The 144179-nt window shown below is 42.2% G+C and overlaps 2 protein-coding genes across 3 annotated transcripts; one reads left to right on the forward strand and one right to left on the reverse strand.

The window, feature by feature from the left end:
- The first annotated feature begins 10485 nt into the window (after nucleotides 1–10485).
- On the forward strand, nucleotides 10486–26900 carry RTRAF (RNA transcription, translation and transport factor). The gene is made up of 8 exons (XM_046008643.1): nucleotides 10486–10650; nucleotides 12174–12298; nucleotides 14441–14540; nucleotides 19709–19795; nucleotides 20673–20761; nucleotides 23487–23555; nucleotides 25808–25856; nucleotides 25972–26900. Exons 1-8 carry the CDS (start codon nucleotides 10590–10592, stop codon nucleotides 26124–26126), a joined length of 735 nt encoding a protein of 244 aa, XP_045864599.1. The 5' UTR covers nucleotides 10486–10589; the 3' UTR covers nucleotides 26127–26900.
- Nucleotides 26901–26968: 68 nt separating this feature from the next.
- Nucleotides 26969–88284, reverse strand: NID2 (nidogen 2). 2 transcript variants are annotated; one of them, XM_046008642.1, is made up of 21 exons: nucleotides 87946–88260; nucleotides 86970–87278; nucleotides 76458–76690; nucleotides 70638–71353; nucleotides 61146–61295; nucleotides 60475–60720; nucleotides 59073–59273; nucleotides 57540–57770; nucleotides 47982–48125; nucleotides 47147–47275; nucleotides 46163–46306; nucleotides 38703–38822; nucleotides 37724–37954; nucleotides 34084–34305; nucleotides 33305–33474; nucleotides 30982–31111; nucleotides 30377–30548; nucleotides 29745–29902; nucleotides 28401–28524; nucleotides 27405–27517; nucleotides 26969–27109 (listed from the first exon to the last, which is right to left on the reverse strand). In XM_046008642.1, exons 1-21 carry the CDS (start codon nucleotides 88177–88179, stop codon nucleotides 27099–27101), a joined length of 4188 nt encoding a protein of 1395 aa, XP_045864598.1. In that variant the 5' UTR covers nucleotides 88180–88260; the 3' UTR covers nucleotides 26969–27098. The 2 variants fall into 2 exon arrangements, with proteins under 2 accessions (XP_045864598.1, XP_045864597.1); XM_046008641.1 differs by lacking the exon at nucleotides 26969–27109 and having other exon boundaries at nucleotides 27397–27517; nucleotides 87946–88284.
- Nucleotides 88285–144179: the final 55895 nt, after the last annotated feature.

Raw genomic sequence — 144179 nt, forward strand, 5'->3', positions numbered from 1 at the left:
ACCCAAATCCTAAATATTTCCTGACTCTGATGCAAAGGTGTGAAAATGACAGCAGCTACCAGAAAGTTGGGCTCCTTGGGAAAAAAACTCAAACCCTCATTAACAATCTCAATTATTTATTCCTATGTAGTCATTAGTGGGACTGATGAAGTCAGGTCTCAGGTTCTAGCAGCGCCGCCGGGAGACTGCCTGATTTTAACTGGAGAGGAAAGGACAGGAGAGACGGCCTGTCCCCTGCACTTGCTAACACCCATGCCCAGCATGGAATATTAGGTACCAAGCACTAACTTCCCAGGAGGCTGCTTGCTGTTCTCATTTGCCAAAACTAAAATCAGGAATGACCCAGCAAACATGAAAAATAGAGACAGTGTTCAGGTGTTAGAGGAAAAAATTTGCCCTCAGTATCAATGTTGTAGTGCCTTGGCAGTATTTGCCAGGAGCTCTGTAAAAGGAAACACATATAGCAAAATTACCATGCTTTTCCTGAGCCGAGGAGAGGAATAGGGACCAACATCTCACTGGGAAATAGGAAAATCTGTTTGAATTAAGAGGCACAGTGGGAGAGCTGGGAAATAGTGTGTCCTGACTGATCCCAGCAGTATTTCTTCCTTTTGTTCTAATGTTCTCTTTCTCTCAGCCTTAGAAATTATTTTTCTACATTTGAAAAATTACCCAAATGGAAATCCAGTTCTTCCAGCAATGCTGAGTAATACATGGGTGAGGTAGTTCATGGGAATGACTCTCACTCACCCACAGTGATGGCTGAAAGAGCGTAAAAGGCTATTGGCAACAGCTAATCCCCTCTTGATAGATTATGATGTCCTAGAGACTGGGCGTAGCTTGCGTGGTCACCCACCCAGTGCCTGACTGGACTCTGACTGTCACTTTCCTGGCTACAGTCTGTTCAGCACGCAGTAGCCAGAGGGATCTTAGAGCCCATGTCACAGCTTGCCTTCCCAATTTAAACCCTTCACGGACTTTCTGTTACACTGAGAATGAGACCCAGACTTCTGACCATGTCCTCCAAGGTCCTGCTGGCCTGAGTCAAAGAAAAACAAAGCTGGACACTAATTAGAGCAGTTAGGACAGATTTTAATCAGTAATGACTACCACAATAAGAAAAATGGGTCCATCCTGAACTGAACTCAAGCTGGATTTGTAGAGGTGAATGGGCCAGTGAAGGAGCAGGGAGAGGGGACCAACCGGGCCTTAGTACCGGCATAAAAGTGACAAATTACAAAGAGATAGTAGAAATGTGGTTAGACCAGCTGTGTCTGCTGGCTGGCAACTCGCCACGTTTGGATTGTATCTTTCTGTGGAACGGAGGGATTGGGGCCCCATTCTCGGGTGATGGCTCAGGAACAAACAATAAAGTTTTTTGACAACCTTGAGTTTTCTTAAGCAGGTGCATTAAGGCAGGGGACGGGAGGCCGGAGTCATTCTAGGGTTGAGGCCATGAGCTGGTAGAAGCTGGTCTTCTTCCACCAAGGTTGAGGGCTAGTCGAGAAGAAGGCTCAGAGGACCCTGGCTAGAGTTTGGCCACAGAGAGGGTCTTTGTTACTTGCCATTTCCCTGTCATCATGTCCTCCTCCCTGAACACAACTCCCACCTCCCTCCTTGCTCACTGCCTTCCTGCCACGCTGGTGTGCCTTCACTTCCACAGTGTCCAACCCTTCCTACCAAATAGCCTTTGTGCTCTCACTGGTTTGCATTTTTCCCCTTCATTTTTACATCTTATAACAGCTCATATCCAATGACTTAGCCTAAATGACACGTCCTCCAAGAGGCCCCCTCTGACCACCCTATCTAAAGTAGTCCATCATGTTCATCTCCGTCTCCTCTGTCTGTTGTTGTTGTTTCCAGTCGCTCTGTTGGGTTGTAAACACCATGAAAGTGAGCATCAGGTCTGTCTTCATCATTATAATCTCAAGGGTCTAGCATGGTACTCATAACAGGTGCTCAGTAAATACCTGCTTGAAGAATGAATGAATGCTTTTGACCCTCACCCAAGTCTGACCTCCTCCGAAACTGCCTAATTTGACAAAATCCAACCTAACCTGGCTCAGGCACCCAAAGAAATTTATTGGCTTATGTATCTGAATGTCACTTGAGCACAGAATAATTCTGTGAAGTTTTGAAGCCAAAGGGAGAGAATCTCGTGTTCCTGCATCCAAATAGAATTTTCCCTAAAATGTCCTCCTGTGTGAGAGCCTGTGTGAGGTCTGGGCCAATCCTGAGGAGTTCACCACCCACTGCCTTCTTTGCTGCTTGCTGGCTAAGTTCCAGGGCTGTGGTTCACAGGAAGGTAGCTGGGAATTCTGGTCCCAGAATGAATTGGGAGCCTACCCATTAGGACAGTGTCTTTTACCAGATGATCATGGTCCTTCGAGAACCCTGACCTTTCAGCCCGACCAGGATCCCTGCAGTAGTAGCCCTAGGTCAACTCCCAGCATCCTGGAGAAAGACCTGTTTTCAGAAATTTGAAAACAAGGGTAATGGCCAAGCCTTTGTGGCTGCCTCTGAGAGTTAGTTAATCTGCCAGAGTGCTCACTGGGGTGATGAGGGGAGGGATGGAGTGGCAGTGGGAGCCTGTAAAGCAGACTACCTAAGTTCGACTGTATGTTAGTTACTATATGAGATCATAATCTCTCCCTTCTTACCTGCTTTCAAGCCCTCAAAGGTGACTTTTTAATAGCTTTAAGAAGCCTCCACAGAATTCCGTCCCCCAGATGTTGACTCCATTGCCCTGCCCTGCCTCTCCAAACTCTCTCCTCTCTGCCTTTGGGCCATGATGGATTCCTCGTACCATTTATCATTCCAACCACTTTCTCATGAAAACTTTTCCATAACTCTCTCCTACCCACTCAAATGGGAATACTGGGTTTTCCTGCAGTCATCACCCCTCTTTTCTTTTCACGGCTTCTCAGGGAGCTCATGCTAGTGGTTTCAACTACAATTTGACATGGATGGCTCTCCTGTGGACCTCTCTAGTCTGGACCACTCTCTCAAGCTCAGTCCTGAGGTCAGGAGTGTGTATGGGTGTACGAGAGAAGATGTGATTTTCCCTCTACCCTCCGAGGTCTTGGCTGAGATCCCAGGAACAAAAAGATGAACAGGAGAAAACAGTTCACAGGAATACCTTGTTTTATTGTGCTTCTTTATTACCCTTTGCAGACACTTCAGGGTTTTTTTTGTTTGTTTTGTTTTTTGTTTTTCTTAAATTGAAGGTTTGTGGCAACCCAGCCTCAAGCAAGTCTCTCAGCACCATTTTTCCAACTGCCTCTGCTCACTTCATGTCTCTGTGTCACGGTTTGGTAATTCTCACAATATTTCAAACTTTTTTATTTGTTTGTTATGGTGACCTGTGGTCCGTGATCACTGATGTTGCTGACTGTTTCAGGGCACCTCAAATCGTGCCACAGAAGATGACAAACTTAATTGATAATGCTGTTTGTGTTCTGACTGCCCTCTACCAACCTGCTGTGTTCCTGTCTCTCTCCCCCTCCTCAGGCCTCCCTATTCCCTGAGAAACAACAACTGTGAAATTGGGCCAACAGTCAGCCCATGATGGTCTCTAAGTGTCCAAGTGAAAGCAAGAGTTGCATGTCTCTCCCTTTAAATCAAAAGCTAGAAATGGTTAAGCTTCATGAGGAAGCCATGTTGGAAGCAGAGGTGGGCTGAAAGCTAGGCCTCCTACACCAGTTAGCCAAGTTGCAAATGCAAAGGAATTGTTCTTGAAGGAAACTTAAAGTGCTTCTCCAGTGGGCACATGAATGACAAGAGAGCAAAACAGCTTCATTGCTGATAAGGAGAAACTTTCAGTTTTGAATAGAAGATCAAACCAACCATAGCATTTCCCTAAGCCAAAGCCTAATCCAGAGCCAGACCCTCACTGTCTTCAGTCCTGGGGAGGCTGAGTGCAGTAGGGAGACTGCAGAAGAAATGTTTGAAACTAGCAGAGCGTGGTTGTGATCTACTCCTGGGGAAGAAGTTGTGAAGGAGTTGAAATGATAACACAGGATTTAGAATACGACACAGACTTAGTTGGTAAAGCAGCAGCAGGGTCTGAGAGGACCGAGTCCAATTTTAGAAGTTCTAATGGAGATAAAATGCCATCAAACAGCAAGCATGCTACAGAAAAAATCATTCATGAAAGAGGAGTCAGTCAATGTCGTAAACTTCATTGCTGTCTTATGTTAAGAAGTTGCCACAGCCACCCCGACCTTCGGCAACCACCACCCTGATCAGTCAGCAGCCATTGATGCTGAGGCAAGACCCTCTACCAGCAAAAAAAAGTGACCTGATGGTCACATTTAGTTGGTGGTTAGCATTTTTTAACTAGGGTATTTTTAAATTAAGATTATACATTTTTAGGGGCGCCTGGGTGGCTCAGTTGGTTAAGCATCTGCCTTCGGCTCATGGCGTGATCGGGTTTCTGGGCTGGAGCCCTTCATGGAGCTCCCTGCTCAGCAGGGAGTCTGCTTCTCCCTCTTCCCCTCCCCCCAGCTCATGCATGCACACTCTCTTGCTCTCTCTCAAAATCTTAAAAAAAAAAAAAAAATTATATATTTTTTTAGACAAAATGCTGTAGTATACTCAATGGGCTATGGTATAAACATAACTTTTGCATGCACTGGGAAATAAAAGAACTCATTTGCCTCACTTTATTGTGATATTTGCTTTATTGCAGTGGTCTGGAATCAAACCCGCTATATCTTCGAGGTATGCCTGTATTAGTACATGCAGCACACATCACGCAGCAGAAAGCCAAATCAAAAGTAACACAAAGTGGAAGCTTCGAATTCCAGCTCATGTAGCATCCTCAACAAGGAACAATATGTTTGTAAAGAAGTGAAAGGACAAAGCGGTTGTAGTCTCCAAGGGCAGCAAACCGTGGGAAGGTAAATCTATGAGCAGAAACAACTGGAGTAAGGTTTGTTCGCAGATTCCTCTGTTGCATCTCTGGGCTGCTAGGAATCTGTCTCTGTAAAAAGAGGATTTATGCCCTGTCTTTAGGTACAAAAGGGGGAGATTTTGATAGGTTTGCTCCTTTTTATTGCTTTCAGCTCAAAATAATTTTTGTGTTATAACAGCATGTGTAGAGGTTTCCTACATAGGCTACAGCTCCCATCGCCTCAAATTCAACTTGAACTTGATTCCCGAGCCTCCACAGCTGGTTTACTTCTACCAGTGCTCCTGTGTCTATGTCTGCACCCACTGTTCTTCAAACCTGTGATGTCTGACATTTCCAAGGTCATCTTTAAGTCATCTATCTCCTTCTCATTCCTCATTGAGTCCCACCAACTCTGTAGGTCATCTCTTTTAGCTCTTCTTGGAGTCTGTCCTCACGTTAACACTGCTTCAGTTTTGCTTTAAGATTTTATTATTAAGTAATCTCTATACCCAACATGGGGCTCAAACTCACAACCCTGAGATCAAGAGTCATGTGCTGTACTGACTGAGCCAGTCAGGTGCCCCAGGACTATTTTAGCTCTAGGTGACAAAACCCAACCCAAACCGGTGCAAGCACTAAAATTGGGTTCACATATCTGAAAAGCTGGATGTAGGCCCTCATACGACATTTTCAGAAATTGCCTTTCTCTACCTCCTGGGTCTATTTTCTCTTTGTTTTCATTATCAGGCAAGCCTTTCCCCTGCCGTGTCAAATATGGAAGATGAATGCTTCATGATCCTTGTATGACTAAGGAAATTCCTATTCATTCCTGTTCTGTTTCTACTATTCAAATTGAGCTCCACTGGCTTGCTTTTTGCTTTTCATGCTAAATCATACAATTCCAGTGCCTGATCTAAATTAAGAAGAAAAAGAGAAAGCAAGCCCTTGTAATTAACAAAAAGAGTCTCAGAAAGAGATGGTTTGCTCTTTGGTAGGCCTGGAGGAGGAAAGACCTCTTTACATTTACAACTTGTTAAAAAAGATCTGATTCAATGGGGTGTTAAACTGATAACATTCATTAGAACATCAAACTTGTTTTTCTGTATAATATAGAGACTTCTGTGTATATTCCTAAGTGTTACCAACTTGTTCTGTTCACTGTCTTTGGAAGAACAATTCAAACAATGGGGTCTAGTAAAACAGCTAAGACTTAGAGAAATGTTGCAAAAATAACCTTCAAAGAATAACCGGTGTCTCTGATTTGTTATCTTACTTGATAATGTGTTGGCTTGATAATCATGGTGAAATTGCCACTCCAGCATTTATGAAACCATGTGAACTCTTGCAAATATTTTAGGGTTTGTGTGTTACGCGGTTTCTGCTATAACTACTCCACTCGGCCCTTGTGGCACCAAAGCAGCCAATAAGCAAATGGGTGTGGCTAAGGTCTGTTATCACTTTATTTAAGGATACTGAAGTTTGAATTTTATACAACTTCCCTGGGCCATGAACTACTATTCTTCTTGTGATTTTTCAACTATTTAAAAATCTATAAACCTTTCTTAAAGCCTCTGCCTTTGGCTCAGTTCATGATCCCAGAGTCCTGGGATCGAGCCCCGCATCAGGCTCTCTGCTCAGCCAGGAGCCTGCTTCCCTTCCTCTCTCTGCCTGTCTCTCTGTCTACTTGTAAACTCTGTCTGTCAAATAAATAAATAAAATCTTTAAAAAAAAAATCTATAAACCTTTCTTAGGTCACATTTGCCCCAAGTGCTTAATCTCAAACTGTCTTCCTCCATTCATTCATGTAGCTAACTCCCTTATCTCCTTCAAGTCTCTGCACTTCCCTTTCTTAATGAGGCCTAACCTGACCATCCTGTTTAAAACTGCAACCTGCATCATTTCCCACTGCCCCCCATGGTCCCAACCTCTACCCCACACTCCTCTTACTTCATTATGATTTTCCCATAAGACTTACATGTTCTAAAATACTAAATAATGTACTTATTTATAATAATATTGTCTTCCCTTGCCAGATGGCAAGCTGTCTGGGGGTAGGGGTTTCCGTGTATAGGTTCACAGGTGCATCCAAAGTATCTGGAAGACTGTCCAGCACACAGATGAGACTTAGCAGCTTTGCTGAATAATTAAACAGATGGATTCATGACCCATCAAACCCCAGATCAACCACTAGGTTGAAGTTCAGGTTAGTTGATGGTAAAAGTTGGTTTCTCCTTCCTGAAGCACAAAGGGGTTAGTCTTCAGAAATGAAACTGTCTATGCTTCAGTTCCCATTGGACATTTCATTCAAGGTAGGCCAAAGGACTCCTTCCAATGCAGGAAAAAAAAGACAAAAGACTTTTTGTAAAAAAGAGATTGAATACTTAGAACCTATTATACTTCTTTTTCAAAATTAGCTTTATCCCCTACTCAAATCTGGTGGGTCCCTTCAGCACTCTGTCTGAATCCTCTTCCAACTGCTCTACAGTTGGGGGTGGTTGGGGTTGATGACCAGAGACAGTTCCAAATGGCTGGAAACTTAGGGCCCTGAAATAAACAAAGTCAGGTACAAACAACTTAAGTTTTTGTTGTTGCTATTGTTGTTTTGCATTAAAGGGTCAATTCCAGGAAACAGATATTAACAACTTTTTTTTCCCTACTTGTTCAAGAAATCCATTATTTGCAACTGCATGTAAATGTTCCTTTATTCTTTTCCCTTCGTTGTCTGGTTCATTTTTTTCTTTTTTTTTTCCCACTAGTATTTCATTAATTATATAACCAGCATGTACCACAGTATATGCCTATTGCTGCAGCTTTGATCAAATTTCAGTTGAGGCAAGACAGTCTTGAAATTGATTTTCCTGATTCTCTCTTTCAGCAGCTTAGTTGGAAAACACAGATTGTCTCAATGTGCCTCATTAAAGCTGTACAGCTATCCCCTGATTTTCAAAAGTTTGCATTACACTACTTCACTCTTTTTTTTAAGATTTTATTTTTTTTAAGATTTTATTTATTTATTTTATTTATTTATTTGAGAGAGAGAGAATGAGAGAGAACGAGCATGAGAGGGGGAAGGTCTGAGGGAGAAGCAGACCCCCTGCGGAGTAGGGAGCCGGCTGGGGAACTTGATCCTGGGACTCCGGGATCATGACCTGAGCTGAAGGCAGTCGGGCAACCATTACAAAAGACCTCTGTCAGCCCCTTTTTTTGCTAACTGAAAGAAAGGGGATTTTTGCTTTTACAATAAAAGGTGAAAAGCAAAAATAGTTTGCAACATTTGTTTTGCAGTGAGCCATCCTAGAGACAGCAACAACAGTGGCACCAAGCCCCCTTCGCCAGGAACTACAGTCAGCAACTCTGCATCAAGCCTCAGCGCTTTGAACTATCTGTGAGCATCTGTGCTTTATTTTAGTTTATTTTGTACATTCATTAGTGAGATGTGTTTTAAGGTATCAGAAAAGCCTAAGAGAGGTCATTTTTGAGGTCTGGGAACACTTAAAAATTTTTTTCCGTGTAAAGTAATGGTAAATACTTCTTTGCTTACACCATTTATAGCTTATGAAAGTTTTCAGAGGAACATTCTACGTTTAGATGGTGGGAGAAAGCTGTATTTTGATCTGACAGCACACTTTGTATTTCCCATGAATTATTACTTTCTTACTCTAGATTATAAGTATTTATTTACATACCTACCTTTGCTATTAAACCTCCTGAAAATACCTTATTTATATGCCCCACAAATGCTAATACAGTGTTAAATAATAAACTGTTGAAATGAAAAGAAACATATAGAGTTGGCTTATCCCCAAGAACTTCAGTAGCTCCTCTTTGCATAGCATGAAAAGCCTTTCTTTTCTATTTTTTTTTAGAATTTTTTTTTAAAAGATTTTATTTATTTGACAGACAGAAATCGTAAGTAGGCAGAGAGGCAGGTAGAGAGAAAGAGGGGGAAGCAGGCTCCTCGCTGAGCAGAGAGCCCGATGTGGGGCTCGATCCCAGGACCCTGGGATCATGACCTGAGCCAAAGGCAGAGGCTTTAACCCACTGAGCCACCCAGGCGCCCCTATTCTTTCTTTCTTTCTTTCTTTTTTTTTTGGGGGGGGGAAGCAGGCTCCTTGCTGAGCAGAGAGTCTGATGCGGGGCTCAATCCCAGGACCCTGGGATCATGACCTGAGTGGAAGGCAGAGGCTTAACCCACTGAGCCATCCAGGTGCCCCATGAAAAGCCTTTCTTGATCAGGCCCCCACCTCTGTCCACTGTCATGTCAGCTCTTACTCTCTCCTGCCTTCCAGACTCTGGATCATGCTGCTGCTCATTCCTTGCCTTTGTACGTTTGCCTCCCTGAAAACACATTACCCTTTGACTGCCTGGTGAACTCCTTGCCATCTTCAAGCCATAGTTCATACTTGTTTATCTTTATCATTTGTCTTCCCTCAGTGGCCTTTTAAACTATATGAAAGTGGAGGCCTGGTCTGTCTTGCTTACTGCTTTCTCACCAATGTCTGAAAATAGACAGGGACTTGATCAGTCTTAAGTACAGTAGTTTTGACTATTTCCAAATGGCAACACAGAATCACCCAATGATACTAACCGTTAAAAAGTTATAAACAGGTTTTTGTTTTAGAAAGGCACTATGGTTGCTGAAGGGGGTGGGAGGGAATGGATTGGAGAAGGCAAGACTGACCCTAAGAAATCTGATCATTGGAGTTTGCAAAAATGATAAATGCCTGATTTTAGGTAGCATCAGTGGGGTGGGAGGAGGTGAGGGATCTGAGACATGAGAGAACAACAGGAATGGATGATCTATGGGATGTTATGACTAGGGGTGAGAGGTAGTAAAGGATGGCCCCGTTTCTGGCGTCAGATTCCGCAGCTGGTGGTGATGTCTGGAACCATCACAGTGTTACAGTTGTACGTTTACTTGTGGATCTCTCCCAACTAGTCTGAAAGGGACCTTGCTGAAAGTCTTTGAATTAGCAGTGTAAGAAGAGCACCTATTGGGCACGTGGGTGGCTCACTCGGTTAAGTGTCTGCCTTGAGCTCAGGTCATGATCCCAGGGTCCTGGGATCCAGTTTGGAGTGGGACTCCCTGTTCAGTGGGGAATCTGCTTCTCCCTTCCTCCCCCACGCTCCCCCCCACCCCGCCGCTCTCTCGCTCATGCTCTCTCTAGCGAGCGCGCGCTCTCTCTCAAATAGATAAAAATCTTAAAAAAAAAAAAAAAAAGAGTACCTATTACGTGGGAGGCATATAATAAATGAATGAATGAACACACTAAAAATATTAAACAGTACTTCTATGGCCCAATGGGAGGCATGGCTAATAAAAATTCTACATTTACTATTCTCTGCCTGCTCTATCAGGAAGACAAGAAAAACAAGAGGAAACTGGCTCGGAAAAAGGGATAACTACCTCCTCAGCCGCTTTCTGCCTATTGTACAACCAGGAAGCTGACAATAAAGTTTATTTGAGCGTCGACGTGCCCTGACGTGGTCCCGCCTCCTCAGCCAGAGCCGCGATTGGTGGGCATTCGCCGACTCCGCTATTCCTAAGCACTGATTGGCGAGGGCCGCCGTCATTTCGGAGCGTCCCGGCGCCTGCCCGCCCTTTCGCCGCGTCGCCGGTACCTGCGCCGCCCGGTCCTCCTCGCCTGTCCTCTCCCGGCCGAAGCCCGGGAGACCAGAGCGAGACGCGGGGACCATGTTCCGACGCAAGCTGACGGCCCTTGACTACCACAACCCGGCTGGCTTCAACTGCAAAGGTGAGACGGCGGTCCCAGGCCGGCCGCGCATCTGTAACCTCGCCGGCGGGCGCCCCCTCAGCGCCCGCACCCGGGCTCTCCACCCGGACCCTCCGCGGCCTTGTTCCCTCCCCCCCGGGGGGGAGGGGGGGTCGTCTGGCCCAGCTGCCAAGCACCAGTTTTCCGCCACCGCTGCTTGGCTTCGGAGCCCCCTCACCCACTCCTGCCTGGGCGCAGCCACTTTGTGCACTTGCTAAACTCCAGCCAGCAACCCCCACCCACATTCTTAGCACACGAGAGAGTATTCGCTTTCTCAATTAGCCTTTCAGCTCCATGGTTCCCCTGGTAATTAGGCGATACTTTATGCACATTGCTGAAATCTGGGGAAGGTGCTGAGTAACTCAGAGACTAGTTCACTGCCCTCCAGGAGCTAGGGGGTGATGGCGGGGTGGGTTCAGTGGGACCCCACCCAGCAGTTTTGAGATCAAGAGAGTGCACAGTTAAGTCCAGGACCGACAGTGTTGGGATAAGCACGCACAGTAACAGGCTTGTCGAGTCGTGCAGAAAAGTTAATAGCAGGTGATCAGGGCGGTTGGATCGTAAATGGAAAGGTATTTGGGATTTCTCAGCGTTAAACTTTTAAAATGCATTAACACTGGTACCCAGGTTATTCAGTACATGTTATTCAGTCACTACTCTCATGTCTTCCAGAGTTTTTGGCCTTGGGTAGACTAACAAGTTTGAAAGTGATCCCGTACAACCCAGGGTATTAAGACTATTGTATCATTCTCAAGACTTTCTAAAGGAAGCTTGAATTTGAAGTCGAAAATGGTTTCTGAGCAGTATAAGGGTGTTTTGTTGATCTCCTGTAGAAGCATATCAATGTATAGAACCTTGTTTTTCTACTTTATTTAATAAAAAAGGGTCAGTAGCAGTAGAGCTTTGATCTAGATTTGAGTTTTCTCATATGTAAATTGGGGATATTACCTTCCTCAGAAAGGTGTGGGAGAATTAAATGAATGAACTTTTCTCACGTTTGCACTTAGAACAGTAAATGACAATGGTATTTTCTGTTCTTCTGTGTTGTCATTTAGTTTCTTGTATTTTACTGTTATTTTGCTATAAATTTAACTTTGCCCAGTCCTCCCTCATTTTCTCCTCTCAAAAGAACTGGAATAATAACCAACACTTAAATAGCAAAAGTATGTGCCAGATGCTGCTATTATCTTCATGACAAACCCAAGAGGAAAGTCCTGTTATGCTCATTTTGTAACTCAAACCGAGGCACAATAATTTAAGATTATTAGCCCAAGTTCACACAACCACTGAGCATTTGTAGCTGGAATATGAATGCAGGCCAGAATTTGAACAGAATATTTGTTATTGTGTTCATCCAAAACCTGCACTTTCAACTCCTACTTCAGGCAGCTCAGATAATTTACTCTTTGAGTTTAAAAAAAAAAAATCCATGAGACCATTTATTTGTTAGAAAAAAGTGTTCTTATGTGGTGTTTCTAGTGATTTATGAAATGTTTTTGTTGCAGATGAAACAGAATTTAGAAACTTTATTGTTTGGCTTGAAGACCAGAAAATCAGACACTACAAGATTGAAGACAGAGGTAATTTAAGAAACATCCTCAGCAGTGACTGGCCCAAGTTCTTTGAAAAGGTAATGAATTAGAAAGTTAAACAAAAGTAGTATAGAGAGCTTTTCTAAAAATTATATGAAGACAGTTAAGCTTAAAATTACTTTGTTCTTTTAAAATAAGTAAAAATAAAAATGGTCAGCATTAGAAAAGCTGGATTTCAGGGATTTAACTTTATTATGTTTGTCTTTAAAACAAATCATACTACCTTTTGCAAGTTTTCAGTGTTAGAAAGTTTTGTCTGGAAACACTGAGGTTTCTTAAATAAATGGTCACATGTATTCTATAAATGGTAAAGGTGACCAAAATCAGATTTTTTCCTAGGCCAAAAGATAGCGATAACACGCTTATTTTATTAAAGTAAGACACTTAAACGTGCTTGAAAACTAAGATTATTTCTTGTTTGTGGTTCTCTTTAACATACACAGATGTCCATTGTTGTGTACAATATAAATAATCCTGAAAAGTTCTGTGGATATAGCTTATTTTTGTGGCTAAAATAATTTTCCCATTGACTTAGTTTAATTGTAGTAACATTTTTGCAGGAAGGGGAATTTTCAACTTAGAATAAAAATCACATTTTCTAGTATCATTATTTATATTAAACATTTTAATCAGCTATGTTACTTTGAAGAGTAAGGTATTTTCCCTTAAAAATATGAAAATCGACTGAATTTTTATTTGCCACAGCAAAGGGATTCTTAACTTTTGGAATTACTTTCAGATCAGACATTTTGGATATCTTTAATATTGGTAATTTTTTTATTTTCTCTTTAGAATCAAGAGTTTATGAATTAGGGAATTGTGTAAGTTATACACTTGTTCTATGACCATAGGCAAGTTTCGTTAAGCTTTCTGTGTTTCAGTCTTGTCAATAAACAGGATAACAGTGGTTCCTATGTCAGAGCAGTGGTGTGTATTGTTAATGGGTGATATATAGCTATGCTCAGCCCATGGCAAGTGCTATACGCTTTATTTCCCCTGCCTCTGCTACCATTATCACTACGACTGGGTTATTTTCTTTTGCTCTTAAAAAGGTGTTTTGTTTTGAAATTTTGGTATTTTTAAGACCTAGAAATATGTTGTTAGGATTTTATATTTGTTTATATCACATTTCATGACTCATTCATGTGTGCGAGACAACACATAGTTTCACAGAAGGGTATTTGAAGAATAAAAATTTTTCTAATGAAAAACACCTAGAAATGATAGTAAAGTAGGATAACTTAAATATATTGGAACTTACAATCCAAACAGATACTGTCTTTCAAGTCGGTCTCTTTGGAATGATGTCATTGTTTAAAGCATATTCGTAACTTTTGGAATTACTTTCAGATTATGAGACATTTTGGATATCTTTAATATTGGTAATTTTTTATACTTTGAAGGTGAATTTGTTTTTTGCATCATGACCATAGCTTGTGAATGAGGTGTTTTCTTTATAGCAGGGGTATGAAATTTTTGGTTAGAAAATGAGTTACAGCTAAAAAGTACTGATTTATTCATTAGGCCCAAAAGGATATCCAAGGGGAGTTGTAGAAGTTTTGACTAATAGCATTGTTCCTGAAACGAGCGAGATTTTTAGCTCCTAAGAGACCCATTTGAAGGACAATGGTCTCTTGGCTATATAGCTTCTGGCAATCATCTAAAATGCTTGGTTACATTCTGCATGTGTCACGTGGATTACTGTATTCAGTGGGTTTCCATAATATGAAAGCTTGGTTTAGATAATAATTGGTTTATTTGTATATTCTTCTTTTGAAAGCTTTTTGTTTGTTTGTTTTTAAATCATTCCATGTGTTTTCAGACCTGGAATCAGAGTTTAGGTTCAAGTCTTCAATCAAGTTGTGTAACTGTTGGCAAGTGTTAATATCTAGGCCTTTTTTCCTCATCATAAAATAAGGAAGTTATATTAGGTCAGTGGCGCCCTACCTGGAATCTCCAAAAGTAAAAATTTCGAAAAGCATGTGGGAAATACTTCTTTTCCTTAAGTGTTACACGTAAATGTTTCCTTCCTTTGGATTATATAATTACATCAACAATTTAGTAATGTAAATGTTGTTTATATTCTTAGAGATCCAAACTAAGATCTCTTTCAACTCTACCATTTTTTTCGTTCTGTGACATTATAGTAATAATGAAACTAGATTTTTTTTTCTTCACAGTATCTCAAAGATGTTAACTGTCCTTTCAAGATTCAAGATCGACAAGAAGCAATTGACTGGCTTCTTGGTTTAGCTGTTAGACTTGAATATGGAGATAATGGTATGTTTTGTGGGGAATGTGTGTTTTAAAGAGAGGAAGAGGAAAGGGAACAGAAAGAGTGTTTCAAAGTAGGGACTTATGGTTTGACTTTGTCTTCCATTGTTTCACCTCTGGTTCATTATAAGTTTTATACATCCTCATTTTCCTTTTTAACATCTGTTGAAAAGTTTACTTTCATAACCATCCTTCTGTGTCCATTTCTCATCCCCTATAACTCCTAAATTGTCTGGGAAAGACTTTTCTTCAAAAAAGTTTTGTTTTTGGTTTTTATTTTTTTTTTAATCGTAAGACATTAAAAGTAACTATCTTTCATTGGTATTTAGATTTTTCTTTTAGAATTTGGGAATGGTGTTTCCTGGTATTTGTCTTCTCACAAAGTAACATTAAATTGGTAAATTTGCTGTCTTTCACAGTCTGGGCCTTAGCCTTCTGGATTAAATTGTTAAGAGTCCTAGATTGATAGGATTTCAGAGTGTTGGTTGCAGCAAGTAGTTTCACAAGAGACTGAAACATAGATCTAATGCCAATAGGTACTATAGGCCAAAATATGTTTATTTTATATGTTTCATGTTATTTTATTATAGACACTTACAATATTAGAAACTTTACGGGGAGCCTGCATGGCTCAGTAGGGTAAAGCCTCTGCTTTCGGCTCAGGTGGTGATCTTGGGGTCCTGGGATCAAGCCCCGCATCGGGCTCTCTGCTTGGCAGGGAGCCTGCTTCCCCCTCTCTCTGCCTGCCTTTCTGCTACTTGTGAGCTCTGTCTTTCAAATAAATAAAATATTTTTTAAAAATTGGAAACTTTTTAATATTAGTACCTGTAGTTAAATAAATTTCCAGTAAACGTGTGTTTCCTCTCATTAGACTATTTTATTTTGAAAGGCCTGCCAGTGTCTGAATGCAAGATCCAGTTATCTTACCTGCATCTTCTGAGTTTTATGTTGTTCTCTGTTATCTGGCTGTCACTTCCCAGTCCTTTTCATCTTCTGCTTTTGAAGCCTTTTTTTTTTTTTTTAACGTTTATTTTAGAAAGCATGCATATATGCACACAGAGTCAGGGGTGGTGGTGGGGGAACAGAGGGAAAGAACATCAGGCAGACTCTGCTGAGTGTGGAGCCTGAGGCGGGGTTCTACCTCAGGACCATGAGATCATGACTTGAGCTGAACCCCAAGAATCAGATGCATAACCAACTGAACCACCCAAGTGTCCCTTTTGAAGCCTTTTTGATCATTGTCTTCTTTATCCTCCCATTCTGTCACCATCCATCTTTTCCAATATCCATTGTACCTTTTTTTCTTTATTCCCACTGTTAACACCCTGGTTTAGGCTCTTATCATTTTTTGCTGAGATTATTGTAGTATCTTTCAGACTCATCTCCCATTAGTGTCATCCTTTGTTTTCATCCTCATGGCCCACCAGGCTTACTTGTTGAAACAAATGTTTTAGAATGCCACACTTGGCTTTCAAAGAACCTCTTATTATATATTCAGAAACAACATTGCTTTCCCTTTTTCTATGAAAAGAGCTCCAGGTCCTTTGGCCTGGTATTCAAGGCGTTTGATAACTGGCATCTAACCAGTATTCACATACTTGACATCCCAGCCAGACTATAAGAGTGCTGTTTCCTGTTTAAATCTTTTTATCTCTCCTAGATTTCTTTGCTTACACTTTTCCTTAGCCATTATGCCATGTCAGTCTATCTATACACATCTAAATCATATTCATGCTTGTAAGATCCAGCTTAAATGGCACCTAGGGACAGTAATATTTTTTCTCAACTTTCATAGCTCTATGCCTTGTATATCTTTTGTCATTCGTCACTTGCCATTTTGTTCATATGTCTTATTTGCCTCAGTAAATTAAAAAAGCTGATATTCAACTTTTTTTTTCCTATGTAGTACTTCTATCAGTTTCTTACTGATGCTGTAACAAATTACCACAAATTCAGTAACTTAAGACAATTCATTATCTTACAGTTCTGCTTTGGAGGTCAGAAGTCCAACATCTGTCCTACTGGGCTAAAGTCAGTTTGTCTGCAGGGCTGGTTCGTTTTAGAGGCTTTATAGGAAGTTCCATTTCTTTGTCTTTTTCGCATTCTTAAGACTGCCTGCATTCCTTGACTCTGGCCCCGTTATCTCCAGAGTTACAGCATAGCAGCTTCAAATCTCTCTTGTGACTCTGCTTGCATTGTCACATCTTCTCTGACTCTGATCTTCTTGCCCCCTTTATGAGGATGCTGTGATTATATTGAGCCCACCTGGATAATCCAGTATAATCCCCCATTTCAAGGTCCTTAATTTAATCACATCTTTAGAGTCCCTTTTGCCATGTAACATAACATAATCATAGGTTCCAGAAATTGGGATAATGGACATCTTGAGGCTGAGGGGTGGGGAGGCAGGGGACTAGTCATGATTTTACTGCCACAGTTTCAGACATAGTTTCTCAGATACAATAGATGTGTTTATCAACTTTAATAAATGTTTGATGAATATAATGTATGAATGCTTATGTATACTGATACGGAGCATCAACCAGCTGTTTTCTTGCTGGTTTCTTGACTTAAATTCCAGAAGGCTTATGGCAGAAATCTTAAGGAAAGTTTAAGCTCTTTCTTTACTTTCAGTTTTAGTTTAGAAAGAAAACACTTGCGATTCTCTTTCTTTATAAATAAATGTAATCATAAGCCTTGGTAGCAGCATTAGTTGATTTTTAGGGTCTTCAGCAAAATCTTTATCTATTGTGCTCTGAGTTGGTAGAAACTCTGTTAGTTAATTTGCAACAAAATTTTCTCCAACTTAAAAAAAAAAAAATTTTTTTCTCCAACTTTTCCAAAGTGTTTTTCAGCTATTCCCCCCCCCAAAAAATTATTTTCACATCTCAGTTTATTTTTGTTTTACCCTTCTTTTATTTCACTTGTCCCGTTTTTATAATAGTGCAGTTTAGGTTACATAGGTACCAAGAACAGTAGATGCCATATGATTGTGTGTCCTTGCAGTTAACAGTTGCTCTTAAGTACATTTAAGTACATAATAGTATGGTCTTTTTTAGTGAAAAAAAAACAAAATTGAGTTTGCATCTGAAATATGGTAAATGTTTGATATGGAAAAATTGTAGTTGAGTTTTATTTGAAACTTTAGTTGAATTATAGTTGAAAAGTAAGTAGTATCAAAAGCATATTTAAAGTCTAAACTAGAAAACAAGTTTGTAATTTTTTGGAAAAGGGTTTAAAGTAGTAATCCTGTCCCTTATCAACAGGAGGTGCTATTGTTGTTTTGTTTTACATTAATATGTTGCTTTCTTCTGATGTTTAAGGTATTTAAATTTTTTATTATTTGATGAAACCATTGTGGATTTTTATTATCTTTACCTTAACATTTTTTAAATCCTTTCATTAGCTTTTCAATTAAGGTGATTAAAATCTGAATTAAAATGTTTTTCTTTTAACTTTGACATAATTTCAGACTTACAGAAGTTGCAAAATAGTACAAAGAATTTTCACATTTCCACGTGTTGCAAATGTTAACATTTTACTTCATTTGCCTTATTGTCTATGTACACATGTACACATATGTAACTTTTTTCTCAATCATTTGATAACTTATAAGTGTTCTTTCCCCATTATGTACTTAAATGCACATATCCAGAAAATAAGACACCATCTTACATAATTACAGTACTGATTTGATACTGTTATATATTGTTACAACTCACATTTCACCAGTTGTCTCAATGTTCTCTATAAAAGCAAAAAACAAAAGCAGTCCTGGACCATGTGTTGCATTTAGTTATTATATCTCTTTAGCCTGCTATCATCTGGAACATTTACTCAGTCATTATTTGTGCTTCGTGATGCTGACATTCATTTTGTAGAATGTCTCCCAGTTTGGGTTTGTTTGAGGTTTCTTCATAAGTAGATTCAAGGTTTGTACTTCTGTTAAGAATAACAGAACTAATGTGTTCGTTTAAGTTAGTGATATGCCCTGTTACTGGTCATGTTGTTCTGATCACTTCGATAAGGTTTTTCCCACTGTAAAGTTAATATTTTCCCCTCTGCAATTAATATATATCTTGTGGGGAGATACTGTGAGATGATGTTAGTATGCTTTTGTCTTCAAACTTGAGCCCACACTTTACCTTTAGCTTCCATTTGATTTTTCTTGCCTGAGTCAATTACTATGTGGATGATTGCTAGAGGTGTTTTTCTAGTTTCATCATTTGTTATACATTTATTTGTTGGATTTTTTGCTGTAAAGAGGTGCTTTCTCTTCTCTCCACTATCTCCAGTTTATTTTTATCTAAATTAGTGTAGATATATGGATTCTTCTTTTACTCAGTGGGCACAATGTTTTTTGTTGTTTTGATGTTCACGCTGTTCCACTTTTGGCCAGTGGGAACTCCTTTATGCTATCCCCTGTCTGACTTAAAGTTTGATGCTTTTATTTTCCCTCTTGTTTCACTTAGAAATCGAAGAAGCACTGTAACCAAAGATGGCACCTTGGGCATTAAGTTTAGTAAATTATTATTAAATACGTATATTTATAAAGTCTTTTTAAGTTTTATTAGGTACTTCTCAAGTGAAAGTAATAAAAGTTGCCTTTGGAATTCTGAGTTTCAGGTCTCTATATGATTAATTTAGGTTTATTTTTGATGATGGTGTATTTGAAGTGCTGATTTTTTTTTAGAAGACAAGGTTTTTGGATTCCATATATGGCATTCAAAAAATTTGGAAAAAAACTTTTTAGGAAGTCTGTATTTAATCTCTTGTAATCTCTACCTGCTTTCCTTCCGTTTTTCTACCCCTGCCAAGTTTCTGAGCAAACTGTAAGTGCACACCCTCTCTTCTCAAATGTAGATGGTGTTTGAAATGTCATAACTTTTAGGCCCTATAGCTCAGGGGTTAGAGCACTGGTCTTGTGAAATGTCTTAGTTTTAGAAATGTTAATGAAGAGATATTTGTATAGATATTTCAGTAATCATTTTAGCTTAATCAGAAAGCTACAATCACATTGCCTTCTAATGGATTTTTTTATAGCATAAAAATAACTTTGGGTGAGTTATCTTACCCTTATAATCAGTTTGACTCAGTTAAATTCAGTAAATAAGCAATGTTTATTTTACCTTAAGGTACAGTTCTACAAACTGTGTTTTTGCCTATGTTTACAGCTGAAAAATACAAGGACTTGGTACCTGACAACACAAAAAATGCTGACAATGCAGCTAAAAATACAGAGCCATTGATCAATTTGGATGGTAAGTATGTAAGTGCATATCATCAACATTTTGGTCCCTTACATGTTTTTTATTTCCTAGAATGAGGAAGGCTGGGCTGACTTGGTTTTAGTAAATTAGGAATACTTTATGTTGATGTTTTAATTTCTGTTGTTTTTGTTATCATTTACAGTATGTTTTCTCCCTCCTCTTACAGATGAATATCTGAATGTTAGAATGCTATTCTTTGATTTCTTCATACTGATTTGGGGGTCTGATTTGTATTTAATCATGGTGGTGATTATTTGCCTTCCTGGATGCGTAAAATATTTTTTCTAATCTAATGACATGAGACAAGTGGTAAAATTTGTCATCTTCATTTCCAGATACTTTAAAGTATTCTCTTTTTAAAAGTATAAAGATTCTATTATAATAATTTAAGTATTCTTTCATGATAGATTGATTGGGACTTAGAATTTACAAGTTACTGTCATGGATTAAGAAGCTCCTTACCCTTATGAATTAGTATGCTGCTTAGACAGACTACAGCTGCTTAGAGAATAGGTTTTGGGAAAATTGTCCACTGAGGGGATCTAGTTTAAAATTAATAGCTTTGGGAAGAAATACTACTTAGAAGTGCCATGTAAATGTGCCTTGCAGAAAAAGTTACAGCACAATCCTAACGTGAGTTAACTTGGTAATTTATTGGTTTGGTCAATGTGGCTGATCCATAGGGAACCCATTGACCTCATCAGTTTACCTAACACTGCTCTTAGCAGCAGCGGTTTTAAAAATGAAGAGGTTTTTTTTTGTTGTTATTGGAAAATTAAAAATTTTTTGTAAGTTTATATGCTTATATATATATGTTTATAATTACATGCTTGCAGAGCTGTAAGTTTCCATTTTTAATCTTTTATAGTAAATAATCCTGATTTTAAGGCTGGTGTAATGGCTTTGGCTAACCTTCTTCAGATTCAGCGTCATGATGATTACCTGGTAATGCTTAAGGTTAGTTTCATATTCTTGATTCTTGACAGAAATTCTGTATGGAGAAGAAAAACCCCATTTTCTAAAAATTACCTATGTTTGACATATAGATAAATGACTAAATGGCCAGAATGTGGAGGAATGTGGTACTTAAAGCAGATTTCATGATTTCGTCTGTTTAGATTATCTAATAACAACTAATACCAAAGTGTGTTCACTTTGTGCCTGCTACTGTGCTCAGTCCTTGGCAAAGAGGATTTCATTCCCAACAATCCCGGAGGTAGTGGAGGTAGATGCTGGTATCCTTTCATTTTAATACGAAGAAATTGAAACCTAAAGAGGATAGATAATGTCCAAGATGACACAGAAAATGAGAGAGCCAGAATTTTAATCTAGGCACTCTGACCATATGGTCTGTTCTTTTTCCTGTATGTCCCTACTTCTATTTAGTCAGTCCTTTTAAAGATTTGTGATCTATATTAACTAAGATAATAGAAAATGCTAAATGAGTCATGGTAGATTTGGTCAAAAATACATACCCCAGGATGCCTGGGTGGCTCAGTTCATTGGGCAACTGCCTTAAGCTCAGGTCATGATCCTGGAGTGTTGGGGTCAAGTCCCACATTGGGCTCCCCAGCTCCATGGGGAGTCTGCTTCTCCCTCTGACCTTCTCCCCTCTCATGCTCGCTCGCTCTCTCTCAAATAAATAAAATATTTAAAGAAAAAAAAACATACCCCAGAATCTCTTTGAGGACTGAATGTTTTTCTTTTCCTAGTGCCCCATCCTGTGTAGGGCACTCAGTTCATATCTGTACTTCAGGGAACCCAATGATCTGAAAGAGGTCTCTTGTTTCTGAATGGAAGAATATACTCGTACTTCAGAGGATTATGTCACATAACTTTGACAGTATGGGCCAGTATGGAGGGACAGGAGTAGTATTTAAGATACTTAAGATTCCAGACTTGGCAATTATTATAGAAATTATTACTGATTTTATGAGAAATTGATGAGCATTTGACTATACCTTATACATGTTAAGTTACCTTAATCTACTTTGCAGTAAATTTTATAGTTAAATTCCATTTTACCCACAAGAGATTAGCCGTAACTTATTCTACTTTTTAGAATTGTATGTACTAAGTGATAGTTGTAACAAGAGGAAAAACTATTTCTAGATTATTATAATTCTCTATACTGAATCTGCATGTTAACTCAGATTTTCTCAACTCATATTGGATGCCAAGAGACAAAAAGTTGGGTTGCGTGGCTGACTTAGTAGAGCATGTGATTCTTGATCTCAGGGTCATGCATTTTGAGCCCCACTTGGGTATAGAGATTACTTAAATGAATAAATAAATTAAAACTTCAAAAAATGAGATAAATTGTTTTTATTGAAATTTAGCTCTTTCAAGGTTTCATTCTTTACTCAGGAATCACGTAAATTGCTTTGGAACAGTTGTACACTGGTCATGTCACCTTTAATCATAAACTGAGTGAGAAGACAAATAGACTAGCATACTTGGGGTGTTTTTGTTAGACTTTTAAAAAACCCAAAGGGGAAAGGTATAAATCAATAATCAAAAGCTTTATAAAATTGTAAGCTGCATGAAGCATTCAGACAATCCATGACAAGATGGAAACCCTCTTGATGGATTTGCCACATCATTGACTACTCTGCAACTGGACTGATTAATAAATTTGTGACTCCTATTAAAGACTGGTATAATGGCTTTTAAATGTAGCATTTGGCTTGTTATATTAGTAAGTTTTCAAGTTTCTACCCTTCAGTTATAATTGTTATCCACTAATTAAAATTCCATTTTAAAAAACCTTAGTTTTTGAGTGTTTGTAGGTACATGAATGCACTGTGTCTGCCATAATAAAACCCCTTGGTGATGAAGAAAAAAGTGTCGTATGAGGGAACTGAAAACATTTTACTATAATTAAGGGAACAAAAATCACGGGCAGCGTATATGATATGCTACCCTTTGTGTCAGGAGTTTGCGTGTATGTACACATTTATGCTTGAGCATACTTGTAAATACAATAGAATCCTTGTAAGGATACACAGTAATCTGGTTCCAGTGATTGTCTAGAGGGATGGTTGAGGCTTGGGTAAGGAGACCCCACTTTGTTTTTAAACCACATATCCTTTGTTACAATTTTTCATGCATATAAATTACCTATTCCAAAAAATGCTTTTTATTTGTTGGGAGCATCTTTCCACATTATGAAGTATTAAAATGAAAACTTTCATTCTGTCAGGTTTTTTTTTTTTAATATTTTATTTATTTGACAGAAATCACAACTAGGCAGAGAGGCAGGCAGAGAGAGAGGAGGAAGCAGGCTCCCTGCAGAGCAGAGAGTCCCATGCAGCGCTCGATCCCAGGACCCTGGGATCATGACCTGAGCCGAAGGCAGAGCCTTTAACCCACTGAGCCACCCAGGCGCCCCAGCAGTTTTGTTTTTATTGGCTGATTTTGTTAATGAACTGGGTAATTCTAACTTCATCAAATTGGGTATCCTTAGTCTGTAGATTCAGAGCAGAAAAGGTGAACAGCCAGTTAAAAATAAAAACTACTTCGGGGGTGGGAGGTTGGGGGGAACCAGGTGGTGGGTAATAGGGAGGGCACGTATTGCATGGAGCACTGGGTGTTGTGCAAAAACAATGAATACTGTTACACTGAAAAAAAAATAAATTAATTAAAACATTTAAAAAAAAAAAACTACTTTTGCATTTCTTAGGCGATTCGCATTTTGGTGCAGGAGCGCCTGACACAGGATGCAGTTGCTAAAGCAAATCAAACGAAAGAGGTATGCGTTATTTTTTCCAATAAATTTTAAATTAATTATTAATGAAAGTTTCTTCTGGTATTGTCATGAGTTTAAGTTTTGTATATATCTGCTTAAGATAACCATTCTTTGTTAGAACTGCCTGGAGAAATGGTAGCTTATTTCAGTGGGATTGAATTTGGTTCTTAAGCAAATTACAGCCATTATTGAGTGAAAAATAAACTTATTTCATACTTTAAAGCAGTTATTGGTAGTATACCCACAGTCTACCAGCACAAACCATTGCACGTGCCCAGTTGTTTATTTTAAGAGTGTTTACCTTGCAAAATTTACTGGGTTATTTTGATTAGTTGCTGGAAAACAGAACACGCGTTATCTTTATTAATTTCCTTCTTTTGACCTAAATCCTGTCCTTTCTCTTTTGTTTCTTCAGAGAAATCTGTTCTCATTTTATTCAAATTTCTTAGCATCACTTATGAGAAAGTAATTTACCTAAGGCCACCTAGTTGGTAAGTGGTCGAGCTCAGGCAGTCTGATTGAAGATCCAGCGCTCTTTTGGTAGTTAGGGACAAAGATCTGTGTGTGAAGGCCTACATGAGTTAGTTGACCAGCCCAGGTGAAGGGGTAGGGACATAGAGGCTATTATTAGAGTGTAAGTTCCTGGTTACAGGTGACTGCACCTGTCATTTCTCAGTCCTACTTTGTAGGCTAAGGAAACCATACACCTTAACTATTTTTCCTGAATTCTGCAATATTCTAGATGAAGTGCACTAGAAATTCAAATTCCCCCTGAAGTCTCACTGACTGGACTGTGCAGACACATGTCCTTAGGGATTAGCAGCAACATCTGCAGTTGTCTGATAATGCTTTTTTACTGTGCATAGATACTGCGATGAATATCTTGGACACAAGGGACAGTCTAGATTCTGGTCCTTTTTTGTCTCTCCTAATTCCCCAATGTCTTTTGTCCTCCGATCCCATATTTAGCAAGGCCCAGCAGTGTGAAAAGGTTTTTAATGCCAGGGCAGTGTAGTTCCCCCTAAAAAAACACTTTGTTTTAAAGGCTCTTACTGCATTTTAATTATGTATGGATTAGGCCACTGGAAATTGGATTAAAGATCAGCTTCTTTCACCCACACTGTAGAACAGACAGTAAATTGTTCTGGCATAATAAAATCATTCGTGCATTCGTTGATGCAGCAAAACTATGCCTTTGGTTTGAAGGCAGTGCAAATAAGGGCATAGCCAGATCTTTTTGCTTTTGTTTGGAAAGTAAAATTTTCAGTGCTTTTGGTCTTAGGTTAGTGTCCCCTCAAGGTACCATGCAAAATAGTAATATAGAGGAGAAGTTCTTAACAGTGAATGTTCTTGTTTATAACCGTAACTAGCTTTTGGGGCATTTGGTCAAGATCTTTAGGGCAGCTGTTCCTTGGTCTCTTGGCAAATAAAATGAAAACAAGACTGACATAGAAAGCCACTCGGTGCAATTGTACTTGTTAGTTTTGCTTGCTGAATTTACATGCCTGTTTATTTCTTCACTTATATAATGTATTATTTTAAAGTAGTTGGAGTATAGGTAGGTTTGCATTAATAGGCAAGAATCGAGTAGTGACAGCTTAGCATTTTATAACATTGAAAGTATAGATTTTATATAGTATGATCAGCAGAGTTTGGACTGCCTGTTCTTGCTACTGTGAACTCCACAGAGTTCAGCATTATGGTTGTTGTCTTTGGCATAACTCTGTAGAGGTACTGATGGGTTAACTAAATGGTTAGAGTCTGCTCATTTTCCTTGATTTCAGAGTAATTTCCAAAGAACTCTAGGTACTAATCTGGTAATCATCATGCTAACTGAAAGAAAAGTAATACATATTTTAGATTTTGTATAAAGACAAATTAATGTGCTCAAAAATATTAAAAGTAATCCTATCCCATTTGCCCTGTACTCTGCTGCTTACTGGAGCTAAAACAGGACAGCAGCAGCCCTGTTCATCTGTCCTTCCACAGCAGCAGTGACAGAGCGGAGCTGTGAAAGGAACGACTGCTTTATATGCCTAGTCTTACAGGAGGGAATGGGGGATGGAACTAGCTTCCCACTACACGCAGAGGCCATTCTTTCACTCCTCAAAAGGCAAATTGAGAGAACATTCTACACCCCACTTGCCACTGCAGCTAAAAGGGTTAACAGAAGAGCTAGCTGATTATCAGTTACAGATGAGAAAAGAACATGATTCTTAACTGTAAAGTTTCATTTTGTCCTTTTCTTTTTTAAGGGCTTGCCTGTTGCTTTAGACAAACATATTCTTGGTTTTGACACAGGAGGTGAGTGATTTTGTTTGAACTCAAACTATTTTTAGAGACTAGCTGAATATTTGGGGGAGAAATGGGCAAGTAAATGGTCTTGAATACTGATTAATGCAGTTTTCTTATAAAATAGATGCAGTTCTTAATGAAGCTGCTCAAATTCTGCGATTGCTGCATATAGAAGAGCTCAGAGAGCTACAGACAAAAATTAATGAAGCCATAGTAGCTGTTCAGGCAATTATTGCTGATCCAAAGACAGACCACAGACTGGGGAAAGTTGGAAGATGAACGTTTTAGGATTTCAGCTTCTCACCTACTTAGTACAATTGGGAACCATGTATGCTCTGGCATGTGTTTGGAAATCAAATGTCACATTTTCAAGGGAAGAATCCTAGAAATTTGACTATGTTCTCGAGATTTACCATCATTGCTTTTTCTTTAATAAAGTTCAGGAAAGTGGATTTTTTTTTTGACTGCTATGTTTCTGTGTCTATATAATTAATCATCTCTTTTGTGGTTAAGGTACATGCCAACCCCCAGCTTTGTTATATAGACAATACAGATCCTCAAGTCATAGGAAAACTTAAAATATTTTATTGGAGTAATCTAGAAAATTTGAGAATTGTTACATCTTTGGTATTTAAAAATGTAGTAACTTCTGTGGGTAACTATAGAGGGACTTAAAGGATCATTAGATACAAATTGAAACATTCTAGCACCTTTTAATATAAATAGAAATGCAGTGATGCAGAGGTAAAAAAACAAAAACAAAACAAAACAAAAAAAAAAAACAACTTTTGCTGGGAAACTATAAGTTGTTTTTTTCCCCACCAGTTCTGCGTAGCCTTCTCTAGATCAAGGCTTATAATCCTTGGGATTGTATCTTTAATCTGATCATCCTACTTTAATTACTTGGCCAGGAAGAATCCTTAGCAAAAATTAGATTTAGGGTTTTAACATATTCTTACTGGCTCTTTGTTGAATGCATTTGACCTTTTAAATATGATAGAAATGTTTATTAAAAAATTGCTTAATAAGCAATAATTAAAATTGTTACTTTTTAAAACCTGTAGTAACTTTTGTTTTTCAAAATACAGTAGCAAAGATTGAGGTATAAACTTTTCACAAGATAGTCTTTTTGTACTGAAAGTGTTCAACTTGTAAGTCCAATTCCTTTTTCCACTTTCTTCACCTTTGCAGTAAATGTTCTTTAGGGTCCAGATTCTGATTGTAAACTCCAAGTCCTTTATGAGGCCATGTTTACTTTCTTCCTGTGAGTAGAGGTGAAAGGAACAGTGGGTGAATATTGTATAATCCTGTTGCCACAGCAGTATTTTAAAGAGGAAATATCCTAATAGGCGGATCTTTTTTGTGTATGGTCAAGCTAGGTGGACTTAGGGGTGAACAGTCTTTACTACCCTGTGTATGGCCATTAACTTTCCCATTCAAAGTGGCCCTCAGTGGTGTCAGTGGCAGCAGCCGTATTTGAGCCAAGGGTAGTCGGCTGTCAGATACATCGTTCTCTACCCTGCTGGTCCAAAGGAGCAGCCTGAGCATTTTATTTACCTGCTGGGCAGTAGGGGTAGACTGCAGTTATCCCGTAGAGATGAGACCGCTGCTCTGGGAGATACTCATCAGTAAACTGGCCGCTGTCTCTATTTACAGATATAACACCATCCCTGGTAACAGAAAGGAAGAGTGAATTTGTGGGATAGAGAAAAAGTTACTTTCAGTAGAGAATCTCTGCTAGCCAGCATTCTAGAATATCTTTTTAATTTAACCAAGTGTGCTTTGACTCCTTTAAATTTGAAGATCTTCCTCTATCAGTGGTTCTCAAAGTGGTCCCCAGACCAGCCTCATCTGGAAATTTGCTAAAAATACAAATTCTTGGGCCCTAATTCAGACCTCCTGAATCAGGAATTATGGGATGGGACCTGGCAATCTCTTAACAATCCTTTGGAGTGATTCTGAAGCTATCCTAAATTTTAAGAACCACTGGTATAAATCAGTGCTTCTCAGCTCTTGACAAATTACTCGAAGAGCTATTAAAATACTGATGCCTGGGCCTCCTGTCAGACCAGTTAAATCAAGACTGCAAAGGATGGGGTAGAAAGGCTTAGACATCTAGATATGTTTTTAATATCCCTCCTTGGAGAACTAGTCTAAATTACAGTACCTTTCCTTCTCCCTGGTGGACAACTAATATGTCCATAATGTCATTTTCTAAAAATCAATTTAAATCATACAGCTAATATACCTCATGGTCCCACTTAAGTATGGTCTTTTATTCTCTGAAGATCAGATTTAGATTAATGCATTTCCTTTCTTAGATAGTTTAGTATCATCTCTGCCATTTTTAAGCAACCTGTGAGCAATACCATTATGATTTTAAAAGCAGTAACACTTGAACAATGTTATCTACTAATTAAGAGATAATGAAAACTTCAGTGGAGAGTTTAATTACTAAAGTCATTAGAGACATTAGGTAAAATGCTACTAATGGTGGTATGTCTTCCAGACTAGGTTGCCTTTTCAGGCTTGGCCAGGGTGTGTCAGGCTCACCTCCTCCAGTCTGTGTGGTAGAAGTGATCTGCGTAGCTAACAATACTGAAGGGGTAGTTGAGGTTGTTCTGAATAACGCGCCGTCCAGTCCCATCAGGAAGTGTACACTCCAGTTTTTTGGTTCCTTTTAAAACATCAGAGAGGGAAAATGAGATCCTTTCATACCATGAGAAAGAAAATTTTTTGCCAAAAATAACTGTGGCAGGTAGAGGCCTTCCAAAAGGAAACAAAGGTAGAATAGGAAGTAAGACATTTTATTCCCAATGCAGTGATACAAATTAGAAACTAAAATTTTCCTTTCTATTACCAGTCTTCAGTTTGTTTAATAGCATTCTAGTTTTTAGAATTTAGACTCTTGATCCTTTCTTGGAAGAGAGGATTGCATTTTTTTCTCCCAAAGTAGGACATTAGACATAAACTTTGTTCTATTTAAAGTCTCACCTTATAAATTATTGTAAACATAGTATCTAGATAAATACTTGCCCTTTATAAGCAATGTATAATGCCTTTTAACTAAAATCCTTAAATATTTTTTAAAGACCTCTTATTTCCAGATAGGAATTAAAAGTGGCTAAAATGGTTACATGGCTCATGTTTTTCAGTGTGAAGGAAGCAGTCTTCAAAATTTTGTAAACTTAAACAAGTTTCTTATGGAACCTGGCTTTAAATTTCAAAGTTTTTAAAAATGTAACTCGTCTACATTATAATTCTTTTCGTTAGATTATAAGCTCTTTAAGAATGAACCTTTTCATATTCTTTAGCATGAAAGTAGACATACAGCATTTTTTCAAATTGCTCTAATAAGGAAATCACACTACAGAAAGAGAGAACTTGGGTACTGGCAACCCAGACTTACTACTGAAGGCCATGCTGCCACATCACTTTCCAAATGTCCTCACCATGATAGCCTATTGACTGGTAAGTATCTGGTAAGGCAACAGATACTTTAAAATGTTCTAATACTGGCAAAAAAAGAGAAAACTTTGTTCAGTTATCTAAGTTTGTCAGTTTCAGCAGTAAGTAAAATTTCTTTTTACTTTAAAAACTAGGCCAGGTGTTTGTGGGCAAGCATTACAAAAATGAGTTGGACATAGTACTAGCCCTCAAATTACCACCTAAGTCACAGACCACCACCACCCCCAAACCCCAGGAAGATTATAAATACCAATACAAAATGTTCTTTAACGGTATATATACCAACTAAAGGAGTAGATTCTGTGCTGTACTGTTAAAAATTTAAGCCAGAAGTTCTATGTGATGGGATCTGGCTTTGCTGTAAACTCTGAGGTAGAGAGCGGCTCCCAGGGTAAGGGAGCGTGGTGTGTTCGCTGCCATCAGTAATACCTGCGTCTGCCCAGCAGAGCAGTTTGGAGAAGGGGTCAAAGGTTAAACCGTTAGGTAGTCCAATGTCTTTATTCACCAGAATTCTTCTGTTTTCTCCTTCTAAAGAAGATGTTTCAATTTTAGGAGCCTCTCGATTCCAGTCTGTCCAGTACAAGTTGCTATGGGATAAATTAAATACAGTGAAAATGCAGTCTAAGAAATAAGTGTCGGTCTCTGAGTTTTGGTTACTTCTACCATTTAATGAAGATAAACCTAGGATTTCAACACTAGGGTTTCCTAATGCATTGCTAAAGGAGACCCACCCCATTCCAGGTTAAGTGTGAGGGAGCCTGGCCAGATCATCTGATCAGCATCAGCCCCTATTCCCCTCTCACATACTCTCTGAATTCTCTATGTATTGTACCGCAGTCTTAATAATTTCCTAGTTTATTCATTAGTTTACTTGCTTTAGAGTATGAGCTCCATGAAAGAACAGACCGTGTCTACACCTAGTAGATCCTATGTAAATATGGTTAAATTCATGCATTGGAGCTTTTATATTCTTGTTCTGACCCTCTCCACAAGGCATTTAAAATCCATGGGCTTCAAAATAGGATCTATAGGTAGCAGGAGAATAGGGAAGCCCAGCTGACCCTCGGATTGGATCCACAGCAATGGCTCGAGGATTCACCAGGTCCGTGTGGAAGAGGGCTTGGCGCTCGGAGCCATCCAGCCTGGCTCTCTCTATCTTGTCCAGGCCACTGTCCGTCCAGTACATTGTTCTACGGAAGTGGTCGATGGCAAGTCCTTCTGGGCTTATCAGACCTGGAAATAGAACAATGGCAGGACTGGAGCATTTGCAGGTATGAAAAGGGAACCTGAAGCAGGGAGATCTACTAGGTTTGAAAAGTTTAAAAAAGAAAGTCCTGAGAGGCGCTCAGTTGCAAGCAGCAGGTTAACAGAGGAACTTGTTCTACCTCTTATTCTCCTCTAGACTGATACACCCACTGGCCCGATGGCACCAGGCATATGCAGCTTTGGCCACCCTGAGTTCCCACTGTGAGCTCTTTCTGTTGGGAGCCCTATTTCTCAGCAGGCTCAGAGTAAGAATCACCTTCTGATTTCTTGCATATGAATGTGTGTTTACAAAGGGACTGGTATGGTACCACTCAGTGAAGCAACTTGTATGGCACTGGTTTTTTTTGCACTTAGTAGAGTCAAATGAAATACAAATTGTCTTCTGGATAAAGTTGCTGACCTGAGTTGATGATCGTCTCAGGCTCTGCTCCTGGTTCCAGACTGGCACGGCTGATTGTCCGTCCAGCAACATCTGTCCAGTACACCATCCTCTCGCGGCAGTCATAGTCAATTCCCACAACTATGGAGCCCTTTGTGGACCAAAACATGAAAGTGGAAGAATTAGGAGCTTTTGCATTTCCCTGGAGTTTGCTCTCAGCAGCTGCACGCATGGCTGTAGGGAATACCCCGTAATGTAGTCTTCTGGGCAGCTAATAAGCAGCATGGTTACACAAGTGGGCTTGGAGGCTGACTTCTGGGGGCCCAGCCAGGCTTGGCCACTGACTAGGTGTGTGACTTAATTTCTCTATGCCTGGATTTGTTCACTTGCAAAATGCAGATAGCAGTACCTACTTCATAGTGCTGCTTTAAAAATGAATACTGTAGATTCCTGTACAGTGTCCTGATCGGTCTTTAGTCTCCAGCAAGTGCTTAATAAACGCTGTTACTGCCAGCGGTAATAAAACGACTTCATGAAAAAAAAAAAATCAGCCCCTTTAATGATTAAAGGACAAATGTTAGGCTCAGCAAATTAAGTTCTTAATGTTTTACTGGGCAAAAAAAAATCTGTTATTCCTTCCAAATGGTATCAGCACTCTTGAAACAGTCTTTCCAAAATTCACCAACATTTGATGACAAAAATCTACTCCCCCTTCCCCTGTGGATATGATCTTCTCCCTGAAGCATAATCCCCTTACCCCATCTCTGCTTCCTTACTATGAAGCAAACGGGTTGTATGCTTATGTAAAAGAAAGTCTCCAGTTGGGTGGGTTAAGAAACTGAAGACTGGTGGTCACCAAACCTCTGGCTAGGGAGATCTTTCCTCCTTTATTGCTAAATAAAAGCAGTCTTCTTTTTCAAATGCTTAGTCTGTGATACTTCTTTGCAGAACTGCACAGTACTTGCTTCATACAATTTCCAACTCCCGACTCCTGGTCTGAGAAACTAAACAGATGTGCAAAGCCAACATCTAGGGGCCATCTGGCTGTCCCTGAGGTCACACCGGTTCCTGGCTTGCCTAACAGAGCCTCCTGGGGTGGCTGGACATGTTTCTGGGAGAGGAATCAATATAAAAAACACTGAACAAAGCAGGACTTGGCTCCTGTGAAAAAGTAGGCAGTTTATACGTAATAATCTGAAGGTCAAGTGTGTTTTACTTGAAAAGTAAAAGTCCTCTGTGTCAGTCAGGAGTGCACATCCATGTCGGCTTCCATTGACCTAGGGAATCATGGGATCTGTTTAAAGCCATGTATTGATTACAGAGTTTCTTGGAAGAATAAGTTATTTTAAATAAATTTCCCCAAGACATGCTTACAGCCCATGTTACATTCTGTCAGTTCCACCACCCTAGGAGAGGCAAGTTCAGAAATGGCGCACAGCTGTTAGACTTGGTGGATAGTTAGACTGAGGTGTTGGCAATTTCTCAGTTTTCTACATCTTTTAGAGAAACTTGCACAGGAACATGCCCGTGTTTGCCAGCACAACTACAAAACCTAAATCTTCAGGAAAAACACATCTTCCTCTGAATACTGGCTGCTTCTAAACTTTTTTTGGAATCCGGAAAAAAAAGTTTGTTCCAGAAGTAAAGGCAAACATGGACATTATACTGTTCTGTACCCCAGAAGAGCAAGTACCTGCTGCATGAGGTTTAGAAATGGAATCAGATGGCTTCCCTTTATAAGTGGCAGTGCCTTTTTGGTGAACTCCCTTCTCTTTTCTCCATTTTAGAGAAGAAATCGCTCCTCCAAAATGGAGTGCTTTGACAGTAGGGAGGTTGCTGGCGCAGGAAGCAACAGGCATCTAGGGAAAGCTCCTTTCCCAGCCCTCTGCCCAGAGCTGCTGTGAAGGAGTTAAGAGACTGATCCACAGAACCAGAGGCAGTCATTAATTTATTTCCACTTGGGATTCTCAACTAACCACAGAAACCACACCTTTTAGGTGGTCTTCCTGGACCCTCTGGAGAGGTCTGGCATGGAGAGGACCTGGGGACTTGGGTCAAGGTTCTGTCAATTTTGTCTTGACTCGTCATACTGCCTCAGTATCCTGACAAATCTCAAACTCCCTCTCCCTGTATCTGAAACCCCATAAACCACCAGAGAAAGCCTGGGCCAGTGAGATGTGACTCCCAGCAACAGTGCCCCCACATCCTGTGAGAGCAGTGTCAGACCCATGACAGTGTCGGACTACAGCCCAGACACCCTCCAAGACCTCCCTCTACCTCTGGCCCTTGCCATGATTTGAAAGCCCTGTGCAGTCCCGCCCCCCCACAGCCCAAATCCACTTACATGCAGTGACAGCAGGGTCTTGGCCATGTCCTTCTGAAGCCTGGTACCGTTGAGGGGCAAGTGACCGATCTGCTGGCCCTGGGCATAGAGCAGGAAGGTGCCCACAGATGGAGGGGTCACGTCAGGCCGGGGCACAGGCCGGACGGTGGGCGGAGCAACCGTGGGGATACCTGCCATGGCAAAGAGCAGGAGGGTATAAAGACAGGATGGGAAACAAGGATAGGTGGGGAGGGGGAAGAAGTTACTTTCCACATAGCAGAATCTCCAAAAACATCAAAAGGTTTTTACCCTAGACAGATGTGTTCCAGATGTTCCTTAAAAGAAATTCTAATTTCTAGGCTCTCCACCCCCCCAAAGATTATGTAAAAACACTGCCAGTTACTAGGGAGGAAGACAACAAAACATTTCCCTCAGAACAAAGCAAGAGGGTTTTTTTTCCTTTTTAAGGAAAGAAACTAGCCAGTACTGTGTCCGCTTTTCTTTGGGCCCCCAGGATGACACGTGTCTCCTTTCACCCCGGGCTGGGGAGGAGGAGTAATTGCATGTTGAACAGAGTTCCAGATGTTCTCACTACAGAAACTGCTAATGACAAAACCAAACACGAAATCCAAATTGGGATCTCGGGTAGACCAGATTGTAAATCAACACAGTGTATTAGTGACATCTTTCACTGGACCTGGTGACCCCCTGGCTCCCCAACCCTCACCCACAGCTGGCAGTTGGCCTCCAGCAAACCCTCCGAGCGGTGTGCTGAATTGGGGCAGTCCCCGGGTGCTTACAGGCAGGGGTGGTGCCTGGCTGCGAGCGGGTGCCCTGCACTTCTCTGCCGTCTTTGTCCACACACCAGCAGAAGTCACTCTTCCCGTGGCACTGCAGGGGCATGAAGTGGCCCAGGTCATCACACTGGGGCACATACTGGTCATCCCTGGGCGTGCCACCATAGTGCTCCAGCAGGTTTTCCCTCCAGCGCTCACAGACGGTCCGGGGCCTCTGCGTGGGCTCTGAGCAGATGGGGACAAAAAGCCTTTGATGGTGAGCCAAGGACGGAATACAGCATGTAGCTGAAGATCCCCACACCTGGCCTCCCTCCTCCTAGTGTCCGCCAACAAGGCCTCGGCCAAGCCCCTGGACACTGGACTGCAGCAGTCAAGTGTCCTAAGAAGCTCTCCACAGGAATCCAGAGAAGGAAAGTTCCTGGGCCAAGAGGATTTGTCATCAAGGCCAGCCACATCAGTAGAGGGCCAGAGGAGGAAAGATCAGGGCTGCAGGGCATGCTTAGGCCGGGAGAGGTTCGTGGGGACTACTCCGCCTGGGCCCAGGGCCTCTGCTAACAGAGCACTTGGTGGGAACCCTCCTCAGGGACTCAGTGGCCCATGTGATATTTCAAGGTAATATTTACTCTTTCCCAATTGGTTCAAGCTCCAGGACCCACACCCAAGAAGGCAATCTTGAGACTGGTCATGTGTCTTAGAAACTATCCCTGAGTTTCTCCCTATGTGGCCCTCGTGTCTGCTCTTTGGAAAACTATATGGAGTAAGACTTGCTGCCGTTAGCACTGGTGAACACAGCAGACAAGGGGGCCAACAGCTCCCTGCTGACTGTTAGACACTCCAGTTCCTGGAAGCCCTTTGGCTCAGAGCTGAACCTTTTTTCCAGTAGGTTCCGGCTTCCCGCCATATATCTCTGCCCCCTCCCATCTCCAGCATCCTCCGCTCTCTGCTGCCCCCTCAGCTCACCACCAGGCTTAACCTGTGAACCCTTGCAGAGCAGTTTCTCTAGCTGATTTCTCCCAGCCTTGCTTCCACATGGCTGTCACTCTGTCACAAACATGGCGATTCTCAGCGGCAGGATGTTTATATAACTCGTCCACCCATCTAGCATAGGCTCATCTAAAGGAACTCAAATAGAAGGCGCTTCTCCTTTAATTCGTGCAACTGAAAGCCTGTGGTCTGTAGAACCATACAGCCAAGTACCTATTTGATACTACCACCTGGATGTGTAACATACATCTCAGAACAAAAACAAACACAGGGTGCCTGGTTTCCACCATCAACACTGCCCTACACAACTCTCCCTTAGACATTTCCCTATCAGTCAACAGCACCTCCACTTTCCATTATCCAAACCCAATCATCCTTGACGCCTTTCTCATTCTCCACATCTGATAGGTCAGAAAATGTCAGCTGTCCCTTCAAAATACATTCAGAAAATCTCTGATCTCTCCACATCTACCCCTATGATCCTGGTCCAAGCCCCATGGTCTCCCGTTAGGATAAGTACCAAAGCTTTCATACTTATGTGGCCTACCCTCTCCTTCCTGCCTCCCAGTGTAAACTACCAGCAGCCAGGAAGAGAGTCCCTTTCAAACATAGTGATTTCATGGATGTCAAAACCTCCAATGGCTTCAAAGAACAAAGTTGGAAACATTACACTTTGGTTCTAGTACCAAAGTGCACCTCTAGGAAAGCGGGAGGGTGGTGAGTAAAATCCTCAGAGCTCAAAGCCGACCAATTCAACTACAAGACTCACTGGATTTGGGGGACGTGGATGTTCTTCAGGTCGTCTCTATAGCTTATGACCCATGGGAAGCCAAGCTCTTTTTAAGACCTCATGGAGAAGGACAGTCTCTCGCTTCCTCCCCCAGAGGTGTCTCTAAAGACCCCAGACGGAGAAATATCACTTCCTCAAAAACTAGCTATCCACCTCATACTGGGATTCCCTGCAGAAGTTCCCAACACTGCCCCAGGCCCACTTTGCAAACTCAAAGGGGACATTCTTGTTCAGGGGACCAGCCAATGAGGCAAAGCTCACTGGAATGCAGACACAGTACACCCAGCCTCTGGGAAATGGGCACCTCACATCATTGATAATGTGTGCCTTCCTCTCGTTCTTTACTATTTGAAGCTCCTTCTTAATTCACCAGTTTTCTTTTCTATTCTGTTTTTGGTTGGCAGAGTTTTAAATATTTTGAAATCTTGGACACAGAATGTTTTCCCTCCCTTCAAGCCAACCCATTAATACAGAGGGGACTAGTCTGAAATGGCAGCCAAGGCACCAAGAGAGAAGTCTGGGCCATGAGGAAAGAGTGTGCACAAGGGAACGCGTCCCTCCCTTAGTCGTTAACTTCTCAATCTCTTGGCTCCCTTCTGAATCACTGTCCTTAACACATGCTTGTCTTAGTAAGTGTAACAGAACTGAACCGTTCCCTAAGGCATGTCCCAACCATCTGATTTCTTTAAATCCCAGATGGAGTTAGAACCGAGACTTTTTAAAGAGTAGGCAGGAGTGAAACAGGGTATTTCTGGGTGGGGTTTGTTTTTTGTTTTTTGTTTTTTTGGACCTGCAAAATCTTTTCCTAAAAATAGGGACAGAGAGGAACTGGGAGTGTCACTGTGGAAACAAGGACATACATCGGAATCAAGCATTACCAATTTTTACCTATATGACTCTTAGAAGCCCTAATGTGCCGGCGATAATGGTATTACCAAAGGGATCAAAACTGGTGGTAATTCTCCAGCTCTTCTCACTCTCGTACATGAAAAGTCAAGATTAGTATTTATCTTTTTCAGGAGTAGAAATGGACCTGTGACTAGCAGGCTCAGGGCTATAGGAGTTATTTTGGCTAAAAAGGTTTCAATTCAGTCCTATGTTCTTCATAATAAAATTATTCTGTATTTAAAAAAAAAAAAAAAGTCTTCCCACTCTCAACAATCCAGACGGTGGAGGGGAGGCAGGGGGAGCGCTCAGACAGTATCAGACATGCTCACCATCGGCATGTCACTGCATGGGCTAACATCACAGGTTCCTGTACTTCTTCTGACGGTGGCCGTGGCAGGTGGGGGTTCCCTGTCGACATGCCAGGCCTGGCTGGAGACAGCTGGGGTAATTAGCTTAGAGCAAACTAGCTGGACCCCCCCCACAGGTGTTCTACCTCTTCTTCCCATCAATACTAAAGTGGCCTTCATACTGTCCGCTGCAATTCTGCAAGCGGAGTGAAGGGATAGAGAGGAATACGGGAAGGCAGATTTTCTTTGGGATGAAAGGCTGGTCTGGCAAGATCCTCTTGCTCCAAATGCTCCCAAAGGTGCCATAACAGATGGAGGGGAATGGCCTCAGCCTGACCGACACACTCAGTCTCCACTTCCAGGCCTGTCCTGGGCAAGTGTGAGGCCGCAGCCCAGGGTGCAGCAGTGATTACGTATGTACCTATGTCCGTCCCTGTCACAAATGTGCATGCAGGTGTGCACAGACCATTCCAGGGTTCCCAGGAGGAAGAAGCCTCCACAGGGTGGAATTGGGCCCGGGGTCTGGCGTCTGCTCGGTCTGGACAGGGGTGATCATCTGCCCCCCAGTCACCTCCGGTCTGCTTCTCGAGCCCATGGCTGAGGCCAGAACTGGCTCTCTTCCCTAACTTCTCACCTGGTGGTCCGCAGCGCGGTGGCAAGGAACCTGGAGCAGTCCGCGTGCCGGGGACTTCGTGGCCGTTGGGGTCCACGCACCAGCAGAAGCCAGTCATGCCGTGACACTGCAGTGGCAGGAAGTGGCCCTGCTCATCGCACTGGGGGATGTGCATGCGGCTGCCGGGATAGGTGTGCTGAGCCTGGGCGTGGCGCTGCTGTTGTTCGCAGGGTTTCAGCCCAGAGGAGGGGTCTTCCGAGGTCCGGGTGAAGGAGATGTACAAAGGAGGAATAAAAGACACTGCAACCCGTCTACTCCTACCAGCTAGCGTCAAAGTCTCCTAGCCGAGGGGTTTTTTATTTTCCCCTCCATATACTTGGAAGGTAGCATCTCATGGGAAAAAGAGCAAAGTGCTGAGATTCTGAACTCCTGGTTCTTTTGTTTCTGCCACTATCTCCCTAATTTCTCCCTAAGTCTCACAGTTCACCCTGTCCTGGGCTGACTCCCCACTGCTGTCTGGGCAAAATGAAGAGCCACCCATAGCCGCTGTCCAAAGACTCCCAAGAGACTTGGGAGAAGATGGTAAAACTTTGTTCAGCCCCAGAAGTCCAGAATGTTGTCTGAGAAGCTCCAAGTCAATGGCAATCACTAGGCACAGCGTGCGAGCCAAGACCTCCTAGAATAGTCGTGGGGCTTACGACCAGCTCACTAGCACACATGGCTCCTGTTCAGCAAGCTTGATCTCAGTACTTCCTCTAGGCAAAGCTGCTCACAAAGGGAGCTGATACAGTGGGTGGGACCCTAGGTAGGACAATGGATGGGTCACATTCCTGGCCTCCCAGAATGCTAAGAACCAAGTGAGTACTCAGTAGACTAGGCAGCTAGATGGGACAGAAAAAGCCTTGGTCTGGTCTCCTATAATAGTGAACTAAAGGCTACAGAAAAATCACATTGAAGGAGCCAGGGTTTTCTGTGCCTCATCTGGCTTTCCAAACCTTACCGGGTGTGCACTGAAATCCATCCCCATGATAGCCAGGGTGGCATCGGCAGGAGAAGGAGCCAGGGGTATTGTAGCAGGTAGCCGAGGGGTGACATCTGTTTTCCGAGCATTCATCAACATCTGCGGAGGCAGGAACAGGGATGAGGGGGAGGGGGAGGGAGGAAGGAACAGCATGACTTCACTGCACACACCCGGGGCTACTGCACGGCCTTAGTACACAAGGGGTCAACCTCAGAAGACCTCTGGGCACAAGCAGAAATAGAGTAAGAGCTAAAGGCAAGCTTAATGTACAAAGCTGGGGGACACAGGAGTTAAGAATGTATGAGGTAGAAATCAAATGTGTGGTCACTTCCAGAAAAAAATATCCTACAGTGTGTTTCTAGAGCATCTTTCATCCACAGTGAATTCCAGGAAGTTATCACCTTTGAACTGGCCTCTAGACTGTAAATCATTCACTTCCTTTCGGTACTGCAGCAGTAAATACGCTAACAATGGCTTTGCCCCCTGTCCCTATAGCACCAACATGCAAATGCAGAACATCCTGAGGAGGCCCCAGTGCTTTTTCAACTAAGGCAGAAGCCCACACAGTCTCATGTAATCAGAGTCCTACTAGCGACAATGCCCAAGTAATCAGAAATTATCTCTACTGTCTACCTTTAGAAGAAATAGAAAAGTGTATAAGAAAAATATTATCAGAAGTTTTGAAGCAACACATTAAAAAATCTGAATTTGGGACACCTGGGTGGCTCAGTGGGTTAAGCGGCTGCCTTTGGCTCAGGTCATGATCCCAGGGTCCTCAGACTGAGTCCCGCCTGGGCTCCTTGCTCAGCAGGGAGCCTACTCCTTCTGCTTGCCACTCTGCCTGCCTGTGTTCTCTCTCTCTCTCTCTCCCTGACAAATAAATAAATAAAATCTTTTTAAAAAAAAATCTGAATTTGTCAGGCTTATCAGTATCAATAATTCAGCACACCCCCCTTCACGATACCAGATTTTCATAATTCTCAAAACTGTAACATCCTAGAACTTCAAATGCCAGCTTATAGTCCTTTTCCTTACCACAATCAGCATATGCCAACAATACCAAGGCACTCCCCCTACCCCAAAAAAACCTCTGAGAGTCAAACTATTACAACAAATGGCCAGGGGCACTGGGTGGAGCATACGACTCTTGATCTCAGAGCTGTGAGTTAGAGCCCCACATTGGGTACAGAGATTACTTAAAAATTAAAAAAAAAAAATTCTTGAATACATAAAATAAAACCAATGGCCAGTGATTGAGATAAGCTATATGCAAAGACAGGAAGTCTTCCAGAGTAAAAGGAAGATAAAGGGTGGAGGTCTGATCAAGGTTTGGCTGAAAATAAAAGCAAGCAGTCGCTTCCATAAAGACGACCAAAAAATGATATAAAAATGTGTGAATAGGAAAAAATGTGGGTTGGGATGATCAGTGTGAAACCTACAAGGTGGTGAGTCCCAGGAGTGAATTGCATCCATTTGCTACAGCCCGCAGCAGAGACACACAGAACCGAGGATGCTGGAGAGCGACCCCCTGAATGTGACCTGAATTGGCTGGGGACAGAGGTGGTTCCTCGCCAGGTCTCCCGTGCACCCAATGAGATCTGCTCTAGGGTGGTCAGCCCCAGCCTTGCTGCGACCATGCTCTCACTGGGCCCCCTTTCCATGGCTCTATGCCTTTCCCAGGTACTGGTGAGCCAACATGCAGGACGGGAAACCCAGCTGTTCTGTTCACAGGAGAGGAATCTCTTACACTGTCATTAGCAAATTCACATTCTGTGTGACCTCAGTCTTGGGGAAACTTGGTCAAAATAAATGAGCTCCCTTAAGTCCAAAAGAATCCTGAATGTTTGACACAACCAAGTTCAATGCTACCCAGAGAGGCTCTGTCCAGAGGAGAACACTTCCTGTCCACCTACAAAGGCGGGAAAGTAGTTACACATTCCTCTGCAAAGTCAGAAACAACCCGGGTTTTCTGGTTAGCTCCTTAGGTAACCTAAAAGAAACCAAACAAAACCAGTCACAACAAAAACCTGTCTCTGAGCTAATCAATACAGGTTCTCTCTTGTCACATTTAATCATCCCTGAGTTTGGCTCTCTGTCTCTTCAAAAGGGCAACCTCAGTACCTTGCTAGGGGAAGCCGGCAGCCATCTAGCTCCCCGGGCCTACAAAGGGCTGGGAAACCAAAGCTGTAAAAATGAACATCCCCCAGGAAAGTCAATGCAGGAAGTGAAAGCTATTCATAATATATATGCTAAAAGTACTCCTCATGCTAACAGGAACCCCAGGCAATGACAGGAAGCAGGAATTCCTGAGACACAGGGCCTATTTCTAGAACTGAGGGATCAGCTCCTTGAGATTATTCTGAACTCAGAGAGAGGGGACATCCCAGAGCTACCAAGTTATCTCATGTTCAATAAGTCCAAGGCCTAGCAATTCCAGTCAGAACGAAAGAGCAGTCAACCTCCCCAATACAGGGGACAGTAATGGTTATAAATGACCAACAGGGAGAAAAGTCCTTGAGGTGATGGAAAGCATCACAAATGAGGAGCGTCCAACCCCTAAAGCTGGAGGAGGTTAAGGCTCCCAAAGCACAGAACAGTCCTCGATGCCTCCTTGAAAGACCTCCCACCATGTCAGAAAATAGTCCAGTCAGCCACTCTAGGGCCTGAGCTCAGAGCAGGTTATGGCTCTAGGAGTCCTAACACTGAGGATGGTTTGGAGGGGACTGGAGCTTTTGAGTAAAGAAGGGAAGCTCTTCCCTATGTCACAGGATGTCAAGTGTCAGGACAAAAAGCATAGAAAGACTTTCAGCCCCTTGGCAAAGGAGAGACTCCTTGTTGTACCACTGGGGGAGGGGGCTGCCATTTATGACAGGAGTCTTAACAACCAATGACAGGAATCTTCAGGGGCTGTTAGGACACTGAGGTCAAGACAACAAGGTTGAAGTCATAGTAGATCTCCTTTGCTATTCAGATAATGAAACATGGCTGAATCTCAGCATAATTCTCCATTCTCTTACCTATCAAGCTAGTAAAAACAAACAAACAAAAACAAAACAAAACAAAACAAAAGCCTGTATGGAAAATGTGTTAAAATCTTCAATTTTGAATTCATACTTCAGTGTTTCAACACTCTTCTCACTGTCCTCCTTCTGCCCACACCCAAACCAAGGGATGTCCCTTTGAAACAAACCCAGTCATTGGATTACCAGACTCTAGCTCTTCACTAACCCATCACTCCCTACCCTACCCCTTTTGCTTCCAAACCATCCAGTGAAATTTCCAGACCCCAGGAAAGGCTTCAGGCCACAAGCTGTCACTCCCCATCTATTCAATCAAGCACCCGCTGGTAGTGCCCCTGTGTGGTATGTGGTGACCCTCTCTCTGGAGCCCATGAATGGAGAAAACTCCTTCCTTCCCATGCCTCGTCTCTTCTCCTCCTGTGTCTACATCAACATCACCATACCTCACCTAACTTCTCCATTCTTAGAACAGAAGACCTGAGAGAGAATACTCTAAGAACGTCTTCTCATGTCCCTCCTGAGCACTCAGGGCTCGGAGGGACGTCCCGCCTGTTCAACTCACACTTGCTCCTCCCTGGAAAGAGACCCTGACTCAAGACAATCTTGTTTTTGCACCTAGCAAAGTCACCAAGATCTAACAGGCCTGAGAAATATCGGCTCACGCCAACACAAGGTTGAAATCAGTCCTGAAACTGTTGAAACTGGGATTGATTGAAGGAAGCTGGAAAAGATTTAATTCTACTTGGATTAAAGTAATTCCTACTAGTGACTCAGACTAGACTGAGAGCCCAAAGCCAAGTTCGGCCTCTCCAGGGAACTCCATTTTTGACCAACTGGCTAGAGAAAAACCCACACACCCTTTTACTACTACTTTAATGGAGTAGAGAAAAATATGTATGCTTCAAGAATGCACACTTTCCACAAAATAGAGCCTTTTTGTCTATTTTTCTCTATTTTGCTGTTTTCTCTCTCTGTGGTCACAGAGACACATGTACACTGTGGTATACCTTGAAAAATGTGTGTGTGCACACACACACAAACCTGAAAGTCACCTTTGTGATTAACCCAGACCAATATAGGCATGGCATAGTCTTCAGGAAAATGACTATTCATATTCTACTACTCCAGTCTGAAAAGCTGGAATGGCAACTGATTCTGGAAGGCAGCCTCTAAGAAACCCCAAAGATCCCTCCTTCCTAGTATTTGCGATCTTGTGTAATCTCCTTCCCTTGGGTAACTTGCATCTGACCAATACACCAAAGCAATATTGAGGGGATATCATTTTTGTGATTTTTTTTTAAAGATTTGTTTATTTGACAGACAGAGATCACAAGCAGGCAGAGAGGCAGGCAGAGAGAGAGGAGGAAGCAGGCCTCCTGCTGAGCAGAGAGCCTGACATGGGGCTCGATCCCAGGACCCTGGGATCATGACCCGAGCCGAAGGCAGAGGCTTTAACCCACTGAGCCACCCAGGTGCCCCTCATTTTTGTGATTTTTAACTTCCATTTTGCTAGCAGACTTTCTGCCACTGGCTTTGAGGAAGTAAGCTACTTTGTTCAAGGTCTGTGTGTCAAGAAGCTGAAGGTTATCTCCAGGCAATAGCTAGCAAGAACCCAAGGCTCTCTGTCCTCAAGGAACTGAATCCTGCCAGTAACCACATGAGAATCTTTCCCCAGTTAGGCCTTTACATGAGACCCCATGTCTACTGCACCCTTTGATGCAGCCTTGTAGGACCTTTTAAAGCAGAGGACCAAACTAAGCCATTCCCAGGTCCTTGACCTACAGACAAGGCATGTGTTTTGCTTACAGCTGCTATATTTGGGGGTAATTTGTTATGCAGCAGTAGATAACTGATACACTAGGGAAGTAATGGATGGGTTTGGCATGTTTTCAAGTTTGTGGGTTTCAGAGAAAATCTCAAAAGTAGAGAAGCAGAGATTGAATAGGGACAATTAAAAATGGTAGAAATCAGCAAGAGGACAGTAGTAACAATGAATGGCATTATTCCAGAGTTCTCAACACAGAAAAATGGCCAATTTCAGGGTCCTAATATGACCCCCAAGGTAATCAAAGTCTTACAGGACAAATAGAGGTTAGAAGAAGGAAAAGGGAATGATTCTAGAACGGATTAGGGCAAGAAGCATCTAACTCAATGAACATTCTGATTATTAACACTCGTCACATCTAGGCTGCAATGAATTTTGACTTGTTAGCTTTAAACCAAAGACCTAAGGAGTTAAATACCTTAAAACCACCATCTCTGTTGTCCCGAGCAACCAGATGTTTAAATATGAAATTCTGACAAGACTTTGATTCTCCATGCAGTCTCATTTCTTAGAACCAGCAGTGTGTTAAATGAAACTGAATGATAGGGGTGCATGGGTGCCTCAGTCGGTTAAGCACCTGCCTTTGGCTCAGGTCATGATCTCTGGTCCTGGGGTCGAGCTGTGTGTTGGACTCCCTGCTTCTCCTTCTCCCTCTGCCCCTCCCTACTGCTCATGCTCTCCCTCTATCTTAAATAAATACATCTATCAAAAAAAAAAAAAACCCCAAACCAAAACAATGACAAAATTCTACAAGAGTAGAAAAGATATTATTCCCACTGTGAGAAATAACAGAACAAGGAGGAGTCAGGGCCCCCTTATACCCTGACCCCGCACACCTGTGGAGGCTGCCCTCTGTAGAGTCCTAGGGCAGATGGAGCTCTTGGGCTGGTCAAGTGAGAGAAGCGTCTGTGAATTCCAAATCTCCCTTAGTCTAACTGGAGAAACCCTTGAGCTCTAAAGCAGGGGGTGTTTTTGGTGGGGGGGAGGGGGAGAAAACCAAATGGGGCTGAACTGAGCCACGGCTTTGGGTCATTTCAGTATAAATTGTGTTTTTTAGGGAAACCCTACAGGAGAGCTTCTGTACAACAGAAGTGGGAACATTAAAGAGCCAATTCTGATAATACCGAATGGCCCCTCACATCTGGGAGGGAGAGGATGGCTGTGCTACCCGACACATTTGTTCTGTCTGTAACATATGGCTTCCGTCTGCTGGTTCAGGCAGCCCCTCCACTGAAACTGAAGGGAAGAGGATGGGAGGAGGATGAGAAGCAAACATCTGGTAAGGACGGGGGTGGGGGAGAGATGGTATTTAAGCTGCTGTAAAGCTCCTGGGAGTTACTCAGCTGTTCCAGCAAATGAGCTCAGGGTGCCCAGGTGTACAAGTGGCCCGGCCAATGCAAGCAGCGATTTGAAGAAAGGGGGAAAGCCTGTGCTCCAGGTTTATCCCCAGACCCTTTCCCCACCATTCTCTCACTCCCAGTGTCTCATTTTACCCTGATTTTGGGGTATTACTGACAGCATGAAATCGAGTTTCAATTCCATCACGTCACTGGATACATTCTGAAAACCTTTAACGGATTATGTAGCTTTGCTGAATAATCTCTATATTAAAGTACTACTAATCCCGGTTTCACGGACATTTATACCCAGAAAATTATACCTAGTTTATAAGAAATTATACCTAGTTTAGTAACAACCTCATGCATCATTATTATTAGTTAACCAAGTTAAATTTTAAGTTAGTCCTGCATTTCAGGTTAGTGATTTATATCAAGCCTTAACCATCTAAAACGTCTTTAGATTTCTGGGGAAAAAGTTGTAAGTGCTTAGATGTGCATTTCTACTCTTTTATAATGGTAGAGTTCTTTCACTCTTTCCTCCTCCCCCCTCCCACCAGGGAGAGAAGAGGGTGGGAAAAAATTAGAGGGAAAGCATTGCATGTATGTTTAGAGACTGCTTAAAATACCACTTCAGCCAGTGGAACAGCAACTAAAAGTCAGGCCTGACTGAAGCGCTAGATTAAGCCATTACCAAAGACACTGAACGATGGAGACTTCCGGACAGGTGAGTGGGTTTTCCCAAAGTTCCTGCAGCCTACACTAGCTCCCAGGAACAGGAGGTTACAAGCTGGCAGTTGCTTCCTAGCACTCCAAGAATGTCTCCACCAAGGACAGCCATATATGCTCAACAATCTAGTCCAAGGGAAATCACCCTTGGCTCTGCTTTTTGACTCAAAGGACAGCTTTTCTCTTGCCCTTCAGACAATATCAAGGCTGTGTGAGTTGAGGAAGGGACCTTTTTTTTTTTTTAAAGATTTTATTTATTAATTTTGACAGAGAGAGATCACAAGTAGGCAGAGAGGCAGGCAGAGAGAGTGAGAGGGAAGCAGGCTTCCTTCAGTGCAGAGAGCCCGACGTGGGACTCGATCCCAGGACCCTGAGATCATGACCTGAGCCGAAGGCAGCAGCTTAAACCACTGAGCCACACAGGCGCCCAGGAAGGGACCTTTTTGAGAAGGGTTTTGGCGATGTGGGGATATTGCATCCAAGGTGACTGTTGAGAGTCACTGAGGCTGACAACCCACAGGTACTCACCAGTACACTGGTGCCCGTTGCCCATGTAACCGGGAAGGCAGGCACAGCTGAACGTGCTGCCTCCATGGGAAATGCACTGGGCCTGGCCAGAGGGGGCACAGGAATGACTGCCATCCTCACAGGGGTTGGGAGGGGGGCTGATCACTGAAAAGAGAAGAAGGCAAGAACATCCAAGAGTTCAGCCATGCGAATGAGTGAGACTTGACCCTCACAGTGTGATTCCCACACCAATAGCATCAGGACATCTGAGGGCTTACATCCCAGAGCCAGTAAATCAGAATCTGACTTTGAACAAGACCCCTGGATAGCTTGTAGGCTTCTATAAGTTTGAGAAGCATTGCTCTGGGTTTGTGGTTAAAACACTAGGTATGAGATCAGTCATTAAAATAGCCCTTGATTAAAGTTTATAACTCATCAGAGCTACATACACACAGTTTCTATGATCATGGCTACTCTTCCATCCCACTGGGTTAAAAAGTGTATTTTCTCTATCATCCTCTGGCTCTACCAATGGGATGAATTTGGAATCCTAGTTCTTTTGGATCTACTTTTAGGTCCAAAGATTTCTTTTTCTTTACCCTAGAAAGATTCGATTTATTACAGAGGGAGATCTATAGCTGGGCACATGGAACAAGCATCTTTGAATTATAATCTATTCCATTTAAATTTGAGAACTATTTTACCTCTATCTAGAATTGGTGGCATTAGAGGTTCAGAGTCTTGTTACATGATTGGGCCAAATACCAAGACAGATGGGAATCCCAACTGGGTGAACACCTTCTAGTAATTCAACACCAAAAGTATCTATTTAGGGGGAAACAACAACACAGGGCTGAACTAGTCCATAGCTTTGGATTATTTCAAAGTAAACTGTGTTCTAAACCCATATGACAGAACTCCTATAGGTTGGAGTGGAAACACTAAAGAATCAAAGAGCAAGGTTCAGTGCCATGTTGGCCAAAGAGATAGTGTCCTAGCACTCACAGGTGCAAGTGTGCCCGTCATCTGCGAACTCATAACCACTCCGGCACTCACACCTGTAGCTTCCCAGCAAGTTGATACAAACGGAGTTGGGGCCACAGTGATGGAAGCCAGTTGCACACTCATTTACATCTAAGAAGAAATAAGGACAGAAAAAGACTGCTTAAATCAAAGGTTCCCCAAGTGGCAGGTCTGAAAACCTAATGTTTTCTCACTGCCATGAAGCGTCAACAGAACAAATAAATTAGTGTGTGTTGGGGGGGAGGGTAGTCAAAATGTATTTCTAAGCATCAGACCTGAATGCATGTTGTAGGTTATAATCTTTATTTGAAGTCATTCAAGTTAAGTAACAGGGAAAATAATTGAATATTCTGAGAAGTCTCTGAACAGTAAAAAATAAAACCGACTCAACATTTAAAAGAAAAACACACTAACAATTCTTCTTTCAGAAATGTAAAGGAATTTCTGTGGCTTGTGGGGAAAAGGCCTTGCATGGATGAAAGGAACATAAAGTCTGAAACCTAAGGATAACCAGAAAACATGTTTTAGTAAATATAAGAAACACTTGCTGCTGGGTTAAAATGACCAAACTTGAGAGCTCAAAATATGCAGGAATTGCAATATGTGTCTCCTTTTCCCAGTCCCAGCCCCAAAGTCTCACCTCCCAACTATCCTCTCAACTCTAACTAGAATATGCTTTAGTGTTGAAATAAGAGATTTAGGTTAGCAGCTGCTAAATGTGTCTGGTGCATCAGCGGAGACCCTTAAACAGAAACGCCAGGCTTTGGTAACACAGAGCTGGAGGAGCCCACGAACGGACAGAGCCCATACAACTTACCCACACAGCTGCGTCCATCTCCCTGGTACCCAGAGGCACACTCGCAGGTGTAGTCTACCCCTGCCCCTGGATGGCACTGAGCTCTCATGTCACATGTGTGTTTCCCGTCGTAGCAAGGATTCACGCGGACGGGGTCTGAGTCCCCTGCGTGGGTAGAGAGGAAATAGATCACACAAGCACAATGTGGTTGTTATAAAGAGAAAGGCATAGATGGGAGATCAAGGACTCCACGGGACAAACCGCATACTCCTCTCTTCGGGGGGAGCCACCTGGAGACCTTGCTAAATTATTAATACCCCAAGCTGGGCTGGATTATTTAAGTTGCAGTATTAAATTCAAGAATGGCCTACCCTACAATTAACCTTTTCATGCTTATGGTAGGCTTGTGTGCGGGGAATAAAAACATCCCAATACACGGCATAATTTTATTGTAAAGCAATGTGATTCTCAGGATGACTTTGGAAGGGGCAATCATCCCCATGATCGGTAATTTTTGCAGAGAAGTGCGAGACATCGGAAAAATTGCCCCAGCTCAGAAAGCTAAGAAGTGGTACAGCAAGAGCTCATACCCCAAATTTCTGCCTCTACACTGGGCAGTCTCTCACTAAAATTCACTAATTCCTAAGTCAAAATTTAATAACTAGGAAAATCTTGCTTTTTTAAGATCGGGAAGACTAAAGAGGAATGATTTTTGCGGTATTACTTATTAGGATTAACCTGGCCACAGACCCATCCATCCCCCAGGTAGAGATACGCTCGATATCTGAAACCTTCCCTAGAGAGTTTTGTTTCTGGACAGAACACAGTAGTAATGCTCATTGTAAACTTATTTGCCAGGCACTGTTCTAAAACCTTTACATATACCATCCCCTTAAATCCTCTTGACTACACTGTGAGGCAGATATTAATATCTTCATTTTTACTACAGCACAGAGAGGCCACGTAACCTGGCAAAGGTCACACAGTCAGAAGCAGCTGGAGCAGGGATAAAAAGCCAGGCTCTCTGCGCTTGCCACCACTTTGCTAACCTTTGCTAAGCCACCACCAAAGGAACTTCATAAAGTTAGCTAAGCCAAGGGCACAGAGATGATGTGGGAAAGAACCCCAGACACAATGAATCCGTTAACTCTGGGTACTTCCACTCACTCCTCTGATTCCTCAGGTGTAAAATAGAAATAAAGATAATATTTAAATCTGCTACAACTGAAGAAAATAAAGAAAACCTGACATAATATATGTAAAAGACAATCCTCCCTCTTCCCATCCCCCCCCCCACCACCGTGGATAGGCCTACCCAGTCCCTAGGGATGACATTCCTTCTTCCTCCTCAGTGGGACCCCTGCTCGTCCTCACTTGGTTTCAGCTTTGTCTCAGTCCCTAGAATTAATTCTGATCTTAGATCTAAAAGATTTCAGGAGCTTTACCCAAACCTCCCAGGCTTCATGTCAAGCCATCCTGGCTACCAATGGGGCTTCGTCCGTGATAACTTGAGCTTCTGCCTTGGATTTCTGCCTGTGCCCCAGTCCCTATCTTGACAGCCAGCTCAGCACACCCCAAGTCCTGCCTCGCCCTCAGCTGCTCTCACAGCACCAGAGACCAGCATTTTGGCATCAGTAGACATAGTGACATCACCAACTACTTTAACTTCCTAGTACCACCTTCTCATGGATTCCCTCTCATTTTTCTCTAGCTCACCCACATCTCCTCACCCCTCTTACCTCAGGTAGTTGGGCCTTTTCCAAGTAACTCCTAGTCTAGACCCAAGTGCTTGCTGCTATCACATGCCCCAGACTGGGTCCCCCCGACCCCCCCATCTTTCAGGAGGTCCAGCACCACTTGCCCCACTGCCCACATGGACTCTTCCAATATTCTGTATTAGTCTGCTGTGAACTGGGATGCCCTGGCTGAGTCTCCAAAGGGACCTCCTTGCATTCTGGTAAACTCCTCCCGTTGCCTTAGGAAAAAACCCCACCGTGTGTTCTTGCAGGGGAATATTCTTATTCCCATATTGTGGCCTAAAAAGAAATAAAGGAGGGCCACCGGCTTATCCTTGGATTGCCTCAGTGATGCTGGCTGGAGAAGGTTACAGAATCTTTGCCAAGAAAAAAAGACCAACAAATGGCTCTGGCCCTTTTTAAACGTTGACGAACTTCAGTAGGTCACCGTGAGCCTAGTTCCGCACAGCAAACAGACACCCTTGTGTGTTCCCTGTTCTTCCCTCTGCGTCTCCTTGTGGACAGGATGGAAGCACAAGGCTGGGGTTACAGGGCAGTACAGACCAAGTCCCTGAGACAATCCCCAGCACGGTTAGAGCTAAGAACAGTAAGGTCGTGTCCTCACTGAAGGCCTGATGCAAGACAATACTGATTTCTCCATTTTAGGAGAAGATTCTGTATAAAATGCCTGGCCTACCCAGCCAAAGTAGGAAGGGAGCTCTGACATGTTTTTGTTTGTACACACTAATGCCTGACCTCCTTATTCAGTACTTTCCAGCATCCGATTTGCACGACGGCACATTCGGGCAAAGATGAGTAAGCGTTCAGAGATGTCGGGAGCGGACCACCCGGCCGGGCATGCAAAACCTGCAGTGCAGAGGTGGACTTTCCAACCTGGATGGGATACCCTGGCCCACCTCAAACTGAGGCCAAAAGGGGTCCGTAATTACAGGACACTGATTTAAAATATACGTCACTGGGCGCCTGGGTGGCTCAGTGGTTTAAGCCGCTGCCTTCGGCTCAGGTCATGATCTCGGGGTCCTGGGATCGAGTCCCGCATCAGGCTCTCTGCTCGGCAGCGAGCCTGCTTCCCTCTCACTCTCTCTGCCTGCCTCTCTGCCTACTTGTGATCTCTCTCTGTCAAATAAATAAATAAATAATCTTAAAAAATAAATAAATAAATAAAATAATAAAATAAAATATACGTCACTGACAGGACGGGCCACATAATTCACAGAGCCCCGTGCAGGACAAAGATTGGGGAGTCCCTTTATCCAAAATTGAGAGTCTCAAGAGTACAGCAGCTGAGCATTAAACCCTTCTGGGCACAGGCTCTGTTCACGGAATCTGGCTTCCAAAACCCTTGTTTTGGAAATACATTTCTGGGGCACCTGGGTGGCTCAGTGGGTTAAGTGGCTGTCTTCGGCTCAGGTCATGGTTCCCGGATCCTGGGATCGAGCCCTGCATCAGGCTCCCTGCTCTCTCTCTCCCTCTGCCTGCTGCTCTGCCTACTTGTGATCTCTATCAAATAAATAAATAAAATCTTTAAAAATATACTAAAGCCACGTGGCTGTGCCTTCTCCACAGCGTATTGGCTTTCTCCTCTTACAGCAAGGACAATGGCAACCTCCTCATGAGGAGTTCGATTTTGCCCTTACCCTCTCCAACAGCTTGACTCCCTGCCAGGAGATCTGGAACTAATTTACTCATTTAATCAAGAGGAAAAAGAATGGTTTTCCTTCAAGGAACAATCCGTTCCACTTCCCCACGTGGCCCTCGGCCCAGTCTCAACTCACCAGAAGGAGCCCTGAAGTGGGTGCAAGGGGGTCCCATTCTAGAAGCCCAGGAGAGACCGCCGACCCACAGCTGAAGTGCAAACACTTGGCAAGGGGTGGGGCCGTGGCTGGGGAGTTAGCCGGGCCCCAGGCTCTGATGGCTCAAGGGGCAGACACAGACCCAACAGCGCGGCCTCCCCAGCCCTGGGAAACCACGAGTGCCCCCATCAGTGGGGAGGCCATGCTGTTTCCCAGAAGTCCCAGCCTGACCGTCACTCCCCCTGGAAATAGGGAAACCCTCAAGATGACACTGCTCTGCACAGAGAGTGGGGGAGAGAGGCGTAGGGGGAAGGGGGGAGGTTTCATTTTGTCATTTGTCCCCTCCCCGCTCCCACACACACACCCGTTTTTCTCCTGTTCAGGGAGCATAAACCGTACTGCAATTTTCTATAGGGGTGGATGCGACAGGGTACAAAACACACAGGGTTAAATAAAACACACATTCCCTCTTGAAATTCGGCCCAAGTTTTGAGGCTGTCCTGGGCCAGCAGAGTCCATGTGGGAAAGCAGTGCCAGGCAAGGGGATGGGGTGGGCTCTGGAGCTGGTGCTCGGGACTGGGTTCCAGCTGGCCACTTTATAGCTATGACTAGGCAAGTTACTTCATGTCTATACCTCAGTCTCTATAAAATGGGGCATGATGATCCCCCTACTCGGTGAGGGGCTGTGTGGGACTAAAAGAGTTAGGTCATGAAAGTACTCAGAACAGGGGTGGGCACCAAGAAAGCTATCCTTTGCTAGTGTTAGGATCTGACTTGCATGGAAAGGAAAATCACATAAAGTTCTAAAGACAAATTTGCAGCTTCGTACCTGCCAGTTTGCTGGCATGCTTTCTGTTACTCCTATCTGGTCGGTCTCCAGGAAAAATACACCCAGAGATTTATCTTTTCCCTACATGATTCTAGAATCAGAGTGGGATTCCTTGGCCCGAGGAGGCTTCTTCACTAATCTTTGTTTTTATACATCAGACACCTCACACTCAGCAAAGGGCAGAAGGTTTTCCTCGGTTGTTTTTGTTCAAATCTTTTCTTGAGAAAGAGGCAATAATCTTTTCCCTTCTTCCAAGGTACTTTTCTTTAAAACCAACTGACATTTTCATGCTATTAATTCAATACCTTATAATCCTTGGGCGCCCAATGCCTGCACCCCCAAGCAAGTTTCCTAAAACCAAACCACCACCCACCCCGCACCAACAAGCTCAGATTCACATTTCAAGTCATCCCTGTGTCCTTGAAGAGTCCAGGCCTCTAGCTTTAATCTCGGTACCACATTGAAGTGACCATCACACCCTGAGCAGGAGGAGGCTTCCGGAGCTCTCCTCTCCCATGCTGAGTCCTAGAATCACCTCTCGGAGGCACCAATCTGGGCCTCAACTGTATCAGTATGGAGCCACATGTGGGAGACCCTCTCTTTTCTCCTCCTATGCCCCCACATTCTAGGAGAAAGCACTAGCTACTGGCTTTCAGAATGAAAACGTTCCTTGTGAGCACCTAGATGGCTCAGTCAATTAAGCGTCTGCCTTCAGGTCAGGTCATGATTTCAGGATCCTGGGATCGAGTCCCACTCAGGTCATGATCTCAGGGTCCTGGGATTGAGTCCCACCATTGGGCTCCCTACTCAGCTGAGAGTCCACTTCTCCCTCTCTCCCTCTGTTCATACTCTCGCTCTCAAAAAATTAAATATAAATACATAAATAAATTAATAAATCCCCTTCATCTGATAATTTCCTCCCTGCTAGGGTTCTTGGACTTTGCAGGCTCATCTTCTAGCTCGCCTGAACATTTTTTTTTTTTAATCTTTATTTTTAAAGACCTGTTTGAGGTTTACAGAAAAACTGAGCAGAAAGTAAAGTTTCCATACCCTCCCCTTCCTACAATTTGTAGTTCATTAGCTTCTTGTATTAGTGTGGTACCTTTATAACTGATAAACCAATAAGGATATATTTTTACATAAAGTCTCTAGTTTATGTTAGGGCTCACTCTTTGTGTTACGCAGTTGTATAGGGTCGGGCAGATGTATAAAGACATGTGTCCACCATTCCAGCAGTATACAGAATAGCTTCACTGTCCTAAAAATCCCGTTCTCTCCCCCATTCACCCTACCTCCCTCCCCCTGAACTCCTGGCAACCACGGATCTTTTTATTCTCTGTAGTTTCACTTTTCTGAGAATGTTCCATACAGTTGACCCTTGAACAATGTGGAGATTAAGCGTGCTGACCCCGTGCGTAGCTGAAAATCTAACTCTTGACTCCCCCAAAACCAATAGTCCATTGTTGACCAAAAGCCTTCCCAATAATACATATTTTGTGCATTACATGCATATAGTCTTATAATCAAGTAAGCTAAAGAAATGTTAAGAAAATCATAAGAAAATACATTTTCAGTACTGTATTGAAAAAAAAATCCATGAACCGTGCCCAGTTCAGACATGTTGTTCAAGGGTCACCTGTAGTTGGAAAAGCACCGAGGTAGCTTTTTCAGATTGGCGTCTTTCACTTAGCAATATGTGTTTCGGGTTCCTCACGTCCTTAATGCTTCATAAGCCTAGAACATTTTGACCATCATATCTATCGCACTTCACAGGTATGGTTGATTCTATCTGAAGTTTGAGAAATACTGCTTTAGGTGTTTTTTTGTCCCCCCCTACAACTATTTTTTTTTTTCCCAGTTAGGAAAGAACTCACAAACCATATAATTCACACATCTAAAGTACAAAATTCGATGTTTTTTAGTATACTTACAGTGAAACAACATCACCCCCATCAATTTTAAAACATTTTAATCCCCACAAAAGAAACTTGTACCTTTTGACTATCCACTCCTTATCCTATTATTCCCTAGCTCGAGGCAACCACTAACCACTGTCTTTGTGCATTTGCCTCTTTTGGATATTTCCTTAAATAGAATCAAGCAGTATGTTATCCTTAGTGACTAGTTACCTTCACTCAGGAAATTTTCAAAATTCATTCCTATCAGTATTTCAAGCCTTTTTATGTGTTGATAATATTCCGCTATACGGTTATAGGACATTTTAAAAATCCATTCATGGGCGCCTGGGTGGCTCAGTGGGTTAAGCCTCTGCCTTCGGCTCAGGTTATGATCTCAGGGTCCTGGGTTCAAGTCCCGCATCAGGCTCTCTGCTCAGCAGGGAGCCTGCTTCCTCCTCTCTCTCTCTGCCTGCCTCTCTGCCTACTTGTGATCTCTCTCTGCCAAATAAATAAATAAAATCTTTAAATAAATAAATAAATAAATAAAAATCCATTCACTGGGGCACCTGGGTGGCTCAGTGGGTTAAGCTACTGTCTTCAGCTCGGGTCATGATCCCAAAGTCATGGGATTGAGTCCCGTATCCGGCTTCCCCTGCTCTGCAGGGAGTCTGCTTCTCCCTCTCCCTCTGCCTCACCCCCTGCTTGTGCTCTCTCTGTGTCAAATAAATAAAATCTTTTAAAAAATCCATTTATCAATTGATGGACATTTGGGTTTTTCTACCTTTTGGCCATTCTGAATAATGCTGCCATGAACATTTGTGGACAACTTTTTGTGGGGACAGAAACTTTCATTTCTCTTGGTTATACAGCTAGAGTAGAATTGCTCAAGGGGTAACTCTGTGTTTAACTTTGAGAAACTGCCGGACTGTTTTCCACAGGAGGCATACCATTTTGTAGTCCCGCCAATAGTGTATGAGGGTTTCATTTTTTCCACATCTTCTCCAATACTTGTTACTATCTGTTTTTTATCATAGCTCTCCACATTCATGTAAAGTAGCGTCATTTTGGTTTTGATAGTGTTTGCATTTTCCTGATGACTAATGATACCAAGCATCTTTTCACGTGCTTTGGGTGTTTGTGTATCTGCTGACAAATGTTTTATCCAAATTCTTTTTTATTGTGTTGTAAGACTTCTTCATATATTCTAGATACAAGTCTCTTATTAAATAAAGGATTTTCAGGGGCGCCTGGGTCGCTCAGTTGGTTAAGTGTCTGCCTTTGGCTCAGGTGATGATCCTGGGGTCCTGGGATCAGGTCCTGCGTCAGGCTCCCTGCTCAGTGGGGAGCCTCCTTCTCACTCTCCCTCTGCACTTTCCCCCCCTGCTTGCACTCACTCTCTCTCAAATAAAATCTTTACCAAAAAAAAAAAAAAAAAAAAAGGATTTTCAAATATTTTTATCCCATTCTGTGGGTTGTATGTTCACTTTGTTGATAATACCCTCCAAAGCACAAGTTTTTAATTTTGGTGACACCCAATGTTTTCCTTCATTGCTTATTCTTTTAGTATCCTCTCTAAAGAGGCCATTGCCGAATATAGAATCACAAAAATTCATCCCTATATTTTTTCTAAAATTTTAGCTAAATTACATTAACATCTTTGACTAATTTTTGTATATCGTATGAGAGAGGGATCCATCATCATTCTTTAGCTTATCCAGCTGTTCCAGAACCAGGTGTTAAAAACAAAAACAAACAAACAAACAAAAAACTACTCTCCTCACTGAACTGTTTTGGCAACTTTGTCAAAACCAACAGATGGCAAATGTGTTTATTTATGGATTCTCAATTCTATGCCATTGATCTGTAGATCCATTCTTATGCTAGGACCACAAGGCCTTCATTACTCTAAGTTTTGAAATTAGGAAGTGTAATTTGTCCAAATTTGTTCTTTTTCAGTATTGTTTTGGCTATTCTGGGTTCCTTAAATTTTAGGATCAGTTTCTCAGTTTTTGCCAAAAAGCCAGCTAATAGGATTGTGCTGAATCTATAGGTCAATTTAGGGAGACTTGCCATGTTAATACTAAGTCTTCTGATTCATAAACATGGAATTCGGTCTTCTTCTTTTCTTTTTATTTAGGCCTTGATTTTTTTTTTCCCAAAAAATGTTTAAAGATTTTATTTATTTATTTGACAGAGAGAGCGAGATCACAAGTAGGCAGAGAGGCAGGCAGAGAGAGGAGGAAGCAGGCTCTCCACTGAGCAAAGAGCCTGATGCAGGGCTCAATCCCAGGACCCTGAGATCATGACCTGAGCTGAAGGCAGAGGCTTAACCCACTGAGCCACCCAGGTGCCCCTGCTTTATAGATTTTAATGGAAAAGTACCATACTTAGAATTTTTTTTTTATTCCTAAACACTTTTGGGACCAGAATTGTTTAAAATTTCCTGTTCAGTTTGCTCATTGTTACTGTATAGAAATACAAGAGCAATATACAAAACTCATAGCCTGCAACATTGCTGAACTTACTAGTTCTAACAGTTTAATGAATTAGATTTGCTACATATAAAGATTACATCACAGGGGAACAGAGATAATTTTACCTCTTCCTCTCCAGTCTGGATGCCTTTTATTGTCTTGCCTAATTTCCCTGGGCTAAAACTTACAATCCAGTGCTGAGCGGAAATGGCAAGAACCCATGTCCTTGTCTTATTCCTGATCTTAGAGGGAAAGCATCCAGTCTCTCCTCCTCGAGCACGATGTTAACTTGGGCTTTTCTTACATGCAGTTCATTTTGTTTTTCCAGGCACTGGCTTGCTCTCTCTATCTCTCTCTTTTGGCTCTATCTTACCTTGACTTGGTGAAATCTGCCTCCTCTAAGTTCTAGCTAAAATGTCACTTTCCAGTGACCTCTTCCCTAAACCTCCTGACTAGGCTCCTAGTAATTTGTTCTCATGACAATTGTAACAAATACTCGTCAGCATCATTTTCCCTCCTGGCTTGGCCTCACCTTGTTCACAGGTGTCTCCCCAACACAGACCGACACACATACGGTGTTTGACTACAGACCAGCTTCACATATTGTACTCCAATTCATTTGGCAGGGACACTGTTCTAAAAGTTCCATTTCTACCTCTGTCTCCACCTCCACGATGAGACCCCTACTCCATTCATCCTTACCCTCTGCACCTAACAGAACTTGGCACTCAGTAACTCTTTGGAACCTCTGTGAATCATTCTGAGGTGACTCAAAAAGAAAGAAATGTTAGATTCCATTTTTGCCCAGAACAACAGAAGGAAACATACCTTCAACTGGGCCAATCTGATTGGTCACGGCAAATCTAAGCACCCTTTCTTCATCTGTGTACAAGGTAAAGACCCGGTCCACGTTCAGCTGCTGGGTGGTGGGGACGGCCAGGTGTCTGGGGGCGTGTCTGCAGGCCTCATAAGTGATATTCTGGTAGATGCGGTAGGACCGTGTTTGGTTGATGGCACCAGAGGTGAGCAAGTAGTCTCTGGAACTTGTGGAGGTCACAGCTGCAAAAGATATCAGTCAGCCCAACTGGTAAGTGTTTAGAATATTAAGAGAGTTTAATGTGAGGTAGATTTTTTTTCCCTATAGAGTTTTTCATCTAATGCCTAGAGCATGCTCCTTTGGGAAATTCCTGAGTTTATATGGAAAACCTGCGAGGCAATTCCGGGAATCTGAGCAGATGCAAAGCCAAAGTGTTGTCATTGCTGTCATTATTAGCAAGGAATTAATTCTGCTACTACACGCCAGCCACGCCAAGTGCTCTAAAGCACGGCCTTGTTCGTGCCTCATACCAGTGAGGTGGGCTCTGTGACTATGTAGAGGGAGCCTTACAGAGGTCGGGAAGTAGCCTAAGACATGAGGCTAATGTGTGATAGAGCTGGACCAGGAACACGAGTCAGTCTGACTCTATACTTCATGTTTTCAACTGGTCCACACTCTAGATGAAACAGGCGTCACCGCTCCCAAAACTCTGCACTTAAGTCCGAAGGGCTCTGGGCAAAGGAAGGGGTCCTTTCTCTCAGTCTGTGTGGAGTCGGAAGCCCGGGCCAGAGCTCCGGCTGTCAGCCGTTCTGTTCACTGTCCGGGTCTCCACTACCCCATTCTCCTCCCTTCATCTCCTGCCCAGCTTCCAACTCTCACACCACAGGAGGAAAGGCACAGCTCAAAGCAGACTGTTCTGCTGTAGGACAGCAACCAGGCCTAAGCCAGTATCTCCCATCCAGCTGGTTTTCTAGAACTCATCAGGACTGACATGTATCAACCATTGAAGGCAAGGAGAAGAGGTACTCTTGTGCTCATTCAGAAGAGGAGAAAATAGGCTCTTTGATGGTCAGTGACCTTATCCCTGTATATTTTCAACTACAGATTCGTGATATGAATGTCTATCCTCTGACTCCGAATCTAGCATTTGTTTATAACACTGTGAGGCATCTCATCTTCAAATAGGCTGAAACAAGGGTACAGGATGAGTAAAAATTCCAAAAATCCCTCTTTTCCTGTGGCCCGGATGGTTAAAATCTGTATGTACTTAGACAAGCCCTGCCCATCCCCAGAGGTAAGGTCGCTGTTGCTGACCTTATCACTGGCATTACCTTAGTCCCGGGATGGGGACACTGGTATTCATCTGGGGAGCCAACACTTCTCACTTACACTATTTGATAAGAGTAATAAGAAGGACATGGACCTCCTTTTATGTACCACATGCTGTTCTAAGGACATTCCATGTAATAACTCATCATCCTTACAACTATCCCGTATGTTACCAACTATCCCATGTTATACGATTCACAACTGGCGATACATACCCGAGTCCGAGTAGTGGTAAATCTCCTTGTAGGGAGCTATGTGGACAGTGAAATTCGCTGGGATATAAGGCACCTGGCCTTGAATGTCGGTCTTAATGCTCAGATAGTTCTCTGGGTCAAGTCCCTCAGCAGTCTGAGTGATTCGAACCCTCTCTTCTCCTGGGTAGAAAGTAACTTCCATCTCATGTGTAAAGGAAGCACCTGGGGAGGAAGAAAGAATTCAGCACAGAGCCAGGATGAGCTGTAGCCTCTTGCAGCAACAACTAACCATGCACGCTTCTGAATTTCTACTGCTGTCGGAGATGGCGCCTAAGAAGAGCGTCTGATTTCAAGACCAGGTACAATCAGCTGCTGATTTCAACGGTTCCCCAAATTTTCTATTTAACAGTGGTTTCATCCTGCCTCGTTTCACACCACTTCTCCTTCTAACAGCTTGTTTTCTGTGAGAAGCTACTAGGAACATCTTGACCTTTGTCTTTGTAAGGCTGCCACATTTGAAAAACAAACAAGCACAAAGAACTTAGGACCCCAGTTAAATTTCCATGTCAGATAAATGATGAATATATTTTACAACGTCTCATACAATATTTGGCACATACTTTTACTAAGCTTCTCAGATGATGATTGTTTTACTCAAAACTTGAGGAAAATCAAGATCCTCCAAACAGCTCTGAAGTCTGTAGCTGGAGGTGGGAGAAGAACTTTTCTCTCAGTACATTCTCAGGATGAAGACACATCCAGGAGGAAACAAGCCTTTTCAGGTAGGGAGGAAGGAGCCCCAAAGTATCCTCTACACCCTTGCTATCAAAGGTTGTTCCTTAGGCCAGCATGAGCATCTCCGGGGAGCTTGCTAGGAAACCAGAATCACAGACTCCACCCCGGGGCCCGCAGAGCCAGAATTCTCTTTTCACAAGGGCTGCAGGCCATCTGTGTGCAGGTTAGAGTCTGGGAAGCACTGGTCTGTACCATTATTGGTCAGAGTGGTGGAGGTGAGAGGAGGAAGGGCGTTTACTCACGAAGGGAACTCCTCTCCAGATGCCCGCTAATCACCACTTGTGCATCAGTCGTTTGACAGATGGGAGCCTAACAACTCAAGCAAACACAGCCTGACAAACGAGCTTCAACCAATTCAGGTGAGAAGACCTACATGTTCCAAAGGGAATCATCCTATTGAGAAATATGTAAAAATTGTCCTGAGAAGGACAACGTGGAAGAACGTGTGGAAGAAATCAGTCTTTCAAAAACACTCCTGTGAGACCAAACCATTCCCAATTATCTCCTCACAGAAAACAAGACACCTGAGGTTCTGGAACACAAAACAAACCAATCCTCACTCACGGAATAAAGACCAGAGCATGATGGCTGGTGACCAGCAGCCCCATCAAAGGCCTCTCCTACTCACCTGTGAAGCTGAAGCCATTCTCCCAGCCTGGTTTTTGTAAAGCGAAGAGCCAGCCAAATAGGCCTCCGATCGGTATGAGCGGGAGAAGGGCCTGGGCGGCGGGCTGAGGGATGTGGCTGATGGCCGTGTAGGCTCTGCCATCATTACCTACGATGTAAGCGTGCAGGTCCACGTCCGTGAACTGCACGGGCGTGTGGCCCACGAGGAGGTGGCCACTCACTTTCCCGTTGACTCGATGAGGTGCCCCTGAAAGAGAGCAAATCCCGTCAACTTGGACCATCGTCATCCAAGTTGGTGATGGGTGCACAGAAAAGTATTCCTCTCCCAATTCCCAAACTTAGTCTTTGGCCGTTCTCATGATCTCGTAACTGACCGAATAACCGTCTAAATACAAAACAGACCTGTTTTCAATTTCTTTTCTCCCATCCACTTGGACTCTAATGAGCTGGCAAAAAGGAGGAAAGATTTCTGCCTAACCCTCAAGTCGGGAAAGGAGCCCAAGTGGGTTCGTTTCTCAAACATTTATCCAGCACCTGCGAGTTGACAGGGCTTTGATTCATGCAGTGGAAATGCAGGGTCCAGATGCAGAGCTCACAGTGGCGGTCGCAAACAAGCGAGCAGCAAAATATACACAGCGCCGCTCCCAGCCCGGTCAAGGGCGCACCCCTTACCTTCTGGGAGACAGTGCTTCCCATTTCCATAAAACCTGGACTGGCAGTGGCAGCAAAAGCCGGTGGCATAGTCGGTGCAGAAGGCGTGCCGGGAGCACTGTCCATGGTGGTGTTCACAGGTTTCTTTGTTGGCAGCATTGTATGTGAAGACTGGAAAGCAGAAACCAACTTGTGTTAAAAGGACTGATTCCAGCATCGTTGCTATCAAGCTTCGTTACGGACAGCACATCTGCTCTGTAAAATCAGATTAGATGGTAACAAACAGACGGGTTTTTGATGTTTAAGAGTTATGAACAACATCCAGCCCAGGGGAATTAACGTGCTTGGTCTTCTGGCAAGGAAGACGGCTGACGGCTCCCGTCTGCTCTCAGTTCAGGGCTGGGGAAGTGGGAGGAGGCTCACCCATCTGGTGTGAGTGCGGGAACAGAAAAACCAACCAGGAAGCACGTGTTAGGCCGAACTGCCCAAAACTGCCATCCTGTGGGTATACAGTGGTCAAATAGCAACAATTATATGTGGTTCGACCTAAGAGTAATGACCCTGACAATAACGGTCCCAAGAGGAAGACCAGAGAGAGAAATCACGAATGCGGTCTCGGGTCCAAGCACTGTCGTCTTCCAGGGGAGACCCTGAACGTAGAGAGAATAGCTTGTAACTTGTCTCACTGTGCAGGGAAGTAGGCTTTCTTTGTGAGAAGGGTCTTCAAGAGCACACACAAGGAAAGTCTATGGGGAGGGAGGGAAAAGGGGGAAAGGAAGAGGGGGATGCAGCTGGTAAATGCCCAATGCCTGTGCAGGGTTTCCGGTGGCCAGTATGTCACAAGCAGATTGCGGCCCAGTATGAGAGTGGGGGCCACAATCACAGCTCTTCTAGGAGACCCGAGTGGACCAGTAGTCGCTCCTTCCATCTCCCACTTATTCTCCCCATTAAAAAAAAAAAAAAAAAAAGAGGGCCATCTGTACTACCAAGAAACAAAGAAATTGGAGCAGATGCCATTGTCCATAAAGGAAATGGCTAACGGAGTGGGGCGTGACTGGGGTGCTAACGGAGAAGATAGGGCTTTCTCTGGACACCAGGGATGATGCTAGTTCCGAGCATGGCCACAGGAAGTGAAGCAGGGGGGGCACACCTAGCCTGAACCTCCCCTGGGGGAAGGAGTTGGAGGGGGCAGACTCCAGGCGCACAGGGACAGCACAGAAGACTAGCGCTGTTGCTGTGAGGGGCCAGCTCCCGAGGAAGACAGATACCCTACTCTTGGGCAAACCCAACTGGCAGCCGTGTTCCAGGTCTAGGTCTGAGGAGGAAACTGGAGGGCAAGGAAGAAATGGTAAGATCAATGGATAGGGACACAATTCCGGGGAAGAACAGAAAAAGAAACCAAGAGAGGAAAGATGTAGCACCACGTAACACCAGAGCCAGAAACTACCAACCAATGAAAACAGAACAATTACCATTTAAATAGTGCTTCCTCTTTGCCAGATAGTGCTCTATGAAATTCACTCAGGCTTTCAATTTGCATGCGAGCAGGGGCCATTTTTATTCCCTTTCTGCAGATGAACAAGCACAGACGAAAGGGACTTTTCGGAAGTAGGCAGTAGGTAGCAGAGTTGGAACTTGAACTCAGGAGGTCTGGATCCAGTTTCCTAACAGCTGCACTCCAGTGGAACCAAAGTACCTCGCCCGAGGGAGCAAGGTTAAGGACCTGATCAGGTGCTTGAGGTTATCAGCATAGGGTTTGGCAAGTCCGATATGAGGCATACTTTATAAATCAAGCCTCATGGTAGGAGGGAGCAGAGATGATCCCGTCGGGGCTTACTGACATCACGCTGGGTGGGGGTGGGGAGAGAGGCACAGAAGAGCATTAACTTTTGGACAGTACTTGTCTGCTGCTCACAGATTCCTGAGAAAGCAGCAGGCGGAGGGGTTGGCAAGACAGGTAATACGGTCTCAAGCAGAACATACGGGAGCATCGGGAGAATGAAATCAGGGACTCAAGCCCTGGTATAGCGCCTTGATAATATAGCTGAAAAACTCCAGTTTGATAAAAATAGAAATTTAGGCATAACCCTGAACATTTTTTTTAAATAGGAAAGGGATATAGAACTCACATTCCCCTTTCATTGCCCCCCCCCAAAAAAACCCCAGAATGGTGAATAGACTCTCTTGTGAAGGAAATTCTATCACTGTCTACCATTGGTTTAAGAAGTCCAGAGGGACCCAGTTTGAGTAAAAGAAAACCAATGGCAGGGGGAGAAAAAAAAAAGAAAAGAAAAGGGAAAAGAAACCAATATATCTTGTCAGTCTCTTGTTTCTCCAGCTCCGAAGATAACCGCTAAGTGTAAAGAAGCGTGTGTGGACAAACTTGCATGCGGGCAGGCGCTCAGGCGGGACTCACTTCTAGAACAGGTGGGGAGGGCCGTGACTGTGGGTGGAGAACTGCAGGGGCCCCCAACCCTTAGAACTCAACCTTGGTCTCTCTGTTCGCTCTTCTTTAAAATCAGGGTGATACCCTCTCACACCTCTGTTGCCAAAAATCACATTTTTTCTGAACACACTTCTAAGTACTAAGGTAAAGACGCAATCTGATACAGGTCTAAAGGGTAGTCATTTTCAGGTTAAGTCGAGTAAAAATAAAACCAAGCTCTAAATACTGTTCTCCAGAATTAAAGAAATGATGGATTTATGGTATATTCCCTCTATCTGTTATTTGGGAAAGACTCGTCCTTGCCCTCAGACCCCATTGCAAGAGTGGGTCAACCGAACAGGGAGAGATGGGATGCAGGAAGACCACGGATAGGGAGGGTTAGATTAATTTACCTAAAAGGCGCAGGCATGGCGTTCCTATGGGCAAAAGGAGAGGAGCTCCGCCATGCAGCCAGCAACTTACAAAGGCGACTGGGCAAAAGTTCCAGCTGATTGCCATACGGACTGCATTTTTCTCACAACAAAAAATGGCGGTTAGGCTCCCATGAAAGGCCATTAGGAAATTGAAACTCTAATTATGACACGTTACTGGTTACTGGGAAGCTGGCTCAGGGACATTCATAAGCAGCTCTGTGGGATACTGCATTCTCAGGATGGAGCTTATTGAGTTAAAAATAGAAGCTCAGCCTTCCAGTCCCATGACAGCCCATAGGGAAAGAAGATGGGTTTGCCCCTAACAGGGGGAACACGGGCTCCCCTTACGATCCTTTTTTCGTGCCTGCCTTCAAAGACACACGCACTTAAAACTTAACATCAGCTTGTTAGGGGAAAGAGGTAAATGCCTGTTGCTCTTTACTTTCATTTATTAATTCAGCAAATAATGGGAGCACCCACTATGGGTCTGGCTCTGACCTAGGCATTAGGGATGAAGCAGACAAACATTGTGTCCCAAAGCTCACATTCTCCTAGGCAGCAGTGAACAAACAGGTAAATTATTTAGTACAGAGGTTGTCATTAAGAGCTGTGCAGAATCTTAAATCAGGGAAGGTCAAGAGGGCTGACAGGGGAGGGGACTTTGCTCTTTAAAGCAGCGGGATCAGGAAAGACCTTGGGAGAAGGTGACCTCCAGGCATCGGCCTGGAGGCAGGGACAAGCAGGACACAAGGGACATTGAAAGAGGAGCAGGGGCAGCGAGAGAAGCCCGGGAAGGTTCTGGCCAGTTGGCAGAGGGCCCTGTAGGTTAGGGGAAGGAGCTGGGCTTCAGTCTGAGCGAGAAGGGGAGCCACTGGGACATCTGGAGCAGAGGAGTGACAACATTGGAGTGACGACATCGGACTTACGATACCTCGAGAATGAGCCAGTAAGCGGGTGCCCTGGCAGATGGAAGTGCTGTTGGAGAAAAGAAGGGCCCAGAATATGGAATATTTTGAAGGAGCAGGCAGTGTTTGCTGATGGGTTGGATGGAGCTGATTAAGGGAGCAGGAAGGGGGAAAAGGCGATAGCGAGGGAGAAAGAGCTGTGAGAGGAGAGACAGAGCAGAGAGAGAAGTCCATATGATGCTCACATCTTGGCAAGCTGCCATCTCCTGAGACAGGGACACTGTGGCAGAGCAGGTCTGGGAGCAATCTGTCCCAGCAAAGCTTGGAGGCGTCTGGGAAGCTCTGCCCCCCTCTGACAGGACCTACAGCCTCAGCAGGGCCCCATCCAACCACGCAGAAGTGGAGCTGCATTTCTCTGTGGATTGGGGAGGAGGGACCAGGGCATCCGAATCACCTGGGGTGCCTGTTAAAAATGCCAGTTCCCAAGGCACACCTTAGTGCTACTGATTCACACTCCAGCGGTGGAGCCCGGGTATCCGTCCTGAGCCACTCCCCTGGGGGTTCTTATGCCCACTGATGATGATGTTCAGGACGTTGGTAACCCTTCCACTTCTGAGCTAGAGATGCTCATTAGCATAGTTAATGAATTTCATCTGACAGCAGCTCCTGGGATGTTGGAATTTCAGGGAACGCTTGCACATTCATTCCTGGCCGGCTGAGCAAGAGGACTTAGGGCTTATTCCCACTTGGGTGCAGATCCTTTAGAGGAGGAAGCCCAGAAGCCAGGCCCCTCCCCGGAGAAGAGGCAAAACTGGACCTAGAAATAGGATCCCACATGCAGCTATCAATCCCAGGCAAGGAAAGCCAGACTTCTGGCCAACAGGTCTTCTCAGATTTCTATGGGAAATGCAGATAGATCCAAAGCTGCTCGCGTTGAAGGTAGAGAATCCATGTCTGAAATCCCAGCTGGATTAGATGTGCGATAAGCGTATCCCAAAACTATGTGGCAATTTTCTTTTTCAGTGATCATTCGTATGCTTCTTTGCAGCAGAGTTTTGGATGTGTTTTCACACATTTCTTCCTATTCTGGTAAAGAGATATTATCTCCATTTTACAAATGAGAAAACTAAGGCCCATGGAGATGAGATGGTCTTCTGGCTCTAAATCCCATGATCTTTCCATTACTCCGGGCAGTACTTGGGTGTGGCCTTTGGAATCCGCAAGGGACCTGATTCTGGTTCAGAAGATGGAGGGGTGTGGAAACTGGCATTTTAAAGAAGGGCCTCAGGTGAATCAGATGCAAGGGGACTAGAGTCCACACTGAGAAATCATTTTTCTCCCATGGTCTCCTGTCTCCTGAATTTTCCCACAAGCTTTCAGACCCTCCTGGGACCCACTCTCTGCCCGAGAGCACCTGTCACAGAGACTGAGACAGTGGAGACCAGTCTGCTGGCTTCTCGGGGCACAGCACGAGGGCGGAGGCCTGCCAGGTTTGAAGCACTGTTTGCAAAGGCTTTGTGAAGTGTGGTTACATAGTAGGTAAAGCAATCTTCACATGAGGACTTTTAAATCTCATTTCTTTTTCCATTTTTAATGCTTTTTTACTCTTCTCATAGCCTTAATAGAAAGAAAAAAAATGGGGTGGGGACACATAAGAGAAAAGAAGCAAAGGCATGGCCAAAGTACTTGAGATTTGTCCTAATTGGAAGTTACTCACAAAAGTAAAAAACTCTACCCTAGATTTGATGTGTCCTTCAGTCTTCATTTTGCTGGCAACCTTTAAGTGCCTGTCTTTAGCCTTGGGCTGCCCTCCTTTGCTAAGGGCTCTGGCCCAGCCACGTGGAAGATGGAAGGGGGGCAGGCTCCAGGCACAGTGCAGGAGCACAGAGGGGACAGAGGGCGTCCAGCAGGGGGCTGCCCCTGGCAGCTGCAGCAAATTTTACTTTTAACAGCTTTTACTGCTCAAGAAAAGGACCTACATTTTCACTGCAGGAAAGATCTTCCTAAGTTTCCCTGCCTTGAAGAATGATTGATTAGTAAGAAAAACCACATCCAACTTTGTAATGAAAAACAGTGGTATGCTTTGCCACACACATGTGTGTGCATATGTGTAGTGTATATTGATGCTGGTTGGGCAAATAATTATTAGGACTGTGACCCCAGCAGGTTCTCCCATGCAGGTGTCTTCATGGCTATGGGAGGTGTTGTTGTTCACAGATCCCAAGCCACGTGGAGCTGGACCCCCAAGAGAGGCTTTCTCGTCTGGAAGCCTGGATGGGGAGGCAGAGCCTGCTCCAGTCCATCGCGGGGTAGAAGCCGCATGAGGAACACATTCCTGCAGCCTTTCCCAAAGCCAAAAGTAGGGTGGGACTAGAAGCCGCAGGGAAATTCCTGTGACACCCTGGGCTTTCCCGGCTTGGCTGCCATCTAAGGAGGAACATGAGGAAACCACAATGGAGTATAAAGAGGTTTGAAAGCCAGTTGTCCCTCCCCTTCTCACTCACCATGCAGACGGAGGCAAGATGCTGCTCCTCACAGCACCAACTCTGCAGATGGAAGGATATCTACGAGCTCTGGAAGTCATCATTCCTGCTCCCCACCACACAGGCGGTCCTTCCTGGTCAGCTGTCATCCTCACCTTGCTCACCCGCCCCCTCAACTCTCTCCCTCTCTACATTTCCACAGTTGTTAGTCCTCTGTGTGGACTGACTCCCCAGTTTCTTTCTCTAGACCCAGACTCTGACCCCATGAGCTGGCTCAAGGCCCTCCTCCTCCACGAAGACTTCCCAGACTGCAGGGACATGTGGGGCTTCCCTCTACTGGTTAGCTCACAGCTTGGGGCAGTCCTTCCACGGCTTCCTAGCTTCTTAGACAAGTCACTCGTTATATCCAGGCTTCAGCTCCTTCCTCTATAGCATGGGAATGACAGTATCTACTTCATAGGGCAGTTCAGAAGATTGATGGTGACAGCACAAACTAAAGCCAAGGTCCCACTTTGCATCCCACTGGGAATGCAGGAAATGCTAGTCCAAACTTCTACTTGTGCTTCGGTCAGAGAAGGACACGTGGCAGGTACACAGGGAACTTTCTGGGTTGTCGACAAGCTACCTGAGCTCCCTGGAGAAACAAGGCACCTCAGACAGAGGATGCTTGCATTTCCATTTTATTGCTGGTTATATGCTCTATGAAAACAGAACAAAGCAAATGATACACTTGAGGCTAGAAGTGGAGTGTGGTTGAGACATTCTTGTGTGGTGTACACATGTTCTGAAAAGAATCTAGATTTCTCAACAACAAGAAAAGTCCATGAAAAGAGTCCCTAAGGAGAAAAATTTTTTGAAAAGAAAGGGAGAGATATTTGTGGGTTCTTTAACTAAATCTTAGTATTTTCGTTTGGCAAGATGACTTCTAAGTTTAAAGGGGAAATTAAAATGTGTTGGGCTTGGTGCTGCCCATATTCAATTTTAATTCTCACAGCTGCTTCATGAGGTTCATATTTCCTCCATGTTATAGCTGAGGAAAATGAAGGTCAAACAGAGTATACATCTTACCCCAAACCACCCAGCAGAGTTGGGAACCAAGCTCAAGTGCACCTAACACTGAAATCCATGCTTCTCCACACCATCAGCAGAAAGAGCCAGGCAGGATGGCTCACAGCCGGGCACTCGTAGGCCATGTTCTGTGGGCGTCTCTGCTACCGCACCCATCAGCTGTCCCAGAGGAAGTCTACTTTTGCCTGACAGACTTCTGGGGTGCCCATGTTTTGTCTGGGGGACAACAAAGTATCTAACAACTGTATGGTTCCATAATCCACACAGTCTTCCTAAAGCCTGAAGGGAAAACAAAAGCTCATCCATTTTCCCTCTCCGCTCTCAAGTTTTAAAGTCATCCCTCTGTGCTTTCTAACATGCAGTTGCTGATTTTTTTTTGTCCTTAAAGGTTCAAAAACATCTAGTTAGATTTCTTTTTCTAAATGTCTTAGTACATTAACCAGCTTTTTCATATGCATTCTGCCACTTCTAAGGCATCAGGAGTAGTCGCCCTCCAGCACCTGCTAAATACCAGAGTTCATGCCCCAGAGAGATGATGGCTGCCCCCCTGTTCTCAACGTTCCTTAAGACTCCTCCCCTGTCACTCCAGTGAGCTCAACTCTCACAGCTCAAAGCAGGCTGTGCAGCCCCTTCTCCTGAACTCTTTAATAAATCACTCCACGAATCTGCTTCTTAATATTCCAACCTCTTCCCAGGGCAGGAAATCACAAATGAAAAGACCATTTTAGGATTCTTCTTCACTTCAAAATCCCTTTACCAAAAATCTTTGATACTTGGCTTTACGTTTTCTTTAAATATACAGAACTTTCGCTGAAAAGTCAGGAGGTTGTCAGAAGGGTGTGGAGGTTCTAAAGCCTTCCGATCAGATTCATATCTTGGATTTGACAGAAATGTGGCCCTTCAGCACACATGAAGTCCTGGTGATTCAACAAGCCTGCTGAAGAGTTAAAGCAGCCACCATTTATAAAGGATCCATTTATAATGGATCAACTCGTGCAGGCACTAAGAATTTGGTTATCTCATTTTGTTCCCTCAGCAAATTTAGGAGAAATCCGAGTGACTTGAGGGTTCCATGAGTTGCCTCACATCACCCCGGCAGCGAGCATGCAAGCAAACGAGGCAGCTAGGATTCAAACCTAACTCTGACACCAGTGCTCTCCCTCTACTCACGGCACAATGCCATTTTCATCACAAAATAGTTTCTTTCCTCCTAAAATAGACATTTCTTCAAGCATATTCTTGCAGATCACTACCACAGCAGAAGAACCCAGAAGGTCCTCTTTGCTGGGTCAACATGTTTTTACTGCAAAAGAATGGGACATAGGAAAGGTGGGGGGTGAAGAGGGAAAGAAGTCCTAAAGAGGACTTTCACCTTTGACCCCTTTCCTCCTATTATAGATCAGATGAGCAGTCCCTGGAACAAATGGAATGAATCCCTGCTCAGTTTCCCCCTCCTGCGTTTACATCCCTGACTGGGGAGAAAGAACTGATGTGACAAGTCTCAACTAGGAAGAGAAAGCGAAATGGCACCATGTCTGTGTTAATTAACCACTGCCTCCTCTCGGCATTTCTTTTCTGGCCCCTTGCTCTGGTCAGTGAGTCATGAAATGAGGACAAGACTCCAGGGAGGTGAATACCACAGCTGCACAGCCATGAACCAGAAATGACAAGACACAGGTGGTTAGCAACTTTCTTGCCCCATGGGTCTCTGCTCCCACACACCAGCAATGCATCTCTAACCAAGGGGAGCACACACATTGTCCCACAACAGAGTACGAATCTGGAATGTTCATCTGAGCCAGTACACCCAGCCACTCAAAACGACAGCCTTAACCCCACCACCCCCGCAATGTATATGAAACCTCAGAACGTTTCACCTTTGCTGACCTTTCAAGCTGAAATACCTCATTACACTTGAGAGCGTAGCTGGCACGAGCAGCCCAGTTCTTCCCCACTTGCTTCATGGGGCCCGTTTGCAAAAAAACATTATTAATGGTCAAGAGATTCCAACAGAATTTGCCTGCCAAGATTTATTTGGCAAAGATACTCCATCTCCTGAAACATAGGTTTAAAAAGTCTGTTCCAATCTTTGTTTTGCTAAACGTTGCACCAAGTCGCTGGAGAGAAAAATCGCAACTCTTGTGCAAACCAGCTTTTGCAAAATGAAATCCCAGCATGCAGTCTTCTCAAGCACTTACCCTCGGTGCTGGAACCGATGACGTCCTCCACGCCTAGCACTTGCCTCCCCAGCCCCAGTGGTGGAGCGTGAGCTAGCACGGGGTAATTTAGAACGGCCTTTCCTTCGGGGTGGGCTGGAGGGACATCCTCTTCTGAGGGCAGGGACGGTCCCTCTGCGTGGGGAGGGGGGGCTCCCCAGGTCGGACCCAGTGAATCTCCTATCTCTGAAGGAGCTGGGCTTCTGGTCCCTTGCTGTTCAGAAGACTCGACTGCGCCATTTAAATCTGGGGCATCTACCCCGCCCAGAGCTCTCCCTTCTTTGGTTTGAGGGTCCAAGGTGGCCGATTCGGTTTCAAGCGAGAGGGGCCGATCGCTAGCTGTCAGCTGTGGCAAAGGGGAGGCCAGATCAGAATCTGGTGGAGATATCCCACCTCCTAAAGGTCTTGACTCAGCTTTCGGCTGGAAGGAAACCTCAATGCTGCTATGGCCTTTCCATGTGTCCTCTGGCTCACTTGGGGGGTACTCCACTTCTCCCTCATTCTCATCATAATAATCCAGATTGTCTTCAGTGTAGTCACTTTCCGGAGCTGCCGTAGGGCCGAAGGACCGCTCCAGGGGAGGTGAAGGGCGGGCTTTGGTAAGGTCTCCTCCAAGGGTGGCTGGCCTGATATTGTCCAGTGGAGAGGTGCTGCCGATATGAAACGCCCACACTCCAGGAACCCCCAGGTTGCTCTGTCTAAATGAAAAGGAAACAGCTCATGACCAAAGTGTCTGTTTACCCAGCATCCCACAACAGTGAGCGATTTATTTGAAAACTGGAAGACTATTAAGATCAGATTCAGAGTTTTCACAAGCATAAAACCAGGCCTACATGATAACTAAAAGGAGTGTACTGGAATTTTGACATAAACTACCTCCTAACATGAAATCAGAAATCTGCTGTAAAATTCACACATTTTGTCTAAAATCTAGCTATTTGAAAGCAAAAAGGGAATGTGGGAATAGTTTCTACCTTCTCTACTTTTAACACGCTCGGGAAAATGTATGCTTAAAAATCTGTGCCAAACACTTAAACAGTAATGACTACTACATACTTTTGAGACTTAGTCATGTACAAAATGCTTAATGTTCTTCAGTACGATCTTCAAGGTAGGGGCAGTGACGTGCCCCATTTTACAGAGGAGAAAACAGGTTTAGAGAGGGTAACAAATCTTTTTAAGGTCATACAATGAATGATTGGCAGAGCTTGGACTTGAATTCAGCACTTCCACCAAAGCCCACGCTCTAAACATCTACATTATGTCAGAAAACCAATATATACAGTCATTCAGCAACTGAATTATCACTGGTCTCCAGAATGTTACAGACATTTCCCTGTTTAATCAAATGGATTAATCAATTAACTAACTGACATAGAATAGTGAGTCGATGTAAAAAAACTCAAAGAAAAATAAATGCCCACGTCTAAAAAATGCTGAGCAAACACAGAACAAAGTTAAGGGGACTATAAGAAAGTAGTTTAGTCAAAATGCCATGGGTTATAGAGGAGAGGTGGTCAGAAACATCTGGAACCAGAGAGCTCATGCATTTTCTTTACTAGAAGAGAACACGGACCCCATTCAATTTTCCAAATGTTCCAGTGATGCATTATTTTAGCCAATGATACATTCTAAAGAGAACAACTACATATCTTATATGTAGTTAAAAAAAATTTCTAAAAAATTTTTTAAAAGCAACTTTGAACAAACAAGGGTCTTGCTAGCTTGAATGCACCAGTTTTTATCCTTCTCTGGTCTGTGTGAAAATACCAGGCTCAAAGTCCCCCATGTTACGGGACTGCCTCAAAAGTCAGTCAGTGAGGTATAAGAGTTAATGACTAATAAGATAATAAGAAAATTATCAAATCATTATAATAACAAGAGACTTGCTGCTTTGGGTAGGTTCTGATCACATTCACATGGATTTCTACAGCAGTAGTATTTTTCAATACAATTCTGAGAATGTCTCTTTCTCTCTCCCTCTCCCTCCTTCATGTGTATGCTCACACACACGCATGTGCACGTGCACATGCATAGCTGTTTCTGTTGTAATTATAGCTACTTTAGGGAAAGAGGAGCAGAGAAAGCAAAACCGTGATCCTTTGTGCAACATGCTATGTATACTTAGTATGTTCAAAGACTTAATGTTGGTGTTTTTTGGCAAGCAAATAAGGAACCCTTTAGTGAGAAGATAAGAGAGAATCCTAAAGATCTGAGGATACACATTTATTATCACATCAGAGGTGTTGCAGCTGTGAAATTTCTTCTTGAAGTTAGAGAAAACTATAAAAGCTTCAAAGAATAGGGAAATACAAATCATGGCAGAAAGAAGTTAAGCAAAATAACCTTCTAATGAAATATAAATCACTATCTTGGCTTTTGTCATTGTGCATGATGGAAAAGTAACCAATTTGAGTTTATCCTAAAATCCGGGGTCATTTGGAAAGCTTAGTGATAGAATTTAATTTGTTTTCTAGAAAGGAAAACAAGGCTACAAAATGGGATGACAGTGTTCCTTCCTGGGTCATTAAGAGTAGTAAGTAAGAAAACCACATAAAATGTCTGTCATGAGTCTCTGCACATAATTAGTGCTTAGTAAATGCAATTTGTCTTCAAGGAGATAGAAGAGTATAATCTCAAAGAATACAAATGGCTGGATTTAAATTTCCAGAAGAAGAGTTATGCCAAATCTATTATGAATTACATATTTTATTACCCTTAAGCTTACAATTACAAGACAAGTTTGAGGAAGACAAAAATTTTATTGACTAGGAAAATAACTTTCTTCTTCAGAGATACATACTGAAGCGTCTAGTAGTTAGTATGAGCATGATGTTGGTAATTTCCTTTAAAATTCTTAAGCAAAAAAAAAGATGAATATTGTCAAAATGCCAACAACTTCTAAATCTAGATGATGAGCTTTTGGGTGTTCATTTAGCTATTCCCTCTAGTCTTCTCTATATTTTTGAAAAACTTAAATACTGAAAAATAGAAGATTAATCTTCTATTGGAGATTATTGGAGGTAGAGAAGAAGGCCTTTCCAAGAATAACAAAGATCTGAAATCATAAAAAAGCAATAACTTTGCCAACCCTAAATTTACAGCTTCTAGAGGGTAAGTAATTTTATTTTTTTTAAATCTTATTTATTTATTTGACAGAGAGAGACACAATGAGAGAGGGAACACAAGCAAGAGGCAGAGAGAGGGGGGGGAAGCAAGGCTTCCCGCCAAGCAGGGAGCCCAATGTGAGGCTGAATCCCAGTATTCTGGGATCATGACCTGAGCTGAAGGCAGACGCTTAACCCACTGAGCCACCCAGGCACCCTGGTAAGTTATTTTAAAGAGGAACATCTGGACAAAAATATTTGCACTGTGTAAGAGGATTAATTTCCTCACTATAATTTATTCTTATTTATAGGAGCTCTTTGGATAGCAAAGTACAGGCAGAGAAGTCACAAAGATAGAAAAATGGCTATTACACATATGAAAAGGCATTTGGTTTCACTAGTAAAGAAATGAGAGTGAGAGTGTGAACATTTGACACTGACCAGAGTCACAAATATTGAAAAGAAAAGAAGCTGCCGATCACGGTTCTCTCTTACTGGTGAGGACATAAACTGGACATTTCTGGAGGGCAGTGTGTTCATGTCCACCAAAATGTTCGACTGCGTATAGATTTTCTGGGCAATTCTACTTTCAAGAAACTATCTTTCGTGGAAATGAGAATCTGAAAATTTTATCCTTAAAATGATAAACATCTTCCTGAATGACACCTATAAGACAGTGATAAATGGGAAAATGCCGCATGGATAGGGAAAGAACCATATTGGTTTTAAGAAGTTTTTGCAGAATGCTAAAGTCCTAGAAAGGCTATCAATACTGGCTATCACGTGAAGTAGTGATAGCGGGTAACGTGTGCTTTTATTTCACATTATTCAGCCTTGTTTGTGCTTTCTTTTTTATGTTAAGTTATATGAAGGAAAAATACCTCTGTCAGTCCCACGTCTTCTGTCCTCAACAAGCCCTCTGAGGTTTCTACGAAGCATGAAAGATACAAACGAGGGCGGGCACGGAGGGTCAATGGGAGCGCTGTGAGGATGCGCGCGCAGGCCAGTGCGTGCGTGCGTGCACGGGTGCACATGCGTGTGTGCGTCAGTGCCGTGGGGTCTTTATCACTGTGGTTGGGGAGCACAGCTGCCTTTTCCTACAGGCTGCTTGGCCCCCTGTACCGTAAGTACAATTGGCACTCATTCCAGTGCTCCAAAACCATTGATCCTTTCATCTGTTGACCCCTCCCAGCATGTGGGCTGCTAGTGTGCGTGGCCTGTGCCTCAGACATCTTTGTATTTCAAGTGCTGAGCCCACAGTGATCAACAGCGTCTGAGGTGTAGAGAATCTGGGGGCTCCAGAATGGGACGGGAAGGTGGAACCGGAGGAGAGAAAGCAAGGAGCTGTTTTCTCATGTCTGGACTAAAAGGCAGCCTGGACGGAGACGTAAAGATGCCCAAGGTGGGTCCTAAGACTGGGAAACGAGACCAGGCTTCCCGCAGAAAAGAAGTAGTTTGGGACTCCAGGCTTGTGCTTAAATTTTTGCCACTGAGTAACTTCCAGGTGACAGGCAACTTAACTTCCCTAAGCTCATTTGTCAAACTGAGAAAACAGCAGAACTTACCTCCTAGGATTCTTATGAATTTTAATTAAGGTAACTTCTGGAAAGTGTTTTACAGTGTTTGGCAAATAGTAAGCTCTCAATAAATGTCAGCTCTATGTAACCATATTTGGTGTTGGGGCCTGCTCCCTGGCAGCTGAGCAAAGCAGATGGCATGCAAAACTGTCAGGTCTTCCAGTGACCAGGAATAATGTAATGGAAGGGAGAAGCCATTAAGCGAGGCTAAGTAACTGATGTATTCTGCCTGGCTTCTAGACCAGGATTTGGGAAAGGAATAAAAGCAAAGATTTTTTTTCACAAGCCCTGAAATTAATATCAACTGGTGCTAACCCAGATATGGTGGCTCTGTGGACTGATGAACAGCAAAAGGGGCTTATTATTACGCTAGCAAAGTAAGCCTCTGATGGGTCTCAGGAATGTGCTGGCTACCTCATGGGAAACCGACCAGCATGGTTTGAGTTAATGAAGTCAATACAAAAACCCTGAGACCTCTAACTGCTACCCATGTGTCTGGTTTCCCCTTTTCCCCAAATTACACTATTCTTGATTTAGCTTTTAACATGTATCTGTCCAAAAGACTATAAATCACATCATCTCCTCCTTGTGAGATGATTAACCTGGAAAAATCTCACTCTGGGCAGTTATGTTACTGGACATTTTTTTTTTTTTTTAAGATTTATTTATTTGACAGAGAGAAATCACAAGAGAGGCAGGCAGAGAGAGAGGAAGGGAAGCAGGCTCTCCGCTGAGCAGAGAGCCCGATGTGGGACTCGATCCCAGGACCCCGAGATCATGACCTGAGCTGAAGGCAGCGGCTTAACCCACTGAGCCACCCAGGCGCCCCTGTTACTGGACATTTTTATGTGGCTCCAAGAGCAATGTTTTTCATAGCAAGCCTCAGTGGCTGTGCAAACACATACACACTGTTTGGTTTCCAGTATCTATACCCAATAGGGCAGGAAGAATAAAGGGTCTTTTATATTTTGGTGAATTTGCTCCTCCCAGGGTCTAATCTAGTGTCTGGTTTTGACCTGATGCCTCCCTTAAAAGCCACCGAGATATTATTCAATGGTCTTACGGCCACTCGAGTTTGGGTAGCTCTGAAGGGTCATGACAGGGAAAGGCTTACTTACTGGTAGAGATTTTTCACAGACTGTTCAGTGCTGGTCAGGCTGAAATAGGGTCCCTCTCTCTTCAGGTCATCGACCTCCCCTCGGCAGAAGCCCACCCGGGCAGGAAGCTCAAGCTGGACGTTGTAAGACTCTTTGGGGCGAGTTCCAAAGAACTGAAGGCCATTGGCAGGGTAAAGAAAGAGGGCGTAGGTATCAGACTCATCAGATGCCAAAACTGCCTGGAAAGTGTTCAGCTATGAAAAACAAAAAATAGGAAACATTCTTAATAAAACAAACAAGAAAAGAAAAACAAAACAGAATGCAGGCAAAGTACCATAAAGTACAAGGGTCTTCCCCCTTCTTAGGATTCCTCCAAATTGCTTTTTTTTTTTTTTTTAAGATTTTATTTATTTGACAGACAGAGATAACAAGTAGGCAGAGAGGCAGGCATAGAAAGAGGAAGGGAAGCAGGCTCCCCACTGAGCAGAGAGCCCGACATGGGACTTGATCCAAGGACCCTGGGATCATGACCTGAGCGGATGGCAGAGGCTTTAACCCACTGCGCCACCCAGGCACCCCCAACTTGCTTTTATACATTATATTCTTTTCAGTTTCTTCTCCAAGTTGTCATAATCCTCTTTTATCATTTAGGTTAATACTTAAAAGATGCATAGGTAAGAACCATAGGTTACAGGGGCGCCTGGGTGGCTCAGCGGGTTAAAGCCTCTGCCTTCGGCTCAGGTCGTGATCCCAGGGTTCTGGGATCGAGCCCCGCATCGGGCTCTCTGCTTGGCTGGGAGCCTGCTTCCTCCTCTCTCTCTCTCTGCCTGCCTCTCTGCCTACTTGTAATCCCTGTCTGTCAAATAAATAAATCTTTAAAAAAAAAAAAAAAAAGAACCATAGGTTACAGAAATAATGTTTTTAAGGTTTCAAATTTCTCTCATCCAAACCTCTTTAAGAGCGAAGAGTCAGTACTAAAATTAACCTGTATATACCCACCACCGCTGCCCTAGTTTACTACACTGGGCCTCATGTGGCTCATTCGTTCATTCATTCATTCACCTTTTTACTGAACCCCTATTATGGGCAGGCACAGTGTTAGCCATTGGTTGATCAAAAGGCCTCCTCACTATTTGCACGGCCTCTCTCTCTTTTCTCTTGCATCTGCCTTTTCACACCAGCACCTGAGTTACTGACCCTCCTTTCACAGACCAGGAAACAAGACATGTGGGATCCCAGATCTGCCTACGGTCAGGTTGCTAGTACGCGGCGGCAGGCTAGCCGGCTCCAGAGTCCTTGCCCAGCACTGCTAGGCCACCCCAGCTACTCCTTAGCATCCCATTCAGGTAGTTTATAACTGCCCCAGACGCTTTCCCCAGGTTTAGATCCCTTGCATCCTCATCAGACTATGTCGCATTCCTGCTCTATACCGTGTACTTTAATGCTTCTGTATTTTTGCTCATGTTTCCCTGAGCTGGGCAACCCTCCTAACCTTCTAATGCGGCCCTTCTGAGGTTTTCTGTGATTCCCTGTAGATTTACTTCTATTCTCTAACCATCTATAACACCTGGTGTTTCTTTTTTTTTTTTTTTAAAGATTTTATTTATTTATTTGACAGAGAGAAATCACAACTAGGCAGAGAGGCAGGCAGAGAGAGAGAGAGAGAGAGAGAGAGGGAAGCAGGCTCCCTGCTGAGCAGAGAGCCCGATGCGGGACTCGATCCCAGGACCCTGAGATCATGACCTGAGCCGAAGGCAGCGGCTTAACCCACTGAGCCACCCAGGCGCCCAACACCTGGTGTTTCTTGTTACCATTCTGGTTAGCTGTTTGGAAACTCCACTAATTAATAATTCACTTGCACCTTAATTCAGCCAAGTGCCTACTAAGCTAGACATTATGCTTGGTGCTGAAGGAAAAGGGAGCAAAGGAAGGGAGACTCTGCCTGGGGCAGTCTCACACTTAGACAGGAACAGCCATGGCTGGAATTCAGGAGAGTTACTGGAGAAGATAGTAGAGGCCAGAGGAAGGTGTGTGAGACGTCAGGCTTGGGCTGGGGAGGCGTCACAGAGGCGGCCTGTGAACATTCATAAACACAGGAGGAGCCAAAGCAGGCCAGAGTGGGAGACCAGGAGTCTGAATTAGCTGCAAACTGAGCACCCAGGCTCTTGTAAAATCATTCCTTGAAGTTCAATTTACTCTTGTATTTTAGCCAGCCACTTTTGCCTTTACTTACCTAATGCTATCTCCACCCACACCTTCACATGATCTGTTAGTGGTAACTTCTTGTCTTTAAAAGGTATTCTATTTAGGACTCTGAGAACTCTTCTCTCTCTTGCTAAGTCCCCCTCTTTTTTTAATTTTTAAAAAAATTTTAAGTCCCCCTCTTTTTACAATTTGGTAGGGAACTGGAAGGTATTTATAAATGCCACTACTTCCTAAATAATGTGACTCGTAGAAACGTTATTTACTGGTAAAGGTTATTTTTTCTCCATTTTGCTAGGCAGACAAAAGTAGGCTCAGAGAAGAACATCACATCTTACTAAATAAAATAGCAAACAACAGGAGGGTATCCTGCATTTTGTTCTGTCTTGGGTCCTTCCCCATATGGTGCTCAGAATCTTCCAATGTTTTCTATTCCTTTCAATGTCCAATTGCAAAGTATAGTTTTGACACTTTGCTGATATACAAACCAATTCAGGTGTTTAAATGCTTTTCAAGAAAAAAAGCAGTATACAACCTTTTTTTTTTTTGTTCTCTAACATAGACACACTTGCCTTATTTTGCTTTCTTTTTTTCTTTTTTTAAAGACTCTCTACACCCAGCGTGTAGAGTAATCTCTACTCTACACCCAACATGGGACTCAAACTTACAACCTTGAGATCAAAAATATCGTGCTCTACTGGCTAAGCCAGCCAGGCACCCCTACTTACTTTCTTTAAGCTCACACACTTAAAGATGGCAGAGGTGGGGGGCTGGTATGTTTGTTATTTTTGCAGTTGTTGATTGTTTCATCGGCAAAGCTTGACTGTTCCAGAAACAAAAGGCAAAGGATGCTTTCTAGAATTTCTCAAAGCTGGGAAACCATAACTTCTGCCAAATGTAAACAAAGCCTGTTCTGCGTCATGTCCATACCTAATATAGACCACCTCATTGATTAACGTTGATTCCCTAACCTCAGAGTACTCCTTTGGTCAGAATCAACAAAGTTCAGCTAGGGAAAGGATAGTACTTGAAGAAAGAGAAAGGACCTGTTGTAACAAGCTAAGCTTTCAAAGCTCCTGGCATTGATTACTTAAAACAAATGTAAGATAGGAAGAATTCTGGTTCTAAGTTTAGAGAAATTCTGTTAAGATAAGGAAGCGGGGGGGAGGGGGGTCCCACAGATTGTGAGGGAACTGAAGAGGATGGGGGAGGAGGGGAGGGAGAAAATAAACAGAACTTTGAAAGGGAGGGTCTGGCTTTTACTGTGGAATCTGGGACTTTAGCACTTTATTCATTCTGTCAGTCAGTCAGTAAATCCATTTTGATGAAAATTTATTCAGTGCCTTTTATATGCCATCCCTGAGCCAAGCACTTACACAGGTGGCAAGCCTTTATTTAATTTACTTGTATCCACTGAAATAGGCAAAAAAGAAGATTTTAGATAGAATTTATGATCCCAAAGTACAGGCCAAAAGAGTTTGGCTGTTTAAAAACCACCCACACACCAAATGATCACTGTTAAAGTTCTCTCTCTTGGCTCTACAAAATTCTACATCTAACTGCTAAAGAGCACACTTCACAAAGTCCTGAAGTACTCCTCCTCCCAGAGCACTCCTCGACTAGCTTCCAGACAGGAAAGGTCTTCACATTCCTGGAGACAAGAGCGCCTTTGCAAGAACCACACATACTCTGTCTCTGAAGATAAACCCTCAGATGGGCTGCCAAACCCCACAAAAGGGTCACTGGTTCCCAACTTCCTCAGGATCAGAGAGAGGAGAGAGGGGCCTCCATGGAAAGAAGAACAGGACAGAGGATCAGGGCCAGTGGCTGCCTGGCTTCAGGGTTTCTGCCATCCTGTTATCCCAAAGAGAGAAAAGCCAGAGTTGTTAGCAGAAACAGGCTGGCTCTGACTCTCCCTTTCAGGTATGGGACATCAACAAGCAATGTTGACTTGACACATGGCAGAGCCAGGCTGATGGATACAAAACATACCCCTCTAGAAGCTTCTAAATTTGCAATTCATTTAATTAATCGTAGCCATCTGGCGAAGCAACAGAACAGTATCAGCCTTGTCCCAAACAGGTTGGCCTATAGTGGCTTACAAAAGTTACAATGAAAATGAAGAAGTAGGGTGACTCCTATAGGAGTTCTCTTTCCTGTCTTCCTTGGGTTCATGTGCTCTCCACAGTGGTGGCATCACTGACTTCTGGTCTCCAGGGTTTAGGGTGAGCACTAACCTCCACTCCTTAATATACTTCTCCATCTCCCAGCACCTGTAGGACACTGTCACAGGCATGTGTTCCTCTCATTCATCTGTATGCCCTAAATCCTATAGATCCTGCCCAAAATCCAAAGATCTATGCTCTAGTCTCTAATGTGACATCCTTCCTGATACTTGGGCTTTAGCAAAACTTAAGCATTTCATTAACCAATTTCCAAATAACGTCTCTATGTAGTACATCTTCAGAGCTCTATTTTAGCCTCAGGTTAAATGTTTTCAGATAGACTCCATACCTCCCCTATTCTGGACTTGAGCTCCAGAAATCCAAAAGTCACAACAAAGTCCTTTTACCTCTCATTCTCTCTGTGGGTTCACCCCCCTCCATCAACAACAATCATCCTTTGAAACAAGCCAACACACTTTAGTCCCCACATTGAGGCCTCTGATGGACAACCTTCCGCTCATATCGTGTGACTGTTTCCACGACTCCCCTCATCCCTGTCTCCTGCCTCAGCTCTCTCAGCCCGCTCCCAGGACAAGGCCTTGCCCAGAACAGTTTCTCCTGCTGCCTCATTCTCAGGACCCATTCTTTCAGCTCTTTCGGCTAAACTTAAATTCCAGGTCAACAAAACATCCCCCATATCACACAGATTTGTGTGGCCCAGTTCTCTACAACTGTCTGTCAAACAACAACTAAACAATTCTTCCCCTCCCCTCAAAACCACAGCTGAAGTAAACACTAGTCCTCTTTATGTCTCTGTCAACAAGTTCTTTGAAGATCAGTACCATGACTTCTTTGCCCCCTAAGGTACCTATGACACTTGAGGACTCTCAGATTAACTGAACTGATAAACACTATTCGTTCCTTTTTTTTTTTTTTTTTAAAGAGCCAGTGCACGGCCCCCCCTCCCTTGCCTGGACAAGCCAGGGGGAGGGAGAGAATCTTAAGCACTTAAGCAGGCTCCACACCCAAGGCGCCCAACAGGGCAGATCTCATAACCCTGAGAGCAGGAACTGAGCCGAAATCAAGAGTCGGACACCAACTCAGCCACTGAGGCGCCCCATATTTCTTCACTCTTGTTAATCTGTGGTTACACCTTGCCATTCCCTGCAACATCAGATAAAACACCCGGTGAGGGGCACCTGGGTGGCTGCGTGGTTTAAGCCGCTGCCTTCGGCTCAGGTCATGATCTCAGGGTCCTGGGATCGAGCCCCGCATCAGGCTCTCTGCTCAGTGAGGAGCCTGTTTCTCCCTCTCTCTCTGCCTGCCTCTCTGCCTACTTGTGATCTCTCTCTCTGTCAAATAAATAAATAAATAAATAAATAAATAAAAACACCCGGTGATACCCACCATGAACATCCATGGAGAGAAAGGGCAACAAGTGAAATAGTTTTAAATGGTTTAACGCTGCCATTCTTCTGATATGGTCAAGTTTCCAGTAACTTTGCAATGTAGGGTGAGTGTGTCAAGGTTTAAGAAAGCCACATAGAACTCACACAGCCCTCAGGCAAGGCAGATTACTGTTTGCCAAAATCTATCTCTGAAGAACTATTAAAATAAGAACTCAAATCACAGGGCTCTTTCAAGTATTCAGAAGAACCTTCAATGTGGGTAATTGAAAAAACATCCTCTCTCTAAACAGAACCCTTATCTCCTTTCAAAACGAAACAAATTCTGAAGCCAACTCAGCATATGGCAATGTCTGAAGAAGGATTTTAACTAGAAAAGGAAAAGAGATGGAATCTACAAATCTTTCTGTACTTCTCACCCAAAAGAGAAGTTGCAGTTCCAAAAACCTAGTATTTAAAGAGTCCTTATGCAAAGGCCTTATATCATAGGGTCCTTACAAGGTAGAGAAATTTAAAAAACCAGAATCTGCTCCTATCAAGCCAACATAGAGGAGCACAGATTGGCTGAGCATCCACACCCACTAGGTCTAAAAGAATAGAATGACTACTTTAAAATGTCACCCTAACTTAAAAATGCCACCATAGTTAATTCTGATAACAATCCTGTAAGGTAGGCATTGCTTCCCCATTTTGCAGGTTAGGAAATAAGAATGAGGCTGTCATTGCTTCCAAAGTCTCCAGATAGCCTTTCATAATGCACATCTTTCAAAATGTTTTTATATTGTCATGGTCTTCACAACCACCCTGAAAGTTGGGTGAGAGAGCGGTATTTCCATGTTACACATGAAATTGAAACAATAATTGACAAAGTCATCTTGTCTATAATTTTTGGTTTCAAATAAGCTGTGGGAAAAAAATGGAATCTTACAGCTCTAGTGTGATTTCACCATCTCAGCACTTCTGTGCAACTCTTCATCTCCAATTCATCTCACTCAACTCAACTTCATCATTATTCTGTTGAAAAAGTGAGACAGATGCAGCTGAATTCTCTTCAAAGCATTGGAATACTAATTTGGAAGTAATAAAGTATCAGCAGCATCCTTGGCAGCCAGTTTCATTGTAAGTTCATTCTTCCTTTGAATGAAATATGATTCCAAGTACTCTTCTGGTACTAAGAGCAAATCAAGCTTTATTTATTGCAAGTCTTTGGGAAAAGCACAATTATTGTGTCCACCTACATCACTTGAGTCAAGGAAATGAATCTTGCATGAAAAATCTGGGTTAAAGGTGCTTGGGTGTCTCAGTTGGTTAAGTGACTGACTTTGGCTCAGGTCGTGATCCTGGAGTTCCAGGATCGAATCCTGCATTGGGTTCCCTGCTCAGCAGAAGTCTGCTTCTCCCTCTGACCCTCCTCTCTGTCATGCTCTGTCTCTCACTCTCTCTCTCAAGTAAATAAATCTTTTTTTTTTTTTTTTTAATCTGGGTTAAAAGCAATAAAAAACAAAAAACCTGAGGCATCTGCCTGGCTCAGATGGTAGAGCATGTGACTCTTGACCTTGGGGTTGTGAGTTCAAGCCCCACATTGGGTGTATAGATTACTTAAAAATAAAGGCAATTAAAAAAAGTAAGAATCAAGAAATGTGTACTCTAGGGGCGCCTGGGTGGCTCAGTGGGTTAAGCCTCTGCCTTTGGCTCAGGTCATCATCTCAGGGTCCTGGGATCGAGCCTCACATCGGGCTCTCTGCTCAGTGGGGAGCCTGCTTCCTCCTCTCTCTCTGCCTGCCTCTCTGCCTACTTGTGATCTCTGTCACATAAACAAAATCTTAAAAAAAAATGTGTACTCTAAACATGGCTTTGCCTCACTAAGAGCAGAATTCTCAACAATTGCATTGTCTTCTGTTTGCCATTATCTGTGAAATGCAAACAATAATCTTTGTTGTACTTATAGGATTGTTGTAGGAAGTCAGTATGATAAAATAATTGTTTTAAGAATTAACTAGATAGCTTGAATAAACAACATATAAAATAATTGTCTTAGTAGTCTTTTCTTTGAGCCCTTACCTTCTCAATAAAGACAAAAAGAACTCTGGTGGGGTAGGGGTGGAGGGGATTCAATCCCTTGCTTAAAATCCTTCAAAACCTACCCACTGTCAAAGAAACAATTCCACACTCCCATCAGAGCATGCTCTGTCCCTACCCCATGGCTTTTTCATCCTCGTGTCCCACCACCCTTTTTATTCAGTAACAATGCACCACACGTAAGGCCCAAAACACATTATACTTTACAGCACATGGGTGATCCATCACATGCTGTTTCTTCTGAGACTGGTCCACTATGCTCAACTCAGATTCAAAACTACTTCCTCATTAAAACTTTCCCAGATTGGGTCCCCAAAGTTAGTCTTTTTTTTTTTTTTTAACATATAATGTATTATTTGTTTCAGGGGTACAGGTCTGTGATTCATCAGTCTTACACAATTCAGAGCACTCCCCATAGCACATACCCTCCCCAGTGTCCAAGATACTGCTACACTTAACATGATCAACATCCCCACTAAACTACGAGTTCCTTGGGAGCAAAGAGTATTTCCTTTCACTGTGTCTATACCAGTTCTGAACTATAGTAAGTGTGCAAAAACAGTTTACTGGATGAATAAATCTTAATTACATTTAAATATAAATTGCTTATAACACACACTTATATGCATATGCCACATATATGTTTACCAAAAAAAAAAGGTGGCAGAAAAAATAAAGTATTAGCAGTGGTAACCTCTGGTTAGTGGAGTTACAAATAGATGTTTATAATTTTATTTTTTTATATTTTATGTTTATATTTTCTTATTTTCTACGTTTTTTATTATTAGGTATGTTATATTTAATTTTATTTTTTAAGATTTATTTTAGAGAGGGAGCGCACAAGTGGGGGGAGGGGCAAAGGGAGAGAGAGCGAGAGAGAGCGAGAGAGAGAGAGAGAGAGAGAGAGGGGGGGGGGGTGGGGAGAGAAAAGGAGGAAGCAGACTCCCTGCTCAGCAGGGAGCCTGAAGACAGGCTTGACCTCAGGACCCTGAGATCATGACCTCAGGTGAAATCAAGAATTGGTTGCTCAACCACTAAGCTACCCAGGTGCCCCTCTAATTTTAAATAAGTGTTTTAAACTTATATACAAAATGACTGAATGAGTGAATATGAATGAAGGCAACATAATGATGAGGAGCCTTATCTTACTCATTTTCTCCAGCCCTCCACCTAGCCCAATGCCCTGCACAAAGGAAGTGCCCAATATATTTGTTCGAATTGACTGTATTCTGTTGAATTGAATAACTGAAATGTCAAACTCACATCTGTAAAAAAAAATAAATAAATAAATAAAAAATAAACAAAACTAAATGTAGTCTGACAAAAAATGAATGTCAAAAAAAAATCACAAATTGAAGTATCTTGTATTTCTAGATCTTCTTAGAATAGCCTTTTAGGGATATTTTTCTTACAGAACTCAAAACAGGAATGGCCACCATCTTGAACTACTCAGTGAGAGCGGGCAAGCTGCATAATCTTTCAGGGAGGATATGTGCCATCTTCCTATAGCTAAGAAATACTATGATGAGTTAAAATAGAGATAAACTGTAAGAGTTTCAGCCCTTCAAGTATGACATTTTAGATTCAGATCTAATTTCACAGGAGGAAGCCCTTACCTATTCCAGGAATGAGGCAGTTCACCATTTGCCAAGCCACCCTGGTCCCACCTGACATCCATTGGAGTACTTTCAATGTTGCTGCCCAGAGGCACCTTGGTGGCTCAGTGGATTAAAGCCTCTGCCTTCGCTCAGGTCATGATCCCAGGACCCTGGAATAGAGTCCTGCCTAAAGACTGGGAGCTTGGATTGTTTTACTTTCTCAGGTAGACTGTAAAAGAAAGGAGGACAGTCCCCTGTAAACCAGGGAGCATGTAACCTGATGTCTGTAGGGCAATTTGGCAAAAGCTATCAAGAACTGGATCCTCTCTGGCCCACAAGTTCCACTTCCTGGAATATTAAGTAAGGACATGTGGAAAAATTAACTTAAAAAAGCACTTCACAAAATTATAATGATGAAAAATTGGAAATAACCTTAATGATCACTGGACATATGGTAAATTCACTGCGTGGAATATTATGCAGATATTATAAATGTTGTTGTAGAAACATTTAGTGACAATGAAACATACAATTTACTATTGAGTGGAAAAAATAGTTTACAAAACAATATGTGCAGTGCGAACCCATTAGTGTTAATAGACAGTGGCAGATAAATACAGACATTAATAGGAAGAAAAAACTTCTGGAAGATATAAATGAAAATGTTTAACTGATTATCTTTGAGCAGTAGGAAAATGAGTGGTTGTTCTTTTTTAAATTGCCTGTATTTGCTCATGTTTTTCCTTCAACGAACATATAATTAGAAATAATTCTTATATACTTAGAGGTGATTCTAAAAAAAACAACCCAACAGTGAACTGCCTTGTGTTCTGAGAGCCTTCCACATCTGCACTGGGGCCCTCATACCCTTACTAGAAGTAGCCACCTCTCAGATCCTTAGACACGCCTGGAGAAAACAGCCTTCACTTCCAAGTCACTTCAGCCCTGGTGCCACCAAGGGATACATCAGGTTCAGCACGACAGCGACTCAGAAGAAATTCCAAGCCAGTTACTGGGTTCCAGCCCCGAATTCAAAACCATCCCTCCCCTGGCCTCGGCGGCCAAGCATCCCCGGTCAGTTACCTCTCCTGAGGGCGGCACCCGGCTGCTGGCCTCCTCGTAGGCGCCCACCTGCTCCCAGGTGGCCAAGAAGGCGTGGGTGGGGGTGAAGTGCGCCGCGGTGCGCGGGAAGCCTGAGCGCACATAGCGGGCGGCCAGGCCCAGCACCGCCAGGGACGTGTCCTCACGGTACAGGACTTGGCCCCGGCCCCGACTCGTGTCAATGTCTGCCAGGAAGGGGGCAATGGCCGGAAAGTCAGTGGGGAAATCGTCGTCCACGTACTGGGTCTCCCTAGGGAAGTCCTGAGTGGAGATGATACCGTTGGTGCCCACCTGTGGGAGGAGATGGACAAAAGGTGATGGTCGCGTACGAGCCAGGAGGCCCTCGGGCGGCCACAAGTCCAAATGTGCGCGCGCCCACCCTGGCTACGCACGGAGGGAAGGGAACCGCCGGGGAGGCTTGAAGCTGCCCCTTCCCTATCCGCTGGGAACGGGACTCCTGATTCAGGGTGACCAGCGCAACTTCGGCCCGCCTGCGCCCGCCACTTCTACCCCACAGCTTGGTGCGATGGGTCCAGCGCCCTAAAACTCCTGGTTCACACTTATCTTCTCACGTCCCTTGGTGAAGGGAGAAAACCTTCGGGCACGAGGAGGGAACGCACCAGCTCTGCAGCGGCACACAGCCTGCTCGCGGTCTTTACTGGAAACCCCACTGGCCGCCCCAGCATCCCCACCTCCTTTTCTGCCTGGGACGCTTATGTAGCTGCGAATCTGGGTCTGACTTCTTGCTCTTCCGCTCAAGGTAAAGAAAAGCAAGTCAGATAGCAGCATCGCTGCAGAGCCAGGTCCCCACCCCAGGGGCGCTCGGGGACAGCCCGGCGTGCGGACTATTTCTTCCGCTCGGAAGGCAGAGGGTCGGTGAGATCCACACTACAGTGACCCGTGGGAACAATCTGCGAGAACTCTGCCGGCTCCCTCACCAAGCGGGGCCTGAACTTACATAGAGGTAGCTGAACTGCGCTTCGTAGAAGCGCAGGGGACTCGCCAGCTTCACTGGGCTTGAGCTTTCGTCGTCGCCTTCCTGCAGGAGCTGGTCCCCCCGCGACTGACCGTAGGGGAAGAGTTCCTCTGGGTGCAGCGCCCCGGCCCGGGACAGCAGCAGCAGCAGCAGCAGCAGTGGCGGCGGCGGCAGCGATGGCAGCGCCAGTCGCCGGGCGGCCCGGTCCCCCTGCATGCTGGCTCGGCCCCTGGGCTGCCCGGCGGCGGAGCGCTTCCCGGCCCGGCCCGCCAGCCCACTAGCTGCGCTGCGCCAGCCTCCAACCTGGATCCCCTCGGGTGCGCCGCCGGGCGGGGACTCCCGGCCCTCCCAACGCGCTGACTGGCTGCGGCGCTCGGCCGGGGACCAATCACCGGCTCGGGGAAAGTTCGACAGCCACCGCCACATCTGGTTCTTGTTAGTTTTCTAAGGCAGCGGTCGCGGGAGCGGCGGGGCTGGGGAGGTAGAAGCCTCCGGCCAAGGCTGCCCGGAGTGCTGCTCCGCCTCCGCAAACCGCGAGCGGCCGGGCTTGCTCCCGCCCTCCGGCCGGGACTGCTCTGCGGGGCCCGCGAGCCCCTCCCCCGAGACCAAATGGCCCGCCAAGTCCGAGGGCAGCGGCGCTGCAGGAGAGGACCTCAGCGCCAAGGGGGAACCCCGCAGCGGCGTGTGCAGCTGCTGGCTAGCGTGACGCGCCCCGCCAGGCTGGCAGGGCGAGGGTGTGGTGGTGGGGTCCTGAGCGCCCCTCGCACTCGAAGCATTGTTGCAGCCGCAGCTCCCTCGCTCCACCCAGGGACCGCCTGCCAAGAAGCGCGCTTTTGTATGAAGCCGGAATGATGGGGAGTGGGGGGAGTCTAATTCCTAAGTTCCGACCCCCTTCCTAAGGCTACAGCCTGGAAAGACTGGGCTACCCTCCGAAATGCCCACCAGTCTGGGTCTGGGTCAAGAGAGTGCTTTGCTTTGTACCTTTCCCAGGGAAAACCGGACCTGGAAAGACCATGAAATACTCCTGCGTGTGATGGGCTCCATGTGGAGCATGGAATGAAGAATCCCATTTGGGCACCAAGCGGAAATGGGTGAGGCGCCAGGGTGGGGGTACCTTGCAGGCAGGGAGCTGCCCTTGCAGTGGGCAAGGGGTTGGTAACTTGAGCCGCTCCCTGGGACTGGAAACCAGCTGCTAGATGTGGGGGAACCCCATCCACCACAAACAACCGCTCTGTGAAGCATCAGGAGCCAGACGAGATTTTATTACCACTTTTATTATCAAGAGCTTGAAATTTCCCAGATAGTCTGTTTTCTCTCTCTAGCCCCCATGGGGTCCTTGGAAGCAAAGGTATTTAAAAAGACGGAAAAAAAAGCAAACCCTTGGAAACGCCTTAAGCGATGTTCAAAAGACAAATTTCTTTTTGTGGGTGTTTATTCCAGTTATACAAATCCTTCTGGGCCCACAGGCCAAGCCCTGAAAACTTTGAAGATATCAAACAGTGAGAGTCCCAGTATCAGCACAAAGTGGAAAACTGGCCCAAGGCAGTTAGCTTCCTCCCACTGTGAAGAGTTGTATGCTTGTTTTTACCAAAGTGTATTTCTGCTTGCACATATATGTTCTCATTTCTATGGGAGCTAGATATTTTCACCATACTTAAGAGGAAAGGAAGGCTCAAAGACATAACATGAAGTGATTTGACCTAGCCAAGGTCACCTAAAGTTACTCTTTGATATAAAAACCTTCACCAGCTTTCTCTAGGTTTTCCAAAATTCTCAACTGAGTTTACTTAAAAAAAAAAAAGTGACATTTATTTGGTGGTAATATAAGCTATCAGCTACTAACATAGGCTACCAGCTATAGGCTACTGGCTTAAAAAAAATTCCCAAAGATCCCCATTTTAAGGTGTTCATTCTCTTGTATAATCCCCTTCCCTGGAGTGTGGGCTGGCCCAATGACTTTTACCCTACAGAATGTGGCAATGGTGACAAGAAATCACTTTGCTGATTAGGCTATATCTGTCTTGGTCACGGGCCCTCTGTCACTGACTGATGATGCAAGCTGTTACGCTGGGGAGGCCCACATGTCAAGGAACTGAGGGCAGCCTCTGGCCAATGGCCATCCAGGCACTGAATTCCCCCAGCAACCATGTAAGTGAGCTTGGAAATGGATCCTTCTCAAGTCTTGAGATAAAACCTCATCTCTGGCTGATCCTTCATTGCAGCCTCATGGGAGACCCTGAAGCCGAAGACCAGATTCTGGACCTGTGAGAACTTAATAAATGTGTGTTATTTTAAGCTGTTATGGTTTGGGATAATTTCTTATGTAGCAATAGAGAAGTGATAGAGCTAGACACTGTGCTAAGGAAACCAAGACTTCGAGGAATTAAAAAAATCAGTTGGTTACATGGGTTGTAAGTACTAGAGCCAGGATTTGAACTCAGTTTTGTCTGATTTCTAAACCTCCACTCTGAAATACTAAATCATATTGCCACAAGGTCCTCTGCAAGACTGTTCTAGCCTAGCTCTCTGACTTCAGCTCTAGGCACAGCTACCATTTCAGCTGAGACTTTAGTTCTCAATGTAACCTTCTATTTTATGGCACAGAACACCTTCCCGTGCTAGTTCTTCTACCTGTAATGCTTTTCCTAATCAGTCTCCTCTAGCCAACACTCATTCATCCTTGAACACATGAATAAAAAAGCTTCTCTTCCCAGAGCTTCCCTGGAAGCCACAATCTGATTTAGAATCTCCACGTGCCATGTGCATGCCATTATCATATTGCCAACCCCACTGTATCTCCCAGAGTCCATGATGCCCCATGTCTCCCTCACCCCTACAGGGACTTTGTCTTATTGGGGGCCTGCCACCTCAATGCTTGCCTGGCTTTTCTGGAGAAACTTAGAGAAATGTTTGTTGAATGAGTGAAAGCAAGCCAGCAACCCTGGGGCTAAGATCCCTATCTGCGGACACAAATGAAACACCACCTTTCCTGCTAATCTCTGCTAATCTGATTGGAGTTTCGTAATCCTCTTTACCTGGTAACAGAGCAACTCACCTTCCACTGTTTTCCAGCCTTTGTCATTCTCTCATTCATCCATCCAACAGTTATTTCCTGTGTTTACCAAGACAAAGACAACTAGGCAAGACAGAACGGAGTATAAAGTATGACCCCTGAGCTCAAGAAACTCTTGATCTGGTGGGGAGCAGGGGACGAAGCATGAATATGAAAAAGCAGCGACATCACAAACTTAGCACAGATATAACAACATAACAGGTAAGAAGAGCTAGGGCACCCACAGGATGTCACCAGTTTTGAATCTGATGCTGAGCACAACAAAGAAGATCCAAGAGGGCAGGAGCTGAAGTGAGCAGGGCTGGCTCGCTGCTGCTTCAAGTGGCCAAATTCCTCTTGAAATACGAGGCTATAGACACTGGTGCTTGGGCAAACATTCCTTTGAGCTCTTCCTCTAATATTATTTTTAAAAAGACTACGGCATCCAGTGGTTTCTCCTTTAAAATGTCACTCTGTGTCTTCAGGAAAAGAAAAAACCTGTCATAGTAATTTCCCTGGTCAAAGTCAATACCGAAGAAATACTTCTCTTGTATCCAGTCCCGGAGTAGAATTTCCGTGACTTGCCAGACTGGCTGAGGAGGCAGAGGCCCCTTTTGGGTTGGCAATTATGAGAGGACCTCTATAGACATCTTAGTCCTCTTGGATTCATCTGCATGGTGGCTCAGAGCATTACGTGAGAGGTAAGATGATTCAGGTGCAGAACTTTTTATCCCAAGCCAGAAATGGTACCAGACCCCTTGCCAACAGACCTCGTCAAGAGTCTCCACAGTTCTATTTGTGTGCGTGTGTGGTTATGTCTGTTAGAAATACCAAGACTTCAAGAATGATGGTACTTCCTGTTATTTTAATCAAGAGAATGAAAACACATTTGCTCCACAGTGTGGCAAATAGATGTGGGGATTCAAGACCAAGGTCTATGTATAGCCCTGACTGGTATGTGTGTATGTTTGTATTGGAGGTGGGCTTGGCAGAAATGTTCTGGTTCTTGTTGTGCACAGTGATTCTTTGCATAACTTTACTATCCATTAAATTCCAGGGTGGGTATCCTAGCATGTAGGAAAAACAAGGCTGTGCAAATTAGCACATCTCCTCAGACTTGGGCTTAATTGAAATTGTTAGGCCTAAGAAAAACTGTGCACTATTTAGAAGTTCTGAGTAGTTCTTGGGATAGATTTGGTGGGATCCCTACATTCTAATGACCTCCAGAGAGACCCCAAAGACCCTTAAGCTTTCACTTGAGTTTTTCATTTATATCCCTCCCCAGGTGGGATGACACATCCAACCCACTTCTAGAATTAGATCCTCTCTACTCAGAATTTCTAAGGTTTCAGTTTTCATTAGTGGCAGCAAGAGCCGCTCCTTCTTGATTACTATGGCCTGGTCTCCGGTCCATTGACTCTCACCCGCTAGCCCTCATGACAGAAACAATAGGGTAGCTCCTCAACCCGTATTCCCAATCTCCTCCCCTGTGTGAATCCACCACAGATCGAAGGAAAGGAGTGCTCTCGCGGGTTCTCTCACAGCTACAGTCACCATCTGGCTGAGTCCTCGCCAACCTGTTAGCCTTGTGCTGAAAGGCTGGTGACTTCCAGGAGGGCCCTTACCTGGGTGATTCCTGGGGATAGTTGCATCTTTCTCCAGTCTTGCTGCCTTACATGTGGATGTGTTGGTTTGAGCTTGGACAACCGTCTTCTTCTGACCGTAAAGTGACAACTATGAGGACAAAAGCATGGCAAGGCAAAAAGACAGACAGGAGATGAGTGTTTCAGTCGGTGAGTAACTGCCGACCCCCGGACTGTCTGTTCGGTGAGAAAACCAACCTGCATTGCTGTAAGCCACTGTCACGTGCCCCCGTACCTAATCCTGATACTTGGCTAACTCCTTTCTCTACATCTGTCTAACACACAAATATGACCACCACACGCTCCCGTCTAGGCCCCTTGGGTTGATCCTCCCTCACCTGCAGGCTGAACCTTGAGCGGGAAAGGCCCTGAGGCTTGGTCTCTGTCTGCCGTCTCCTGCCCTTTCCTACCTAGACCTTTAGCAATACTGAACTATTAGTAGTCCCCATCCGCACAGAGAGCTTGACTCCAGTGTGCCCGTTTATGCTGTTCCTTGCCTGGAACCCCCTTCTGATCTGATGATCTCTCACGGCCTCCAGCACTCAGTTCAGATGTGACTTCACCTCAGCCGCCTCCCAGGTTCTGGCAGGCTCTGAGGGATTGGAACAACTGGGCACACTCCCATCTCGGGGCCTCACCATAAATACTGAAGTGGTCTATTTCTATCTGTCCCTTTAACTGGTTAAAAGGGCCTCAGGGCGGGCACCTGGGTGGCTCAGTTGGTTAAGTGACTGCCTTCAGCTCAGGTCATGATCCTGGAGTCCCGGGATTGAGCCCCGCATCAGGCTCCCAGGTCCACGGGGAGTCTGCTTCTCTTTCTGACCTATTCCTCGCTCATGCTCTCTTTCACTGTCTCTCTCTCAAGTAAATAAATAAACTATTAAAAAAAAATCTTTAAAAAAAAAGGGCCTCAGGGCTAGTTTCCATATAATGGCACGCTTTAGTCTTCTCTTCTTCTTATGCACTCTAATGGACTTGGTACATCTCTTTCAGATCATTTTTACCACGAGCCTGAGCACAGAGAAAGAGACAGGCCTTGATAGGCCTCTAGAATGTGAACCAAGCCTGAAGGCAGGACCGTATCTTCCTCATCCTGAACATCCCAGGCTTAGCAGAGTAGCTGGTACAACCCTCTAGGCTGTTTAGTAAACCATTGTTGATTTGAATTGGGAAACAGTGTTGTAAAGAGAACTTCCCCAATAAATAAATAAATAAATAAGTAGAAATTTTCCTTGACTCCCACACTTTTTCCTGAATAATCTACTCCCTGATTCTTCACCTATTAGTTCTATTCTGGATTGTTGTGGAATAAAAGGGATTAACAGGTGTGGCTTATATGATGGTAGCCAGGATACCTTCGCTACTAATTATATTTGAAGGTATTACGGCTAACAGCCTTATTTTCCTCTAGAAAGAATGGTGCAGAAAGGCCAAAACTGCTCTCTCTCTCCTTGCAACTCCATTGTAAACATGGCCTGAACCTCACAAGTAAGCCCTTAACATCAGCATCCATCTTCTTCATAAAGACTTCTCTCCCCACCCAGACTGCTCAAAGGGTCTACTTTTCACTTCCTTTAAATACACCCATCACTATCTGACACAATGTTGAATAAATAGGGCTGGTCAACTTTTATTTGTTGAGTGACTGCCCCAAGGGTGAGCTCAGTGCGTGCTGTCTCCATTGGGTAGTGGCTGTGATTGTATTTCCAAAGGCTGTTGCCCTTGGCTTCATCTTGTCTTTCCTAGACATCCTGTGCTTCTTACCAAATTGAGTCACCTCGTTTCTATTGCATGTGACCTACTGGCCATTGTCCCTTGCTCAAGAAGTTAGTGCATGAATCAGAACAATGCTAATAAAGCCAAAGATAATAATAGAAAACCTTAAGCGAACCTTTATATTGTACCAGGTTCTAGTTAAGGACTGCATATACATTATTTCATTAATCCATTCAACATATCTAGTTTGCAGGTGAAGAAACAAACAGAGGGATTAAGCAACTTGATCAAAAACTCAGCCAGCAAAAAATGAAACCAGAATTCAAACTAAGGTGGTCTGACTCCAGGACTCAAACTTTTAACCTCTGAAGACTGTGGATCTGATTCTCTGGTAGACCAGTTACTTTGCTCAGTAATGTGTTCACAGACAGTACCTTTAATTCTGTACGCCTGATAAAGATAATTAGTTCTAATATTCCCTATAACTTATAAAGTTGGCACTGTGTTATCTTTATTGAAAACCATCTCGTGCATGTTTAGGGAATTATAAATACCTAAACTTCATGGAGAAAATATGGCCCAATACCCTTAAGGAGTTTGCAATACAGATTTGGAGATAATAATATCTATAATTTATGGAGCATTTTAAAAAATTTCTCCCTTTTATGGCTTTTTTTAAAAGATTTTATTTATTTATTAGAGAGAGAGCATGCATACATGAAAGTGAGAGAGGGAGAGAGAGAGCAGGAGGAGGGGTAGAAGGAGAATCAGACTCCCCGCTGAGCAGAGAGCCTGATATGGGGTTCAATCCCAGGACCCTGAGGTCATGACCCAAGCAGAAGGTAGATGGTTAACCGATTGAGCTACCTCGGTGCCCCAGTAATTAATTTATGGAGAATTTATTATGCAACAGACACTGTAATATGTTATTTGCAATCCTTACAACAACCCTACAGGATAAGCAAAATGAGATTCTGGACTTTAACGGACTTGCTCAGCCCCTAACAACTAGCCATAGCTGAGCTAGGATCTGATGGCCCCAGTAGTCACATCAAATGTAAATATGGTTATGTTTCATTTATCTGGTGACAGGAAACTGGTACATAAGTCATCCAGAATGACTATGAGCACCAAAATGAGCCAACAATCTTCCAAGCATACAACAGAAATAAATAACAAAAATGACAAATAAATGAAGAAAAGACAAAAATGTGAAATCTATAGAATCTTCTCAGTGCTTGATTCCATTCATATATTGATAGATTCCCCAAGCAGTAACATGTCCATATCAGACAGCACTCATACTTTTTAATAATGTAATACTACTACCAAGGTTAGCATGCATAAGAACAAACTCTCAAGTTCCAAATGGAGTACAGTGGACTATGTCCCATAGCTGCCCTCTTTTTTGTTGTTTTGTTTCTACTGTGGACATGTAACCTGATAAAGACAGCCCATGAATTGACTAGGGTGCATTTCTACTGACAAAGGTAGGTACATCAAAATGAAAAGCAGTATTTTAGCACACAGTCATGGTAAATAAGAATCTGTCTTTGGACCTTATTTGTCAGTCAGCTTATGTTGGCAAGGCCCTCTGGTATATGGTCTTATTCCCAAATCCAGTGTTTTACAGCTATAGTTCTCAACAATGGCTGCCCATAAGAATTACCTGGAAAATTTTTTCTCTCTCAGAGACCACTTAAAACAGAGCCCCTGTGGTCCTGGGGTCAGACTCAGGTATCAATATGTTTTAACATTCTCAAGGTGATTCAAAATATAGCCAAGGTTGAAAACCACTGTTCTATAGACACCTTAGAAATAGCCTGCTGGCCACTTTGACCTAAGGAAAACCTACTCATAAGCCACTGATTATTTGAACCTGCTCTTAATATTTTTTTCAAGATAAAATGGTCTCTCTTCTATAGCTATGGTACAAAGCAGTAAGGTTTAAACAAATCCTATAGTAGAATGAGCAGATTCACTCTACATTTTTTTGGAGGAAACTATGATCTTACCATCTCTGTGGCCCACCTCTGTGAGGAAGTAGAATGATCTCTGGCCTGGGAAAGAATTAAAAAAGTAAGACTTCTAAATTTCCCCAGCAGCATGTCAACTCTGTCGGTATACATCTGTGGCCTCCAGAGCTTTCTTTGATGAGCCATACTGAATATTGCTATGTTAGGTAGCAGACAGAGAATCTGGCCAGGAATTAACCAAAATCCAACCCCTGGAAACAATTTCCTCAACACATCTGATATTTGAAACACAACCTACAGGACACAGTCTCTATATTACATCCCTGCAATAACTTATATCATTAGAAATAAATGTACCAGGATTATTTTATCTTGCTGCCTCCAAAAAATACCTTGACTTAATTAAGACTTACTTTTATGCCTTTCAGCTTTTATAGAAGGTCTTTATGGGAAAAGTCTACTTGACATATCTTTTAGTATCTTTTTATAAAACTATACTTACAGGTATTGTCTATGTTAGTGAATTTTATCATATTAGGTTTACAAAAAAAAAAAAAAAAGTTCTCCTATAATTTGGGACCGGTCCAGTAATGAGTGTCTCTAGTCTAATATGAATGTCTCTTTGATTAGACACTGAGAAACTGTACCACTCCACATAGATCACCTGGTGCCAGTCACAAAACCCAAGAGTTCATTTCATTCTAGGAAAGCATTTTAATTAGATATCAATTCTTCAAGTTCATTGTGCTAAGCACTGAATGTGTCACCTTTCACCCTGACCCAGCCCTCTTCCTGCCTTCCATTGCTGTCAGTTGCACCAACATTTCCCCACATACACAAGCTGGAAACCTCAGTCCCCTCTGTTGGATTCCTCCCTTTCCCTTCTCACTGACCTCCAGTTACCCGACAAATGGGACGGAATAATGTCACAGAGATCAGGATTCTGCCTATGCTACTCACTGATGTATTCCCTGGAGCAATCCCTGACACAGGGTAAAAGTTCAATAAGTATTTATTGAATGAATAACGTTCTATAGCCTTGCTGGCTTGCCTCCTACTCTCTTTAGTCTTCCCCTCCTCCTGCTCCCGCCTACCATCATTCAAGTACAGGCTCTTCCCACCTTTCCTTGTCAGTAAAGAACACACCTCTGCTCTGACCCCCGTCTGTCAAATCAACTGTTACTAGGTAAGGTTTCTAAAATGCCTGAATATGCCTCTTCCCTACTCAAAGGTTCCCCTTGACCTAGCATTCGAGATGAATGTTTGATATGATTCTTACATCTGCTTCCAATAATAACCATGCGGTATGAAAGAAAAGAAGCGGGAGCAGCGGCCAGACCATAGCAGCTGTGAAGGAAGATGCTGATGAGAACGAAGCATGGGGTCAGGATGGGGACAAACAGCTTATGTGCCTTTCTGTGGGAAGAGGAGGAGGTTGTGTACATGAATGCAGGTTAAAATGGTGAAGTGCCACTGATGGGTATGTTGTGTCAGTCATAGATGTTCATGAAGAGAGCCCTGAGTCATCAAACAACCCTGCACATTATTTCAATCTGTCTGAGAAAGACTTCTGTCCTAAGTTTTCATTCATAATCTTAGTGGCTCCTAACATTCCTTGCATTTGCAGAGGATTTCACATGCGTTGCCTCACCTAGCTCCTTCCAACATCCTTGAGGGATAAGCCTTAGAACACTCATGGGGGGACCGAGTCTCAGAGAGTCTGGGGGACACAGCCACAGTCACCCAGCTAGGAAGTGGCCGTACAGGCTTAATGTAATTTATACTGTGGAATTTGTTTGCGGGCACATTCTTGAGGTCTGTGTTATCTTGAGCTAAAACCCGACTTTGGAGGCCAAGTCTGGTGCCTGAGTCAGTCCACCACAGTCATCCCTTCCCCTCCCCGCCCACCATCCGCTGCTCCGTGGAGTCCTGGAGAGAGTCATTCACCAGAAACTGTACACAGCAGCAGAAGTGTTGTTGGTAATTGACTTCAAATGTGTCACAATGCCAGCCAGCAGGCGTTATTTTATTTAATCCTCAGAGCAACTCTCTGAGGAGAATGATATTGTTATCACTTTTTACGTCTGAGGAACAGAGGCCCAAAGAAAGAAACGTGGCTAAGGACACACAGCTACCGAGTACTGAGACCAACACTTGAACCTGGGCAGGCTGACTTGAAAACATGAGTATCTAACATCACTATGCCGCCTGTCTGAGAACTTTAGAAACACCTCCCATCTTTCCAAATTGTCCTCTTCTCATAGTATAATTTGTCTCCATCTGCCACTGCTTGACTTTGTATTTTATATATTGAATGAGTAGTATGGGGGTTAATGATTCAGGAAGAATCCTAGGCCTTATGTTTCCTTGAGCTCCATGACTAATTTGTCCCCCTTATTTCATAGACTTATGGCCTTTTAGAACTTGGCAGGGGCCCAGGAAACCCCGTCATCTAATCTCCTTGTTTTAGTGTGACAAAACTCTGACTCAGAAAGTTACAGTCACTTATTCACACATCACTGCACCAGTAGGAACAAACCAAGCCTAGTTCCCAGGATAGCAATCACTGAGCCGGAGCTCTAGGCCTTGCTTGTCCCAACCCAGGCCTGCCAAGGATAGACAGTCAGGATCAGAAGAAGCACCCTCTCTCAGATCAGGTCCAAACAGTGGTGAGACTCTCTTTCCTAAACTGTCTGGCTATTCCACCATCAAAAACAAAGTATGTAGGAGGGGTTCAATAGACCCTGTTCATTTGACTGAGATGGGGAAGCATTAACTTGATGCTCTGGGTTAAAAAGACCCCCTTTGGACACCTACTTGAAGCAGCTGGGAGCCACTGGAAACACAATACCAGACAGAATCAAACAGGCAGCAAGCTAGTGTCCCACTGTTATTTTCTGAGGGGGCAGGAGGAGACGTTCTATTAGAAGAAGGGAAAGAAAATGATAGACAGGCATTTAGGGGAGGGCACTTCCTGCAGTGTAGATGCTTGGGCACGCAGTTATGTGAAGTGGTCACTTCATTAAGAACATCTGGTGCCCCATAACCATTACTTAGGGTGCCACTATAAAGACTTATTTATATGGAACAATGTTTCAGCCTCTTCTATTAACAAACCCAAATTTGTCAAGCCTGACTCATTAATGAACCATGTGAAAAGGGGAGGCTTCCTTTCTAGGCTGAGCTGGAAAATGGATGTGACCAAGAAAAGCTCAGGCTTCTAGCCTTAGGCCAGCTGATTTTGTTCTTTGGTTTTCTCCTTTTGCTTCTTTTTCCTTTTTAAAAATGTATTTGTTTATTTTCTTGCCCCTTCACAAGGCACACAGATTTAAAGGGAAAATATAATTGGAAGCAGTGCTTTTATTTTGCCAAATGCCATGCTAACTGCTAAAGATTATTCTTTATTCTTAATTTTGGAGTCCAAGCAGTATATTTAGGTAAGGTCCACAAAACTATGAGAGGAGAGAGAACTTTGCTTCCTCTGGCCCTCAATGGCCTTTTTTATTCACAGTTTGCATAAAAGGAAGGAACATTTGAGACAAATGTGATCAACAATTTTTTGCATCTAATTGATGGGTGGGCAAGGCAACCCTTGGGGAAGTGGGTTAAAACCTTAGTGAACCGCATCCTAGTCTGTACAGTCTACTCCTGAATAACTGAGTGTTGACCCACACTTCATTTAGTTCGCACTTGGACAAACAGTTTGCCAGCTATGGCTCTGAACCCCTAATCTCTCCTCAAGTAGCAAGGCTATCACAGTTCATTTACAAGTGGCAAGCACCTGTCTGTTTAAAAGCAGTTTCTCCTAACTCTACCCAGAAAATGTATAGTACCAGTCAAGACTTGTGGACTTATAAAGCATCAATGAGATCTTTTTAAATAGCATTTTAAAGTATATTTTTAAATCTACATACAATAAATGTCACTTTTTTGGTGTATAGTTTAGGAGTTTTGAAAATGCTTAGAGTTGGGGTGCTTGGGTGGCTCAGTGGGTTAAAGCCTCTGCCTTCAGCTCAGGTCATGATCTCAGGGTCCTGGGATGGAGCCTCTGCTCAGCAGGGAGCCTGCTTCCCCCCCCCCCCCCCGCCTGTACCTGCCTCTCTGCCTACTTGTGATATCTCTCTCTCAGTCAAATAAATAAATAAAATCTTTTTAAAAAATGCTTAGAGTTGTATAATTACCACTGCAATGAAAATACAGAACAGTTCCATCACTCTAACACCCTTCCCAGTGCTTCCACATCCCTCACCTCACCTCACCACTGTATACCAACTCACAGTGGTGCGTTTTCCAGAAGGTCCTATAAATGGAATCACACAGCAATTTGGGTTGGACTTCTTCCACTGGGCAGAATTCATTTGAGATTCACCTATGTTGTTGCATGTATTAATAGCTTGTTTCTTTTGACTGCTAAAGAGTAGCTCATTTTATTGACATACCAGTCTATCCATTCACCAGCTGAAAAACACTCAGCCATTTCAGATGTTGATGATTATGAATAAGACAGCTACAAACATTCATGTACCGGTGTTTGCGTGAAAGTAAGTTTTTCTTTCTTTTGTCCTTGGAATGGAACTACTGAGTCATATCCTAAGTGTATGTTTAATTTTGTAAGAAATTGCCAAACTGTCTTCCAGAAGGGTTGTACCATTTTACATTCCCACCAGCAATTTATCTGCTATCTGCTTTTTGCCACATGTTCTCCAGCATTTGATTTACCATGATTTCTCACTTTAGCTGTTATGATAGATGGGTAGTGGCAGCTCATTCTGGTTTTAATTTGTATTTCTTTAATTATGAATGATATTGAGCAGCTTTTCATATGCCTATTTGTCAGCTATATATACAGATTTAAAAAAAACACTTTATCTGATTTCAAACACAATATATATACTTGTTATTAAAAAATTAAAATGTTCCAGAAATGTTATATTGAATACCAAAGTTTCTTTTAATTATTTTACTTTCTATTAGAGCTACTATTAACAGCTTGGCTGTATATTCCTCCATATAGTTTCCATGTATTTGCTACACTATGTACATAGTATAGTTTCATACAAGTGAAAAACCAGTGGCATTTTATATGTACAGTTTGAAAACTTGCCTTTATCACTTAACAATAATCTTGGCTAGCCTTCCTCGTCATGGTAGTCAGTTGTATGCTTTTTCAATCATCTAACGTGTTATATTTTCTAATAAAACAGAAATTTTCTGTTTTTATGTTAAAAAGATCACATTTTCAAATTTCATATACCTCAATGCAATAGCCATTGTATGTCTAGTCTATTCGAGTAAACTTTAAAGTTGTACAAACTCCTGATGAAATTATACACTGCACATTTCCCAGCTTTGAACTGAGAGTTATGTTGCAGCAATAAGGTCTGTTTTAGAAAGGTGTGATCAGTTGAATTGTGTGGAAATATGAAACAAAGTCTAGTCAATTTCATGTTTATGTCTTAAGAAACTTGGCATATGAGTAGCTGCTGTACCATAAAGAATAGCAAGACTACAAAGAAACTTATTACACTGTATTATTGCTCACCAGTGTTTTCCATAATAAACAAACTGGTTCTGGCATGTACTTTTTTTTTGAACTTAGTTTTTTAATTAATTATTTTTATTGACATATAATGTATTATTTGCCCCAGAGGTACAAGTCTGTGAATCTTCCGGCTTACACACTTCACAACACTCACCATATCCCATACCCTCCCCAATGTCCATAACCCAACCACCCTCTCCACACTCTGCTCCCCTCAGCAATCCTGTTTGTTTTGCTTTTAATTATTTCATTTCAAGGCAATTACCTTCTGCACCAATCATTCCCACTAACTCATAATATTCTCATGGGGGTCAAATTACTATCACTATCCTTTCATTGATGATCTCAAGGAGAATAGATATGGTGGCAAGGGAATGTAAATGATTTATTTCTCATGACTTAACCTTAGACTTCTATGCTTGCTTAAGCTGAGAGAGATAAAGAGAAAGTGCTGATAATATGGTCATTCTTAAGTAGAAGATTCTTTTGGTCTTTTTAACCACAGATAGGCATTATTTAAATCTAGAAGACAATACAGAAGTAGGAAAGAAAAAGGAAATATCAGAGACCTTAGTGGGTATTTCTTCTCTCTCTCTCCTAAGAGCATTTAATCTTTTGGTTTTTAAAGCAAATCTCTTGCAGCTGCTTAGTTCTCTGTTCGTGCCAAGGACCCTTTGTTTATACTAACTGCGCCCAAAGAATTCTTCTTACACAAGTTGTACTACTTAAGCCCTTTTGCAAGGCTCAGATTTTATCACATCTATGAGGGAAAAGAGCTATAATTTTCTTTCTCAACATTCCTTCTGGTCAAAAAAGAATGTAGAGGATTTAATTCCTTAAACATCAAGTCTTGATACTGCCTGCAATTTGCATGTATCAATGTATGAAAAAGCTTTCATAAGCCTGTGGCTATTCACCTACCATTTCTGTGCGAAGTAAATTTAGAGAGCCCTAAGAAAGGACCTGGAACAACAGTTTAGTCACTCTAGATTCAGGTGGTTTTCTATCCTAAAAATCAGCAAGAACCAGAAGTTCTAAGAAACAGATTAAACCAACTGACCAAGTTCTCCTGGAGAAGACTGATTTCAGATATTTATCCAAAAATTCACAACTTTTTAGTTCCATTAAAAATACTCTTTTTGGACATATACTTTAAAGCTCTTGAAGATTAAGAAATAGTGTATCTTTTTTTTCTATCATCAAAACCCAAATTACACAATAATTGATCTAATTCCCAATTTGTTTTTTAAGTAAGCTCCATGACACACAGGGCTCAAGCTCATGACCCTGAGATCAAGTTGCTTGCTCTACCAACTGAGCAAGACAGGTGCCATTAATTCCTGATTTTTAACATTTCCCCTGAAAGTTCAAAAGCTGTGAACAAAAGGAAGTTCCTATTGTTCAGCGGTGTCTGTTCAACACCAAAACTTAGTATTATATTGTTAGGTCCGTTATTAAACGAAACGAGACTAAGTGAAAGTTATTTAAAGCTTTATTTTATGATAAGTATTAGAAATCAGACTGAATCGGCCAGGGGAACAGGACTGAAACAAAGTTAAAGTTATGCAAAGCTCTATTCTATGCCAAGCATTAGAAGTCAGTCTGACGGGACAGGGCCCTCTTGGAAGAGAGCGACCCTTCCCCATCTTACAGGCTACCTTTTATTGGATAAAACTGCAACCCATATCTTGGTATCTCAACCCACTGGGTTTGTGTGTCTCTTGCTGATTGGCTAGTTCCATCTGGTCTGGTGACTTGTTATTTAAGATTACCCCATACCAGGAACTGTTACAAACAGTACTTTTGGGGAAGGCTTAGTCAGTTAACATATTCAGTGTGAATAATAAGATTGTCGTCCTTCCCAAGATGGAGTCATTTAGGTTTGGGCAAGACCTTATCACTGTCACAAACAGTACTTGGTACTAATTAGATGTCTCTATCTGGCCTGACTCTTCCTTGTATTCTGGGCTCTGTTATCAGGAGCTAGTCGACTACATTTTACTGGTTTCCCGGACTTGTTTCTAAGTAAGTTTCTCTGGGGGGAGAGTCAATTTAAGTTTACTGCACAAACAACAAAATGGCTATTTACCCAAGGTGGAGTCGCTCTGGCTAAATAGGTCCTTACAATATAAACATTTGAATGATTAACACCATTCATTTAAATTGTAGCAGTTGATGCCTATTCAGCCATTTTAGAGATGAGATCATCAAAGCTAGGAAGGGTCAAGGGTCACATCCGAGATCATGTATCTATCTATTGGCTGAAGTGAACTCAATCCAAACCCTTCGATTTCTTCACTTTCTTTTCATTGTACCACAAACCCCTATCCCCAAATTATCCAGATTTTTTTAAATTAAAAAACACAGCTAATCATTTTGATATTTACTATCATCCAGATACAAACAAGTCAGAACTTTTTTTTTTTTTAAGATTTTTTATTTATTCATTTGACACAGAGAGAGAGAGATCATAAGTAGGCAGAGAGGCAGGCAGAAAGAGATGAGGAAGCAGGCTCCCGGCTGTGCAGAGAGCCCGATGCGGGGCTCAATCCCAGGACCCTGAGATCATGACCTAAGCTGAAGGCAGAGGCTTAACCCACTGAGCCACCCAGGTGCCCCAACTCGGAACTTTTTTTTTTTTTTTTGCATGATACAGACTTCATCTATGTAAAATCTTACTTGGCCAACATGACCCTTCTCTCACCTTTATTTTCCAGTTCTTCTGAAAAGTTCATCATCTGCGGGATTGACAGAATCAAGTCTAGCCTTAGTCTAGCTATGCTTCACTCACTTGGGAGCTGTGTGAGTTTCACCAAAGTACTTAAACTCTTGCCTGTGTCCTCATTTTGTGAAAGAAGGAAAGCAACAGCAGTCTCCTGCTACAGAGGAAATCAGATGAGAAAATTGTGTGGGAAGCCTTTATGGCAGTGCTTGGCCAGGTGAAGGGCCCAGGGGCAGTGCTCCAAGAAGGTGTGCTACAAGAGTAAGTGTGTGGGAATACGAGGAGTAGGAAGACTGCGGACCTTACCACTCAATGGTGAGTGACGTGAGTTTGCTCCAGGCTCCAAAATGTATTTGATGACAACATAATCTACAAGGTAAGCTGTGGTGTGCTGAAGGCAGCTGATAGAGCTGAGAGCAGTGAGAGCTGGTTTTGTGTATTTCCTCTCCACTCTGTGTTCACTGAGGTCACACTGGTGGCTTGAATGTTTGGTGGTTGAATATTTACACTACTGGAAACTGGCAAGCGCTATAAAGCAGCCCTCCCCTCCCTTACCAGAGAGCTGGATGTTGAACATTCCTCAGCACACTGCTGGTAGAGACCAGGCTTGAAGGTCAAATCAATCTAGGTTGGCACCCAAACCTGAATTTGGACGCTCACTAACGTACCCTAGGCGAGTTCTTGGAGCCACAGGTCTCTGATTTCTGACCCTTAAAGTGAAGCTAATACTACTACTGAGTTTAAAGACTACTTAAGAAGATTAAGTGAGATAGGTAAGGTGAAACACTTCAAACAGGACCTAGGACCCAACATCAAATAGTAGATAGTGATTGTTATTATTATTGTGGAGAGTCTGGAGTAGTTTAAAACTTAACCAAATCCTATATATATTTCACTTCTTTTGCATGATACTTAATAAAGACATGAATGTGATTTTAGAGTGAACTTGCCAGTCTAAGTTAGGAAAGAATTTGCTTCATGGAAAAAAATTCTATTCAAGTTCTTTTATTGTTTCTGTTTTAGAAAATATTTAAACAAATTTGAACATCTAAACAATGAAAGTTTTAAAGCCAAACATCTAAGTGCTCTCAGGCTCCTCTGAGCATTTTTCAACAATGTTGGGCCCAAAGCCAGAATATGTTACAACCCTTTTGAACCCACCCCACCCTGCCCCAACAGCAGGCCTCCCCCAGAGAAAAGAATTTGATATAAGGCCAGTAAGAGAATCTTCCTCCTTAGAATATCTTAAAGCTTTCATCCTTTTTGTTATTCTTAAAAAAAAAAAAGAGGAGCTAAAAATTTGGGTGTAATAAGCTTCAAAATATCCAAATGGACAGAGCCCAGAAAAGTAAATATTCAAAATATAAAAATCTTTGGTTCAGAGGCATGTAGATGAAGGGCCTGGGCCTGAGGTTCCCCTTGCCATACTGTAGAATAATCCAGACAACCACAGGGCTAGATTCCTGTCTACACCCAAGCCTTTATCTAAGTTCCCACATCATTAAAGGAGTAGCTTGTCACCCTCCTGTTGCTGTCCTTTGGGGGAGGGAGTCCTGTTGGGCAGTTGGGTGAAGGGTTATCCATTCATTTTTCAGTCTGTTGCCAGGGCATGCCAGGGTGCGGCAGGAAAAGGAGATAGCAAACATGACTTAAGAGCACTGGTTGAGTTCCGGAAGCTACATCCTATAAGCTGGTGAAGGAAGGATGTGGAAAAGATGGTCCCCTGCAGGTCCTCCAGTGTTCTGGGGAAGTTCCACAACTTCCTCTTCATCTCCACCATCCACCTCCTCCTTTTGCTGGAGAGACTGTTGGGGACATGTAATATATTTGATATACTCTATAGCGGGGTAAAATCAAGATTTTCTATGGACAGCTGCTTCTTTATTCTGACCATGAGCTGTACCACCATTGCCCCATTACTAGGGAAGCCAGAAAGACAAACAGGACTTTAGAATTACACGCTGTTCTACTGACAGGACTCCAAGAGGCGAAATCCTTTTTCTGAGGTTCACAGCTTATTAATTATGTGCCTAACTAGAGCACAGATTTTTTTTTTTTTTTTACTTTCCTCCAAGTGCAATTTCCCCAGGCTACACGTGACAGCAGCTTTTCACTGCCAAGATCTAAACGTCAACTCTTTCTCTGAACTGATTTTCAGAATGCTGCTCCTTCAGGTTAACCTTGAAGTAAAGTCCTACAGAGCAATATCCCTTCTGGTTCATTTGCTTTGAACACCAACTTCCTTCCGGATTCACTTCTCCCCAAGCAGAGGCTAGACTCCAGGGTCTGGCTTATAGTTTTCCCTATGTAACTGGCCTTGTCTAGGTCTCTTCAGTCCTCAGGTTTTCCCACTATGATCTCGGGTTGCTGGGCCAGGCTGGGGTCAAACAACCATAGCTAGGTTCTAAGTGCTACTCAGAACCCTCTTGCTCATCATTCTGTATGCTTACTTCAGCACTGAGCCTGGGCTTCCTGCCTGGTCCTCTTCACAGTCCTCCTGCCTGCCCCCATTTCTCAAAGAGCCTAGAGAACTGGGAGCACCTGGATGGGTCAGTCAGTTAAGCCTCTCCTTTGGCTCAGGTCATGATCTCAGGGTCCTGGGATTGAGCCCTGCACAGGTCTCCCTGCTCAGCGGGGAGTCTGCTTCTTTCTCTCCCTCTGCCCCTCCGCCTGCTTGTGTGCACTTTCTCTCTCTGTCTCTCTCGAATGAGTAAATTTTTTAAAATCTTAAAAAAAAAACCTGGAGAACTGATTTACAGCATATTAAGAACAAGTAGATCCATTAAAGATTATGTCATTCAATACTCTCATTCTACAGAAAAGAAATCAAGATCACTGATGCTCAGAAATTAATGAGTGCTTCAGTGCACCTGGCCTATGCCTTGCCTTCAGGTAGGTAAAATATTATGTCCATGTTAGAGACAAGGTCCTAGAGATCCAAAGACATGTCATTTGTTCAAGGTCACAGAGCCAGACAGGCAGATTATAAAACAATACCCTCTTCCTGACTCCCTGCCTTCACGACACTTTGTAACCAGACATCCTCTTCACTTCGGGTATCTTTTGTGCAACTTACAATTAATTTATACTGGTGAGCACACCAGAAAGGTACACTGCTTAAAATAAGAATTTCTAGGGAATTTAATTTAAAATTTTCTGTGATTTTGGTGGGAAATTAACAGTAGATTCTTTAAAATTTTTCCAATCTAAAAATGATCTTTTCCATACCACAGACCTTTGAATTCTGGAGTCTTGGCTGCTTATCTATAAGTTAGAGTGGACCCAAAATTGTTTCCTCAGGATGATTTCCATTCTACCATGGTCCAAATAACTGTCCTGGTCAGCCTCCTTAATTTCAGTAAGAGGATCATAATTTTACCCTTGAGTCTAGTGATTGTCAAAGCATTTGGATCTGATTTAATTAGCAATCCAGAATATCCCCACTCCAAGTTTTGCCACATATTAGAACTTTCAACTCTCTGTGGTCCAAGATGACTCCAAAGTTCAACTACAATAATGGAGACTGGCAAAAAGCACATAATCCATCATTCTGTTGGAGATTAAAAAATTTTGCCCTCAGCTCAAGGTGACTGTCCAGCAAACATGGCTGTACTGTTAGGCCTCCTCTCCTTCCTTAAAGTCACATTTTGAAATTATATTTTCAATTGAAGAATCTCAAAGACACAGCCATCTAAATTCTGTATTATATGTAACCCCACTGAAGCAATGGCCCAGAATCTGAGCAGAGTCCTAGTTAAAGAAACATAGTCCAGCAACCAAAAAGCAATTAAAAAATAATGCAGACTGTTAATTTGTGTTTCTTAAACACAGCAAAGTTAATACACAGTTCATAGCAATATATTCTAACATGTCATCTATAATTTGGATGACCTTAAAAAAAAAAGCCAGCTCTTTTAGCTACAAAAAGAGTTTATTTGGGAATACCAGAGAATTGCAATTTTGGACAAGCAAACTTCAGAAAACCATAGGCAAGACTGGAAAACAGGGAGACAAGCTTGCTTTTATAGAGCAAAGGAGGAAGTTAGGAGGGACTGCTTCCAAGAGTTCCGGTAATGGCTCGTCAATGGCTGAGTGTAGCAATTTCTCATTGGTTGGTCTGTTGTTGGACAAGGAGAAATTCTTTCCCTCTTCCTGCTGGAGTATGAGTGTGTGAGAGTTCCTCCTTGAGCACTTCCTGATTTAATTTTTAATCATTATGGTTTTCTTTATTTTCACAAGTTCATAACCTTGATTGTAATGATAATTTCATGACTCTCTACACATAGCAAAACTAATCAAATGGTACACTTTAGATATGTGCAGTTTATTGGATGTCAATTATAACCCAAAGAAGTTGTAGAAACTAATAAAGCTATTGGAAAAAATGCCATCTGTGATCAACCATCTTACCCTATAGTTCCTACTCAGTCTTTTACTCCTAAATCTCTAGGAAAATTCTGGACTTGTCCTATCCTGCCTACCCAATGTGCTTTACCATCCTACCCCCCATTTCCTATTGATTTTTCATTATGAAGCCTCAGAAGCACTGGTCTATTAAAGGCAGGACACTGCTTAGACAACAGGACAGGAGGAAGGAAGCTCGCTAGCTAAATCCAGAATCTTCTTTTGGGAGGAATAGAAGCATAAAGGAGAGGCTAGGACACTCATTTTTTTTGCAGCCCTCACTAAGAAATATCCTATAATTAAATGTGCTACTGGAACAAAAACAATCATGCAGAATGTAAATCTGGCCTATACATCTTCTTGGAGCTCTTTTTAAAAGAAGGCATTCCTATATATTGACATAGAGAACAATTTCAAATTGGTCATTTCTTAAGACTTCCTGTTTTGTTCTTATTTTATTTCTTTTTTTTTTTTAATTTATTTGAGAGAGAGAGAGAGCATGTGTGTGTGAGTGGGGAGACAGGCAGAGGGATAGAATCTCAAGCAGACTCCCCGCTGAGCAGGGAGCCTAATCCGGAGCTCCATCTCACAACCCATGAGATCAGGACATGAGCCAGAATCACAAGTTGGACACTGATCCGACTGAGCCACCCCAGTAGCCCTCATTTTCTCCCTAATGAAACAACACTGGTTAAGTGAATGCACACCAGTACAACTCAAAGTGGATCAAGTCTTGTTTGGCTCCTGTTCCAATGTTTAAGACCACCTGTGCTCTTGGTCTAACCATCAGAGTGAAACTGTTTCTTGGCTCTTATCTGCGTTGGTGATTTCAGTCCCGCACCTGGGTCCACACTCCCACCAGAAGCCTCTCGTAGATCCACAATGACACCATGACCCACCTCCATCAGTCTCAGAGTGGTACCAACACCCACAGAAAAAGCTGTAACAACCAACTGAGATTTCTAAATGAAGCAATTCCTAACTAATATTTCTCAAACACTATGAAGGAGATACGTAATCAATAGCAATGTTTTTAAAAGCATGTTGCCCTTTGGGGCCCCTGAGTGGCTCAGTCGGTTAAGCATCCAACTCTTGATTTCCGCTCAGGTCATGATCTCAGGGTCATGAAATCAAGCTCCTTGTCAGGCTCCATGCTCAGCAGGGAGTATGCTTCAGATTCCCTCTCTTCCTCTCCTCCTGCTCCACTCTCTCACTCTCTCTGTCTCTAAAATAAGTAAGTAAATCTTAAAAAAAAAAAAAAAGAAAGAAAGAAAGAAAAAAAAAAAGGCATCTTGTTCTTCTGTGTTTCTTTCATACCTCATGGCTTCTTCAAGCCAAAACTCCTCCAAAGCTCTTTGGAGGGTTTTATTTCCCAATCTTAGTTCACATATATCTTGGCTCCCATCCTTCTCCCTTTCCTCCCAATTAGTCATCAACAAAATCCAGGGGGAAAGTATCTGCGAAGGCAGAATTGTCTTCAAATGGTAGAGGGGGAGAAGAAGCTTAGTGAGCAAAACTATGATACTCTTTAAGGAACAGGAAAAGGGAAAGCCAGCAGCATTCATATATTATTAAATATGCACCATCATCAGTCCCTGTAGGGATTAAACTGGAGAGGACATTATCTACTAAATCACTATGCTTCTTTCTGTGAACACAGGAAAATATTTGTCAGTACCATAAAAAGCTGTGGTCCCACCAAACAATAGATTTGTCTTCACGGATACTGGAAATCCTCCACTGGTGGAGCCTCTGTACCTGCACGGGTCCTTGAGAAGTCTATAGCCACATTTACACTATAACCCTAGTAACATACAATGTAGTGCTTTAGCATGCAAACCTATGTGCTGATGTCAAATCTGATTGGTATTTCCTGTGCCTATTTCTCTCACCCACTAATTCTCATGTCTGTTTATGCTCTATGTAATTTTATAAGTGGTTTCAGACCCATTGTGGAATGAGGTGATGTGTTGAATGAATGAATGGATGAATGAATGAATGAATGAAAACACACATTCTCTCTTTCTATCTCCTCCTTTACAAGGTTACACATGCCTTTCCCCTTGCCTTTTAAATTTTAGCTCCACTGTACTCTAAACCTATTTCTGTCCTGGGTTCCCTGCTGTCTCCCAGTGACCGAGGATCAAAGTTAGATGTCACCTTCAGCTTCTCCGGTGCCTTTTCTCTCAGGCAGTCACTAAGATCTACCAGTTCCCACTTCATTCCCTGCTGCACATCTTTCCCTTCCGTTCCAAACTCAAGGACAGATTCTTGTTCAGGTCCTCCTTACCTCATACCTAGACTATTTTCCTAAATAATCTCTTGGCTTCTTCACTCCAAATCATCCTATAGATGCTTCATCATTATTCCTAAGTGCATAGTGACTTTTAAAATTTAAATTCAATTAGCCAAAATACAGTATATCATTAGTTTTTGATATAATTGAGACTCTTTTGCTTTTCCCAAATTTAAACCCTTAATTCAAATTTTATTAAAAAGAATCTGTGAAGATTCTTTTACATCTAAACTACCTTTGAGGTTTTTTAGATGGTCCCTAGGTAACTAAAAGGATTTATCCCCTCCCCTTATAAAAGGAGCAATGCTAAAATAATAAGGTATGTTTCATACTCTATATTTTAATTAGCTCTATCACCTGTACAAGTAACTGAAATAATTGTGTCAATGCTCACTTTCTGGACCCAGATACCAAATGGGCCTTTCCTTTCTTAAGCAAAAACTAGACTAACACCCTACTTTGGACATTTTGGCTTATACTAACCCCAACAATTTGTGCATAAAGGACAAGGTTATATTTTAAGGGTACTTGCAAGCCAGGAGCTTATCATAAGCCTATTGCTTATGTTTCTCTTGACCCCTCACCTAAGGCTTATACACCTTGTTTATCTGCTAACAGGCAACCAGACAATAACCAACACTTTAGGCCATTTGATTATCTGTCACCTATTAAATTCTTGTGTTGTCTATTTCCAACACACTAGTTAAATGCTGCTTTGATCTCAACCCAGTAACCCTACTTTCTCTTCCTTTTTTTTAAAAGAATTTAAAAATTTTTAAGTAATCTCCCTACCCAATGTGGGGCTCAAACTCACAACCCCAAGATCAAGACCCGAATGCTCTACCGACTGAGTCAGCCAGAGTCAGGCCCCGTGCTCTTCCTAATACAAGAGAATCTCATGACATCAAAGAGCTGCTCTACGCATGTTCTGTTCTGATTTGACTGATGTTCAACAACAATCATGACAATAATATATTTGGTGATCGCTCCCATCTTACAGATAATCAGTGTAGACTTTGTGCTGCATGGGTAATAGATTCTAGATATTGTTATCAACAGCTTATTGTCTTCAGATAGTTCAGACCCGAGTATGCCACAATTAAGACAGGCCTAAGCTAATGTTTTACATGACTTTGATATGTTATTCTAGGAAAGGGGGATTTCTAACCTCTTTGAGTACTCCAATTAGAAACTTAAAAAAGTAAATTAGTGTCTACTTATTGGAACAATCTAATATCTAAAGGAAGGCTCAGTAATTCAGACTGGTGCCCATTCTAAAAGAAAATAGACCAGTCTGCAATTATGCAAAACAAACATCCCTTTCTGGTGTTACTATCATTAAAATACAGTGGTTCAATCTGATTTCTGAATAAAACAGACTTTCTCAAATGAGGAGGGCATGTGTTGTGATGAGTACTGGGTATTATACATAACTAATGAATTGTTGAACACTACATCAAAAACTAATGGTGTACTATAGGCTGGCTAACCAAACATTAAAAAAAAAGAACAAAAAACAATTTTCTCCACAGAAAAGATACTATTTCAAAAATTTTTACATCCCTTGATGTGTTTCCAAACCATATCTCTAAGTTTTTATACTTACGCATTTAAAAAAAAAAAAAACCCCACACACAAGCAACAGTGGCAGGGCCAAATTGAATCATATTTTACAAAACTGATTGGGAAAAAGTTTACCTGACAGATTCAGTAGATGATCAAATCTTGCCATAGGCAGTTACCATAATCCAGGAAAAACTGGATGATTTTTTTTTGAAGATTTTTATTTATTTATTTGTCAGAAAGAGAGCAGAAGCAGGGAGAGCTGCAGGCAGAATAGGCAGAACAGGCAGAGGGAGAAGCAGGCTCCCTGCTGAGCAAGGAGCCCCATGTGGGACTCAATCCCAGCACCCTGGAATCATGACCTGAGCTGAAGACAGACGCCTAAATGACTGAACCACCCAGGCATCCCTGGATGATTTTTTTTTTTTAAATCTCACTTTATAGTTAAAGTATTTGAAAAAACATTTAAAGAAATGTATTATTGACATACCCTTCCTGAAACTCTATGAACATAAAATGAGCTAGTGGTACTTGACAATAAAAGTGTCCCAGTTTTCCATTTGAATGGGATCTGTCAAAACCTCCATAAATATGCACTGCAAAAAAATTGTAAATCAAGTTGTTGCATAAACCCCTATGAGACTCAGCTTGACTCTTCCCCTGGCAGATTCTATTTGGTCTTGTCAGATATGATCAGGTAATATGTGATCATAGGTCCAACAGATGAGAGCTGCCATTACAAAAGGTACATAGTTGAATTTGTCACAACATGAATAGATTTAGGAGACCAAGTATATTCAAACAGACCCCAATGAAGGTCAGCCTTAAAACTAACTGTGTTCAAGCCCCATGTTGAGTATAGAGGTTACTTAAGAAAAAAAAATGCAGGGCACCTGGGTGGCTGAGTTGGTTAAGTGTCTAATTCTTGATCTCAGCACAGGTCTTAATCTCAGGGTCATGAGCAATACATTTCAGGGTGTGGGGCTGATTCTGTTGGTAGAATCCTTGATCTCCGAGTCCTGAGTTCGAGGCCCACAGTGAGTGTGGAGCCTCCTTAAAAAAACAAAAACAAAAACAAAAAACTACACCAAAAAGGGTTATATCAGGTACCCTTAACCACAAATACTGTTAAGTTCCAAAACATATATCATAGACACATGTGTGCCAACAAACGTACTTAGGATCCTCCATTTGTATCCTAAAGTCTAGACCACTGTATATCTGACTCAAGGCTCACTAAACGTCCTTCAGGAGCAAGACAACTTCTGGAAGTCATTAGTTTACTTCCCAACCCTCTATGGATGAAAAAAGTGGCATTAAGTATAAACAGTTTCCTTTCAACACTTTGGATGAACATCTGTGATTGGTCAAAGGACTTATCATTGAGCTTAAAATTTCTTGTCTCTTCTTTATTTCATTCCTTTTGTGTTAATCTCTTTTGCTCTCTTCTCAATTACTTCCTTTCCTATAGAATTCTCTGAAATAAATTTGCCTTTCTCAAAGAATTGCGATGGCCACCAAACTTTCTAAATATTAAATTTAATCTATCAAAATTCACTAAAATATATATATTTTAACTTTGAAACATTTCTATACTTCAGTGGGATTCTAGATCCCCATCAATTAGCTGCTGTTACTGATATTTGTCAGAGCTTCAAAGGGATACAAGAGCTTTGGAAAATAAGGAGACATGTGACTAATTATGCAAACTGGTCCAAATTATTTTTCCACAAAACTATGCAGGAATCACTGCATGATTTTCTCTTAACTCTCCTAGGATTTTGTCCTCTATAATTAGACCGATTAAGATCAGACTGTTATTAGTACATATTCTCGTTAAACAGGCACCTCAGGGGCACCTTCATGGCTCAGTGGGTTAAAGCCTCTGCCTTCAGCTCAGGTCATGATCCTAGGGTCCTGGGATCAAGTCCCGCATGAGGCTCTCTGCTCGGCGGGGAGCCTGCTTCCTCCTCTCCCTCTGCCTGCCTCTCTGCCTACTTGTGTTCTCTGTCTGTCCAATAAATAAATAAATAAATAAATAAATAAATCTTAAAAAAAAAAAAAAAAGGCACCTCAATACTCTTAAGTCTATTCTTCCTGAATAACAAAACAGCCCTCTTGTCCTTACCATACTAAAATATCATCTGTTTTTGGACATAATAATCTGGTCTTTCCAAGCATTTAAAACCATTCTATCATTTACTCATATTTTATTGAGAGCTTTACACGATAACTTACCAAGAGTTGTCCAATATAGATTTTGCAAGGATTCCTGAACTATAATACTCATAATTTATGTCTGATGATGACCCCAATATAAAATAAGAAAACTCGATCTTGAGTTTGCTTTGATAAGATTGTGTCTTTGTTTATTGTCTTTCTCTTCCATTGGAAACATAAGTTCCATGAGAAGAGGGACTCTGTCTTCTTCACCACTGTACCCTCCGTGCCTAGATGTAACAGTGCCTGGCATGTAATAGATGATTAATAAGAACTTGAATAAATAGGGGTCTCTCTCCTGCACAGACGGAAGACAATATAGAAGTATTTTCAACACTTGGAAGTACAGCCCAGCTGCATTTTGGTAGGGCCCACATGTAGAGCCTGTCAGTGGCCATGCAGAGCCAGTAGTTTTCCCCTATCAGCAGAGAGACCTCTGGGAGCTGTCAGAACTAGGAGCTCAGAACCTTGGCTTTGTCACCCACTGTTCCTTCAGTAACGAAGCCTGGGTCTTGGACACAATTGTGCATTTCTGGCAATCCCAAGATTTATTTGGGGAAAAAGATACTGGAAGACATTGGACCTCTGGTCATCGACTCCCATCAAGGCGGACATGTATGTCCATGGGACCACAGTTGTGTTACCAGCTTTAGACACTAAGATTACACCTATATTTTCCATTTTGAATATGTATAATCAGCCCCTGGACTCAACTGTAATTTCTCAAGGGCAGGCATTTAACATAAATGAGAGATTTTATTGATTGATGATGGAATGAAAATAACCCCTACAGATTTGAGTGTAGAGAAATGAAGAACAATTAAAAGCATGTCAAGCTCTTCCTTTCTTAACCCATGCTCTACTCATAAGGCCTCTGAAAATAATTTTTAAGCCATGTGATATGGGAAAAGGGAGCAGCAAGGAGGTTGACTACATTAATATAATTTAACATCCGATGTGATCTGGTGGTGGTATCTGCTTTCAGAATAGACAAAAATAAGCTTTTTTTTCCCTGCTTTATTCAAAGACAGTAGCCCAGAAAGAACTTGACAAGAGTAATGGGTCAAACTTGATTTAGCTGATGACTTCTTGGGTGATCCTGATTCCAATATTCAACTTCTTTCCAAATGTGTTTCCTCCTCTGGTAAACAAGGATCCTATCTGTCTGTGTCACAGAGTTGTTATAAAAGATAATATATAATTATGGAAAGGCATTTAGAATGTAAACAATTCTATATCAAAAGTGTTCTAGCATCCGTTTAGTCCCTGAGTGCATTTTAAGCAGTATTATGCTGTAGGCCATTTGCTATCACTGAAAAAAACAGATGGTCCTCTATGGTACAAATTTATACAGACGACAAGGTCATTGTTTTGCAAAAATATATTGAAAGCTAAGAGTCCTCTGCATAAAGATGCAGAAAGATTCAGATACAATTTCCTCAGGATTTCCAGTTGAGAAATAAAGCATGCTGGGATCACTGAAAACTACATGTGGCTCAGGCAGACAGCTTACCTATTTGTTTTATTTTGACTCCTGGTTCAGAGCAGACAGTATGATTGCTGCTGATGCCTACAGACGATATTGCTCACTGTTACCCTCAGCTCCTTGCTAATGCAGAAGCATCATACGGGAAACAGGTTAAAGAATGACTGAATTAATCAATTAATATCAGAAAAATTTTGTTAAGTAAGATAAATGCACAGGACATATTTATAAAGATTCCAAAACGTTTCTAATATTTTCTGCTTTTCTTATTATCATCATACAGTATAGTCTGGTGTTGGATAAATGCAAATCTCATTAAGAAAAAGAAACAATTTGATTTTCTGGTGAGTGAAGCACAGGGAAGGCACAAGACAGGTTCCATGCCTTTTAATCTCAAGATACTATGAGAATCAGAGAACCAGGAGTGTCAGGCAGATGGTAAATAGCAAATATTTGGAATGTTTTCTGTTTTCTCTTAAAAGATTTTGCAAAGATGAATATTTTATTCTCATCTTGCATGGTCTAATGTTTGAGCTCTTAATTCAGATCAACAGGCAGCTTCTCTGCCTGGTTGAGCTCTTTGTTGCTGTAAGTTGAGCAAATATTCCATATCCTCTTAAGGAGATGAAAAGCAAACCATCTAGAATTATCCCCTTGACTACTGTCAGAATACACAATGCTACTGTATATCTATCAATATGTAAAAACTACACCTTCATGAGAATGAATGAGGAAAGATATATCCTCTGCATGGATGCATATATTCTGGTGAGAAGATGCCATGATATGAGAAAAAGGTGCTCCTCTTACTGATGAATACTGTCTGAGCCAGAGCAGTCTGGCCAGCTCCCATTGGCTTCCATGGCTGCAACCCTTTGTGCAGTGTGCAAACCTTACAACTGTAAGTTGTACTCCTGTTCTAAAGCATTTAGAGATATAGACTTATACAACTGCAATTTGACAACACTCATCAAATTGTTAATGCCATACCCTCAGGTTTTCCTTATTTTGTACCTATAGCATTTCATTGTAGATCATAAATGGCCACTTCAACTTAATCATTTATCATATTTATTTTTATTACTTTTCCTGATATTTGATTAACAATTCTTTCTTCCTCCTACCTGATTTAGCAAGACTATAAATGTAACCAACATAAGTTCAATACTTGATTTCAAGTCATGTGGGACTTCTCTCTTATGTCTTCTACTATTGATAGAAACCCTCTATAAGGATATTCAGTTGTATAATGCTATATCTCTAAATGCTTTAGAGCAGGAGTCCATAAACCTTCTCAACAAAGGGCCTGAGAAGGAATATTTTCAGTTTTGCAGGCCACACAGTCTCTGTGGCAACGACCCCACTCTCTACCATTATAGCACAAAAGCAGCTATACACAATATATAAGCAAATGGGCATGACTGTGTTCTAGTATAGTTTATTTTTTGGACACTAAAATTTGAATTTCATATAATGTTCACATGTCATAAAATATTATTTTCCTTTTAATTTTCTTCTGACCATTTAAACATTTAAAACCATTCTTAGCTCAAAGACTGTATAAAAGCAGACTAGGATTGGGCAAGGTTTGGTAGCTTTGATAGATATCAATGCTTAAATATTAACATATTGTAAGCTAGTTATATATCTGATGGGGGTTAATATCTGAAATATATAAAAGAACTCATACAGTTCAATAGCACAAATCCCCCAAACAATCCAGTTAAAAAAATGGGCAGAGAAACTGAATATCAATTTTTTAAACGATTTATTTAATTAGTTTAGAGAGAAAGAGCATGCATGTGTATAAGGGGGAGATGGGGGAGAGGCAGAGGGAGAGGAAGAGAGAAACTTTGTAACAGACTCTATGCTGAGTAAGGAGCCTGATGCAGGGCTCCATCCAGGACTCCAAGATAATGACCCAAGCTGAAACCAAGAGTCAGTCACTTAACCGACTGAGCCACCCAGGTGCCCCTGAATAGATATTCTTCTAAAGAAAACATACAGATGGCCAACAGATACATGAAAAGGTACTCAACATTACTCATCATCAGGGAAATACAAATCAAAACCCCAGGGAGATACCACCTCACACCTGTCAGAATGGCCATGATCAGTAAGACAAGAAATAACAAATGTTACCAAGGATGTAGAAAAAAGGGAACCCTGTGCACTTCTGGTGGGAATGTAAATTGGTGAGTCACTATGGAAAACAGTATGAGATCCCCCCCCCCCCAAAAAAAATGAAAACAGAACTATCACATGATCTAGCAATCCCATTTCTGGGTATTTATCCAAAGGCAATGAAATCACTATGTTGAAGAGATATCTGCATCCCCCTATTCCCTGCAGCCTTCTTTACATTAGCCAAGATAGAAATAACCGAAGCGCCCATTGACAAATGAATAGATAAAGAAAATATGGTGTATGGGCGTGTGCACGTGCACGTGCATGCACACGCACACACACAGACACACAGGAATATTATTCAGCCATAAAAAAACAAGGAAGTTCAAAAAAAAAAAAAAAAACAAAAAAAAAAAAACAAGGAAGTTCTACCATTTGCTACAACATGGCTAGACCTTGAGGGCATTACGCTAAGTGAAATAAATCAGACAATGATGAATACTCTATGATCTCCCTTACATTTAAAATCTAAAAGAATCAAACTCCTAGAAACAGAAAATGGACTGGTGGCTGCCAGAGGTGAGGGCAGGTGGGGTGGATGAAAGTGGTCAAAAGAGGAAACTTCCAGGTATAAGATGCAAAAGGTCTGGGGATGTAAAGTGCAGACAGCATGCCAACTAAAGGTAACAACACTGTATCATACAGTGATCAATACTTGAAAGTGGTTTTGAAAGTGGTTAATAGGGTAGATCTTAAAAGTTATCACAAGAAAAAAATATATAACTATGTAAGGTAATAGATTTTAACTAAACTTATTGTGGTGATCATTTCAGACTACATACATATATCAAATCATCATGTTGTAGTCCTAAAACTATTACAATGTTTCATGTCAATTGCATTTCAGTAAAACCAGAAAACGAAAAAAGAAAAATAAGTCTACTATCTTCCTTAAATATTCTATTATTTTTATACACAGGTAAGTACTCTAGATGATATATTCTTATCAAATGCCACTGAAATATAAGTAAATAAAATACTCTATAAACATTAGATGCCCAAAGTAATTGAGTCTACTCTAATACATCTACTCAATGTATTATTTATACATTGATAAATATTACATATATAGATAGTCATCATTTATTGAAGAAGTATTTGTTAGCCATTATTATGAACTTAAATAAAGGACACGTGAAAAAGGAAGATGTAGTCCTTTTGGGAAATTAACACTTTGATGGAAGAAGCTTCTATTAAAAATAAATATGGTCTATATATTTATATATTGATATTTCTATATAAATAGATAGATATAGATATAATCTCTTTCAGAAAGGAAAGGAGGGACAGATGCACTTTTGGGAACAAAACCCCTGACAAGACTAATCACCAAGAGGAGGGATGCCATAAGAAGGGAGAAGAGCAGACCCCACACCAGGCACACCAGGCTCAGGGGACCTGCACTGGGAAGTCCCTGTAATATTTTGCCTTTGAAAACCAGTGGGGCTTAATTTTGTGAGTTTTTACAATCAGCAGGTCTTAATTCTGGGTACTTTCAATATCAGCAGGCTTAGCTCAGGGAGATCCAGAGGGTGATAGAAAACAGTCCCCACCCTTAAACAGCCCCTTGCGATACAGCATAGAAGCAGCAGTTGGAAAAGCACCTGGGGTATATGAGAATATTTATTTACTCTTTCAAGGACATAAACTGGAGGGGTGGGAATATTTAGGAGATTTTTCCAAGAATAAAAGTACTGGCTGGTGCCACTTCTCTTCATATCCCCACCAACCACCACCACCCCCACCACCCCACCCAGACTAGATAGCAGGATACTTAGGAGATTATTCTCCACCTAACTTGGTAACACCAGGTAACCCGCCCCCACATTCTCCTGCAGATCCACCCCCATCCAACCTGCCCCACTAGTAGGCATCCCTTCAAATCAGCAGCCCCAACATGCCCTGCAAGCAACCCCAGCAAGGACAGTGCCACTTTGTAGTGACTCTTGCACTGGGGAGAGGGAAAGATAAACACATGCACCAATGCACCCGGTACCAAGAGCTGAACCTTATAATAATCTGCATTACAGACAGAGAACCCTGCAGATCAGTGTAGCTGCAGTCCTGGGCATTCTGTCTGACTGCCAGTCCACCCACCAGTGAAAGCCTCTCAGAGGGCAACACACAGAGTGCCCCCAGGTTGGTGTGACCACAGCTTCAGCTAATGGGCTGAGGGCAGGCTGACACTGCCCAATCACAAACCCACAGCAGTGCCAGACTGGCCCCTTAACAACACGGGGACCAAACCTTCCTGGTGTACCCACAGCAGGCAAAGTGACCATGGCAGCTGACTGCACTGAAGGTAAATGCAACTCAGACACAACAGTAAGGCACCAGCAGCCTACATAGGAAATACCCCTGAAGTGCCTGGTCCTAGTGAACTGGGGCCTTGTGCTGCAGGGCCTTCTGCCACAGGGCCTTCTTCTTCATAAGGCTACCACTTGCAAGTACAGGAGACATAGCTGACTTTCCTCATATACAAACATAAGTTTAGACAAAATGAAGAGACAGAGGAATATGTCCCAGTTGAAAGAACAGAACAAAATGTCAGCAAAATAGCTAAAAGAAATGGAGATAGGCAATATGCCTGATAAAGAATTCAAAGTAAAGGTTATATAGACATTCACTGGACTTAAGAAAAAAGGAGTGGAGGAGCTCAGTGAATCCCACAACTAGGATACAAAAAATTAAAAAGAAGCAGTCAGGATGAAGAACTCAATAATTCAAAAATACATGAGAAGGAATCAATAGCAGATTAGAGGAGGCAAAAGAATGGATCAGCGACTTGGAAGACAGGGTAGACAGCAAAATAAATAAATAAATAAATAAAACAAAAAGTGAGACTAGGTTAAGGGAACTCAACAGCATCATCAAGCATAATAATAGTCACATTATAGGGATCCCAGAATGAGGAAAGAGAGAGAAGGGGGCAGAAAATTTATCTGAAGAAATAATAGCTGAAAACTTCCCAAATCTGGGGAAGAAAAACAGACATCCAGATACAGGAGGCACAGAGAACTCCTAACAAAATCAACCCAACAAGGTCCACACCAAGACACATAGTAATTAAAATGGTAAATGGTCATGAAAAAAGAGAGTTTTAAATGCAGCAAGAGAAAATAAGATTTATATATAAAGTGAACCCCATATGACAATCAGGTAAATTTTTAGCAGAAATTTTGCAGGCCAGAAGAGAGGTCATGATATATTCAACGTGCTCAAAGAAAAAAACATGCAACTACAAATACTCTATAGAACAAGGTTATCATTCAGGATAGAAGGAGAGATCAACTGTTTCCCAAACAAAATTAAGGGACTTCATGATCACTAAACCAGCCTTAGAAGAAATGATAAAGGGAATTCTTTGAATGGAAAGAAAAGGCCATAATCAGGAGTAAGAAAATTAGGAAAGGGATAAAATTTCACAGCCAAGTATATAATAAAAGTAGTAGATTAATCACTTGTAAAACCAGTGTGGGAGTTAAAGCACAAAAGCAGTAAATCAATTACATCTATGAAATTCAGTTAAGGCATTCACAAAATAAAATGATGTAAAGTGTGAAATCCTATACATAAAATATGGGGGGGGGGGTGGAATACAAATTTTGTGCTTTTTAGAATGGGTTCGAACTTAAGTGACCCTCAACTTAATATAGACTGCTACCTGTGTATATAACATGTTATATATGAACATATGATAACCACAAATTAAAAAACTATAATAGATATACAAAAAAATAAAAAGAAGGAATCCAGCATAACAGTAAAGAAAGCCAACATAATGCAAGGAAAGAGGGCAAGAGGAGAAAAAAGGAACAGAGAACTCAAAAACAACTGTAAAACAAGTAACAAATGACAGTAAGTACATACCTATCAATAATGTAAATGGACTAAATGCTCCAATTGAAAGACATATGGTGATGGAATGAATAAAAAAGCTAAGACCCATCTATACACCGCCTACAAGAGACTCACTTCAGACCTAAAGACACATGCAGATTGAAAGTGAAGGGATGGAAAAACATTTACCATGCAAATGAATGTGAAAAGAAAGCCATGGTATCAAGGTAGCAATACTTTGGCCCGACAAAACAGCTTTAAACAGAGACTTTAACAAGAGGCAAAGAAGGACACTACACAATGACAAAGGAAACAATACAACGGAAGGATATAACAATTTTAAGTATCTATGCAACGACCACAGGAACAAAAGGAAGAAAAAGTATACAAAAGGAAGGAAAATATATAAAACCACTGTTAACAGACATATGGAAGAAACAAACAGTAATACAATACTAGCTGGGGACTCTAACGTCCCACTTACATCAACAGAGACATCATCCACAGAGAAAATCAACAAGGAAACACTGGCTTTGAATGACACATTAGATCAGATGGCCCTAACAGATATATTCAGAACATTTTATCCAAAGAATACACATTCTTTTCAAGTGCACATGGAATATTCTCCAGAATAAATCACATGTTAGGCCAAAAAACAAGTCTCAATAAGTTTGAAAATGTTGAAATCATATTATGCATCTTTTCCAACCACAACAGTATGAAACCAGAAATCGATCACAAGAAAAATCTGGAAAAAAACCCACAAATACATGAAGGCTAAAGAACATGCTACTAAACATGAGTGGGCAGGCCAATAAATCAAAGGGGAAATTAAAAAATACATGGCGACAAATTAAAATGAAAACCCAACAGTCTAAAACCTTTGGGATGCAACAAAGCTGTTCTAAGAGGGCAGTTTATAGCAATACAGGCCTACCTCAAGAGAAAAGAAAAATCTCAAATAATCACCTAAACTTACATGTAAAGGAGCTAAATAAAAGAACAAACAAAGCCCAAATCCAGTGGAAGGAAGGAAATAATAAGTATTAGAGCAGAAATAAATGAAATAGAGATTAAAATAACAATAGAACTAATCAGTGAAACCAGGAACTGTTTCTTTGAAAGACCAGCAAAATTGATAAAACTTTGGCCAGACTCATCATGGAAAAAAAAAAAGAGAGAACTCAAATAAACAAAATCAGAAATGGAGGAGAAATAATAGACATCACAGAAATACAAAGGATTGTAACAGAGTATTATGAAAAATTGTATGTCAGCAAAGTGGACAATCTAGGAAAACATGGATAACTTCCTAGTAACATAAAACCTTCCAAAACTGAATCAGGGAGAAACAGAAAATTTGAACAGACTGACTGCTAGCAATGAAATTGAATCAGTAATCACAAAAACTCCAACAAGGGGCTCTGTCAGTTAAGCATCTGACTTCGACTCAGGTTATAATCTCGGCGTCCTGGGACTGAGCCTTGCATGTGGCTCCCTGCTCAATGGGGAGTCTGCTTCTTCCTCTTTCTCTCTGTTCTTCCCTCTGCTCATGCTCTCTCTCTCTCTCTCAAATAAATAAATAAAATCGTTAAAAAAAAACAACAACAACCCAACAATGCACAAATAGAAGTTCAGGACCAGATGGTTTTACAGGTGAATGCAACCAAACAATTATAGAAGAATTAGTATCTATTTTTCTTAAACAATTCCAAAAAATAGAAAAGAAGGGTAAGCTCCTAAATTCATTCTTTAAGACCAACATTATCTTGGTACTGAAACTAGATAAAGACACTGCAAAAACAAACAAAAAACCTGTCAGTATCTCTGATGAGCATCAATGTAAAAATCCTCAACAAAATATCAGCAAACTGAATTCAACTCTACATTTAAAAAATCATTCCCCATGATCAAGTGGGATTTATTCCAAGGATGCAAGGGTGGTTCAATATTGTAAATCAACCAATACGATACATCACATTAACAAGAGAAAGCATAAAAACCATATGAGTATCTCAACAAATGTAGAATAAAAGCTTTTGACAAGGTACAATATCCATTCATGATAAAAACTATCACACAAAGAAATGGAAAGATACGCCATGCTCATGGACTGGAAGAATTAATACTGTTAAAAAGTTCACACTACCCAAAATAATCTACAGATTCAATGCAATCCCTATCAAAATACCAACAGAATTTTTCATAAAACTAAAACAATTAATCCTAAAATTTGTGTGAAACCATGACAGGCCCCAAATAGCCAAAGCAATCTTAAGAAAAACAAAACTGGAAGTATCACAATCCCAGATTTTACAATACCCTACAAAGCTGTAGTAATCAAATCAGTATGGTACTGGCAGAAAAGTAAACTCACAGATCTTTACAAAACTGTAAAGAACAGAAGGGAGCCTAGAAATAAAACTAAACATATAAATTCAATTAATTTATGACAAAGGAAGCAAGAATAAACAATGGGGAAAACACAGTCTCTTCAACAAAAGGTCTTGGGGAGAGCGGATAGCTACATGCAAAAGAATGAAACTGAACCACTTACACCATACATAAAAATAAACACAAGAAGGATTAAAGACCTATATGTGAGACCTGAAACCATAAACTCCTAGAAAAAAAGCCTAGGAAGTAATTTATTTGACAACTATAGAAACATTTTTCTAGATGTCTCCTCAGGCAAAGGAATCAAGAGCAAAATAAAACTATTGGAACTACACCAAAATAACAAACATTTGCACAGCAATGGAAACAATCATTGAAACAATAAGACAGCCTACTGAATGGGAGAAGATATTTGCAAATGATATATATATCTGATAAGGGGTTAGTATCTAAAATATGTAAAGAACTTAAATAACTCAACACAAAAAACCCCCAAATATTCTGATTTAAAATTGTGGAAAGGGGAAAAAAACAATTAGTTAATTAAAAATATGCAGAGGACCTTAATAGACATTTTTCCAAAGAAGAGATACAAATGGCCAACGTGAAAAGATGGCCAACAGCACTAATTGTCAGGGAAATGCAAATCAAAACCTTGATGAGATATCACCTCACACCTGTCAGAATGGCTAAAATCAAAAGCACAAGAAATAACAAGTGTTGGCAAAGATGTGAAGTAAAAAGGAACCCTCGTGCACTGCTGGGAATGCAGATTGGTGCAGTATACAGTGTCCTCAAAAAATTAAAAATAGAATTAGCACATGATCCAGTAATTCTCCCACTGGGTATTTACCCTCCCAAAATGAAAATACTATTTTGAAAAGATAGATGCACCCCTATGTTTACAGCAGCATTACTTACAATAGCTAAGATATGAAGGCAACCCAAGTGTGCATCCATAGATGAATAAAGATGTACTGTGTATATAAAGTGATAGAGATACAAATTAGATAGTGAAGTATTATACACCCATAAAAAAGAATGAAAGCTTGCCATTTGCAACCACATGTATGGATCTAAAGGGCATAATGTCATGTGGAATAAGTCAGACTGACAAAGACAAATACCATATAATTTCACTCACATGTGGAATTTAAGAAACAAAACAAATGAGTGGCCAAAGAAGAAAAGATACAAAAGAAAGCAGACTGTTAAACACAGAGAATAAAAGGTTGCCAGAGGAAAGGTAGGTGAGGGATGGGTGAAACAGATAAAGTAGACTGAGAGTACTCTTAACCATGATGAGGACTGAGAAATGCAGAGAATTGTTGAGTCATTATATTGCATAGCTAAAATTAATATATTATATATTAATTAAAAATAAATAAATAAGGGGTGCCTGGGTGGCTCAGTCAGTTAAGTGTCTGCCTTTGGCTAAGGTCATGACCCCAGGATCCTGGGGATTGAGCCCCACGTTGGACTCTGGGCTCAGCACAGAGTCTCTCTCCCTCTCTCTCAAATAAATAAATGAATAAAATCTTTAAAAAAAATAAGTAAATAAATAATAAAAATAAATAAATAAAATACAAAAAGTATTCTTAGCTTACAAGTTGTATAAAAGCAGGCCAGAGTTTGGCAAGGTTTGTTGGCCCCAATGTGGAGATGAATGCTTATATCAACATTTTGTAAACTAGGGACACCTATAAATTTCATGTTCCCTACTCTCAGTTTCCCAGACAGTAAAGTCATTAGAATCAAATCCTAAGGACTAGAGATAAAAACTAATAAAAATGCCTTCAATGAAATAAATTTGAAATGAAAATCTAGGAAAAAACTGCTGCCTTCATGTTTAATCCCATATTACTATAGCTAAGAATATTCATTTATTCCTATGAGGTTTCAGATTTTCATATTTCCCTTTTCCCTTCAAACTTCAGCTTTATGAAGCATTCACAGAAAAAAATATATAAAAAGATTTTTTACTCCACATTAATAATAAATAACTCCAGGCAGTGAACGCTGGCTCCTCCTGATGTTACCCTTGGCTCCAAAGTCTGATTGGCCATGTTGACTTCTCCTACCTGTCTTGAGTGATTTTAATTCAGGCCCCACAGTTCAGATCCAGAGTACCTGATTTCTAATTTAGTTAATGCTTCTGTAAGTTAAATGATTTAGATTCGGGACAGTAGGTTCTGGAGAAATCCTTTCTCAAGACGAATTTCAAGCTGGCAGGATGAACTGGGAAGAAAGATATAGAAATGGAGAAATTACCTATGGTAAAAACTGTAAAGTAGCCTCCCAGACTACTGGCCTCATTAGGACTTTGGACCTAAAAACATTATGCACTAGAAGACAAAAAATCTGTTTCCTGTGGATTTAGCTATTTTGGGGCTTTGGCTATGAGGTCTGGATTGTAGACTGCAGTCTAAACCTTCCTGGTTTTTGCAAGGCCAATTCTTGTGGTCTCTACTCCTTTGCCTCACTCTGGCTCAGGTGCTTCTGCTCCTGGTTTCTTCTACCTTGGCTGGGAATTTCTAGGTCTCCACCTCTAACACTCACTTCCACTTCCCTTGCCATCGTTCCATGCCTGTCCCTTTGAATTAGTGAGACCCTCTCCTTGCTATTCTGTTCTTTTCACAGGACAAAGTTGGGTTCTTGGGGATGAGAGAATGCAAATCAAAAATAGAAGGTACTATGTTTCTGTATCAAATCAATAATGAATATATAATATAAACATATATATATACATTATATATATTACATACATATATTTGATGCTGCTAAAGGTGTCAGGAAGCATATTCTCACATAATGTGAGAACAGCATAGCCTTGTTGGGATACAATTAGACAACATACATCAAGACCCTTAAAATTATTTGTATCCTTTAATTGCATAGCCCATTTCTAAGAATATATCCCAGCAGAAGAATCCTCAGTATAGAAAAAAGCTCCCATGGGTGCCTGGGTCGCTCAATGGGTTGAGCTTCTTCTGCTTTTGGCTCGGGTCATGATCTCAGGGTCCTGGGATCGAGCCCTGCATCAGGCTCTCTGCTCAGCGGGGAGCCTGCTTCCTCCTCTTTCTCTGCCTGCCTCTCTGCCTACTTGTGATCTCAATCTCTCTGTCAAATAAATAAATAAACAATCTTTAAAAAAAAAAAAAGAAAAAAGCTTCCAGCAGAAAGATATTCATTCTAACATAATTATGACAGAAAAGGGAAAACCTGAATGTCCAGCCATGGGGGAAGACTATTGTTAACTAAGCTGCATATAGTTGATGAGGAGTGTTGGTGTTTATAGTACAAGAAAAGGTGAAAAAGCTGGATACAAAATTGTATGTATAATATGATTGCTGCTATTTATGAGGATATAATAATAGGTAAAGAGGTAAAAAAAGAAGAAAAATTCCCAATAATAATTAATTTCCTCTTCCTACTTTCATGTACTTGATACTTTCTACTGTATATATGCTAGTATAATCAGGGAGAAAACATGTATGGTGTGACATGATACGTAACACTGTAAGTACACTGGAATAATTGGGGAGGAAGGTTAGTGAGAAACTGCTTAGGGAAAATTGCTGAACATAAAATTGTATATGTAAAATGAATGCAATGATTAAAAAATACCACTCTACATTAAGGTCATCAAACCTAAATACAGATAGGAGCCAAATAGGCAGCAAAAACAAAAACAAAGGGGCGCCTGGGTGGCTCAGTGGGTTAAAGCCTCTGCTTTCGGCTCAGGACATGATCCCGGGGTCCTGGGATCGAGCCCCTCATCAGGCTCTGCTCCGCGGGGAGCCTGCTTCCTCCTCTCTCTCTGCCTGCCTCTCTGCCTAGTTGTGATTTCTCTCTGTCAAATAAATAAAATATTAAAAACAAAAACAAAAAAAGGAAGAAAGGAAGGAAAAAAAGAAAGAAACAAACTGCATTGGAACAATGGCACATTGGCAAGCATGTGTTCCTTTTGAAGGTGACTCTCTACTCAACTCCTACCATTTGAAAATACAGGTTCAATACTTCTTTTTTCTTTTATTTAAGACTTATTTATTTATTTGGGTGGGAGACAGAGAGAGAGGGAGAGAAGCAGACTCCCCACTAAGTGCAGAGCCCAACACGGGGCTCAATCCTACAACCCTGAGATGACCTGAGCTGATATTGAGAGTTGGATGTGTAACCCACTGAGCTACCCAGGCAACCCCATGTTCAATTTTTCAAGAAAAAGACTAAATCTGGATTTGATGTAAAAATCTCTTCATTTTTGCGGGTTAAAATCTAACACAAATTATAAATCTATTGCATGGGGCAGATAAAACATACCATTTAAAAAAAATTTTATTATTTATTCAACAGAGAGATAAAGAACACAAGTAGGCAGAGCGGCAGGCAGAGGGAGAGGGAGAAGCAGGCTCTCTGCTCAGCGGAGAACCTGATGCGGGGCTCAATCCCAGGACCCTGAGACCATGACCTGAGCCGAAGGCAGAGGCTTAACCCACTGAGCCACCCAGGCGCCCCCCCCCCCGATTTTTTTTTATCCAAAAGACTACCCATCTGCATCTTCTGCTCTCTATCTGAATAAACACACACGCACGCGCGCGCGCACACACACACACACACACACACACACACACACACACACACACAGAAATAGACTTTAGGGAGAATCCAACCAAAATGGGAGCAGTCATCATGGCTGGAAGATGGGACTCTGGCGATTCCTACTATTTTCTATGCTTTCATATATCCTAAATCTTCTCTAATATGCACAGATGTTCTTATAATGGAAATTTGAAAGCATTCTTTTTCACCAAATACAGACAGAGCTTATCTTTTTTGAAGACTTCTCAGGATCTGGAGCTGCTTTTTCTCTTTCCTTTCTGCATGTTATAGCCATTAAATTAAGCTTTTAATTGTTCTTAAAGGGATTTTTATAAATAGCACCAACAGATAAAAGAGTTAAAGACAGCAGCATAAAAAATGACAGCCATGTCATGTGGACAGTAAAATCAGGATGCCATTTTGATGTTACTGCCTAGTCTCTCTCTCCCCACCCTTTTGTGCCCTCACCCCCAAAGCCAATCAAAAGGAATGAGTCCCTCCAGCCTGTTTTTATTCCAACAGCATAGCTGACGAGGAGGGGGGAGAGGCAATAGCTAAAGTTTATGAGAACTTAGGAAATGCAGGGAGGGTTGATGGCTTGGAAAAGGTGAAAGGTTTTACATCTTACCCCAAAATTATTTTAATAATTCTACTTTGAAAGCTGAGCCATTTCTCTAGACATTAAAAAAAAAAAAAGTAACAAAAGACCATCTCCAATTCTCCGAGGGACAGAGTTGCAGATGGAGAAAAAGTAGAAAGGAAGTTAGATTTGCCCTTCTACAAGTCAAGTATCCTAAAGGACTTTTTAATTTCCTTTCTATTTTCCCTGTAAGTTCAAAGGGACTGTTCACGGTTCATTCTGTGCTTAGAGGTGGCAAGCCCCGGGCTTGGCAGGAGTCATATTTTCATTCATTCTTTTGCTTCTCCTTGAGAATGTGCTCTGTTTTCAGGCCTGTTCTAAGAGCCCTGGGGGGCTGAGGCATAACAAGACAGGGTTTGGGGAAGATGAGTTTTGGGGGGAGTCATGGGGCACTGAGGTGGGCAGGGGTCGTGAGGTCAAGTAGTTAGGAGAAGTGCAATTCTCCATCAAAGAGTTCCAGAGTTTTCTCTATTTTTAACTGGGGTGTCAAACTGAAGTTGTAGATTAGCCGGTAGGAGAAGTCCACTGGGCGGCTTTTGGAAGCAGTTTAATTGAAATGACTAAAATGTTATCGTAGAGAGGAGAAACAATGAAATGACTTGTACTTAAAATTATAGCTGAAGGGAGGTGGGAAAAAGGAGGCATTTCCTCAACCCAGAAATGGATTTCCTTGAAAGGGGAAAGCATGCTAAATTAGGAACCTGGGAAGGTGGTAAAGCAGGGTCTGCTGTCAAGGATCTTGGAAGTTTGAGCCTTAGGACCAAGCTCACCTGCCTGCTGAGAGAGAAAAGATGTTGGCTCTGCTGTTCGGATTGGGCATGTGCATCTATACTGGTGGGCTCCCGGGACAGCTCCACTGTTTCAGACAACCCCCAACTCGGTGGCTCAAAGGGGAAATGTTTCTCACTCACGGTCTGCAGGTCAAGGGCCGCAGCTCTCCAGCGGCTGAACATGGGATTCAGAAGGATGCGCATCTCTCTGTGCATCTCCTTACAGAACCCCCGCTGAAGGACCTCGGGCTTCCAGAATGTGATCTAATAGGGCTTCTGGCGCGCAGAACTGTCACGTGGACTTCTGTCTACCCTATTGGCCAAAGCGAGTCACATGACCAAGACCACCAAGGGAAGCGGTGGGGCGGGGAATAGACTCTATCCCAGAAGGAAGGGAGCCTAGAGGTAAATATTTGCTGAACAATATTCAATCATAGAAATCTTCAAGGTATTGCAGACTTAATAAGGTAAAAAGGTATTGCCTGAGCTAGTTTTTCCTGAAAGTGTTCCTGAGCTGAGAAAGAAAACGGACAAGAAAGTGGAAAGCAACAAAATGAGCAACTTGCCATATCACTCCCTAGAAAGAAATCTCTCACACAGGCTCTTGGCCACCTCGAAGTAGTACTACCAAAAAAAAAAAAAAGAAAAAAGAAAGAAAGAAAAGGAAAAAAGTGAAGGTGTTAAAAGCATTCTTAATGGCAAGGAAGATCCTGATTTTTTTTTTTTAAACATATAGACCAATTGGGGGAATATTGCCATTTTTTTTTAAGATTTTATTTATTTAACAGGGATCACAAGTAGGCAGAGAGGCAGGCAGAGAGAGAGGAAGGGAAGCAGGCTCCCCGCTGAGCAGAGAGTCCGATGTGGGGCTCGATCCCACGACCCTGAGATCATGACCTGAGCCAAAGGCAGAGGCTTTAACCCACTGAGCCACCCAGGCGTCCCAAGGAAAATCCTGATTTTGAGGGGCTTACAATTTATGATTTAGGGGCTTTGAGAAAAAAAATCAAAATTACAAATGTAAACTTATATTTCAAAGTGTTAAAGTTCATGTTTTGAAAAAACCGATCAACAACAAAACTGTACCAAAACACCTCCCCCCTCCCCAATTTTTTTAAATTAACCAACTACTTGACACACTTCTATAGGTCTTTCTACATTTTCTGGCTGCACAAATTTTGGAAACCTCTTTATTTGACAATAATTTTCTAATATAATTTCTATATGGAGAAGAGATAGATTTAGTCATTCCTCTAATATGATAGCTTCTGACTATATATTTCAAAGTGTTTCTCTTCCATAGCCCTCCACGCTTCCAACATCGGGCACTCTGTCACCTCCCTGAGACTACCACTGGCCCTGGACCTTCATGTTTGCTGAGTTCACACCTTGGTCAGGAGGAGCATAACTGGAAATAACCGAAATGGCTACCAGCTGATGAATGGATGAACAAAATGGAGTATTATTTAGCCATAAAAATGAATACAGGACTGAAAACATTTGTCTAACTAAAAAAAAAAAGCCAGACACAAAAGACCACATATTATATGATTTCATTTATAGGAAATGACCAGAATAAGCAAATTCATAGAAATAGAAAGTAGATTAGGAGGGGATTAGGAGATCAGGAGCTGGTTGGCATTGCAAGAAGGAGAGAATGGAGAGTGACTAATGGGGTTTCTTTGGGAGGATGGGGTGTGAAAATGTCCCAGGATCAAATAGTTGTGACAGTTGCACAGCCTTGTGAATATACTAAAATAACTGAATTATATGCTTCAAAAGATTCAATTTATGGTAATAGGAGTTATATCTCAATTAAAAAAAAAAAAAAAGCATTCCAGAAAGCCACTCCTACAAACAGCTGGAAAGAACAATACCCAGAAGTGCCTGCAAACTAAGTGAATAACATCACACTAAACCAAATCACTGTATCTTTGCTCTGACACCCCTTTAGTCAGATTCTGAAATACCCTTAGCCACCACATGATATGAAAGGATGGTGATGGAGGGAAGTTAGGGTAGAAGGAGACATTCCTTTTACTTCTGCAAATTTCACAAATTCACAAAAGCATATGACCAAGTGAACACATTGTCAGGGCCCTGAAAGGGGTCCTTCCAGAGAGCCCTGAAGTTCAAGCACTTAATACTTAATACTTCCATGGTCAGTCCCCCCCTGTCCCCACCATATCCTGCTCCCACCCTTTGCAGACCACACTCATTTAAATTTTAGAACATGGTCAGGTGGTCCTGAATCTTTTTATCTAGTTTCTTGAAAGGAAACAAAGCAATGATTTCTTAACTAACTTATTCAATCCTGTTTCTGTTTACATTGTACCTGAATAGACTAAAACACTTCTAAACAAACAAATAAGCAAATGAATACCTTTTTTTCTTTGTTCAGGACCTTACAATTGTTTTTCCCTTTTCATTTTTTCCATGAAACAGAGAGTAGCCTTTGACAGGAATTTCTTTCAACAGGGTCTGCCCCCTCCCAGAGGATCAAAGCCAAAATTTCATTTCACCACCAACGCCCAACCAGAATTCCAGAGGCCTTGGAATCCTCTCTGTCCTGCTGACTCAGCACCTGAGCCTGACCCTTCCCCTCATGGAATCCCCTCTCTCCAGCTGTAATCTTAATTTTGTCATGCACCTGGCTGGCTCCTTCCCAAGCTTCTCTCCTGCTCAGCTGGATTGGATTCAGATGTCCATAAATTCTCCAGCTGCCTGGAACCAAACCATTTCTCAGCCCAGAGGAGGCAGCTCTGTCAGCTCCAAGGGCTTAAAATTCACTCATTTGTAGAGTATATGATTCCAAACCCCAAAAGGCAAATAGAGATATTTTTCTGACATTGAGAGTGTTTCTGAATTTGAGTGACCTATTTCCCAATGAGCAAAAAATACTCTTTTGAATACAAACTTCTGACTCCCTACTCAGGTATTAAAAAGAAATCGGTTTTAACAAAATATATCGTTCCTGCTTTCTAATCAAATTTCCATGTCCTCTGTTCATTTCAACAAAGATGGGTGAATAAACACAAGTCCCAGTGACCGTCAAAGATTGCCTTCTGAGATACATTGGTGGTTTAGCCAGAGAAGAGACTTCCATTTCAAAATGGTGGACCAAGTACAAGTTGCAGTTTCTTCCAAATTCCTAGAAATAATTGTGTTTAAAAACGAGATAAGACTTTGGTCACAAATAACTTAAAGAATAAAAATTCAGGGGCTCCTGGGTGGTTCATTCGATAGAAGATGGGACTCTTGATCTCAGGGTTGTAAGTTTGAGCCCCATGTTGGGTGTAGAGATTAATTAAAAATAAAATCCTTTTTGAAAAGAATAAAAACCGAGAAGATTGGATTGAAAGGGAAATCTGTGGTCATGGCTGAGAAAAGTTGAATCCCACTAAAGGGGTATACACATGGGAGCTGTCTAAACTTGAGGCAGAAGGGGGTCCTGCGCAAGAGAGGCAGGGTAGAGTGACAGGAGCCAGGCAGCAGAGATGGAGTGTCAGAGACAGGGCGGCAGGTGATCGATGACCTTCGTGGGGAGTGGTGAGTGCTAACATCTAACAAGCCAGTAGGGTACCCTGCCAGGGGACAACATCCTGTCCTCCCTCTTCCTGAAAGCAGACCAGAATGCAAGCACGTCACTGGGACAACTCTTGCCTCTCTTCCAGGCAGACCCTGCAAACAGATGTGACAGAGAATCTGACTGGGAATCTAGTCAGAGAAGCCCACAGCCGAGATATAGGAAGTACTCAAGAAACTCAACCTTCATGAAGGATACAATGAACTAAAGAAATAGAAGAATGCATGTAGGAAGAAATGAAGTTAGCGGAACGATGAAAGCAATACTTACAGACCAGAACTCGGCTTTTTCATTCTCTGGCCACCAACTGGTCTTTCCCCTTCTTCACGTTGCCATCTGTTCCTAAACTGACATGCCCTATACAGTAGGGCCATTTTTGAGACATTTCTTTATTTTCCCAAATAAAAGCAATTTGGGAAAAACTCTTACATTAGAGTGGGGAAAGGCCACACAGATAGGTAACTACTTCACTTCCTCGTTTCCTATTTTGAAGAAGGACCTCCCCTTCCACCCAGAAATTTCTGTATCATGCCCTCCCCCACACCCCATCCATCCATAGGCAAGGTTCCCATCACCGCTCTCTAGAGGGGCCTCTGGGGTTCTCAGTCAGCTTAGTATCTGGCTCCTGATTTTTTTGGCTTAGGTCATAATCTCAGGGTCGTGAGATGGAGCCCTGCACCTCCGCGCTGCGCATGAAGGCTGCTTAAGATTGGATTCTCTCTCTCTCCCTCCGCCCCTTACCTCCCTCTCACCTCCGGCCCCCACTCCTGCGCATGCTCTCCCCTCTCCCCCGGAAAAAAAAAAAAAAAAAGACCGCACAGCCTTGTAACTCTTTCTGCTCTCTCAAGGCTCCACTGTTGCCACTCTCCCGTCCGTTCTCCAAACTTTAGCCAGAGGGGACTTCCTTAAATGCAAAATCTGAGTACATCACTCTAGATTCTCCAGAACCTTGCAAGGTCTTCTCTTAGCTTTTTATATTGATTTCACATTCCTTAAATTAGCCTCCAACACTCTGTAGGATCCGGCTTCTCTGCTCTTGTCCAGGCTTACCTGCACAGCAGCTCTGCCTGGTCCCCTTTGCTCTAGGACCCGCCCTCCGCAAACTTCTTTCATTTGCTCCTCTCTTCTCCAAGCTGCTTTCTCTGCTTGAAACGGCCTTTCCTTCCTTTTCACAAGGCAAATGTCTGCTTATCCTTCCGCTTTCAGCCTTCTTGGGCCTCCAGAGTCAGGGTGCCTCTTCTGTCCTCCCGTGACACTATGCACCTCATCTGCATTTCTCTCTATCGACCATGGATTTTCTTGTCTGTACCTCCTCTACCATAGAAGCCCCAGAAGGTAGAGACTTCTTTGTTCTCTATTTTATTCACACATGAAGCACGGGAAGTGCACAGTGATAACCTTTTGCATAGATGAGCTTTCTGATGCCTTCATCTGTACTTTTGCAGAACAGTGTGAACGGATTTAGAGCCCATGAGAAACACGGCTGTTTTCTTTGACAGAATGGATTTGCAGACTGTTCTCAGACCTATCTTGACTTATAGATCATCTATTGGCTCCAAAATTAATTCAACAAATACGATGGAGGGCCAGGAACATTCTATAGGCTAGGTACAGCAACAAACAGAACAGACACAAATCTTGTAGAATCTAATTTTATAGACCATTACATGATGACCAGCCTCCTCTTTTCCACCAATCCTCCCCAAGACCAACTTGACAGTCTGTTGGAATCCTCCCCCACAGCTGATGAGTCCTGCTTGTCTAGGACACTATGTTTCAAAACCAGACTCCTAGCTTCTATTTCATTTTTAGTTTTAAACTTTTTATAATGGGAGATTTCAGCCATATACAAAAGTACAGAGAATAGGTTAATGAACCCCTGCATACACAACATGGCCACCTGTGTCCAGATCATCTCATTTATACCTCCCCACACTTTCCCGTTGGCCACTGGATTCTTTTAAAGCAAAACCAGGCATCTAGTCATTTCATCCAGAAATCCATTCTGAAGTCAGAGAGTCTTCCCAGGGACTTGGAGAATGGGTGGGTCACAGATCAGTGGAGAGGAAGCAGTGTGGCATCTGAAATGAGGATGAGATAAGGAAAGGTTTGGACAGGAAATGAACAGTGTCTACACAGCCAGGAGGACGCTATGCTGGATAGAGAGAAGGTTGGGCCCATTGGGTAGAAAGGATAACAAAAAGTTTCAAATGCCAGCATCAGAGAACCAGAGGTTTAGGTTTAAGAAATATTTATAAAACTTTACAAGCCAGGTAGGACACATACCGGAATTGGCCCACTGAATGACGTCTCTCCTGTCATTCATGCAGTGCCTGAAATCCTCACCAGTCAAATCTAAGATCGGGATCGGGAGTTACAAAACACAGTGTTTCTGACCCAAAACAGTTCTTCATGCAGATGAATGTGATTTCAACTCAGGACCTGTCCAAATGAGGAATTTTAAAACATTCGGGTTTTTTTCTATTTTTAGACATCTATTTTAGATGTGGGTTCCTACAGAGAAGGTTAGATATTCCCACAACATTTTAGGGATGGATAAGCCATGCAGTGTTTGAGCAAGAATCGTCTGGGGTGGAACTGGACGCAGGGAACCCAAGGGAAAAAATAAATAAAGGGGGGAATAGACTGTAGAGGATTCATTATTATAATGCAGCACAACAAGGGCCCAGATCACTGTGGTGCTGGTAGAAATGGTGAGGAGGGATGGGAGAGGATGCATTTCAAAGATGGAGAGAATAACGATGTCTCGATAGACTGGTTAAGGAAAGAATAAGAGATGGGTATGAGGCTCCATGTCTGGGTAACTTGGAGACCAGAAGTGTCACTCACAAATGAAAGAGAATGGGAGGGAGAATCTCTTTGGGAGATTCTAAGTTTTATTTTGGATTTAGGAACGGGATCTCCAAATATAAATACCAATTAGTCGGTTGGAGATGCAGGATTGGAATGTGGATGAAAGTGATAGAGAAGGTTTCAATTTACCCTCCTAAAACTGGAAGTTGAGGTTGGATGTCTTTATTAGATTTATGCATGAAGAATGGAAAGGACAACAGGGAGAGGAAAAAGGTGGAAAGAGACATCAGGGAAAGTCAAGGAAAGGAAAAGAAAGAAAAGGACGGAAAAAGGAGCCCAGAATTGAGGAGAGGAGATGGGGAAAAAGAGAATAAGTCAGAAGGAAGAAGAATCATGGCCATGACAGAAAAAGAGAGAGAGAGAGAGAGAAGCACCAGGATAGAAAAATAACCTCAAAAGTCAGAGGAGAGTCTTTTTAAAAAGAGAGTTTTGGTTATGAGTGGGACTCTGTCAGCTGGAAAAGCCCACTGAATATGCATGATGTCATGTACTGTACATTCACGACACACACAAGGCCACATTCAATCTGTTGACCTTAAGGGCAGAACACAAGGCTCATTTGTTTCTCCCCCCTCCCGACCCCACCCCCAGCCCTTGCCTCTGAAAAGAAGGAGAAGTCTGTACTGGGAGAGTTCTCATTCTTCAGACAGCCAAGTTAGCGGTGTTGTGAAAAAGGCTAGTTTTCAGAAATAAAAATTCATTTCTGCTTAAAGTCACTATAGTAAGAAAATGGTGGGTAATAGGCTTGGGAGAAAAAGAGGCCTCAAATTTCCATGTCAGGGAAGAAGTGACGAAGTCAAGATTCACCACTGGAGAAGAGCCAACCTAGCTTAGAAGGAGTGAGCTGTGCCCCAACCTGGACTACGATCCAAACAGGATTTCCTTGTGCAATTCAGGTGCCTCCGTTAGTGACTGCAGGAAAAATAAATCTAATCCCTAACCACGGAAGACAAACTGAAGTCCTGCAAATCTCATTAATCGTGGGAAATTGCACCATGGCATGGATTACGTGGCATTACAAATACAGACAGAAGGGAGATAGTTTTAGGAAAAAAGAGTCAGAAAAATCGGAATTTGTGTGTTACCAGAATCATATGGAAGAGAGGGAGTTGAGATCTAGAACACTGGTAGTGACAACAGAGAAATCAAGCAAGACAGAAGTAGAGAAGATAGTTTGTCAGATTATTTTGTTCATTTAAATTTTCTTTTGGAAATATCCAGTTTTCTTTTTTCTTTTCTTTTCTTTTTTTCCCTTGTTCTATGTTAAACAAGATTTGTTTTTCCTATTGTTTTAAAAACTATTTTTATGGGGCGCCTGGGTGGCTCAGTGGGTTAAAGCCTCTGCCTTCAGCTCAGGTCATGATCTCAGGGTATTGGGATTGAGCCCCACATCCGGCTCTCTGTTCCGCGGGGAGCCTGCTTCCTCTTCTCTCTCTGCCTGCTTCTCTGCCTACTTGTGATCTCTGTCTGTCAAATAAATAAAATCTTAAAAAAAAAACCTATTCTTATTTAGAGATAACTTAGATTTCAACTATTCACCAAGAACTTTACTTTTTCTTTATTTTTTAAAAACCTAAATGGTAGAAAATTTTGAACTTAGAAGTAGAAAGAACAGTATAAGGAACTCACATTTACCTACTACCCAGTTTTACCAATTTTTAAACCCATCTAGAAATACTTTAATATGCATCTATCTTTTGCTGATCAAAACTTTTAAAAATGGGGGGCACCTGGGTGGCTCAGTGGGTTAAAGCCTCTGCCTTTGGCTCGGGTCATGATCCCGGGGTCCTGGGATCGAGCCCCGCATTAGGGTCTCTGCTCAGCGGGGAGCCTGCTTCCTCTTCCTCTCTCTCTCTGCCTGCCTCTCTGCCTACTTGTGATCTCTGTCTGTCAAATAAATAAATAAAATCTTTAAAAAAAAAAAGAATACTTTAAAAAATAAAAAAAAATTTTTAAGTGGCACTTATGCTATTATAATACAACTTAAAATAATTCTTTTATATAATTGAATACTAAGCCTATATTCAAATTTCCCTCATTATCTCAGAGACGTATTTTATAGTGAGTTTGTTCAAAGCACGATTCAAACAAGATCCATACATTGGATCTGGTTGCTGTATCTCATAAATATCTTTTATTCTCTAGTGATTCATACTTCTTTTTATTATGCCATTATTTTAGGAGAAACTAGCATACCTGACTTATAGAATATCTCATTCAGGATTTTCCTAAGTGGTGTTGTGCTTTTCCTACTATAAGACATTATTATATAGTCCAGTTGTTTTAATGATGCCAAGATGGATCAGTGGGTTCAGATAACATTTCCATTATGAAGTTCTTCGTCGACTTTTAACCTAACTGTTTTAGCAAACACTGACAACGATCATTGCCTAGATCTTTAGGGGGTACAGAATGATGCTTTTTGAATTCTGTCCTTTTTTTGTTTCTGCATTCACTGGTTGGAATTACTCTACAAGGACTTTTCCACATCAAAAATTTGGTTACGCTGAAATACAGTACATACAGGAAAGGCAGGATAAATCTTTCATATTTTCCCTCTCAATACATTTTTGAGTAATGACTTTGGTACCCTAGCAATCTCCAAAGATGACCAATGAGGTATTTTTGAAAACCATTATAAACTCAGGAATTTTTATATATCTGATTCTTTATTATGCTCAAATTGCCCCATCTTTGGCAAATGGGAGTCTCAAAGGGGGTTTTTGTGTTCTTTTGATATGATTCCATTTGTTTTGAAAGGCTTCTTTATTTCTTCCTTGACATAAAAATGATGTCCCAGACTTACCTGTTAATTTCCTGTCCTGAACTTGGAATCAGGCACTTTTTCAAAGAGTTCTGGTTTCTCTTAGTGGGAAATGGTGTTTAGAGACCAGAATCTGAATGCTTTTTGCGCCTATTACTACAGAATTATCGTTGCTTCTCAGCCTTTTTAAGGACAGAGCAATGAAATATGTATTTTTTATTTATTTTAAGGAAAAAATTAATTCATACTGATATTTCCTATTCAAATGGAAGATTATGAGATTTTCACTTAATTTCTTTGATTTTATACTCTTAGTAATCTTCCTGTTATTAGTAATACTGATGTTTTAGTATCTCTTATTTTTGAATCAATACCCAAGATTCATCAGATATTTAAGAAACTCTAGGTAGTGAAAATGAATTGATAAAAGGAATAAAGAAATATAATATATTATATATTAATATATAATATATTATAATAATGATAATAATTAATAATAATTATATATTATAATTAATAGTGGTTATAATAAATAATAATCTTATTAATTAATTATAATATTATTAATAATATTAATAATGATTATTAAGAGATAATACTGCTCCCACAGAATTACTACAAGAAAATCTTAACTTATTTTAAACCTGTTGTGAACTAGAGTTAATAAGTAATTATGTTAATATCATAGAAGCCAAGTTTTTCAGCAATGAAGAAATAAGATACAAATATAAAATCAAGTAACTTAAGTAAAAACCCTGCAACCATGAGTTCAAATTGGAAATATTAGGAACTTAGTTTTTCTCATTTTCAAAAATAAATATTTTCTTGCTATTTGCTCTGAAAAATCTATAAAACAATGACAATTCATTGGCAAAGAATATCCCTCATGCCCAGATGGCAGTCTCTAAATAACATTTCCTAATGAAAAGGAAGTAGGGATCCTGGGAAAAATACCACAAGGATGCAATGAGCCAAATCTAGGATGTGGAAAATTCTATAGAAACTTAAGACCCAGTCTCTCCTACAAATGAATACCTTAAAAAAAAGAGAGAGAGAGAGAGAGGAACCAATATACATTATGTGTGGATCTTGTTTGGATTCTGTGGTATAATAAGAAATGTGTTTGGTCTTTGTCCATTATTACATGATATTTTAAAAATTACTAGTTTTATTATATATATGATAGTATTGTTATGTTAAAAAAAGAGTCCTTATCTAGGGTCCCTGGTTGACTCAGTTGGTAGAGCATGGGACTCTTGATCTCAGGGTCTTGAGTTCAAGACCCATGTTGGGCCTACACCTTACTTAAAAAATACATTCTGAAATTTTTATAATTGAAATGATATTTGTTATTTGCTTCAATACCATATATTCTAGATAAAAAGAAAAAGTGGAGGAGACATAACTGAAACAAATTTGGCAAAATATTGATAAATACTGAAACAAGGTGGTACAGGTTCAATATACTATCCTCTCTCTTCTTTTTTTTTTTTTTGTTTGAAAATGCCATTAACAAAAAAGGTTTCAAAAAGCTTTATTTAGAACACGAAAGAAGCCTGAAATAAATGGAGAGATATAAGGATGCTTAAAAAGTAACTCATTTAATTAATTAAGGAAACACAAGAAGCAAGAGAAAATCCAGCCCAAACCCCATGCCTTAGGGTCCAGCAAGGAGCAGGACGTGTCTGAAATTCTTCCAAAGTCTCAGTTTAGGGCCCAGACCTGGCTCCAGATGTCCCTTGACCCTTGGACCTCCCTTGCCTAGGGCAGCAGTTTGTGTTCCCAGCCTGCTGGTTGGAGACCCTTTGTGTGGCAGGCTACACGTGCAGCCTCACAATTTCCAGAGCCCTTCCGGACACGCGTGAATAGTTGCTCGCATTCTCCACATTTTTATGCAGATGACACTGCAAAGGGTGGAGACTGGGGGCTGAGGCAGCTGATTAAGAAATCACCATAGGCAACTCAAAGGGGGGGGGTGGGGAAAAGAACCCTCCCTAAGGGACACCACAGGAAACCAGCATAATCTCACCGCCTTTGGATTTGTTCCTTTGTGGTGGTTGCTGGGTGCAAGCCTCAGGCCTGCTGCCCGTCCCTTTCTCCAGCTTCCATCTATCTCCCCCACCAGCTGGTGTTTCCCTTCACTCCCTTTCCTCCCACCCAAGGTACAGGAGGACCTCATTCCATTTAGAGAGCTCCTAGTGTTTCCTGGCCGCCAACGATGATTCATTTTTACTCCCTTGAATCTTCTCCATGGCCAGAGCATTGTTTTCCATATCCTTCCCATCCCCCAGGAGAGAACAAAAGGCCACATTTGGTCTTCTGGCTGGAGTCTATGCTACATACACCATGACATCCCACACCTTGGGCTGAGGGTTCCTCCAGCTCCCTTAGATTTCACAAAACATTTTGAGATAAACTCTTAACAGTAGGATACATTCAATTTCCGGCCGAAGTGATGTATTATGTGATTCATCTGTTCCCTAATATTTCCAGTCATCATCATGAAATCTGGTCTCTACCCCTGATGCAAACCCTTGTGTTTATAAGAAGTAACCTAAGTAACCTACCACATTTTCAGAGTTGAAATCTGCTTCCTGTCCCATGAGTTTGTAAACTCAGCAAGACAAATTTTCTGTTGCAAATCAGCACTACTTGAGAAGTTGATATGGTTGAAACAAGTTCTAAATAAGGCAGTTTTGAATAAAAACTCCATCTTCACACTTCTACCCCAAACTATGGCCAGATCAGTGGGACCTTCAGCTGTATTTTATTTCAGTTTCATGATTCCAGATGGAGCCACCATCATGTTAGCATAATTGAAGGATTAAAAAGTGACCCAAGTCATCCAGAATGAGATTTGCAACAGAGGACAAATCAGATGCCCAGAATCACAGAAAGTTTGCAGTAGACAGACTTTAGCCAGCATTGTCCCTCTCTTCACAGATGAGAAAACTGAAGTCCGAAGAGAATTACATTTTGCCTAAGGTAAGAGAGGTAGTAAGTTGAAACCAGGTTCAAAACCAAGTTGACCACAAAAGATTCAAAATCCATTCTCTCACTCGTGTTAAACTCTGTAGTGTCCTCCTAGCTGGTACTTTTCTTGTCCCTTCTACCTATCCTCCACACTGCCACCTACCACAGCCACCTTCTCCATAGCCCACCTCTGATCATGTCTCTTCTGGCCGAAAACTGCCCCATCATTCCTGACTGTTCCACTGACATTTCAGTAGTATCTCACACTGCATGTATGTGCCCTTCCCAGGCCACATGGAAAAGTATTTACTCCTCCAGCAAGCGCTGGGCTTACCTGCATCCTTTCCCATGCAATTTTCTCTGCCTGGAAGATTCTTCCCCTTTATCTTTACCAGACAAGATCCTCTTACCTTTTAGAGGCTCAGTTCGGGTGCCACATACTCCACAGATCTTTCATTAAGGCTGCGAAGTGAAACTTCTTTCTCTCCTCTGGCTCCCTGCTCTGTGCAATTCAGAGCTCCATGTTATACATATCACATTCCATCTGGTGTAACACTGGAGTTAATTACGAACATTCTGCTTTCTCCCACTAAACTAGACATTCCTTTAAGTCAAAGACCAGATCTTATTTACAGCCCCAGCAGAGAGATTTCTCACAGTGAACATAAAAAATGTTTTTTATTAATTTGTGTTGAAACCGACTATCTTTAGAGGCCAACAGCATTTAATGTAGACATGTTCTTCTAAAGAGCTGAAATTAAGTATTTTATGTTTCTATCCTTGATGTTCTCAAGTATAAGGAGGACATTTCTATCTCCCATAAGGTGTCATGAATAAAAATAAGAAGGATTCTTTCTCCTTTGCTATTTTCTTAGATCAAGTTCAGCCAAAAGTTCAACTAAACATATGTTTATTGAACACTTTATAACAGTTGCCAATCATCTATGTCTGCTAGTAAAGAAA

The sequence above is a fragment of the Meles meles genome, chromosome 6 (genome assembly GCF_922984935.1).
Source record: "Meles meles chromosome 6, mMelMel3.1 paternal haplotype, whole genome shotgun sequence".
Taxonomy (NCBI): Eukaryota; Metazoa; Chordata; class Mammalia; order Carnivora; family Mustelidae; genus Meles; species Meles meles.

Coding starts and splice junctions, on each gene's coding strand:
- RTRAF (XM_046008643.1), top strand. CDS start 10,590: ATGTTCCGACGCAAGCTGACGGCCCTTGACTACCACAACCCGGCTGGC. Junction 10,651..12,173: donor GGCTGGCTTCAACTGCAAAG/GTGAGACGGCGG, acceptor TTTTTGTTGCAG/ATGAAACAGAATTTAGAAAC. Junction 20,762..23,486: donor ATTACCTGGTAATGCTTAAG/GTTAGTTTCATA, acceptor TGCATTTCTTAG/GCGATTCGCATTTTGGTGCA.
- NID2 (XM_046008642.1), bottom strand. CDS start 88,179: ATGCAGGGGGACCGGGCCGCCCGGCGACTGGCGCTGCCATCGCTGCCG. Junction 61,296..70,637: donor CATCGGTTCCAGCACCGAGG/GTAAGTGCTTGA, acceptor TCTGCTTTCCAG/TCTTCACATACAATGCTGCC. Junction 28,525..29,744: donor GCTCTGCTGGGCAGACGCAG/GTATTACTGATG, acceptor ATGTTTTAAAAG/GAACCAAAAAACTGGAGTGT.